Consider the following 144,179-nt stretch of genomic DNA (forward strand, 5'->3'; position numbering starts at 1 on the left):
TCTGTGTTGCACAGACTTCCCCATGCCCCCCACGCACTATACGTGCTAATCGTAATGCCCTCTTTCTTTTTCCCCACCCTTATCCCTCCCTTCCCACCCATCCTCCCCAGTCCCTTTCCCTTTGGTAACTGTTAGTCCATTCTTGGGTTCTGTGATTCTGCTGCTGTTTTGTTCCTTCAGTTTTCCTTTGTTCTTATACTCCACATATGAGTGAAATCATTTGGTACTAGTCTTTCTCCACCTGGTTTATTTCACTGAGTATAATACCCTCTAGCTCCATCCATGTTGTTAGGAATGGTAGGATCTGTCTTTTTCTTATGGCTGAGTAATATTCCATTGTGTATATGTACCACATCTTCTTTATCCATTCATCTACTGATGGACACTTAGGTTGCTTCCATATCTTGGCTATTGTAAACAGTGCAGCGATAAACAGAGGGGTGCATCTGTCTTTTTCAAACTGGGCTGCTGCATTCTTAGGGTAAATTCCTAGAAGTGGAATTCCTGGGTCAAATGGTATTTCTATTTTGAGGTTTTTGAGGAACCTCCATATTGCTTTCCACAATGGTTGAACTAATTTACATTCCCACCAGCAGTGTAGGAGGGTTCCTCTTTCTCCACAACCTCGCCAACATTTATTGTTTGTCTTTTGAATGGTATCCATCCTTACTGGTGTGAGATGATATCTCATTGTGGTTTTAACTTGCGTTTCTCTGATGATTAGCAATGTGGAACGTCTTTTCATGTGCCTGTTAGCCATCTGGATTTCTTCTTTAGAGAACTGTCTATTCAGCTCCTCTGCCCATTTTTTAAGTGGATTATTTGCTTTTTGTTTGTTGAGGTGTGTGAGCTCTATATATTTTGGATGTCAATCCTTTATCAGATCTGTCATTTATGAATATATTCTCCCATACTGTAGGATACTTTTTTGTTCTATTGATGGTGTCCTTTGCTGTACAGAAGCTTTTTAGCTTGATATAGTCCCACTTGTTCATTTTTGCCTTTGTTTCCCTTGCCCAGGGAGATATGTTCATGAAGAAGTCACTCATGTTTATGTCCATGAGATTTTTGCCTATGTTTTTTTCTAAGAGTCTTATGGTTTCATGACTTACATTCAGGTCTTTGATCATTTTGAATTTATTTTTGTGTATGGGGTTAGACAGTGATCCAGTTTCATTCTCTTGCATGTAGCTGTCCAGTTTTGCCAGCACCATCTGTTGAAGAGACTGTCATTTCCCCATTGTATATCCATGACTCCTTTTTCATATATTAATTGGCCATATATGTTTGGGTTAATGTCTGGAGTCTCTATTCTGTTCCACTGGTCTGTTCTTGGGCCAGTACCAAATTGTTTCGATTACTGTGGCTTTGTAGTAGAGCTTGAAGATGGGGAGTGAGATCCCCCCTACTTTATTCCTCCTTCCCAGGATTACTTTGGCTATTTGGGGTCTTTGGTGGTTCCATATGAATTTTAGAACTATTTGTTCCAGTTCATTGAAGAATGCTGTTGGTAATTTGATAGGGATTGCATTGAAACTTTATATTGCTTTGGGCAGGATGGCCATTTTGATGATATTAATTCTTCCTAGCCAGGAGCATGGGATGAGTTTCCATTTGTTAGTGACCTCTTTAATTTCTCTTAAGAGTGTTTTGTAGTTTTCAGGGTATAGGTCTTTCACTTCCTTGGTTAGGTTTATTCCTAGGTATTTTATTCTTTTTGATGCTATTGTGAATGGAATTCTTTTCCTGATTTCTCTTTCTATAAGTTCATTGTTAGTGTATAGGAAAGCTACAGATTTCTGTGTGTTAATTTTGTATCCTGCAACTCTACTGAATTCCGATATTAGTTCTAGTTGTTTTGCAGTGGAGTCTTTAGGGTTTTTTATGTACTATATCATGTCATCTGCAAATAGTGACAGTTTGACTTCTTCTTTACCAATCTGGATTCCTTGTATTTCTTTGTTTTGTCTGATTGCCATGGCTAGGACCTCCAGTACCACGTTGAATAACAGTGGGGATAGTGGGCATCCCTGTCTTGTTCCCGATCTCAGAGGAAAAGCTTTCAGCTTCTTGCTGTTCAGTATGATGTTAGCTGTGGGTTGATCATATATGGCCTTTATTATGTTGAGGTACTTGCCCTCTATGCCCATTTTGTTGAGAGTTTTTATCATGAATGGATGTTGAATGTTGTCAAATGCTTTTTCAGCATCTATGGAGATGATCATGTGGTTTTTGTCCTTTTTGTTGATGTGGTGGATGATGTTGATGGATTTTCTAATGTTGTCCCATCCTTGCATCCCTGGGATGAATCCCACTTGGTCGTGGTGTATGATCCTCCTGATGTATTTTTGAATTCGGTTTGCTAATATTTTATTGAGTACTTTTGCATCTACGTTCATCAGAGATATTGGTCTGTAGTTTTCTTTTTTGGTCGGATCTTTGCCTGGTTTTGGTATTAGGGTGATGTTGGCTTCATAGAATGAGTTTGGGAGTATTCCCTCTTCTTCTATTTTTTGGAAAACTCTAAGGAGAATGGGTATTATGTCTTCTCTGTATGTCTGATAAAATTATGAGGTAAATCCATCTGGCCTGGGGGTTTTGTTCTAGGTTAGTTTTTTTATTACTGATTCAATTTTGTTGCTGGTAATTGGCGTGTTTAGATTTTGTTTCCTTCTGGGTCAGTCTTGAAAGGTTGCATTTTTCTAAGAAGTTGTCCATTTCTCATAGGTTTTCCAGCTTGTTAGCATATAGGTTTTCATAGTATTCTCTAATAATTCTTTGTATTTCTGTGGGGTCTATCGTGATTTTCCTTTCTCGTTTCTGGTTCTGTTGATGGGTGTTGACTCTATTTTTCTCTTAATAAGTCTGGCTAGAGGCTTATCTCTTTTGTTTATTTTCTCGAAAAACCAGCTATTGGTTTCATTGATTTTTTCTATTGTTTTATTCTTCTCAATTTTATTTATTTCTTCTCTGATCTTTATTATGTCCCTCTGTCTGCTGACCTTGTTCTTCTTTTTCCAATTTTGATAATTGTGACATTAGACTATTCATTTGGGATTGTTCTTCCTTCTTTAAATATGCCTGGATTGCTATATACTTTCCTCTTAAGACAGCTTTTGCTGCGTCCCACAGAAGTTGGGGCTTTGTGTTGTTGTTGTCATTTGTTTCCATATATTGCTGGATCTCCATTTTAATTTGGTCATTGATCCATTGATTATTTAGGAGCATGTTGTTAAACCTCCATGTGTTTGTGAGACGTTTTGTTTTCTTTGTACAATTTATTTCTAGTTTTATACCTTTGTGGTCTGAAAAGTTGATTGGTAGAATTTCAAACTTTTTGAATTTACTGAGGCTCTTTTTGTGTCCTAGTATGTGGTCTATTCTCGAGAATGTTCCATGTGCATTTGAGAAGATTGTGTATCCTGTTGCTTTTGAATGTAGAGTTCTGTAGATGTCTATTAGGTCCATCTGTTCTAGTGTGCTGTTCAGTGCCTCTGTGTCCTTACTTATTTTCTGTCCAGTGGATCTATCCTCTTGTTGGACTGAGCCCTTTATTATTATGTAATGTCCTTCTTTATCTCTTGTTACTTTCTTTGTTTTGAAGTCTATTTTGTCTCATACTAGTACTGCAACACCTGATTTTTTTCTTCCTGTTGTTCGCATGAAATATCTTTTTCCATCCCTTGACTTTTAGTCTGTGCATATCTTTGGTTTTGAGGTGAGTCTCTTGTAAGCAGCATATGGATGGGTCTTGCTTTTTTATCCATTCTATGACTCCATGTCTTTTGATTGGTGCATTTAGTCCATTTATATTTAAGGTGATTATTGAAAGAAATGTACTTATTGCCATTGCAGGCTTTAGATTCGTGGTTACCAAAGGTTCAAGGTTAGCTTCTATACTATCTTACTGTTTAATTTAGCTTGCTTATTGAGCTATTATAAACACTTTCTGATGTTTCTTTATTTCTCTCCCTTCTTATTCCTCCTCCTCCATTCTTTATATTTTGGGTGTTTTATTCTGTGCTCTTTTGTGTTTCCTTTGACTGCTTTTGTGAATAGTTGATTTTATTTTTTTGCCTTTAATTAGTATTTGGTTGATCCGCTTTCTTTGCTGTGATTTTATTTTCTCTATATCGTGCTGCATACAGTATCCTTGGTTCAAGGCTCTTCTGTTTCATTGTATTAAATATGTCATGCCATTCCCTTCTGGCCTGTAAGGTTTCTGTTGAGAAGTCTGATGATAGCCTGATGGGTTTTCCTTTGTAGGTGACCTTTTTCCTCTCTCTAGCTGCCTTTACTACTCTGTCCTTGTCCTTGATCTTTGCCATTTTAATTATTATGTGTCTTGGTGTTGTCCTCCTTGGGTCCCTTCTGTTGGGAGTTCTGAGTCCTTCCATGGGCTGATCGACTATTTCCTCCCCCAGCTTGGTGCAGTTTTCAGAAATTATCTCTTCAAAGACACTTTCTATCCCTTTTTCTCTCTCTTCTTCTTCTGGTACCCCTGTAATGCGGATATTGTTCCTTTTGGATTGGTCACACCATTCTCTTAATATTGTTTCATTTCTGGAGATCCTTTTATCTCTCTCTGCATCAGCTTCTATGTGTTTCTGTTCTCTGGTTTCTATTCCATTTATGGCCTCTGGCATCTTGTCCATTCTGTTTTTAAGTCCTTCCAGAGATTGTTTTATTTCTGTAGTCTCCCTCCCTATTTTGTCAGTTAGCTCTTGCATTTTTCTCTATAGCTCCATCAGCATGGTTATGACCTTTATTTTGAATTCTTTTTCAGGAAGATTGGTTAGGTCTATCTCCCCAGTTTCCCTCTCAGAGGAGGATGTCTGTGTGATTCTGGTCTGGATCAAATTCTTCTGCCTTTTCATAGCAGTAGAGATAGTTGTGGGGATTTGGCACTTGTATCATCTGGGAGAATGTCCCTTCTTGCTAGTTTGTGGCCTTCATCTTCTATGAGAATGGCGACCCCTAGCGGTTTGTGCTGGGCAGCTGCGTGCAGATGGGGGTGTCTGATTCTTGCCCTGCTGCTGTGTGTGTGGCCAGCCTCAGGCTGCTGCTTCACTGTGCCAGGGCTGAGCTGGAGGGGGAACAGGCAGGAGGCTGTTTATGACCATGAGGGGCCTCCAAGCTGCACTGCCACCCAGGGGGTTAGGGCATCCAGAGTTCCCCAGGATTCCCAGCTCCTGGGCTGAGTGTGCTGGGACATTTCCATCCAGCTGTGAGGCCCTTGTCCCTTTAAGACTTTCAGAAAGTACTCACTTTTCTTTTTTCCCAGTGGCACCAGCTGCAGGGACCCACTTGCAGGTTTTACTGTCCTGTTTCCTTAGTATCCAGCACACCATGCACTGTGTGTCTGTGCTCCTGGTGCAGATGGCTAGGGCTGGGTATTTTGCAGTCCTGGGACCCTCTCCCTCCCAACTCCGATTCCTCTCCTCCTGCCGGGGAGCTGGGGTGAGGGGTGCTCGGGTCCCACAGGGCTGCATCTTGTATCTTACCCCCTTCATGAGGTGCTGGGTTCTCACAGGTGTAGTTGTAGTCTGGCTGTTGTCCTGTGTCTTCTGGTCTCTCTTTTAGGAATAGTTGTATTTGTTGTATTTTCAAAAATATATATGGTTTTGGGAGGAGATTTCCTCTGCTCTACTCTTGCCACCATCTTGGCTCCTCCCCAGTTGTAAGCACTTTTGAGTAAAGTCCCCTTGTACAATTTGACCAGTTTCCTTTAGCAGTAACATTGTGTAAAACAGTAATAACTCAATATTATTAGGCTGTCAGTTCTTACCAATGTGATCTATATAGTCAATGTAATTCCAATCAAATTCCCAACATATTATTTTGTGGATATTGACAAACTGATTCTACAGTTTATATAGGGAGGAAAAAAACAGACTAATGAATACAGCATTGGTGGAGAAGAGCACAGTTGGATAAATGATGCTATCTGTATTCAAGACTTTAAGACTCTAAAGTCAGAGTAATCAAGACAGCGTGGTATTGGTGAAAGGATAGACAAATTGACTGATGGACCAGACTAGAGATCCTGGAAATGTACCCACATAAACATAGTCAACTGATACGATAGCAAAAGCATAGTCTATGAAAGAAAGATTAAATAACTGGACTTAATTAAGTTAAAAATATCTGTTTGGTAAAAGACACTGTCAAGAGAAAGAGAACAGAAGCTACAGAATGGGAGAAAATATATTTTGTAAAAGTCATACTGATAAAAGACTGAAATATACAAGTAACTCTTGAAGCTCAACAATAAGAAAACAAACAACATGATTAAAAAATGTGCCGAAGACCTTAATAGAGAACTCACCCACAGAAAGATATACAGATGGCAAATAAACACATGAAAAGATGCTCCACATCATATGCCATCAAGGAAATAAAATTAAAACAATGAGATACTATTACACACCTACTAGAATGGCAAAAATCCAGAACACTGACACCAAGTGCTGGTGTGGATGTGGATTAACAGGAGCTCTCACACATTGCTGGTGGGAATGTGAAATGGTATTGCCACTTTGCACGACAGTTTGACAGTTTCTAAAACTAACATGCTCTGACCATATGATTCAGCAGTCTCACTCCTTGGTATTTACCCAAAGGATGTGAAAATTTATGCCTACACAAAAATCTGTGCATGAATGTTTATTGCGACTTTATTCATAATTACCAAAACTTGGAAGAAACCATTGTGTCCTTCAGTAGGTGAAAGGTTAAATAAATTGTGGTGTCTGCAGACAATGGAATATTATCCAGTGTTAAAAGACATGAGCTATCGATCCATGAAAAGACATGGAGGAATCTTAAATGTATGTTACCAAGTGTAACATGCCAATATGAAAAGGCTACATACTGTATGGTATCAACTACATGAATTCTAGAAAAGGCAAAACTATGGAGAAGTTCAAAGATTAGTGTTTCAAGTGAGAGTCTGCTAGGAGATTAGCATTTGCAAAGTACAGCAATGGGATCAGAAAGGCAGGTAAACATTTTATCATGAGTAACATAATTACTTAAATAACCCCATGATCTAGTTTTCCAAAATTTAGAAATAAATCACCATTCATATTTCCATTATCTCTTCATTTGGAATCAGACATATTTAGTCTGCTTAGACTTTTTCTACACCTGAAAATGAACTGAAGACTGACTTACATTTTAAATTTTTGACAGTTTTCTCCACTTTCCCTCATGTATAGAAAAAAATGCAGATATTCTTGCATGCATCCTTCTTTATTCACAATTCCTCAATTCATAAGTCATTCTTTTGTATACATGTATTCTCTTTGTTCCTCAATTCACAAATTATCCTTTGTTTCTAGTGCTCAGCTTATGAAACTTTTCTAGTGAAAATAACACCCTTGTAATTCCAATAGATTTATCCTACATGTTTTCTTAAAAAGTGAGATTTTGAAAATGCTTGACAAGAAACCTGGCAGTAGACACTTTTTGAGATTGAAAACACATAATAATTGAATAATAACTAGTCTGTTTCTTGCGAGTAGAAGAAAGATACATGCAATCATTTTTAATAACTTCAATGTCCCTGATAAGAATCTGTGACTATTTTATTTTCTAAGCACTCTAATTATCGGGAAGAGGAAAAAAGCCAGAGAAGCAAAAGCTTTAATATGCTTTCTTTTTTTCTCCTCAGAAATAAAAATAAATTCAGTGTGTGATAACAACAGCTAGTAATGCCCTTCTCACTTTTATATTAATGGATAGCAGTGTAAATGCCTGAGGCATTGCCTTTAGGTTTTGATAGCTCTGAAACCCAGCTCTAAGAATTTAACAATGAAAGAAATAGCTTCTTTTGCTCTATAAAGATTAGTAATGCTATTTAAGATAATTCCACAGGTACATAGCCAATAGCTTTCTGCAATCTTGGTGGGTTTTGAAAGGGCCTTTCTCTTGAGACTCATCAGCAAAGCATTCTATTCAGCTTCATCTTAGAACAATCTTTTAAAGGAGGTAGGTTTAATGCAGAGTAAAGATTATAATATGAAAGCCAGCTGAAAAATATTTTACAAATGAAAAGGAACAGAATTGAGCAGCACAGGGAAATAAGGTTTCCTGTGATAAAGTTAAGAAATTATAGGTTTAATGTAGGAATTACATTTTTTTTCAAGGGGTATATTAAAACATTTAGAAAAGAACACACATTTTTGAAGTGGAACTTTTGAAATAAATGACTTTCTTTAAAGCAAATAGCCACAGAGTTAAAACCATACAGGTCATAAAGTATATATTAATTGAGACTAACTGAATCTAGAAAAAGATAAATATTGATTTATTGAATGAATAAATTGGGGTTGGGTCGGGAGGGAGTTGTTATCTAATTTCTGTTCTAAGATGTTGAGCCCTTTCACCAAATGAATACAAACATCTATGTACACACTCACATACACATGCATACACACACATAGATTTAGAATTCCTCTTTTTTTAAGAGTGATTAATTTTCCCTCCCTTCTTGCAAGACATGTTGAATAACTTGTGTTCATAGTAGGAACTTGTATTACAATGTGGGGAAGACCTGCTGCCACCAGAGATCTAAATGTAAGTTTGCAGTCAGAGTATTTGGCAGCATGAATTTGGCCAATACCCAGCAAGCAAGCAAACAAGCAAGCAAACAACAACAACAAAAAAAACAGGCCAAGAGAACAGTCTATGGAGAAATGATGTTTTTGCTTGGGACAAGTGATAAAATTCCAAATGGGCACTATTAAAGAATAGAGGGAATCTGGAGTGCTATTAAGATGGACGTAGGCAAGGGGACAATAAAGACCCAAATACTGCCTTGGGCTCTTTAAGTGCAGGACTGCTGTATTATTAATCAGATTTTTGCCATTCAGGAAGCTAGTAAGTAGGCTTGACTGGTGGGGCACTGTTTTTGCCAACACTGCAGACCCAGGTGCCTTTGGTGCTCTCAATCTTCAGTCTGAAGTTTGTTGTCTGTAGCTTTAATGAGATCCAAAAACAGGTCGTTCTCATGTTAATGTAATAACTCTGCAAGTAGCTATCACATTAAAGAATGTGAGAAGACTTAAAAGAGAGAGAAAGGAGATGGGGCTATCTCAGACTCTGATCACTCTAAAAGTGAAATTCACTATTTTATGCCCCCCAAAATTTATTATCTATGAGCCAAGGCACCAGGATTACAGTAAGTGAAAAACTAAAATAACAACAATACGAAAGTACTTCCTCTTATAAAACTCACATGTTTGGTCATAAAGAAGGGAAAAGATACAAAGATCATTTCAGGCAGTTCAAAGAGGAATAAAGCACAATTCAGCGTGTTACAGTGATAGGAAGGGCCAGATGAGGGCTTCCCTTTCTGGCCATGTAGCATATTTAGTATGCTGACCAATGTCTCAGCTGTGTTGGGCAAAAATGTAAAATTACTTTTAAAGCATATTTTTTAATGTGCCAATGTATTCGGAAAGAAAAAGAGAGAAAGGAAATTCACAAAGCAAAAATGAAGAAGAGAGGGAATTCATAAGGAAAGAAGAGTACAGCATATGTGTCACCCAGTGAACATGATTTTTGGTTTTTCATTCTTTGACAGGATATGTGGTAGAAGATGAAAGTCAGATTTGCACAACATGGGGAGGCTAAGGGAGAAGTCTGCATGCAAAGCTGAGACTCCACAGAGTTAACTCTTAGTGAGTAGGTACAACAGAAATAAACCCTCCATCCCTTAGGAGAGTCCAAAGAGGATTTCCAGTGATGAAACTGGCTAATAAATGAAAAGGGAAAAAAAAGTCTGTCCTGAGTATTTATAACCATAACCAGCCTCCCTGACAGCTTTGGAGCCCAAGTTCATGCTATCTGAATGGTTTGGGGAAAAAAAAAATCACATTAACATATTAAAGGAGAAAAACATCATCACTTCTCCAGTCACCAGAGGTTGAAACAGATTTTATAGTTTTTCTAGAAAAAAATTTACACAAAAATTTAGAAGTAAAACATATTTTAAAAATATCATATAGCAAACAGCCTGTTACATCATGAAATATTAAAACATTCTCTTTAAATAATAAAAAGACAGGGTGCCTTCTCCCACCACCGTCACTCAATTCAGCACTGAACTGAAAGTCCTAGTAAGCACAGTAAAGCACAGAAAGGAGTATAAGGTTTGAAACAGAAAAATTCAATATAATATTATGCATGGAATATGTACAAACAAAATTTAAAGAAAAATCATTAGAATTACTGGCTTCAGTAAGTTGTCTGATATGAAATACTTATCCATTTATCAATTTATCACACTTATCAATGTGTATACATATTCATAGTCTACACATATATGACAACAGAATGTATAATTTTTCAAAAATACCACTTATCAAATAATTAAATTATAAAGTAGCTAAGAATGAATATAAAATAATGCATAATTACTAAAGGAGAAAACTACACAATGCTGTTTATAGAAATTTACTAATGCCTGAATATATTTAGGAAATCATTTTGTTCATGGATTGGAAACATGCCAATTCTTACACATTTGTATTTAGATTTAAAGCAGTTACAACCAGAAACTTCATGCCTTATTTATTTGTTAGAACTTGACAAATTAGTTCTATAATTTATATGAAAGAGAAAGTCCATGAAGAGCAAAGGCTATCCTTAAACAAATAAGAAGGAATGCCTGATAAGAAACTATGACAGGGCGATATTGTTACAGAGAATGGCAATATGATCAATTTCAGTCCATGAATTTTTGGAAACTGGGTTTATGATAAATCTGTTATTACAGATGAGTAAGAAAATTATAGATCAGTTCTTTATTTTAACAAATTATCCTGGGACAATTGACTTTTGATTTTATAGGGAAAGCAATAAAATTGTACTCTAAAAACCAAGTCCAGATTATTTAAAGAGAAAAAATTGACAACATTTTTGGAAGACAAGATGGAAGATGACTATGATTTTGATGGGGGAATGAATCCTGGAACAAACCATGAAATGCACAAGCTATAAAGGAAAGAAATATTAAGCTCATATAATCTGAAACTTAAAAATTATGTGAATCAAAAGGCAGACACCATAGACTGGAACAATATTGGGCACTACAAAAATAAATGATTTTCAAAGTCAAGTGAGATTGTGCCAACATAGCACCAGGATGGGCATACTAAATTAAGGTTAAAGGGATAGATGAAACAGTTTGGAAGAGAAATCTGGGTGTATTATAATATCTTTAGAGTTAGATAAACTTGAATTTCAGTTTCTGCTCTTAGGCCCAATCTTAGGACAGTGAATATGATGTTCCTTAGCTCTTTGAACCAGAGTTGTCAATCTGCTGAATAGGAAACATGTCCCTTACTACAAAGGCTTTCCGTGAAGCTAACAAGTAATCACAGAGCTAACACCAGTGCACTGCTTTATCTGTGCCAGGAACTGCTGCATCTATATTAACAAACTGAGTTCCACAATAATGCTATGACATAAGTATTAATATTATTCGTGTTTTTCACATTTGGAAACTAGTTTGCCTGGAATCACAAAGTCAGAATCGCAAAGCAGAGGCAAGATTCAAGCCCAGGAAATCTGACAGCAGAATCTGAGCTGTTACCATGACCGCCTTCCCTGAACCATTTCTGTAAATAGTATTTTTTTGTAACCACATGGATACTGAAACCTAGTAGACACAGTAAATGATATTTTTTATTATTTTCCAAACAACCCTTCAAAATACATTGTGTTATTCATCTTTACACCTAAGAAACATGATTTCAAATTATATAGTTGGAAACAAAAAATTTTTATTTCATGTGATTAAGGAAGTAATGCATATTTTGTTCACATCTTTGCTCAACAAGTTGATAATATTGCAATAACTTCTTTATGTGCCATTTTTTCCCCCACTATACACTGTAGGTTTCTGAAGGGCTGTAATTTATTCACTTTTTAATTCTACATGAGTAACAGAACACTAGCATGTAACAGGTATGGGGTATATGTGTGATGAATAAATAAATGATCATGGATTATAGGACCAGCTGCCTAGTACTAGTTTGGGAATAACATTTGATTTTGTGTCAGTCTCATCTTCTCAGGTTATTCTGGTCTTCAGGTTGTTTGACCACACATGTTATAAAATGTAGAAAGAATGGAATGCATACTGAATTGGAAACATGTGGTTGTGCTCACCTGATGTATGCATGACTATTTTGTCTTCTTTTGTTCCACAGAACTTCATATGATCTTGGACACACAGAAGTTATTTTTATTTTTATACTGAATTCTCAAAATTCTCAATGGTTTACCTGAAACTAATGCACAAGATTATGTGGTCAAATAATACTTTGCAAACAGTGAGATTTCCAATTTCCTGATTCCTTTTAAATGATTTTACTTATCATGCATGGCATGGGAATATCTGACTCACTGATAAAGTGTTTTAGATCAAAATGAAGAGACTGCAGAGGGATTCTGTAAAGACATGTTTCTCACACCTCACAAAAATCAAATGTTCAAAATGTTCTTTGAAGCCTTATAGTGTGGTATGCATTATTTTATTTCTCTTATAAACATGGAAGTGTGCATAAAAAATTCCTACAACTATATGGATAGTGAGTATCTTGAAGGAAAGAGGTCAGTGTTAAATGCTAGATCATCTGATTTCACATAGTTCTGGGATTTGCTCTTTGGATTTACACTTCTTAAAATTTCTCTTCGCTTTCTTTTGTATTTCTTTCCCTTTTACTTCATTTCTTGGCCAGACACACCAGAACAGCAGCTGCAATTTGATATAATTATTTAATTGTTTGCATGCAATAAAGCTGTTTAAAAGTAATTTTAATTTTTAGCAGTAAATAGGTTTTATTGCAAAGTTATATTGTTGCTCATAGCTATCCAGTGTAATGGGTACTTGGGAGAGTATTTTAGTCTGGACTGTTATGTCTCCTTTATCCACTGTATGCCTACCCAAGTGTTACAATTTTGCCCACAGGATAACAAAAGAAATGCAAATAGGAGCAATTAAAAGATATGAATAATACTGACACCTCTTTATTATCTTCCAGGTACCACTGGAACTGCCTGAGACATTAAATGGTAATGATGCAGTTACAGTTATTTGCCAATCAAAGTGATTCCTGAGAAAGCAATGAGACATTTATTTCCAGGCTTCGAAGGCTATTGTACTTCATGATTGGATTTGGAAAATAAAGCAGCCATGGATAGAATTGTCTACACAGTAACTGATGATGCCAGACTCCTCCAAGGATTCAGCAGCACACACAGACTACCTTTTTACACCAGATAATGGAAATTAAACCTGTTTGCAGTGTTGTTTTATAATGTCAGCTTCTTTTGATTTTTTTTTTCCCTACCCCTTCTTTTCCTTGCATCTTCCTGTCTTTCTTTTGATTAATTCTGTGCTGTCCTGTGCCTCCCTCTGCTCCTCTTGCTTCCCTTCTCTTCCTGTAGTTCTTCATCACAGGCACACCCCATCTACCACTCCACGAATGTGATTCTGCCACAGGGCATTTGACCCCATCACCTGCTTGTGCATGTTTCAGTTATGAAACTTGACTTTCTTCATACTAGAGGATTTCGTCTCCTTTTTCCTTACTTTTCTTAGGTCTAACATTCAAGTATCATTTCCCTTATCCTTATCCTTTTGCTTTTTCTTAATTCACTCTCTAATCCTTATTTTGATTCCTTCCCCTACAATGATCATGTTTTCCAAAATCTAACTTACTTGGAAACTTCCCTGACAATCCCTAAGGTGAGATGTTGTGTTTGCTTCTTCTGAACCTTCCTCCCACCCTTTCATCTTATTTCAAACTTTTGTGTTTCACTCCCTGAGAATTTTCCAGTTAAAACAAATGGATGGCTCAGCACTCTTTAATTTTGTTTCCAACTCCACCTAAAAACAAACCAAACCCATGATATGAATGCAGTAGAATCTTTTGCCATGTTCTGTCCACAGTGCTGTTTCTTTCTGCCCTTTCCGTTTCTGGATAAAAATTCTTCTCCTCAAATGTAAGTTCAAGAATGGTCCCTTTTCCAACCCCTTCCTACCAGTTCATGGTCATGTATCTAACAACTAAATTCAGTTCCCCATATTTGTAGACTTTGTACCTATCTTTAATAATCTTGCTTGGATACATATAATGTTTTAAAAGTTGTCTGAAATAAATGACTGAAGAAAAAAGTAAGTTTGTCCTTCCACATAGATACTAGTCTCCTTTAGGAAGTGTTTATATCTCAGTTATTTTGTCTCCCACGTGTATCCTGGATGACATGAGTTATATTCAGTTGTGAATTCTACGTCCAGCTTTATCACTCATTGGTTTACCTTTCAGAACATTAGCTTGACCAGCTATAAATAATAATTTTTGTCTTAACTCATCTCAGAGTTCCTTTATTCTAGATCATTATATTCCAGCTTTCTCTAACGATGGCAGCATCAGTGGATTTGCATTTATTTCCATTAAAAATTCACAATCTTCACTAAACAACTTTCTATTGCATGTCATTTATGTATATAGCCCAGTTCTAGGGACTGAAAATACTGCAGTGAACAAGCCAGATAAAATGTCTGCCTTTGAGCAAATGTTATTTTGAATGGGGCAGAAAGATAATAAGCACTTTCAGTTTTCAAAAATTAATATGTAATTCAGTTATTGATAAGAGGGTTAGGAAGAAAAATACTCTGCAATGGGGTGCAGAGCGGCAAGGGAAAGCTTCATCAAAGGTCAAGGGGAGCTGGCTGGGCTAAGTGATGAGAAGCTGAGTTATTTAAGCTGACCTGAGGGATGGGAAATAGGCGGCCACAGGAAAATCTAGGGAAGAAGATTCCGAGTAAAAGGGATGGCAAGTGTCTTGTTATTGGTGAAGGAGAAAACCAGTGCGGCAGAAAAACCACACACAAGGCTTTAATTTTCACATGAAGTGAAATGGAAGCCATTGGAAGTTTCTAAACAAGGATATAGGACATCATTATGTTAAATTTTTCTCTCATTGCTATTGAAGAATGTACTTTTGGATGGTGGGAAGCAAGAGAGAAGCCAGACACTAGGGGGAAGGTTTTTATAAAGACCCAGAGGCGAAAGAAAATTTATTTAGTTGGTTACAGCTTAAGTGGTTGTCTTATCTGGGGAAGCCTAATTGGCTGTTTGTGGTAGGTTGTTCTTAAACTTCATTTCCTTGGATTCAAGCACATTGACTCTGACTTAAGTTTTGGTTTGCTTACCTAGGATACCAAGGCATTAGAGTCACCTTGTAAACTGTCTTCAGTGATTAGTTACTTTAATACTCCATACAGTCTGTCTGTGCAGAATCAGTGAGTGTCCTGTTTACTAAGCTGCATATGCAATGCATCTAGCAGGAAATGTTCACAGAAATGGTCAGCTTTGGGCCACCCATTGGCCAGTATGGTAAAAGAGGCCAGAACTGTTTCTGGAAGTACTGCATTCTTTTTGAATTATCCCCCTCTATTTTGGAATCACCTTCGTCATATACCCTGGGATGCCCTTCTCCCATCCTCAAAACTTAATTCTCCATTTTCACACAGAGTTGCCTTTTTAAATCATGTTGTGTAGATAATTAACTACTCTCTGTGAAATCTAATCTTAACTTCAACAACAGCCTAGAGAAATAAACAAATCAGATAGCTAGCTAAAAATGTCTTCTGAAGGACTCTAGTACTCATTTGGGCAAGAGACTACCTTAAATCATATGTATGATTAAAAAATGAAGGTCTGCACAGAGCTGTATGGGGAGGCCCACTGGCACAGGGCAACAATTTTCCTCTTGGCAGTTACCCAAATATCCTGGAAGGTTTATGAATTTTCTATGATAGGTTTTGTCTCTATTTTGATGATAATATATTCTTACAAAATTAACGTGAGAATTGTATTCATTAACTGGGTGAACACTACCACTGGGATTTGTGCCTGCTTTTCATTTGTAAATATAATAGCACTCACCCAAATATACTGTTCAGCTGACCCTGTTAGGAGAAAAGAGCAAATATGTAGTTTTGGGGTTTTCTCTGAAAGAAAGTTCAAAAGTGCACCAGTATGCAGCCTTATAAGTAATTAGAGGAGAAATATAATAGGAGAAACAGGAAAACCAAGTTAGCAATGTAGCAATCAAATTAAAGAGACACCATATCACAGCAATCAGTCCATACGCAAAGGCCAGGTAGAGATTTAGCATCAGCTAAATACCATCTCCTCCATTAAGTTAATGTCTTTAAGATCAATTTCATTGATTTTGTGTGTTTTTTTTTTACCTTTGATTCATAAATTTGATTTTGCTTGTTCTAAGAAGTTTAGTAAAAGAATACTGTAACTCATTTTGGTGCATATTTACTTTTATGATAAAAAGTAATTTAAATTACAAGTTCATGAGAATTATTTTTCTTTAAAAGTTTAATATGCAAATAGACTGGGAAACAGTGACTTTAGAAACAGGACTTTAGAGATGTGGATTTTATCTTGGTGCTACTCTTTTTTTTTTTTCACCTTTAATTTTTTTAACACAACAAAAATTTCTAGTTTATTTTTTTCCCATGCTACATGTCCAGAGTAGATTGGTGGGAGTCTGTTTTTTTTTTTTTTATTTTGTTACCATTAATCTACGATTACATGAAGAACATGATGCTTAGTAGGCTCCCCCCTTGGCGCGACTCGTTACCAGATGTGACAACCTGGCAGTTCTTTAACAACTCTGAGCCTCAGAGATTTCACCTACAAGTTATGGATAATGCTTGTCTCATTAGACAGTTGTGAGGTTTATGGAATCATTATGTAATGATGCCCCCAGATTTTCAAGTCTCATCCAAAATCTCTCCTGAGTTCAGTAGGCATCATATAATCTGCACCTTAATGGCTCTATCTACTTAAGTATTTCAAAGGCACTTCCAAATCAGGGTATTTAAAACTTGCTCTCATTTATCCAAGTCTTATCTAGTATTCCCTAACTTAGTGAATGACACTGTCATTCATCAAATGGTAGAAGTCCTCAACTAAAATTTCATCATTGGCTCATTCTTCCTGTTGCTTCATATATAAGACATCCCCAGACTTTTCCATTTCACTTTCTTAGTAACTTTTGAATCAGCACTAGTCTATATCCAGTCTTAACTGCCTTAATTCAGGTCTCAATCACCTTTCATGGCCTAGTGGAACAGCCCTTATGGCAAGGAAAATTGATTTTTTGAAAAGGTGAATTTGATTACATCTGCTTATAAATCTCTATGGTATTGGCTTCAGAATATATCTGTTTGTTACTATGGCTTATAAATTCTTTCATGTTCTCATCTTTACTTACAGCTCCCAGTTTAGCAGGCTCATTTCTTGGCCAATTTTCCACCCATCTTCAATTGCAACTTTCCAAATGTGTTTATTATTTCTCTTATTCTTTCCATATAAATATTATGATTTCTGGGATATTCATGCTGACTCCCTAACCCCCTTGATCTGTTGTGTTTCACCCTTCCCAGGCTTACACAGACCACATGTGTACCCTGCAACCTGATACCCCAAACACTCTGTCTTTTGTAGGAGTGCACCAAGTGTCTCATTATATTTAATTAATTGCTTAATACTACTTTGTTTCATTTTACTGTGAGCTATTTGTAAGAGATTCTTTCTTATTTATAGCCATACTCCCAGGGACTTTAATCCATAATAGTATTTTTTAATTTAAATATGGTTGATTTATAATATTATATTCACTTCAGGTGTCACACATAGAAGTTTTAAAATATTTTTTGTTGAATAAATCCTTAGTGCAAAGTAAGTGCTAATTGAATATTTATGATTTTTATGATTTGTTCTAAGTATACACATTTAGAATTTTATTCTGTTTTCTTCTCTTATTTTCCTAATGTATATTTTTTCTCCTTGTAGGGAGGTCATCTTTTATATTTCTTGGATACCCAATAGCTTCTGGGTTTGTTTGAAACTCAGTAGTTGCTTAAAATAGTTACTATTTAACTGAGTAACCAGACTGATTAAAATGCCCAGTGAATTTATAGGTTTATCCATCAAAATGATTATCTGAAGCTGTTCAGACAAAGGTACTGGTTGACTAAACAAACATTTAAACATCCGATTAAGATTTTTATACCATCTAGTTCTTATGATGTAAGAGAGATGGATTCTCTCAGCAGAAAGATCCTGATGTTTGAAATTAGAGTTAATCTGTCACCAGAATAGGTAGGTTAACACCATTTTAAATACTTGTAACCATGTCCAGAGAAAGAATGTATCTTAATACTACTTTACCCTGAAATAATTTGTTTACTTTATTAAAGAGATTGTAAATGGGAAGTCATAATAAACTTTCATTATATGCATTATATCTATCTTTAGTGATATTTCTACTCAGAAGAATACAAATATAACAGTGATAAGAAATAATAATAACTTTAAAGGTCTTAATATATTATCAACTAGCCTTTGGTCCTTGTGATAACTAGTGACCTTGTTTCAGACATATCTGAGGAGGGAAATGGCAAACAGGGAAGCCAGCTGATTCTTTTGACAGAGGAAGCTAGTTATGATAGTTAATTATGGTTAACATCTGGGAATTACACTGCATTAAATAGCCTGGGAAGGGAGTGATCAGCATCTCAATTTTTTTTTCATTGCCATGCTCTGTATATAAGACCATTCTGAAAGGGCACATAAAAGGACAATTCTCAGCAGATTCTTAATATTTAGAACAATGAGAACAAAGACGTACATAAGAATCTATGATGCTTTATTTGTATGATTATGAGCTACCTATAATTCTTCATTTCTTTCTACATTTCATGGATGTAAGTCTGTTAAATACCCATCTATTTTGAAATAATATAACATATGGTTCAAAAAATACCATAGTGGAAATTTAAAAGTTGTTAGAACCAAATGATAGTAAAATACTGAATTTCAAAACTTGTGAGATGCAGCAAGTACAGTGGTTGAAGGAACTCTATAACAATAAATGCTTATGAAAGAATAAAAGTAAAGCTTAAAATGAACAAGTAATGCATTCCACCCAAGACACTAAAAAATAAAAACGGAACAAATTTCCCCCAAAAGTAGAAGAAAAGATTTTTAGAAAGGAACAGAAGGTCTGAAAAGTTAAAACAAAGAAAAGAATAGAGAGAACCAATCAATTCAAAAATTGGGTTTAAAATATCTATAGTAGATTAAAATTCTGGTGAGATTGATCAAGAAGAAAGAGAGAAACTCTACTGAAAAATAGGACATAACTGTATATATAGGAGATATCAAGGAAATAGAAAATTTTGAATAATTTTTTGGCAATGATTTGAAAAGTTAGACAAAATGGATAAATTTAAATTAAAAAAGCTTACCAAAAATTACCCGACAAAGTAGACAATATGTCTAGATCTATAATCAATAAAGAAATCGAATAGATTTAAAATATATCTCCCTTCAAAAAATAATAATCCAGATGGTTTAAATTTTCAAGGAATGAATCATGCAAAACACTGAAAACACTACAGGGAAGCACAAAAAATGGGAACAATTTCTAACTCATTCAATAAGGCCTTCATGACCTTGATGTGAAAATCAGATAAGAAGAATATAAAAATGAAGAATTATATTCCAATCCATTTATACTTGTCAGTGAGTCCCCAGCACCTTCCATTTAAGTTATATGAGTGTAAATAAATAATGCAAAATTTCTGTGTTTCAGTCTGTGAAAGCTATTTTCAGAGAGGAATATCAGTCCTCTTTCCAATTATGTCTCTAATAATGGCACTATCCCTAGAATAAGTCTTTGATTTTCCAGATTTTTGAAGGATTTTAGTTATTAAGTGCAGAAGCTATAGTCTCCTGATTTACAGATTAAGTCTATTATCTTAATTTGTTTCCAATTTACAGAGTTCAAACACTAATAAATAAATTTATAAACAAAAAAGAAAACTAAAGAAAAAGAAAATAGAAAAAAGTCATGGTATTAAGCAAAGATAAGCAATTATTATGCCCAGAAGGGAAGAAAATGAATGTTTATTGAGCATCTAAAATGTCCTAGACATTATTCTAGACATACTAGTTATGATATTTTATTTAATTTTCCTAGCCTTATTCGACAAATACAATTAACCTTGTAAAAATGGAGTTACAAGCTTATGGAGGTTAAGTTACATACCTAAGTAATTTCACCCAGCCTGTAAGTAAAGGACCTGTGAATCAACCTTAAGTAAGGTTTGGCTTTAAAGCCCAGGCTCACATTGTGCCGAATGGTTAATTTAATAATTAAATATTGTAGAATTATAATAACAAAAGGATGAGTTTCAGATACTTTAAACTTTAAGGAATAGATCCATTTAATAATGGACTACAAAAATTCAAATTTTTAAGACTAAAAAGGAAAAGCATGTTTTCAGTATAGTGAAACTCACCAATATGAATAATCGATCAATCTCTGTCTTTTCTCCACTCTGTGATAACAAAATCATATATAGACTACTAAACATGAGTTTTTAATAAACATATTTGTTTTAGAATAATTTGGGATTTATAGAAAAGTTGTGAAGATTGTACAAAGCTTTCCCTTATATGCCTCAACCATTTTCCCTCACATTAACTTTTTGCATTTTCATAGTCCATATTTCAAAACTAAGAAGCTAAAGAAAAAAAAAGAAAGACAGAGAGAGAAAGAAATAGGCACACATTACTAATATCAGAATGATAGACAGGATAGCACTATAGGCCTATCTATTCATCTTTTGACAGGCACTAGGTTGTTCCATACTTTGGACATTGTTAATGTGTCAGTGAACATGGAAATACAACTAAATCTTTGAGAAACTGAATGAGAATCAGATGGTAATCATCTTTTCTGCAAAGCAAACTAGGCATGTTGTATTAATAGGTAAGTGTGGAGTTTTGGGTTAGAAACCCCAAAAACATTAAAATAGTATATTCCTCTATCAATGTCCCCAACTGGAGGACAGGAACAGTAGTCTCAATTTGTATACCTAGCATTTGGTAAGTCTAACATGTGGTAGGTACTCTAACAATATTTTACGAAGGCACAGTTATTGAAAGGAATTGAGACATGACTATTTATATTCTCATTCATTTTGGCCTATTAAATCTGTTTTCTGTAGAGCAGAATGACCTTTTCAACTGTAATTCTGACCATGTTACCTCTCCACTTTAAGCTATTTAATTATTTCTTATTTTTCTTAAGCAAAGACAATACTCTCTCAAATAATTAACAAGGAACTTTATGGTCTGGCCTTTACATATCATGCTGAAATCATCTCTCTCCAAACTCAAAATTTTAGAATAATGCTAATTTTCATCTATAAAAACCATGTCATTAAAATTTTATTGAACTTGTTTTGTCCGCTCTTCTAAGACTTAATGGTCATTCTTTTACTTATCCTCTCCTGTTAGGTGAACTTTTATTTCTGTATAAGCACACTGAATAATCCATCAATCAATCAAGAAGGAGTAGAGAGTAGACAAGACCAAAGACGTATGAAAATAAGTAAATAATAGCTCTAGTCACAAAAGTATACAAGGGAGAGCAAACTGTTATCCACTCTTTCTTTTTCCCTTTTTCTCCCATGAGGAAAAGGAAAATGAGGACTCAGCCACAAGATACAAGTCTTTCAGAAATCTAATCAATTCAATATTTTGCCAAACACAAAATCTAATTGAAAAAGTAAATTATTTTGTATTATAAAGAAGATTATTTTGAAAATCATTTATATACTAATTAGAATTCTAATTAGTTTCCCATAATGAGAAATATGTGATGAAAACTTTATTTCTCCAGAGACCATCTGGGAATATTAGTAAGAAGTTAGTTTAGCAGCAATAGCCAATTAAGTCTCTTACTTTTGAGAGAAAAATAAACAAAAAGCATTTTTCCTAGCTAGCTCTTTAGAAATAAAACTAAAGACAGGTCACTATGAAGCAATTATAAATGAAAATATTGCAGTGATCTTCATATCATTCTGGTCCAGAAAATGACATCCAAAATAAAAGAGGATGATATGTTTCCTTTGTTACCAGATGAGACCTTTTTTCCCTCATGTATTTTATTTGTCCAGAAGCCTCTTTCTACCATACATCTTTTAATACTGATTGACTGTCTAGCTTATCTACTTCCAATCTACCTACCTATAGCTGGATTTATATTTCTAAACCATACTCTCCATTACATAACCCCATTCCTAACTACTTCAAGATGCATTGTAGCTTCCTTTAACTCTCAGAGGCCACCCTCATGGTCTGGCTTTGACAATGGTGTTTCTCACTTATCTTTTGGACTTCATTTCCATAATATTATAAAAATCCATTCTCTCTTTTAACCACACATCTCTATTTACTTTCCAGCTGAGATAGCAGTATTTTTCAGTGTTTTCTCTTACATAATGGGGTTGTGGGTGAGAAGGAAAAATAAACAAGCTTAAGAGACATCTGGGAAACTATTAATCAAGCCAGCATATATATAATGAGAACAACACAGGAGAGGTGAAAAGTGTAGAAAAATATTTGAAGAAATAATGTCTCAAAACCTCCCAAATTTGATGAAAATATTAATCTACCTGGTCAAGAAACTCAACAAATTCCAAGTAAATTAAACACAAAGAGAAACATACCTGTACAACTATTAGTCAAAATTTGAAAAATCAAAAATAAAGAGAAAAACCTTCAAAGCAGTAAAAGAACAATGATTCATCACAATCAGGAGAATCCCATTAAGATTAACAGTTGATATCTCATTAGACAATGGAGGCTGGAAAGCAGTGGGACAACATATTCAAAGTACTAAAAAAAAAAACCTCTCAACCAAGAATCTTAAACCCAGCAAAACCACCTTTCAAAACTAAAGGAGATGTACATTCCCAAATCACAAAACAGACAAACAAACAAACAAAAATACAATTATTGCTAGCACACTTTTACCAGGAATGCTAAAGTTCTTCAATCTGAAAAAAAGTGAACAACAAAAAGTGCTTTAGATCCACACAAGAAAATAGAGTACCAATAAAGTAAATATTTAGGTAAATACTAAAGACAATATAATTGAATATTCTTTCTACTTCTGATTTCAAAAATAAATTTCATAAAATGGTATGTATATAATTGCATTTAGTGATCTTATAGGTGAATATAATATAATAGTTGAAATGGACACATTCTGTAATGAAATGGATTACCGAAAATTGCTCAAGAAAAATTATAAAATATAAAAAGATCTAAAGAAAGTAAGAGACTGAATTAATAATTAAAATTGTCTTCATGAAGAAAAACCCGGATTCAGTATTCACTATTGAATTCTACCAGACTTCCAAAGAATATCAATCCTTCACTTCCTCTTCCCCAAAAATAGAATAGGGAACAGTTCCAACTCATTCTATGAGTTTCTCTGACACCAAAACCAGACAAGTATATCAGAAGAAAACTAGAGCTCAATATCTCCTATTAATACAGATGTAGTATTTCTTAACAAAATACTGAACTGATACAGCAACATATGAAAACAATTATACACTGTGACCACCTGGGATTTGGAAAACTCATACTTCTTGATTTCAAAACTTTCTACAAAACTAAAAAATCAAGAGCGTATTATAGTGATATAAACAAATCTCATACAAATCTCAGAATAGAATTTAGAGATTCTATAAAGAAATTCTTTATAGAATCATAACTCTACAAGGAAACTCATATGTATAGTCAATTAATTTTATCAAGAATCTCAAGACAATTCATTTCAGGAAAGAACAGCTTTTCAACAGAGGAGCTGGGACAACTGGATATACATATGCAAAAGAATACATTCCCTACCTCACACTATGCATAAAAGTGAACCCAAAATGGAGCATAAATTTATACCTGAAAGTTAAAACTATAAAAGTCTTTGAAGAAAACATAGGCATAAATATTACCTTGTGTTAGTCATGATATCAGATATATTACCAAAAATATAAATGACAAAATAAAATTAGATAAACTGTACTGCATCCAAAAACATGTTAAAAACTTTTTTGGCTATAAATGATACCACAGTTAAAGTAAAAGACAACTCATAGAATGGGATAAGATATATGAGTATCATTTATATGATAAGAGAAGTGTGTTCAGAAGATATAAAGAACCCATACAACTCATAAACAAAGATACAAATAATTCAATTAAAAATGTGCAAAGTATTTCAATATACATTTCACCCAAGAAAGTATACAAATGGTCAAGAAGAGCATGGAAAACTGTCAGCATCATTAGTTGTAGGAAAATGCAGTAAAAACGACAATGAGATATCACTTCACACCTATGAGAATGGTCACAATTAAAGAGACTAGCAAGTGCTAGCAAGGATTTTAAGAAATTAGAACCTCCACACACAGCTCACAGGAAGGTAAAATGGTGCAGCCACTTTGGAAGGCAGTTTGGCAGTTCTTCAACATATTAAACACAGAGTTACCATATGACCCAGCACTTCCACTTCTATTTACATATTCAAAATCAATGAAAATATATGTCCACTCAAAAATTTGTATGCAAATGTTCTTAGAAGCATTTTCATAATAGTCAAAAAGTAAAAGCAACCTAAATGTCCATCAACTGATAAATGGACTAAAAAAATGTGTGGCATATCAATACAATGGAATAATATCTACCAATAAAAAAATAATATTAATGAATTCAACAACATTGGTTAAACCTTGAAAATATCATACTAAGTGAAAGAAGCAAATCTAAAGAAACAGAGGGCAAATTAATGGTTGCTAAAGTCTGGAGAGAGGAATTAGAGAAGTAGGCAATGAAGAATGACTACACATGAACATAGGTTTTCTTTTGAGGAAAACAAAAATGCTCTAAAATTAGATTGTGGTGGTTGCACAATCTTCTGACCTTATTTAAAAAGCATTGAATTGTGCATTTTGAATAGGTGAATTGGATCAGATATTATTTATCTCAATAATACTGTTAAAAAACATAATTTCCGTCGTGCTGCTATTTTGCTTAAAAATTTCCAGTAACTGCTCATTTTATGTGAAGTAAAATGAGAATAGTTACATACCTCAGTAAGGTCCCCACAGTGGGTCTCTATGTCTTGATCTGCTACTTATCTTTACTCATTCACCTACACTCACTGTTTTGCAGGTCCTCAAACATGCCCATCTACTCTTGTCTCAGAGACAATGTGTTTGCTGTTTTTCTTACCTGGGACATTTTTTTCTAGATACTGTGCAGATTATTCTCTCATCGTTTGCTTTTGCTCCACAAAGCTTTCATGAGACAACCACACTTTAAATTAAAACTCCCTCCATTGAGGCACTCCCATCCCCTTTCTATGCTTTACTTGTTTCCATGTCATTTATAACCATTTGGCTTCCTTTGTTTGTTGTGTATTCTACCATCTTCTTTCACTAAAATGTAAATTCAAAAAGGTATGCCATCATCTGTTTCATTCACTGAGATTTTCCCAGTACCTACAGCGATAGACCAATACATGATGGCATGAAGCAAGTATTTGCTTAATGTTATTTTCTGCCTTATGTGGCCACTATCTTTAATTTTCCACCTCAGCTAGGAAATAGAGAAAGCTCATCGAGCTTAAAGCTCTTGTGTAAAGAGAAAAGTATTTTAGCTTTTTGAAATGAGAAAGATGTGTTAAAAATCACACAACATATTTTCTCAGTTGATGTTAAAGCTCACGTTTTAATCTGATAAGTCATGTCAAACATTAGGACAAGATTCAATTAATTGACTTGCAGCAACCAGTAATTGTAATTTGTTCTCATATCACAGTTCTGACAACATCAGTTAATCTTTGGGTACCATTCCCTGAAATGTCTTTGTCTTTACTGCTCCAGTTTGGAGAGATTTAATCAATTTGGGCCCAACTACAGCAGCAACTACCTGTTTGTGAAGGGCTCACAAGTCCCAAGAGAGAAGGGGTGAGGAGAATAAGCCTCTTCCTCCACAGTCACCAGGCTAACCAGAAGCATAGTAGCTGGCCTTGTTGACATTTCAAGCAATGACGTTCAAAGGTTAACTTGTGTTTTCATTATGAGAGAGCAGAAAGTGTGACTCAACAGTCATGAGATCTTTAATTGCCCAGGTGTGATATTAGTGTGACTGCCTTAACACACAATATAAACTATGTATTCTGAGGGGACATTGGAAGGTCACCTAATCCATAAAACATCTTTCCACTGTCCTGACAAGACACATGTAATTATAAACAATAGTGATTCCTTATTTCAGGAAAAGAAGTATTGTTCTTAGCAGTCTGCTAAAAAGACAACTTTCAGAGATTTTATGCATAAAAACACATCACCTGCCTTAACAACATTTAAAAATAAAATAATGTTTCATAATTTAGAGTTATTTTGTCTGCAAATACAAGAATTAGACTTGGGATAGCTTAAGAAGAAAACAGTGATTTCTCATAGAGAGTGTCGTGTGGGATAGAAGGAATTGGATCAAATTAGAAGCTCCACAATTCTTTTATCTATTGCTTGTATTTGCTTGTCTCTGTGAGGCATTTCATCCTTTTCTATTTCCTTCTATGCCTCAACTCATCTCCTGATACTCATTTTGCCTGCTTCTTTGCCTTGTGGTGGGTTAGACGTGCCCTTCCCACACTTCCAAGTGCATGCATTTCACTCCAGCCAGAGAAAATAAGAATATCTGTCCCTGTGAGTTCCAGTTTCAAAATTTCTAAGGAGATAATTTGTTTGGCTACACTAATGTAAGGGGGCCCAAGAACCAGTGAATGGTGTGTTTTTTAAAAACTCTGATTAAATAAAAACAGTTAATTTACACCAATAACCTCAATTTATGTAAGCATGATTCACTAGTCATTTTTTTTTTTGCAATGGTGGGGTTATGTTCAGTGCCTACTTGAATTCACTGGTAGTGCCAAATGCCTAAAATTTTTGTGATTTGGAAGTAATTTTTAAATTGCAAAGCATAAATAACTTGAAATTATTTGTTAAGAATATGAATCATTTAAAAACAAGAAATCTAAAGACTGACATTGAAAGTAATAAAAATGACAGCTTAATGAGACGGAATTTAGAAAAACTGAAAACCAGAAGTTTGTAAAAAACAGAAAACAGAAAATGTGGTAGCTAAGACTTCCAACAGTGAACTTGGCAGTAACGAGAACAATAGAATTACTCCAACAAAAATAGTGGATTAGCATACAGCAGGAGCAGTCAGTCTAAAAAGTCTGGGAATTTAGCCTGATTTTACTTAAGTAAGGATGTTATTGCTGTAGAAATTCAGAAGGAACAGTGACTCTCAGACAGGAGGTCAAGGAGCGGGAGGGTGGGAGGGACAGATAAAGAGAGTAGCAAACATCACAGCACTCAGGAGGCAAGGCCTGCACATGTGGACAGAGAATTAGCAGTTTCCATGACAAAAAGCTTTGAGGTTCATTTCTAGTAGCAGACTTGAGGCAGGCTTGGTCAGGATGCTGCAGGGGAACCAGCCTGGCAAGAAAAACAGCTCAGCTCCAGGCACAGCTCTCTGAGGTCTGGGCTATGGGAGAACCTTTTGGACTGCTGTTTTCTAGGACCACTTGGATGTCTCCCAGCATTCCTATCCCAGAAGAGGGCTTTCTTGTGAATTAGTGAAGGGCTCAACAGCCTAGAAAAATTCAGTAAAGTGACTTCTTATTCCTAAGTGTCCATGGTGGTCAGTTATTTGCAGTTCCCCTGGAGTGATTCTAGCCCCTGCAGTCTGGGAAAAGTGGTCCCTCAGAATCCCAGGGATCTTTCTTTTCATTTCAGACCAGTGAAAACAATTTATTTGTTCCTAATGGTGTAAATACTATTATGCCATTAAATAACAATAGTAGTAGTTATTGACTCTAAAATGTAGATACGTGATTTAGGTTCTAGCTATCAGACACATTTATGAGAGATGCAAAAATGAGCCCCAGTTGACTTATGGGGAAAGAGGAGAGGTGTGAATGGAACATGATTTTTGCTTACATGAATTTGTGAATTAACATATAGTCAGTCTGGGTCTGTGTAGCACTGCAGTTGTGACCTCTTGACTTGAAATCTTCCTCAGTAGAGGTTACAGTTTCTTCCTGAGCCAGATCTGTAATGTAGGATGGAAATTGTCCTGGATACTCAGCCTAGAGTCAATTCCTTTAGCCTTTTCCAATGTTCCTGTGAATTATCTATGTGACTTACAAAATCCTTTTCTCTTTAAGTTAGAATAGATTCATAGATTCTCTGGTTAAAAACTCAGACCCACAAAGATCCTTCCTAGTTTCTCTCTTGCAACACCCTCAGCTACATGTCCCTATTCTGTTTTCAAATGGAGGTAAGTTTTAAACCATACTTGATTTATCAAGATTTCCCACTGGTTTAAATGCCAATTTACATTATTTCACAAAAATATATCAACGTATACTTTCTGCCTTAATATCTGCTGGATACAGAGCTGATAAGAATAAATAAAAATTATTTTTATCTTCAAAAAGTTTTTATTTGTGAACAAAATGCACATAAATTATTTAAGAAATATGTTTTTGATAAAATGTTTTTTCTATAGTCATTTACTGTATAATTGCAATGTACAATTCTGGAAGAACGGATTTCCTTCCTCTGAGCTCATGATATGATTGGTTAGTCATAGTATTGATCAAAATATCTTTTAGGTGTGTGTGGGGGTGTATACATATGTATGTATAGCTGTGTGTGTATATTTTTATCTTCACATGTGTAAGCTTCTCTTGGGTAAGGTTCATATATTATTTATTTCTCTTTTCACAGTTATCATTAGTACAAAGCTGGTGTTCATAAATAGTTATTGAATGAAAGAATAGCCAAAGTAGGCAGTCTACATCAGAAAAAAATTCCTAAAGATCCTGTAGAAAGTCAGGTAGAAATACCCCTCCTCCATGGAGTTAATCAAACTTCCTACACTACCCAACATAGTCACCAGTTAAAATGTAACTTTTGGTTGTTGTGTGGTTGTTGTACAGGCATAGTACTAATGAGCAAGACAGTCAAAATCCAGGGAATGCATACAATGAACACTTCTGGCTTCCATCTTGGACTGTGCCTGCTTTAATTCATGTGAACCAGTGCCTTGTAGACATAACAGGGTTTCTGAAACTAGGGTTCCCTGGAGAGATTTAAAAATTCCTGATGCCTAGGCCATACCCCAAACCAATGAGTTAGGAGCTCCAGGTGAGAGTCCTAGGTATCAGTATTTTGTAAAACTCTCAAGGAATTCCAACATGCAGTCAAGGCTGGAAATACTGATTTAATGCCCAATGCTTTGTGATTTAATCTGCTGTCATACTGGAATGTTTCGACTCCAGGTAAATTAACTCTGGATTTGGTGAGACCAAACAATGACAATAAAATGTTGGAGGTAAAAAGTCTTGTACCAAGCTTTATTCTCATCATGGCAGACTGAGCACTAGAATCACATCTGCATCCAGCAAGTCTGCAATCTTCCTCTGCCTCCACCAGCCAGAACCAGGCAGATCACAGGATGGATGTCTTTATATAGCAACACAGACAATAATGGCTCATTGCCTACAGGTGTGTAAGCATGCACCTATGCAGTAGACAATTACATCACTGCATGTGTACAGTGGCCAAGTAGATTAGGGTCAGGTGAGGATCCTGGCCATGGGAACTTCCATTTTCCCTACACTACACCTCTCCAGGATTCTTGCTTCACAATCTACCTGCCTTTAGTCTTCCATTCTGGTTCCTGTGTGAGAAAGCTGAAACATGGTTACCAGATGTCACAACAGCAAGAGAGGATAACGGCAACAAAAACAATAATAATAGTCATCCTGAAGCCTGAGATCAACTGCCACCAAGTGGTCATTCCAGCTATATTCAAACCAGTTCCAGTTTACGATGTGCACTTTCCATGGGAGGCCAGTAGTGGAACTGATAGGGAGCTCCATGCACACGAGATGTTTCTGCTAGGGTGTGTGCCCAATCCACAAAGATATTAGAAGAGATTAGCCTTAAGGAAAATAAGACACATGTTTTAATGATACCAACATAGGCAAATCTTGCCCATCAGGTAGGATGCATGCAAGAGAATGGTCCCATGATTGGACCAAGGCAGGAATGTGGTCCCATCTGGGTCTAGTATACAATACCTTTACCACTGTCCCTGTGAGGATTACTGAGGCATCTGTGTACAGTGCTGCTAGAGGTGAATGGCCATAATGATAAAACAAAACTCTGGTAAGATGCTTCTTACCTTTCAGCTGTTTAGGGTACATTACCAAGATCTTTGGCAGCCACACTGCCATTACTCCAGGAATACACAGGAAGCCAGTCTCCAGGCCCTGACCTCAAGAAGCCAGGACAGCCAATCCTTATGTCAAAATATCCAAGGCCCCATCCACTGAATGGACTCTTTAGGGTTTATTATAGTCAATGCTAGTAGCCAGATATTCGGGTGGCCAAACCCCAGCTTCAACAAATCCCAGTTAGTTTTTACTTGCAGTTGTATAGGGGAGGCAGCAGTGTGTTACCACATCAACAGGGCTCAATGACCCTTTCTGGGGCTTCTCATTCAATCACCATAGCACTGTCCATAAGCCTATTGACCATCCCCAGAGACTATTAATATCTGACTTCAGGCCAGATTTTAATAAACCATTGTACCTCTCTATCATGCCTACCCTGGTACATGAAATTTTTACTTTATCTCTAATTGTTGCACCCATTCTTGTAGTGAGTGTCCAGTAAAGTAGGTGCATTGATCACTCTCAGTTACCTGAGGTTGGCCATAGGCCACAAAGAGGCACTCTATTGGTTATTTGCTGGTCTGTGCAATGTGCAGATAAAGTAACCAGAAGTCTAGTAGCTGTATCCACACAAGTCATGACATATCAATATCCTTCTGATTTAAGCAGAAGCCCAAAACAGTCTATCTGCCACCTGATAATGGGTATTGGCCCCTTAGCTATCATCCCAGGGTGCTGTGGGACTTGGAGTAAGTCCCTTTTAGAACATAAAATGCACTCCTGCCAGGCACTGCTGACTTTTTCAAAGGTCAAAGTCAGGTCCCACTGATGGGCTACAGCTCACATTGCTTTCTGCCCCGCCTGCAACAAATGCTGATAAAATCATTGGGCCACATCAGAGGCAGTCTTTCCTTCTAGTCAACATATCTGAGCCAATTCATCTGCTTCATCCTTTCCTGGGAATGACAGCAGCAAATGGCCTGTCACATGATATACTGTAACTATTAAAGTCTGACCACAGACCCATAACTCTTTCCACAACTCTTTCCCCTAAAGGGGTCTGTGACCAACCATTCATGTGGCATGGACCATGTTGGTAGCCACAGAGTCAAGCCTCAATAGCTGTCAGTGTAGACAACTAGCAGCGAGGGCTTCTGGGTGATGACAAGCCATGATGCCCGCAATTCTGCCCATTGACTGCTCTTACCCTCACCATCTTCCATCCACATTGTCTCAGTCTTAGGATGGAAAGTTACAGCCCTCTATTTCAAGGTATACCCGCAGCTGCAACCATGTGTGTACCATGCATCTTCAGATACAGGGGTTCTTCCCTTTCTGCTACTAATGGCTCTGAAGCAATTTCTTCCTTTCTTTCACTGAATATGTCACTAGCCCAAGTAAGAATTGGAATTCTCCACTCAAAGGGCTAGCAGAGGGTGCTACACTGCTTGCTGTATATATGTGCCCTACTTGGTCAGTGTAGGCATCTGTGCCATGCCACTCTGTGGCTTTTGGGCCCAGTCTTGTAACCACCCTGCAATGGGATAGGTGGCTTTAAATTTATCAAGGCTGTTCCAGTGATGGGTTCCATAGCCAGCAAGACATGATATAGGGCAGCCAATTGTTTCTCTATTAAGGTGTATCATACCTTTGATCCTTTCCAGAGTTGTGACCAGAATTCAATAGGTTGGTGAGTATGTTCAAGCTGCTGCCAGAGACCCAAGCCATGTGATCATTGGTCACATGGACATCAAGCTTACAGAACCTTGATGGGTGTGTCACACTCAAGGTCTGCATGGCCTTGGCCACTTATTTTGCAGCAGCAAAAGCAAATGTACATGTCCAAAGAGGGATGAGGGAGCCATTTGCAGCACCATATCCCTCATCCCCTCAGTAAACAGCTCCTCATCTGGGCTATAGTAACTGGTTATAAATGGCATTTTTCATACCCAACTTCTGTAACACCTGTTGGAGCTTGGCATATGTATGCCATCTAGTGGGTGAGGATTGTAAGTCACCCTGATTGGTCCATACAGTGTGAAGAGAAGCACTGGGACACTAGAGAAGTAAATGATTCCCTGCGGTCTGGAGTGCATTCTGCAGTTGCTGCCTCAAGGCATAATGAGTTGTCAGGGAAGCAAGCTTTTGCATCTCCAATTCAGACAGGAGGGTACCAGCCACCCCTACATCCCAAAGGTGCAGAAGCCAGGCTGATATGGACTATAAGGGTTTCTTCCAAAACCAGGAGCCCAAATACACCAGCTCCACCTATGTATAGTGGTAGAATGTGGATTGTTCCATGACTTGGGGAGGGGGCTGCACCTCCCCTGGAGGAAACTGTTGTGCTGTGTCTTTATTTTCTTGACTACAACTGGGAGGGATTTCAATAGAGGAAGGGTTGATGCCTCTGGCACCACCTCCTCATTCTTCTTGATGTAGCCTCCACCACTTCCAGGCCTGATGGCAGCTCTCTCACCACTCCACATTGCATCTCCACCACTACATCCTTTTCCTTCTCCACAGTGCCTCACTGCGAAGCTATCTCAATCTTCAACACATCTCTTACCTCCTTCACTGCACCTCACAGCTCATGTCTCATGCTGCTTCTTCTCATGCTTCTTGCAAGAGTACATCCTTCTCCTTCATGGCCTGTACCTCTTCTACAGCACGTTGCACCAATGCCATTTCAATCTTCAACAAATCTTTTACATTCTCCACAGCACCTTGCAAGTTGCATTCTCATGCTGCCTCTTCTTCTGCTTTTTGCGGGAGTATGCTCTCCTACTTTATGGCCTTTTCCACAATGCATCTCAGCTCACAGTCTCAAGATACCTCCTCTCATCCTTCTCACAGGAGTGCCTCTTTATCTGCTCCTGCCTCACCCCCAGTATTTCTCATCTCACGTTCTTGCACTGCCTCCTCTCATGCTTCTTGCAGGAGCACATCCTTCTCATCCATAGCCTTTTATAACAGTGTGAGAAATAGCCAATCTATGGCTCCCACAACCATGCAGGCACTCTGTTTCTCCAAAGATCTCTTAATCTCATGGGTGCCCTCTATCACTGCCTCAGGTGTCACCTCCACCTCCTCGCCAATCCCAGGGAGGGGCCCACTCCTCTAGGAAGAATGCCATATCAGCTCACATGCCCAATGGGAGATATCTCCTCTTCTATAGGGGTTCCTGCAGTATTTCCCAACTTGTAAAGGCAGCCCACTGAAGCACCCCTCCCATAGGGGCAGCTTATTCCATTTTTTGGTCTGCAGCAAATACTGCCCATTATATCAAAATGTCAAGCTATAGGGTTTCAATTCTGGACAAGTTCACTCTGGATTTTGTGAGAACCAGTTATGAGAATGGAACATTTGGATTAAAAGGTTTTATACCAAGCTTCATGCAGTGGCAGGTCAGTGCTACAATCATGTCCTCATTCAGAAAATCTGAAATCTGTCTCCACTTCCGCCAGCTGGGAGCCAGGTAGAGCACTGGATGGAGCTCTTTATACAGCAACACAGACAATAATGGTTCATTGCCAACAGGTGTGCAAGCATTTGCCTATTCAGCAGGCCAGTTACATCATTGCATGTGCACAGTGGCACGTACATTAGGGTGAGGTGAGGATCCTGGTCAGGGGAACTTCCATTTTCTCTACTTATGCTTTAATCAAGTATATCTCTAAGAAAGTCTTAAGATGAAAAGCTGCTTAACTTTACCATTACTAAATCCATCTGAAAGAGTGCAATGTGAATGAATGTGTAAATAAGACATCTTTAAATTATCCTTGAAAAGAGCTTAACTTTTGATCCTAATACTGTGTACTAATTATAGGCTTTATTAATTGAAATTATTCTATTATAATCTAATCTCTCTATTGCTCTAAATTGAGTATATATGCTGTCTAATTGAGCAGAACATGATTTCAGAGTTTGTGACAACTAAATTTCCTAACTAAAGCAACTATTTAGTTTATTTCAAATAAGAACATAATAAGGTCCTAAAAAAAGTGAAAACTAAACAGTAGCTCTGTTCCTATTTTAGGTTTATTTTCTTTAATTAATGTAATGAGTTTCTTTTCACTGAGGATGCACACATTTTTAATTAAGCTAATTACAAGTATAACTCATGGTTGAATATGTTCCCCATGTGATTCTATATTATCTAATTTATATGCAGCTATAAGGTGTCAAGAAAAAAAATCAATAAAATCACCTTGAAAATAAGGAGAGTGTCTCATTTGAGCCAAAATTTTGGACTTAGACCTAAGAAGATATAATTCTTATTGTTGTCAGGCAGCTGCATCTGGGGAGGTCTATCCCCGCACACTAGGTGAAACCTAGATGAGAGAGGGTTCTTAACTCAGATGGAGAAAGAACTCTTGAACAGCTAAGTCAAGTATAGGTAAGGAAGGAATCATTAAAGTAAGAGTGGTAGTGAATGGCAGCAGCTGTGCAAGCAGCAGAGAGCAGGGAAGAGAAGAGGCAGGAAAGGGAAGCTCATTGAACTCCTGCTCAGCATAGGGCAAATCCCTCGCCAACACCTGAAGACAGGGTCATCTGGCATCCACTGCCCATGGGAACTAATCCCCTACAACCTCAGGATTTAGGGGAGCCAAAGAGCACTGGAAGGAGTGACATTATATTCTAAGAAGTTTCCAAAGGTAAAGAAAGGAGATTTGGGGATAGGCTACTAAAGAGCATGATCCTCCAGCTGCAGTCCTGTCTGGGTCATCCAGGTGACAGGAACTTGCAAGCCCAAATCAGAGATCTTCGTAGCCCTTGCTTACTTGTCTGACATAGAACAGAAAGAAAGAGAGAATACTTGTATCTAAGTCTATAATAGTGAAGTAACAAAGATACCACTGGAAGAGCACAGAGACAAAACACAGTAAGTTGAGCAGTGAGAAGGCTTTATTTAAGGCAAATTGCACACTCAAAGAAGAGTGTGGGCAGTCAGAAAGGAGGCATGCTTAAAGCTTAGGATTTGTGTATTTTAAGTCTTTCAAGAATGAGGCAAAGGGCTGAGGGTGGTGGGTGTGGGCTTGGCACGTGGCCTCATGATGTCTATCTCTAGTGAGAGACATTATGGCACCATCCATAGTCTGTCCTCTAGATACTTTGTTAAGATAAACTTAACACAAGGGATTTCTTGATCCTGTTCTCCAAGAATGTGGTTACCCTCAAGCACTGTTAACATATTTAGGACTGCTTGTTCTGCCCTAAGATAGGGTTGGTCATTAGCTATTTACCATAAAATACATTAGGAATCTTACCTTCTAACTCCCTGGTTTGAAAATGGCCTATCAGCTTATGATGGAGTCCCTTCTATTCTTATTACACTATTTATAGCTTGACATTTTTCATCATAGGCAGGAAAAGTTAATCATGATGTTTGTCCCATGTCCTTCCTCTACATCACTTTAGGTGGGAAGGACATATGTTCCAAAGAGTCCAAGTCATATGAAGATTTTGTGTCTTTGAGGAGACAGAACTCAAAGAGGTACATGTCATTTACATAAGATATGCAAAGAAAACAGTGTGTGTGGTGGGAATACATAGCCTAGTGGGCACCTGGCACCAAGGGAAATTAAGAAGAAAGGTAAACATTTACTTGATCTTTAACAGGGATACAGATGTCAATTGTTTAATCTTTAACTTAATTAACATATATATGTTATGTATAATAAAAAAATAACAGCTAGGGGAAAATTTTAGACAAGGATCTGACTTAGAATTCTGCTTTGTCCTCTTAATCCTTAAATTTTCCCTGTTCCATAGACATTGCCGGGGGGCAGTTATGCCTCCTAAGCTTTTCTTAGTTGTTCCAACGAGGGATAAAAACTGTAAAATCTTGGAATTAAGTTTCCTGCCATCATATCTTATTTTCCTTTACTACTTTTACCCCCATCTAGACTTGACTGTTTTCCCCATCTATTTCTATTGTTTTCTCCTTCCTAAATTTGCTGATTTCATGCATTCCTGAAGGTCCTCCTAAAGTTATGAAACTAAGGCAGGAACACCAGAAAGAGGTCTATGTGCTTTTCAAACTGGATCACAGAGGCATTTGTCAGTCGCCTCTGCAGTGCAGTCGTCTTCTGGAGGGTCTTGTTCCTATATTCCCAAGTGGCCTGAATTTTAATCTAATCTGTTTTCTTCCCATTCACTAGCTGTAAATATATATGTAAATAAGAACCTGTAAAATGTTCATAAGAAGTGGAATCTAGGGAAGTGGAAATGCTATTTACTACCCAGGTGATCCTGTGCAAGTTAACATTTATATGCCATAATTTCAAAATATTTATTATGGGAATGAAAATACTTAATTTTCATGTCTAGTATAAAGATTAGAGTTAAGTTATATAAAGTACTCTTGAAGTGCCTGGCACATGTAGTACCCCCTCAGAAAATGTTATTTGTTATTTTTGTGTTGTTGCTATGATTACTAGGATGATATGCATGACTACACGATTAGGACAAATTATAAATATGGGATTAAAAGTATCTATTTTCAAAGTCTTGCTATGGGGAAGAAGTTAAGTGATGTATATGGAAATGATCTACAATTTATAAATTACCACGAATGTTAACTCTTATTGGTAGCTTTTATTATTATATTTCAGGCTAATGTAAACTATTTTGATTTTTTTTAAAAGTGTCTTTACTAATCAAACTCCTGAAAAATATATAAAGACCTTGACTAAATTAAAGCTATAAAACTAAACAGGTAAAATTCCCATAAAGAAATTGATTTCTTAAAGCTGCTAGAGAAATGTCAACTGTTTGGAGAATGGAAAGGATATTGGATGAGATGTATCCAGGTACCAATTTCATAAGGTCTGCTTCCTCCCTGAAAGTCCAATAAAGTACTGGAAATCCTGAAACCAAAATAGGATTCTTTTTTTTTTTCAGTTAAGTGCTTTGTTGTTTCCTTTCTCACCCCCTCAGGTTATTTCATTTCATCTTCTCTGGAAAAACAAAAATCCCCTTTAGATTAAATTTCTAAAGCTGACATTTTGATATCAATCCATGTTAAATTGGCCACCCACTGAATTCTGTCAAGATTGGAGATTAAATGACTGTTAAACTTCCACTGAACTCAAAAAGAAATACAACTGGAATATTAGGAGATTAATTCCTATTTGTAAAAATCCCAAATTTGGTTACAATCAGTCCATGCTCATTGAAATTATTTATGAGCTAAGAGTTATTTTTTAACAAAAGCATTTTATTGCACATGTAATCAATGTTTATTACAAAAAATTATTAAATAGAACATAAAATCACCTACAATTATCCAGAGATAACCACTTATAAAATACATTATTTACCATTCTTATGTCTGTATTTTAAACAAAAATATAATCAGTATATCTTCTTTATGTAAGAATGATGTTTTAAAACACCAACCTTCCTATTTCTATGATAGCAAATACCACACAACACCATATTAATATTTTCACAGCATCTCATTGTATTTATTTAAGTTCCAAATTATTGGATAATAGAATATTTAAAGATTTTCCTTTTTAAACATACTGTGGTTGTTAGATTTTATATTAATATCTGTATACATGCAATTGTATTCTTAAAACTGACCCCTAGAAGTGGGCTTTTTATCGCAAATAGTAAACATAAGTTTAAGGATTTCGATACATGTTGCCAAAACTAGCACCCAGAATTTTATCTTTATTTTTATTTTACCAACTTCTACTAACAGCAACTTGAGCTCATATCAGATTCTTTCCTACATGGCAGCACTGGACACTATCATTATTTTTAATCTTTGAAGTCTTATAGGGAAAACATGGTAACATTGCTTTTAAATGTTTCTTTGATTACTAGTGTGGTTCAGCATTGTTTTATAAGTTTATTGTTTTTGCACTTACACCTTTGTGAATTGCTTCTTAAAGGTCTTTCCTTTTTCTAAATTTTTTATATAACAGCTTTATTGAGATACTGAGTATAATTCACATAGCACAATTCATCACTTAATAGTTTCAGTATAGTCACAAAATTGTGCAACCATCATCACAGTCAATATTAGAAAATTTTCATCACACCCAAAGAAATCCTATACTCATTAGCAGTCACTCCTTAATCCCCCCTCCCTACAGCTCCTGGCACCTACAGATTTATGATCTGTTTCTATGGATTTGCCTGGATATTTCATATGAATGGAATCATACAATATGAGGTCTTTGATGACTATTTGGCCCATTGTTTTTACTGAAATTGTTTAATTTCTAATGATTGAGTTGTAAGAGTTTTGAATATTCTTTGTACAAGTCTTTGTCAAATATAAGTATTAAAAATATATTCTCCCAGTTTGTGTCTTTCATGTTCATTTTCTTTATGGTGTATTTTGAAGCCCATTTAATATTTTTTCTTCTATAATTTATGGGTTTTGTATTCTAAAAATTGCCCATTCCAAGCCCCCAAAATGTTTTTCTTATATTTTTTTCCTTGAACTTTTATAGGTTTAACTTTTATGTTTAGGTTTGTTATTCTTTTTTTATTAACTGAAGTATCATTGAAATACAATCTCATATTAGCTTCAGTTATACAACACAGTGGTTCAACAGTTACCCATATTATTAAATCCTCTCCCCCACTAATAGAGCTACTATCGGTCAATTATGAAGATTTTACAGAATCATTGACTATATTCTCCATACTGTACTACCAACCCTGTGACCTACCTACATTATAATTGAGAACTTTTGTTCCCCTTTATCCCCCTCATCCTCCCCACCCACCCCCCACTTCCATGGTAACAACCAGTCACTTCCCAGTGTCTATGAGTCCACTGCTTTTTTTTCATTCTGTTTTTCTTTGTATTTATATTCTACAAATAAGTGAAATCATTTGGCATTTGTCCTTATCAGCCTGGCTTATTTCACAAGCATTATACCCTAAAAATATATCTATGTTGTTGCAAATGGCTGATTAATATTTTTTGTTTGTTACAGCTGAATAATACTCCAATGTGTACATATACCTCATCTTTATCTGTTCATCTATCAATGGACAATTAGGTTGCTTCCATATCTTGGGTACTGTAAATACTGCAGCAATAAACATAAGGTTACATATATCCTTTCAAATCAGGAATCTTTGGGTAAATTACTGTGTCATATGGTATATCTACTTTCGGTTTTTTAAGGAACAGTCCATACTGCTTTCCAAGTGGCTGCACTAATTGACATTTTCACCAACAATGGGAGTGTTCCCATTTCTCCACATCCTCACCAACACTTGTTACTTCTTTTTGTTTTTATCAAGGTGTCATTGATATACAATCTTATGAGGGTTTCACATGAGCAATATTGTGATTACTACATTCACTCATATTATCAAGTCCACCCCACACACCCCATTGCAGTCACTGTCCATCAGCATAGCAGGATGCTATAGAGTCACTACTTGTCTTCTCTGTGCTATACTGCCTTCCCCATGACCCCTACATTATGTGTGCTAAACATAATGCCCCTTAATCCCCTTCTCCGTCCCTCCATGCCCACCCTCCCGATCCCCTTCCCTGTGGTAACCGCTAGTCCCTTCTTGGAATCTGTGAGTCTGCTGCTGCTTTGTTTCTTCAGCTTTGCTTTGTTATTATACTCCACAAGCAAGTGAAATCATTTGGTACTTGTCTTTTGCCTGCTGACTTATTTCACTGAGCATAATATCCTCTATCTCTATCCATGTTGTTGCAAATGGTAGGATTTGTTTTCTTCTTATGGCTGGATAATATTCCATTGTGTATATGTACCACATCTTCTTTATCCATTCATCTACTGAGGACACTTAGGTTGCTTCTATATCTTGGCTATTGTAAATAGTGTTGTGATAATAGGGGTGCATATGTCTTTTTGAATCTGGGATCTTCTTTTCTTCAGGTAAATTCCTAGGAGTGAAATTACTGGGTCAAATGTATTTTTATTTGTAGTTTTTTGAGGAGCCTCCATATTGCTTTCCACAATGGTTGAACTAATGTACATTGTCACCAACAGTGTAGGAGGGTTCCTGGTTCTCCACATCCTCACCAGCATTTGTTGTTGATTGTCTTTTGGATATTGCCAATCCTAATTTGTGTGAGGTGATGTCTCACTGTAGTTTTAATTTTCATTTCCCTTATAATTAGCAATGTGGAGCATCTCTTCATGTGCTTGTTGGCCATCTGAATTTCTCCTTTGGAGAAGTGTCTGTTCAGATCCTCCACCATTTTTTAATCAGCTTATTTACTTTTTGGGTGTTGAGGCTTGTGAGCTCTTTATATATGTTGGTTGTTAAGCTCTTATTGGATATGTCATTTACAAATATACTCTTCCATACTGTAGGATGCCTTTTTGTTCTACTTATGGTGTCCTTTGCTCTACAGAAGCTTTTGAGTTTAATGTAGTCCCATTTGGTCATTTTGCTTTTGTTTCCCTTGCCCGAGGAGATGTGCTTGGGAAAAAGTTGCTCATATTTATACTCAAGATACTTTTGCCTATGTTTTCTTCTAAGAGTTTTATGGTTCCATGACTTACATTCATCTCTTTGATCCATTTTGAGTTTACTTTTGTGTATTAAGTTAGACAGTAATCCAGTTTCATTCTCTTGCATGTAGCTGTCCAGTTTTGCCAACACCAGTTGTTGAAGAGGCTGTCTTCAATGTATATCCAGACTCCTTTATCCTGTATTAAATGGCCATATATGGTTTATATCTGTACTCTCTATTCTGTTCCATTGATCTATGGGTCTGTTTTTATGCCAGTACCAAATTGTTTTGATTACTGTGGCTTTGTAGTAGAGCTTGAAGTTGGGAAGTGAAATCCCCCCAGCTTTATTCTTCCTTCTCAGGATTACTTTGGTTATTCAGGGTCTTTTGTGGTTTCATATGAATTTTAGAACTATTTGCTCTAGTTCATTGAAGAATGCTGTTGGTATTTTTATAGGGATTGCATTGAATCTGTAGATTGCTTTAGGCAGGATGACCATTTTGACAATCTTAATTCTTACTATCCATGAGCACAAGATGTATTTCCATTTATTGGTGTCTTCTTTAATTTCTCTCATGAGTGTCCTGTAGTTTTCAAGGTATAGATATTTCATATCCTTCATTAGGTTTATTCCTAGGTATTTTATTCTTTTTGATGCAGTTGTAACTGGAATTGTTTTCCTGATTTCTCTTTCTTCTAGTTCATCATTTGTATATAGGAATGCAACAGATTTCTGTGTATTAATTTTGTATCCTGCAACTTTGCTGAATCCAGTTATTAGTTCTAATAGTTTAGTGGAGTCTTTAGTGTTTCCTATGTGTAATATCATGTCATCTGCAAACAGTGACAGTTTAACTTCTTCCTTACCAATCTGGATGCCTTTTATCTCTGTGTTGTCTGATTGCTGTGGCTAGGACCTCTAGTACTATGTTGAATAAAATCGGTTAGAGTGGGCATCCTTGTCTTGTTCTTGATCTTAGAGGAAAAGCTTTCAGCTTTTCAACATTGAGTATGATGTTAGCTGTGGGTTTATTGTATATAGCCTTTATGATGTTGAGATACATAGTGTCTTTGCCCATTTTGTTGAGAGTTTTTATCATGGATGGATGTTCAACTTTGTTAAGTGATTTTTCAGCATCTATTGAGATGATCATGTGGTTTTGTCCTTCCTTTTGTAAATGTACTATATAAGGCTCTTTCTTATATGCTTATTTTAGGGTGTTTCCCATATTAATATTTAAATGATTTATTATTACAGAGGCAAACTTGGGTTTAGAAACCATGCTGAATCACTTTCTCAGTGTTTTTGACACAGAGAGAACTTAGATTTCTAAGCAAAAATACATAAGGATTTTATTTCTTTCTGTCTCTTATATCATACTTTGGATATACCTTCTCTACCCTAAAATATAAATAATAAATTTCTCTGTGCATTTTCCTTATACTTATAAATGACTGTAAATAATTTACACAAATAATCAATGAAAACATTCACATATGAACAGTTCACATCAAACTGAAATACTTGTAGAGTGGAAGTTCTTCTGCAGTATGAATCTCTCCTAGCCATTTGTTCTCCTAGAGAAAGCCAGGTGACTATGAATCCTTCATGATGGATTTCTACGCATTTAAAAACTTATTTACATACACACATACATACTTTTATTTTGTGCTTCATATTTACATAAATGTGCACCAAGGAGAGAAAATGACTTTAGTAAAAGACCCATGTATTTCTGAGAATCCATTTATATCGTTTATCAACCTTTGTCATTTGTGGAATTGTTGTCAATTTTGTATTAACAAAATAGCTAGAATTCATACAGAAAGGTAAAGGATAATATTTTTTAAATGTTTTCACATGTTTTACTGGTATATTATATCTATTTTATCATGTAATAATGTAATTTTTATAGGTGGCTAAGTCTTGCTGGGTGCATATTCATTATTTTTTACCATTTATGAAGATTTCCATTGCCTAGCACCAATGCATATTCAGTCATTGCAAAGAGTTGTTAAATAATTGAAAATTCACTCTTTGTGTGCACTGTATTTTTACATGCAATGTTTGAAGCCTTTAATTTATATCCTAGGTGTGATTAGAAACACTTCCGGTGAATACCTTAAAAGAAAAGAGAGTTTGCTCTATTCTGAAGTATGGGACAAAGAACATACTTGTAGATGGAATTATCTTCCTTTCTGTTTGCTATTTTGCATAGGTTTTTTGCATTGTGAATAGAAATGTCAGAAGGACAAATACTAGCTTGACAACTGATTCATGTGGATTTCAAATAACACGTTAAAATTACAAAAGCATTGATATTTGTTTTTCTATAAATCTAATTTCCTTCTTCTGAACCTCTTTCTCATCACTTTCTTTTTTTATTAACAACAAATTCAGATCTGAATGACTTGGTGCTATTCTTACACAGATGAAAAGACAAATTAGACATGGTGCTTTGCATCAAAAGAACTGACCACTGAGAAAGGAGAGTCCTTCATAAGTGTTAGAAACAAACTTAAATGTAGTGAAATGAATGAAAGAGGTCCCTACAACACTTAGGCATGAAGATGATTGGATTTGAGCCTCATGAATTTCATCTTCCAAAGAATGAGAACTTTGTGTAACACCAGCAATTTTTATGGGAATTTAGTATAAACACCACTGAAAATGTAAATCTCATGATGGATGTTAGGCAGGTGCACTGGTTTGCTAGGCTTGCCATAACAAATTACCACAAAGTGGCTTAAACAACAGAAGTGTTTTGTCTTATAGTTCTGGAGGGTAGAAATTCAAGACTAAAGAGTTGACAGGGTTGATTCCTTATGATAGCTGTCAGAGATTCTGTTCATGCCTCTTGCCTAGCTTCTTGTGGTTTGCTGGCAATCATTGACATTCCTTGGCTAGTAGAAGAATTACCTTGATCTCTACTTTCATCTTCATATAACCTTCCCACTGTGTGTGTGTCTCTGTGTTCAAATTTCCCCATTTTATAAGGACACTAGTCATATTGAATTAGGATACAGCCTAATTAGTTTAATTAATTATATCTGTGATGCTCTTTCCAAATAAGGTGTCCTAGGGTAATGGAAGTTAGGTCTTCATCATAAGAATTCTGGGAGGGAGGGACACAATCAACCCATTACAGCAGTCAAGAGTATTTCCATATGCTTCATAAAACCCTCCATATTTTGGAGGCCTTTCCTTTTCATCAGCTTCCCCAACCCTTGTTTTCCCCATCCATCCACCCACACAGGACTTTGATTTCTTCCTATGGATGTTTACAATGCACATTAAGAATTCAGCTAAACCATTGTTTTTCAAGGTGCATTCTAAGAAGTAAGAGGAAGGAGAGCGAAAGTGATTAGGGCTGCAATTCTGTTTCAATATATCTTTTATTCTGAATTTTTGCACAAAAAGTATTTTTAAAAATAGTTTGCTGTCTTAAAAAATTGAGAATTAATGAAATTCAAAATCAAATTTTAACATTAGAGATTTTGTAGTGATGAAAATATTGAAAAATTAATGAACACTGATGGTTTCACAATTTGTAATATACTAAAACCACTCAATCATATACATCAAAAGGTGAATTTTGTAGTATGTGAGTTAAATCTCAATTGTAAAATGATTATAATATCCCACCAGGAGAAAAGCAGGTGTGTACAAACACATTATAATTCTAATATTGCACTCCTCCACCCAAAAAAGGAAAGTACCACAAAGAAAAATAAAAACCATTAGGTATTGATTAATCTTTAACTTTTACATGAAGTGTATCATCCTTTAGATAAGACACAATATCATCTTCAAAGGAAATCTTAACTTTTTTTCTTATTTTTTATTTCTTGCAGAGCATTAGGAATTGGCTAAAATATAACAGCTATTCAATAAATATATGCTGATATAAGTCATATTAGTGAATTGAATCAAAATTTTAAAACCCACATCTGGATGTAATTCTGGGCCTGCCACATAGTAGTCTGGTGACTTAAGGAGATTTCTAAATCTTTTTAGGCCTGTGATAATAACATGTTCTTCAGAGAGTTTTAATAAGGATGCCTTATAGTACTGTGTGTAAGTCAGTCATTGTAGTCTCTGCTATATAGTTAAGTGCTCAATAAATAATAGCTATGTATCATTACCACTATTATTAGTACTATTATCATTAGTTGTTATTGAATCGACTATCCTCTTTCATGAATTATATACTTTAAAACTGAACGCCTCCTTGCTTTTAATGTACAAACCCTTTATGGCATTGGTTGACCAGCTGGATTACTGCTTATCAGCATTCACTAATATAGTCCGGTAGTCAATAAATATTTATTGAAGATTATGTAACCTAATTACGGGCAAAGTCGGGTGTCTGTGACCTTCTACTGGCATTAACTTTTGGCTCTGTGCCTATTCATCCTGATTTCTGGCTCTAAGCCAGCTGTTTCTGTTTCCAGTAACATGGGCTTTATAGTTTGCTCTGTCTCCAACTTTGATCTATTTGTTGTTCAAACCTCCTGGTTTATATGTCATTTTGCCTTATTACCAGCCTCAGGGCTTATGGCCTTTGAGTTAAAGTTTACATTAATGAACTGATTTGGAGTTCAATCAGGTGTGAAACCTCTGAGCCAGTCATCTATGTTCTTTGATGTAAATTTTGGCAACTCAGTTCTATTTATTCTCCTATTGGCTAAGTTTGCCACTAGCCAAATGGAATTATTACTGTAATTCCACATTCTGTCTAAAAAGAAATAATACTACCTTGCCTTTTATCTTTTCAAGGAATTTTAAAAATAGACATTTTATATTTTCACTAATTTCTGTGTGGTAGTAGAATATAATTTACTAGGCTTAAGCATTCCTTTTTACATTCTTTTTTCCTTCCTCTCTTCCTTCAAAGTGATTTGAATTTTCCATTTGTTCGATATTTATACACTGGCTATGGGAACAAAGACAAAGGTCATTATTCTTAGCATTACTGGTAAATATCTGATTGGGAAAGATTACCACATGTTATTATAACTTCAGTTTACACCAACATCTTTTACCTGGGACAGGGAGAGAGAAAAATATGGTATGTCAATATAGCTTTAAAAATAACTTTTCAATCTAGTGTTATATAATATCGCAATAATATAATATCTTTTTATATGATAATTCCACAAGCCGACTGTGGAAAAGGCAAAAATAAATAAATAAAATTCTATCTTTCATATGTCAAAGTGCACAGAACTAGTATATCTAATGCAAAGGGTCTAAACTGACTTGAAGAGTCTCTTCATGACTCTTTCATTTGGGACCTGCTCACACCACTGGCAGGCATTTTATACCTAATTCTGCCACTCTGGCTTAACTGTCATGACAGGACCTTACTTAATTCTTGAAAAGAGCTTCCCAACATAACCCTATTCTTGTTTCCACTTCAGACTAAATGGACTAAAAATCAGTAGTAAACTAAAAACAATTCTGAAACATGTGGACCTGTTTGTTCCACAGTGTGCTTGTGTGTCAAAAATACTAAGTATTATGTTTTACTTGTTAAGAAGTGGTGTTAATGGGTCAGTTCCACACTATTGCTTTCTGCCTCTGTTCCCTGAAGACTACATTAGTTTGGCTCATTCACCTCATAAAAGGTAAGTACATACTTGGTAAAAGATAAGTGCTTCAGTAAATGGGTGTAGGGGCAAATATATAGAGACCAAAATATAAGGAGACCAAGGGGGGCTCAGGACTAACATGAATAGGCCCAGAGAGAAACAGATAGCAATTCAGGTTCATCAGTGGCTTTATTAATGTGACACACATTTTAATAGTTTTTAAATCTCATATTTTAAGTAATATTAGCCTTATTACTAATTATGTACTCAGAAGCAGAAATTTGTAGTTTTCTAACCCCTAATTTTTTGTTTTGACAATTTTCTAGACATATCGGACTAGTCTAGGCTGTCACAATTCTGTAGGCAATGCAAGTCTTGTGGAAAGTTTTCAATATGAACAGTTACCCAGATCCTGGTCAGCCCATTGGTGCTACTCTAGTTTGTTCTGGTCAGGAGAGAGGAGTTACATGGTACAAAGCATGGTGACGTATGAACAAAAAAACCCACTCTCAAGAAGGGTAGGTTCAGAACAGACTTCCTATGGCAAGTGTTCAAAAATCATCTCCAGCAAAGGGTTGGTACCCAGAAGATTGATTTAAAATTTGTAGTATTATTGATGAAAATGGCTCACACTCTAGTTTTAATTAAGGATATCAAAACTGCCCATTAGGACATATGTGATACGGATCTATGATAGAAAGGTTCTCTTGTAATATCAGTCCAAGTCATCAGGCTTCTAGTATATTATGCCAAAGTTTTACTCCTAAATGATTGTCTCTCAGCACAGATCGAAAGGTTAACTTACAATGAATTTTCCAATAACTACATAAACTATGCATTTATTGAAGGTGCACAGTAAAAGTCTCTAAATTAAAGACAGTAGTGTTATTTTAAGAGCACAGAAACTCCAGGGAACAATATGGGGACATGGGGTTATAGATAAAGGTAAAAGTGTATCTGTACTGTGTAGTGCTGGTCTATCAATTCCACACCCCTCCTTTCTCTTCTTTCTCATCATCCATTAGTCCTATTTCTAAATTCAACAGCTTTGAGGTACATTATCCTTCTATAATGTTGGTAACGTGTCTATCTCATTGAGTTTCTCAATACTCTTAAAGCAAAATTTAGAAGGAACAAAAGACATCTGTTCACAGTACCAGCAAAAAGTTGATTATGCACACTTGTTCTCATAGAACTTAATGCAAACAAATAATGAGACAATTTCCTATCTCCCCAGGTAATAAATAAAAGCGGATATGATAGGCCATTTCTTAGACAAATATTTTGCTTCTCTATTCAAAACTCTACAGCTAAACTCTATTAGTAGCAAGAATAACTAGCAAATTTCTGTTTAACATAATCTGAAAATATTACGAAAATGGATACTGTCTGTTGTGCATTATGTTGGATTTGGATAGAAATATAAGCTTTTGCTAATGGGTAGGATTCCATCTGGAGATACATTGGAGAAACTTTAACAGGAATATTCACCCGACATATGGCAATCCAAAGGTAGTCTTCAAAGATGCTTTCAAGTAGCCCACAGCAAATCACATTAGGTGTCTTATAATTGTTTTACTACTTCTAAAATATCTTGCTGATAAAAATGTTAGGAGTTGAAATGTTAGGAGTTGCTGATAAAGACGTTAGAAGTTTCCTACCTGGATATAATCATTCAAGGGTAGGCAGGAGAACTAACATTTTTGAGTGTTGTTTTCTGTCAATTTCTGCATGGTTTGATCTTAAATCCAGCAGAGCTTGAAAACCCCATTGATGTGAGTAGAGGAACACACTTCCTCTGGCACAGTGCCAGCCAGACCCAGAATCCTCAACTTCAGGCAATGGATGATTGATGGGTAAAGTCAATTGGTTTACAAACATTTTAACAGCAGAATTGTGTGCTAAGCTTTACGTTTGACTTGGGAGAACCTTTCAAAATGTCAGCATTTTCCTATGCAAAATTTTCTTTGTTTTGTTGAATTGCTATTAGGTCCAGGTCTTCTGGATAAACTATTAGTTTATGTGTTAATACATCATTGTGAGAACTTAGACTGCAGAGTGGAAGCCCAGGTAAATTATGATTTGTGTCTTATAAGTGAGCACATATACACAAACACACACACACACACACTCAGAAACACACACATATACCTTTTGTTTGTTTGCCTGTTTCCTATTCTTCTACTCACTGTTTTGTTTTTGAACAGAGAAGTAACAGTATGGGCTTAACAACCATGGATTGTCAGCAAATGACTAATAATTATTAGCTCTCAAATGGGATTTCAAGCTGAAATTAACAATTTGTCCAATGTAATATTGTCTGCATTACCCAAGTTTAAAATTGCTATTTAGATCCATGTAAAGAGATGAATGTGTTTAAACATATGCTGATTATAGCCTGTTTTTGTGAACTGACACATCTTTTATAGGTAGGTAGGAATCAGAAGAAAAGACTGTTAAGACTTACATCTTACTTGATGCACTGTGACTGACAAGATCCACAGCATCTTCCAGGCTGAGTCTATATGAGGACTAAGAGTACTGGTCAACCCAATTAAGTTAACAAAGAAAGATAACATCAGTCTGATTCTTGTAAGTGCCATGTGCAATTAGTAGGGTCATGACCTTATTCTCTTCTTGAGCATTTCTGCTCTCCTTATGTACAGAGCAGAAAGATTGCCGTGAAATGTATATTGTTCCTACTAATTTTAGAATTACTGAGTCCCAGATTGTCTAGCAAATGGTCATTTCCGAATGATTTCCATTCCAGGGACAACTTGACTTCCATCATCTCTAAAATTTTGAAAAATATCTTGAGTTAGTAATGACATTAGAATTTACTTCTCTCTTATTATTTTATCTAATAATTCTTATTTCTCCTTAGGTCTTTTCCATTTTACCCATTCTTTCCTCATATTTTGCAGTCTTTCAATATGTGCTCTACTCTCCTTTACATACAATCAACTCCTACTCATCCTTCAAGAAACTTGTCTCAACCATCGAGCCCATCATGGCTTCCCCCAGTTTTATCATCCACATTATGAAGTCACATGAACCATGATATTTTTAAAAGGAATTTAATACTGGTAAAACATGTGGATTCTGTGCAACAGTGTGCCTGCATATCTATCATAAATATATTTATTTAACAGGCATAAATGAGACTGTCTCATGCTTAAGAGTTTTGAAGCAGAGCAAAAGTACCATGTAGGGGAAACTAACCCAAGTTTCGTTGAATAGAAGATGAATAAAATTAAGTATGTGGATAAACCTGATAAATCAGATAGTTTTACCTTTGGCTTGAGAAGTGGTAAACTGAAGAGAACAATAAGCCATTATTTTTGGAAGCAGTGTCACTATCCTCAGAAAATTTGCTTTAAAGAGAACACTGAAGAATAAGAGTCCAGCAGGAAGAGAAAGACTCTGATTCTAAGGGTCACTGGAACGATGTCGTCTGAGGAAGAGTCAGCTGAAAGGAAGATTCACGTGAAGCAAAAACAGACCAAGTAGGGGCCCGACGGGGATCATCACACCTGATAAACATTGCCTTAGAGAAGAGGATTGGCCAGGCAAGATGAAGCTAATGAGAGTCCGGCATGGGCCGAAGGAAATCATGGAGACTGATTCAATGGGGAGTAGAATGGTCTAAATGGAATATACTGTCCTAAAATTTAAAGAATTGATGAATTCCCTGTCACTGGTTGTAGTTAAGGAACAATTGTGCAACTACATTTTGGAAATATTATAGAAGAGATTAATGTTGCAGAAGAGATTAACTCAGTAGCTGCGATAGATTATACTCAGCATTGTTTCTTAATTCTAAGATTTTAGTCTGTATTTACCTATGTTAAATATCTCCCTAGCTAGATTAGGAATTCTTTGAAGTCAGGGTCTACGTTCAATATATTTTTAAAATTTTCTTCAAATCTACTTAAAGCAATGTACCTTATCTTTACACCGTGATAATATTGGTCAGTCTATAAGTGTGTTAGAAGCTAGCAACATTTAGTGACAAAGTTCCATTACAGCACCTCAGATTTGTTCATGTGACTCTTAGGATCAAGCTTTGGGAATGTCTAGATGATCCTGCTTCAGTTATGCCTCTCCATTTTCTACAAAGTTGAACTTCCATTTATCGACCAGCATATCTATTAAGAATACATTGCCCTCACTGTCTTACAGCTTCACGACCCAGCCCTTGCTGCAGCTGAACTTTCGAGTGAGGCTGAAATGGAATCTTTCATTACACAGTTTTGTTCCTTAACCCTCCATTGTTCCTTCTGGTTATGAGAAACTGCCTAGAATTAACTAACTTCAATTAATGGCCTGTCAACTCAGTGAGGCCTATTTAAAACAAATTAATTCTGGACATGCACTTGATAATTTGAAGCCAAGTGTAAATCCAACATCATAAGACTGATACAGAGAACAATTTCTAATAATGAAACCATTATATAATGACAAGGATTATAAGTCAGTTGATAGCCTCTCTTTACAGTATATATCCTTGGATCCTACTTTCTACTTTTGACAATCAGAAAAGGTCATTGGTTTCTTCTGCCAAGGAAGCTGTACAATCAGTTCTTTGGTGTTTCTTTATTGAAGCTGTTTTCCTAGTTGGCCACACAGAGACTTTAGAAGAAATAGACTCAGTGTGCTACTGCCATTTCTGTGGCACACTCAAATATCTGTAGTTATGGCATTTGTTTGATCAGTTCCCTGGTGTGCATTTAAAAGCCTGAATTGATATTAAAATAAATAAACTTCCTATTCAGTGAGATTAGCTTTTTCATTTTTTTAATTATGTAGATCCTTCATTTTTTTAATATTACCTCTTGAGTCACCAGGATAGTTACTATAAACAACAGGAGGGCACACAAATAAAGTGTCTGACTAGCATATTGTAGAGAGTAAGATGGAAAAGACCAAACTCAGAATTTCCATCAGATTTCTGAAAAGGGAAGTAAAGGATGAAAATAAGCAGATAATGACAGTGATGAATGTGATGCTGACCATATTTTATGTCAGGTTTAGACCTGACATAAAACAGAACCATTTTTTAGGTCTGTGCTGCACATTCATGGATGTGCTGCTTTCAGCACCTAGAACAATGTATGTTAAATAAGAAGTGGGATCTAGAAAGTAACAAAATTATGCCACCAATTAAAAATAAAATCTCTGTACTTTACGCTCATTTTTTTCTGTAGCCCTAAAACTTCTTGAAAAGAATAAAATTCTTAATTTAAAAAATTACAATAGCATCAGACTCACCATTAGATCTTGTCATTCAATGATTGAAGACATATTTATTACTGATTTTAAAAAATAATCCAAAGATCTTATTACTAGCTGTTAATGTACAAAGCTATGCAAAGTGAGTAGCAGACTTAGAAGAAGATCCTGAGAAAATCTCCTTTAAATGTCATGTGTGAGCAGACTGATGCATATTTAGCATGTTTTAATAAGGGATATTAACAAATTAACCTGTCAGACAGTTATCTGGCATTAATGAAGCTTTCAGTTATTAAGAACTTTTTAAGCTCATGAACTGTATTGCCTAAAGTAAGCCAAGTAAGCTTTTCAGAAAACTTAAGTTACTCTCAATCTAGAGGCACACAAGAATGCCCTGGTTTAAATTTTTGACATTCCTGTCTAACCTTGAACTTCTCTTATCTGCTTTTGTCAAACGTTTCTGCATAGTGATAAAGCTCTTATACAAAACTCACTGCTGAATGACAGGCAACAGAAATGTCCTCTTATAATAATGAATTTGCTCTATTAATTTAAAATTGGGTTCACTGTTGAGAGACGCTACAGCACAATTTATACATGATACAATGTTCCAATCTGGATCAGTGTCTACCACTAAGATACAGTCAGGTTCAAGTGTGTTTGAAATCTGGAGAGTCACCTTAGCAGAAATCTATTTGCATCAGAATATAAGCAGGTCCCAGGGAAAGAGGTCTAGCCATAGAAAAATTTACTCTATAACAAAGTTGACTTTATAGAGAACAGTCTATCCTTCCAAACATGCAAAGTGAGTCTCAAACCAAAAATGTATTCCTGACCCAGTCCACTGTGATCCCTATGGTGAGAGAGAGAGAAACTATAGCCACAATGAAAAGTCCTGCTTTTTAACCTCATCTACGGTGGTAGATTATCTTCTCAAGCTTTAACACAAAATGTAGATCACCCAAGGATCTTGTTATAATGCAGATTCTGATGTAGTGGGTAGGCTGGGCCATGTGAGGCCAATGATGCTGTGTTTCAGAGAACAACACAAGGTTTCTGATATTAAGATCTAAGTGATTAAGGTCTAAGGTGGCAAAGTTATGGTGGTTCCTTTTATAGAGTGCGACACATATAAGCATGGTAATTTCCTAAACATTGCCACCAGACACTGGACAGGTTTGAAATATCACAGGCATCAGCCCTGACGGAGTCGTCTGTGCGAGCCGTCAGTGGTGTTAGAGCTAGTAGTTACTGAGAGAGGAGCCCAGGAGGAGCAGGCCATGCTGTTGGAGTTGCAGCGCATGGCAGAACCTAGCAAAAATGAAGGCGTTACTGAGTAAACAACAGTGGAATTGCTCTAGTAAAAACAGCTTTCCTCAGCAGAGCCGAACCAAGAAGAGGAGTGATGTTGTAGAGACACAGAGTGGTTACCGGACTATTTGACGAGGACATTCAAGAAACATGCCGTGGATATGCCCATAAATACAAGGAGTGGTCAGGTTGCACTTGGGGAACAATGAGAGTCTGCTATAGCCAACAGGGTAAGAGACAATAAACATACAAAAACATGGAAACCACACCAGTTATAATGTTTATGAAAATACCACAAGACAGTTCGTTAAAATGTATCATTTCAAAGGTAGTCATATATGAAAATAATCATAAGAATTCACTTTCTTTGAGATTGAAAAAAGTTAATGAAGAGTGGACAAGAGGAAAATAAAATAGGTTTCTGAGAGAGGAAGATACTTTTCCCATGGACAGGCTGGGAATCAGCATTTCTTACAAACTGAATTGCTCCTAATAAGCCAAGTAAGCATTTTAGAAAACTTTAAAATGTGATTCATGATTCTCAGTGTAGGAGGAACATCAGAATGTTCTGGTGTACAGTTTAGAAATACTCCTGTGTAACCTTGAACTCCTCACCTATATACTGAAATATTCTAGCTTACATTAAGTTCATACTATGTCTTAAAACTCCCAAATAATACAACATATAGTGTAGTCAAGATTCACATACTTTGTTTCACAGTATCAATTATCTGGAAGATCAGTATCTGATTCAATATATTCTCAGATTGTTAAGTTATAGTGATCTCTTTATACTACAATAAAAAAATCAAGATAATATCTTAATATTGCAATAATTAGCTATTCTATAAATAGCAATAATATTAAATACACATGAATTTAATTTCCACTGATAATCCAACATATATAGGTAATTCTGCATATGTATTTCAGAATCTAAATTAATAATTTACAGTAGATCTGAACACAGCTTTTCAGATATCAGCTGACATTGAAATAATTTACCTTTCTTGTTTATGATCTTGTGCTTTTATAAAGGCAACCCAGTATTTTGGAAAGGATACTGGTTATAGAGTCAAGTGACATAGATTTTAATCTTCATTCTGTAATTTACTAGCATTGTGACCATGAGCAATTCACATGACCATTTTATGATCCAATTAAATTATCTATAACATAAGGATAATTAACTTACTCAATGATTAGGATTAACTGGGAAAACATGTGGAATGTCAAGTACAGTGGATGACATGAATGAAAATTTCTTACTTCCTCTCTGAGCTCTCATTTCCTCATCTGTAAAATGGAGATAGGGTTATAATTGCTCCCTATTCACGAGGCTATAGGGAGCATCATATGACGTGGACATGTGTGATGTTTTTGGACACTCTTCTTACATTTTGCTAATTTCCTACATTCCCAAAGAGGAAGAGAGGAAACTCACGGTCTCCTTTGTATTTACATTTTTCAGCTTAAACTAGCTACACTGGATGATATTGCTGCCAAATAAGAACTGACTGGTACAGGATATGTCCTTTGCTTTGTAAATAGTCTGTATTTGCATTTTGGGGGAAAGCTGCAAATTGTAATAAAATGAATTCGTTCTGAACCAAATCCTTGGCAAACTTCGAGGAATCTTTACCTGAGCCTTGTTCAGTTCAATCTGCCTGTTAATTCCCTTGAAATGCAAAGTAACATTCTACATACAATAGAGACCAGCTTATCTTATATATATTTTTTAATATTTACTTATTTTATTATCATTAATCTACAATTACATGAAGAACATTATGTTTACTAGGCTCCCCCCTTCACCAAGTCCCCCCCACACACCCCATTACAGTCACTGACCATCGGCATAGTAAGATGCTGTAGAATCACTACTTGTCTTCTCTGTGTTGCACAGCCCTCCCTGTACCCCCCTCCCACATTATACATGCTAATCATAATGCCCCCTTTCTTTTTCCTTGCCCTTATCCCTCCCTTCCCACCCATCCTCCCCAGTCCCTTTCCCTTTGCTAACTGTTAGTCCATTCTTGGGTTCTGTGATTCTGCTGCTATTTTGTTCCTTCAGTTTTTCTTTGTTTTTATACTCTACATATGAGTGAAATCATTTGGTACTTGTCTTTCTCCACCTGGCTTATTTCACTAAGCATAAAACCCTGTAGCTCCATCCATGTTGTTACAAATGGTAGGATTTGTTTTCTTCTTATGGCTGAATAATAGTCCATTGTGTATATGTACCACATCTTCTTTATCCATTCTTCTACAGATGGACACTTAGGTTGCTTCCATTTCTTGGCTATTGTAAATAGTGCTGCAATAAACATAGGGGTGCATCTGTCTTTTTCAAACTGGGCTGCTGCATTCTGGAGGTTCCTCAAAAAGCTCAAAATAGTCATACCATTTGACCCAGGAATTCCACATCTAGGAATTTACCCTGAAACCAACTTATCTTAATAAATAATTTATAAAAATTGTGTAATCATAAAAAAGGAAAAAGTGGGTTACTTCTCTTTTTGCACCAATATAAATTCCAGATAAAACCAAGATTTCAATGGAAAAATCAAATTCATAAAAGTATCTTAGAAGAATATGTTAATTTTAAAATAGATTCTAGAATAGAGAAGACATTAAAATTTGGACACACTACTTAAACACAATAAACTGATGATTGATAGTTGTCATTACATTTCAAAAATCTGAATGGAAAAAGTCACCAGAAGCAAAATCAAAAGACAAAAGAATAACTGGGGAAAATATTTTCAACACATATCACAATGGTCTAATTTCTGTAGTATTTAAAAATAAGAAAAATACAGGAGCCTTATAAAACACTGAATATGAACAATTATTTAAAAAAAAAAAGAGTAGTTGAGATAGTCTTTAAACATAGAAAAAATGACCAGACTTATCTGTGTAAGATAAGATACTATTTTTATACATCTAATCAAATAATTAGATCCCACTGTGTTTTGATGGGGCAAAGAGGACTAGCATTCCCAAACATTGTCAATGGGACTATTAGTTGATGTAAATTCTACAAAGTAATATTAGCTATAGCCATTAAATTATTAAATGAGTTTACATTCAAGGTTCAATTTTTAGAAAGAATTCATGCTCCAAAGATAATACTAATGAACCCGAGTAATATACCTATGACTACTTATTGCAAATAGGAAATTCTAAAATATTAGAAATAACCTAAATGTCTATTAATAATTAACAGGCTAAATAAATTATAGTAACTCCATACAATGAAATAGGGACAATTTCAATAAGGGGTTATGACTAATATGAATTTTGAGACAGAAGCATCAAAATAATGTAAGTAAAAAAGATATGAACAGCGCATAGTGGACTACCATGTTTACATATTTCAGTAGTTAATTTTGAGTTTACACATATGTTTTATGCATTTAGAAAGCCTTTACAGAAATACATAAAAAACTCCTAATCATGGTTTTCTCTGGACAAGACAACTTACTAATTGATGGACTGAAAGCAGTCTGATGCTTTAATTTGTAAACTTTAGTATTTTTACTTTTGTACACTGGGCATGCATTACTCATTCAAAAATTGATTAGCCATAAATAAATTAAACCAATAAAAACAGATTTTGATATCACAGTTTTATGTGATTTTCTAAGTTAAGGGTGCTAATGGCAGAGCTAGTGGCAGACTGTGTTTAAAAACAAGATTTTCTGAAAAAGGGTGGAGCCAAGATTGTGGCGTGAGTAGAGCAGTGGAAATCTCCTTCCAAAAGCACATATATTTATGAAAATATAACAAAGACAACTCTTCCTAGAATAGAGACCAGAGGACACAGGAAAAAATACAGACCACATCCACACCTGTGAGAACCCAGCGCCTCACAAAGGGGGTAAGATACAAGCCCCAGCCCAGTGGGACCTGAGTGCCCCTCCCCCAAGCTCCCGGTGGGAGGAGAGGAGTCGGAGGCGGGAGGGAGAGGGAGCCCAGGATTGCTGAACACTAGCCCCAGCCATCCGCACCAGAGCGCAGACAGAGTGCATGCGTGGGGTCCTGGATACTAAGGAAACAGGGCACCAAGACCGGTGAGCAGGTCGCTGAGGCCGGTGCCTGAGGACAAAGAAAAGCGAGAGACTTTTTTTTAAAAAATTATTTATTTAATTTTTTTGTTTTGTTTTATTTTGTTTTGTTTTGGTGAGTGCTTTTTTGGAAGTCTTAAAGGGACAGGGTGGGACACTTAGTACAGAGGCAGGGAATCTGGGGATCTCTGGGCACTCTAACCCCCTGGGCAGCAGGGAGCATGGAGGCCCCTCATGGTGGTAAATAGCCTCCCAGCTGCTCCCGCTCCAATGCGGCTCCACCATTTTGGAGAAACGGCCCGAGCCAGGCCATGCCCACAGCACCAGTGGAGATAAACTCCATAGCAGCCGGGCAGGAATCAGAAGCCCTGTCTGCGTGCAGCTGCCCAGCACAAGCCACTAGAGGTCGCTGTTCTCCCAGGAGAGGAAGGCCACAAACCAACAAGAAGGGAAGTTCTTCCAGCCGTCACTCATCCCAGTGCTGCAAACTATTCCTATCAACATGAAAACGCAAAATTACAGGCAAACCAAGATCACAGAGGCAACACCAGAGTAGGAGACAGACCTAACCAGTCTTCCTGAAAAAGAGTTCAAAATAAAAATCATAAAGATACTAACGGAGATGCAGAGAAATATGCAAGAGCTAAGGGATGAAGTCCAGAAGGAGATCACAGATGCGAGGAAGGAGATTACAGAAGTGAAACAAACTCTGGAAGGATTTATAAGCAGAATGGATAAGATGCAAGAGGCCATTGATGGAATAGAAACCAGAGAACAGGAATGCATAGAAGCTCAAATAGAGAGAGATAAAAGGATCTCCAGTAATGAAACAATATTAAGACAACTGTGTGACCAATACAAAAGGAACAATATCCATATGGTAGGGGTACCAGATGAAGAAGAGAGAGAAAAAGGGATAGAGAGTGTCATTGAAGACATAATTGCTGAAAACTTCCCCAAACTGGGGGAGGAAATAATCGAACAGACCACAGAAATACACAGAAGTCCCAATAGAAAGGACACAAGGAGGACAACACCAAGACACATAATAATTAAAATGACAAAGATCATCAGGCTATCATCAGACTTCTTGACAGAAACCTCACAGGCCAGAAGAGAATTGCATGATATATTTAATGCAATGAAACAGAAGGGCCTTGAACCAAGGATACTGTGTCCAGCACGACTATCATTTAAATATGATGGAGGGATTAAATAATTCCCAGACAAGCAAAAGCTGAGGGAATTTGCCTCCCACAAACCACCTCTACAGGGCATCTTACAGGGACTGCTCTAGATGGGAGCACTCCTTAAAAGAGCACAGAACAAAACACACAACATATGAAGAATGGAGGAGGAGGAATAAGAAGGGAGAGAAGAAAAGAAACTCCAGACAGTGCATATAACTGCTCAATAAGCGAGCTAAGTTAGGCAGTAAGATACTAAAGAGGCTAACCTTGAACCTTTGGTAACCACGAATTTAAAGCCTGCAATGGCAATAAGTACATATCTCTCAATAGTCACCCTAAATGTAAATGGACTTAATACACCAATCAAAAGACACAGAGTAATAGAATGGATAAAAAAGCAAGACCCATCTATATGCTGCTTACAAGAAACTCACCTCAAACCCAAAGACATGCATAGACTAAAAGTCAAGGGATGGAAAACCTATTTCAGGCAAACAACTGAGAGAAGAAAACAAACAGGGGTTGCAGTACTAATATCAGACAAAATAGACTTCAAAACAAAGAAAGTAACAAGAGATAAAGAAGGACACTACATAATGATAAAGGGCTCAGTCCAACAAGAGGATATAACCATTATAAACATACATGCACCCAATACAGGAGCACCAGCATATGTGAAACAAATACTAACAGAACTAAAGGGGAAATAGACTGCAATGCATTCATTTTAGGAGACTTCAACACACCACTCAGCCCAAAGGATAGATCTACTGGGCAGAAAATAAGTAAGGACACACAGGCACTGAACAACACACTAGAAGAGATGGACCTAATAGACATCTATAGAACTCTACATCCAAAAGCAAAAGGATATACATTCTTCTCAAGTGCACATGGAACATTCTCCAGAATAGACCACATACTAGGACACAAAAAGAGCCTCAGTAAATTCCAAAATATTGAAATTCTACCAAACATCTTTTCAGACCACAAAGGTATAAAACTAGAAATAAATTCTACAAAGAAAACAAAAAGGCTCACAAACACATGGAGGCTTAACAACATGCTCCTAAATAATCAATGGATTAATGAACAAATTAAAATAGAGATCAAGGAATATATGGAAACAAATGACAACAACAACACAAAGCCCCAACTTCTGTGGGACACAGTGAAAACAGTCTTAAGAAGAAAGTATATAGCAATCCAGGCACACTTGAAGAAGGAAGAACAATCCCAAATGAATAGTCTAACATGACAATTATTGAAACTGGGAAAAGAAGAACAAATTAGGCCTAAAGTCAGCAGAAGGAGGGACATGATAAAGATCAGAGAAGAAATAAACAAAATTGAGAAGAATAAAACAATAGCAAAAATCAACGAAACCAAGAGCTGGTTCTTTGAGAAAATAAACAAAATAGATAAGCCTCTAGCCAAACTTATTAAGAGAAAAAGAGAATCAACACAAATCAACATAATCAGAAATGAGAGCAGAAAAATCACGACAGACTCCACAGAAATACAAAGAATTACTAAAGACTACTATGAAAACCTATATGCCAACAAGCTGGAAAACCTAGAAGAAATGGACAAATTCCTAGAAAAATACAACCTTCCAAGACTGACCAAGGAAGAAACACAAAAGTTAAACAAACCAATTACGAGCAAAGAAATTGAAACGGTAATCAAAAAACTACCCAAGAACAAAACCCATGGGCCAGATGGATTTAACTTGGAATTTTATCAGACACACATAGAGAAGGCATAATACCCATTCTCCTTAAAGTTTTCCAAAAAATAGAAGAGGAGGGAATACTCCCAAACTCATTCTATGAAGCCAACATCACCCTAATACCAAAACCAGGCAAAGACTTCACCAAAAAAGAAAATTACAGACCAATATCCCTGATGAATGTAGATGCAAAAGTACTCAATAAAATATTAGCAAACCAAATTCAAAAATATATCAAAAGGATCATACACCATGACCAAGTGGGATTCATCTCAGGGATGCAAGGATGCACAACATTCGAAAATCCATCAACATCATCCGCCACATCAACAAAAAGAAAGACAGAAACCACATGATCATCTCCATAGATGCTGAAAAAGCATTTGACAAAATTCAACATCCATTCATGATAAAAACTCTCAGCAAAATGGGTATAGAGGGCAAGTACCTCAACATAATAAAGGCCATATATGATAAACCCACAGCCAGCATTATACTGAACAGCGAGAAGCTGAAAGCTTTTCCTCTGAGATCGGGAACAAGACAGGGATACCCACTCTCCCCACTGTTATTTAACGTAGTACTGGAGGACCTAGCCACGGCAATCAGACAAAACAAAGAAATACAAGGAATCCAGATTGGTAAAGAAGAAGTTAAACTGTCACTATTTGCAGATATGATATTGTACATAAAAAACCCTAAGTACTCCACCCCAAAACTACTAGAACTGATATAAGAATACAGCAAAGTTGTATTAACACACAGAAGTCTGTGGCACACAGAAGTCTGTGGCATTCCTATATACTAACAATAAACCAATAGAAAGGGAAATCAGGAAAACAACTCCATTCACAATTGCATCAAAAAGAATAAAATACCTAGGAATAAACATAACCAAGGAAGTGAAAGACCTATACCCTGAAAAGTAGAAGACACTCAAGAGAAATTAAAGAGGACACTAACAAATGGAAACTCATCCCATGCTCCTGGCTAGGAAGAATTAATATCATCAAAATGGCCATCCTGCCCAAAGCAATATACAGATTTGATGAAATCCCTATCAGATTACCAACAGCAGTCTTCAACGAACTGGAATAAATAGTTCAAAAATTCATATGGAACCACCAAAGACCTTGAATAGCCAAAGCAATCCTGAGAAGGAAGAATAAAGTGGGGGGGGATGTTGCTCCCCAACTTCAAGCTCTACTACAAAGCCACAGTAATCAAGACAATTTGGTACTAGCACAAGAACAGAGCCACAGACCGGTGGAACAGACTAGAGACTCCAGACATTAACCCAAACATATATGGTCAATTAATATTTGATTAGGGAGCCATGGACATACAATGGTGAAATGACAGTCTCTTCAACAGATGGTGCTGGAAAAACTGGATGGCTATATGTAGGACAATGAAACTGGACCATTATCTAACCCCATACACAAAAGTAGATTCTAAATGGATCAAAGACATGAATTTAAGTCATGAAACCATAAAACTCTTAGAAAAAAACACAGGCAAAAACCTCTTAGACATAAACATGAGTGACCTCTTCTTGAACATATCTCCCCAGGCAAGGAAAACAAAATCAAAAATAAACTATATTAAGCTGAAAAGCTTCTGTAAAGCAAAAGACACCATCAATAGAAAAAAAAGGTACCCTAGAGTAGGGGAGAATATATTTGTAAATGACAGATCCGATAAAGGCTTGACATCCAAAATATATAAAGAGCTCACATGCCTCAACAAAAAAAAACCAAATAATCCAATTAAAAAATGGACAGTGGAACTGAACAGACAGTTCTCCAAAAAAGAAATACAGATGGCCAAGAGACACATGAAAAGATGCTCTACATCGCTAATTATCAGAGAAATGCAAATTAAAACCACAATGAGGTATCACCTCACACCAGTAAGGATGGCTGCCATCCAAAAGACAAACAACAACAATGTTGGCGAGGTTGTGGAGAAAGGCGAACCCTCCTACACTGCTGGTAGGAATGTAAATTAGTTCAACCATTGTGGAAAGCAGTATGGAGGTTCATCAAAATGCTCAAAATAGACCTATCATTTGACCCAGGAATTCCACTCCTAGGAATTTACCCTAAGAACGCAGCACTCAAGTTTGAAAAAGACAGATGCACCCCTATGTTTATCGCAGCACTATTTACAATAGCCAAGAAATGGAAGCAACCTAAATGTCCATCGGTAGATGAATGGATAAAGAAGATGTGGTACATATACACAATGGACTATTATTCAGCCATAAGAAGAAAACAAATCCTACCATTTGCAACAACATGGATGGAGCTAGAGGGTATTATGCTCAGTGAAATAAGCCAAGTGGAAAAAGAGAAATACCAAATGATTTCACTCATCTGTGGAGTATAAGAACAAAGGAAAAACTGGAGGAACAAAACAGCAGCAGAATCAAAGAACCCAAGAATGGACTAACAGGTACCAAAGGGAAAGGGACTGGGGAGGATGGGTGGGTAGGGAGGGATAAGAGGGGGGGAGAAGAAAGGGGATATTATGATTAGTATGCATAATGGAGGGGTGGGAGAAAGGGGAGGGCTGTGCAACACAGAGAAGACAAGTAATGATTCTACAACATTTTGCTATGCTGATGGACAGTGACTGTAAAGGAGTTTGTAGGGGGGACCTGGTATAGGGGAGAGCCTAGTAAACATAATATTCTTCATGTAATTGTAGATTAATGATAACAAAAAAAAAAGAAAGAAAAGGGGGATTACTCCCTGATAGGATAAAACTAACTGTAAATCAATGATTAATGCATGCTTTAAATATCCTTAATTTTGATCATTTAAAGGGTGTCAGATGATCAGCTATGGCAGTACATTTTTCTGATAATATTCCTTTCTCTTAAAAAACAAAACAAAACAAAACAAAACAAAACAAAACAAAACAGTTCCTGTGTGGTGATCTCCAATAAGTTCTTCACAATGATGTAAAGAGCATATCAAAGTGTGGGCAACGGGTTTGTTTGTGTTTATACAGAGGATCAAAGTCTAATTTGGTTACCCAGAAAATGAATTAAGATACAATATGAAGAAGAACTTCCAACATCAACATTCTCTGGAAGAGTCATTCCAGAAGATGATCATCAAAAAACTTCAACAAAGATCCTGGCACTGTTGCAGTTGTAGCTGCATTCATCCCACCGGTTCCTGGACTTGCCATTGGAATGAAGAAGGAGATATCTCAGCTGGCCTGTGCATACAGTAAAACAACAAATTTGACTGGATCTAAACTGTCGGAACTCAACCAAGAATTAGGAGAAGTGCAGGTTGCAGCGCTCCAAAATCTTGCGACTACAGACTATCTACTGTTAAAAGAACATACGGGATGTGAACACTTCCCAAGAATGTGTTGTTTTAATTTGTCTGATTTTTCTCAAACTATTCAAATTCAGTTAGACAATATCCATCATTTCATTGATAAGTTTTCACAAATGCCTAGGGTGCCTAACTGGTTTTCTTGGTTTCACTGGAGATGGCTGGTAATTGTAGGTCTGCTTTGATTATGTAGCTGTATTCCTATTATGTTAATGTGTGTGCACAATTTAATTAGTAGTTTAAAACCTATACATGCTTATGTTACTCTACAAGAAGATATGTCAAAGAAATAATCAATCTTCGCATGTTTTCTTCCATATGCTACTTCTATAGCTTTTCTTCTTCCTTCCTAATTACAACCCTTAAGTACAATTCGTGCCTCTTAATGAAATTACCAAGTATCATAATTCTTCCAAGTGGTAAAAATACCTCAAGAGAAATGCTGGGCATAAAAGCCACAGGGCATAAATCTGCAAAGAAGTAAAAAGCTAACCTTTTCAAACAATATTGCTTCTCTCTCACTTACCAACTTTACATTTCCCTGTATGGCCCCGGAAGATGACTGGTTAGCCAGAGATGGGTAAGATTCCTCAAGGGAGGAACAACCTAAGACAGGCACAGTCACAGGGGGGCCATCAGGTGAGAAATTGGGGGTCAACAGAGGTGAAGCTTAGAACCTCACCCCCCTGTTTTGAGAGAAATCTTCTGCATCCGTGGATGTTTTGTTGCCCTTGTCTAGCTTGGATTAATACTTAAGTCTATAGGCACACACCTGATCATCTGCATTTGCCCTCTTACAGCACTAAACCATGTTTTCTACCTTTATCTTGCATCTACCTACCACTTCAGCATTTTATTAAAAATAATAATAATAACAATAATAAGGGAGAAATGTGGGATTCACATATAAATCAAGTATAAACATCAAACGAATATTCATATTTGACCTGATTGTTTATAGTTCATAATGAGTGATCAAAACCGAAAGTTTCTGTGATGACTGCCCTTGCACTATTCACCATGTAAGAACTTATTCACTATGTAAGAACTTGTTCGTTATGCTTCAGAAGATTGGAGACTGACGAGAATTAGGCTGGGGGTTGATTAATGACTGTGCATTGAGTCCCCTATACAGAATTTTATTGTTGTTAACAATCATTTGATCAATAAATATGAGAGATGCCCTCTCAAAAAAAAGAAACAAGATTTTCTGACTCCAAAATGAGAATTATTTTCATGACACTACATTTATATGTTTAAAAAAATATCCAGGGATTACAGAAATAACTTAAGTAATGAAATTTTAATTTGATGGTAACTTCTTTTACATTTTATAAAGATGTGAATAAAGACTGTATTATGCTCTCCCTGAGGATAACCAAAAGAATCACAAATTCATGCACATCCAGAAGCTATTGATTTGTCCAATTGAAAGCTAACATTATGTACATTGATTTTTCAGAAGAATGCCTTGAAATGCATTTGCACATTTTTCCCTGCTGAGTCCGCAGACTTACTATTAAAATCAGCACATTGTTTTGAATAAAGCTCCACTAAAAGCCAATTAGGTTTAAGTTTGGGTTAAAATTGAATGACCATGAATCCATATTACATGATGTTAACAAGCATTAACTTGAAGTCATAAACTAACATTTTACAGGCTGAATGAGAGACAGTGAATCACAGATTCAGAGCTTGCCCATCTTTAATGCCATGAAAGAAGCATACATTACTCTTGCTAGCATAGTATCAAGGGTGTCCTTTTAAAGCAAAACATGTACAACCATAGGAAGGTCAGTCTATAGTGTGCTGTCTTCAGTTCTGTAGATATACAGGAGTTTATAAGATTCAAAAGGCTCACAGGAAAGGACACCTGTCAATTTTAGATCAAGAACAAATTGAAAATTACTAAGAAACTTTGCTTTATTTTTTTTCTATGTTGCATAAGCAAATTTATGTCACCAAGGTATTTTTTTTCTGAGCAGGTTCTTCAAATGGCCATAAGTTAATGCCTGTCTGGATACCTCTATTAGATTCTACCATAACAATAATTTACATTGAATGATACTGGAAGTGTAATACAGATAATATATTTGAGGAATTAAATGTAAAGTATTTCTGTCTTTCATAATCCCAAGATCTTAATTGTCCTAACCAGTACCAAGGAGGGATGCCACTGACCTCAGGGGTTCCAGCAAGGACCCACACAGTTATGTAAGGAAAACTGAGCTTCCCTCAGGTGGTGTTTTGGAAAAGTAGGGGAAGAAGAACCTCTTCAGAAAGGAGGACCAGCCTGGTATTTACTCAAAAGGTACAAGTTAAACCAGAAGAGATGTTGCAATAGCCTGAACCAACCACAAGAGGGACTGAAGATGAATTAAGATGAGCTTATTAAAATAGTTAAAGAAAATCACATCTTTTTGCATTTCATACTCATAATGTTTAAATCTACTGCATATCTTTTCAAACATTCAAGATTCTAAAAAGCACATGAATTTTAATATCATATATGTTAAGATTAATACTGGTTTGTAAATGACAGAAAACCCAAAAGAAGTGGTTTAAACATGATAGAAATTAACTTCACTCTCAGAGTATAAGAAGATTATGATTGCACCATAATTATCAGGAACTCATCATATACCTTTTATCTTGTTATTTGTCCATTCTTCACATGTGGTTTCTACCCATTACCTAAGATGGCTACTGGTGCACCAGCCATTATGCCTGCGTTCCAGAGAAAAAGGAAAGTGGAAAGCAATGCTCTGACTCATTAAAACAGTTCTAGAAGTTGCACATAGTATTTCTATTTTCATCTAATTGGAAAGAACTTAGTTACATCACTCTTAGATCTGGCTTTTTTTTTTTTTTTTTAGTGATTGAAACTGTATTCCTAGAAAATAAATATTGGGAAAAATATGGAAATTCCAACTGAGCAATGAAGAAACTGTACCAAGAGTACTGGATATGCAGCATTTCTTAAAAGTGTGTCTTAGATCACCTCTAACGTTGTTTTTTGAGCTGCTAACTCTCAAGTTTTCCTGGTGGTGATCATTCCCAATGACTATCAAATGTACATCTCATGCTCTGTCTCCATGCCTTTTTGCATAGAACTTTCATGTCAATGTTGAATCAGGGTAGGTTATTTTTTTTAAAGAAATTAAAAGGCAATCGAACTCACATCTTTCTAGTCCAAAGGAGCAACATAAATATGCTAGAGAAAGGTGTAACTGGAATCAAGTTCCCAAAGGTGAATTAAAAGAATGGTTTCAAGAGCAGAAGGAGACAGTGTGACAGTTTGTAAGATCCCAAAATGAAACATATGTTGTTCAGAACGTTTGTAAATGAGCAGTATTTCCTTGGTGAGTTAAGGAACAAAGCCAAACGTTGAAAAAGGAGGCATGTTAAATAAATAGGGTGTTTAAAAATTAGCATTTGTAAAGAACCAGTTTGTCAGCAGAACATTAGATTAATTAGAGATAAACAAATCCCTCAAGTCTAAGGTATGCATTAAAATACATAATTTATGTATTAACTTTTAAGTATATTATTTCATATTAATTTAACTTTTAAGTGTAATAGATAGGAAATATATATTTCTGTGTCCCATGCCTGATTCTGCTTCAGTAGGTCTTAGGTAGGGCTCTAGAACTGGCATTTTTATGCAGAGCATGGATGCATGTTTAGACAGTTCACCTAATACTGAGTGACATTGACTAGAGGTGACTGAATGTGGTAGGCTGAACAATGTCCTCCCAGATGTCCAGGCACTAGTCCCTGGAAACTGTGAGTATGTTACCTTACACAGTAAAAGGGATCTTGTAGGTGTGGCTAAATTAAGTTATCTTGAGATCGGAGGATTATTTTGTGTTATCCAGGTAAGTACAGTATAGTCAGAAGGGTCCTTATAAAAGACAGGCAGGAGGGTCAGAGGCAGTAATAGGAGATGTGACAAGGAAGCAAGAGTTTCGAGTACAAGGAAGGAGTCAAGAGTGAAGGAGGGAAGGAATGCCTTCTAGAAGCTGAAAAGGGCAGGCGAAAGATGTTCCCTCAGAACCTCCAGAATGCAGCAGCCCTGGTGACACCTTAATGTTAGCTCAGTGAGATTGGTGTTTGGCTACTGACACTAGAAGTTCATTAGGTTATAAATTTATGTTGTCTTAAACCATTAAGTTTGCAAATGAATTTACTTAACTTACGTGTTAGTGAAGTGAGCTTTAAGTTTATTTAAATTTTCATGTAAATAAACAAAATAAATTTAGGACAGGTAAGAGAGAAAGAAAAAGACACTTAGCCTGGCCCCGAGTTGGAGATGGTAAAAACAGGGTAGGGTGTAGGGTGTGTGAGAGGGTGGGCATATGAGCACAGCTGAAAGAGCCAAAAGAGAAAAGGGACTGAAGAGCCTCTGAGGCCGTGTAGGCTCTGTGTGTGGGAGGAGGCATAAAGGGCAGAAATTGTAAGATGGGATTTTGCTAAATTTGACAAAGCAAATAACAAATTCTCTTTAAAAGGCATTCACCAATTATCCCCTACAGATCCAGCTCTGCAATTGCTGAATTTAGAAAGAAATGGAATTCATGAATGGTTTGCTAGCATCCATATTCTTTGTCAACTTAGACAAATTCAATGAGTCCCACACAGATTTAGAAACCAAATGATGTAAACTATATATGACTTCTGTTGTTTTACACTGTAGGTTTTGTAAGACTAGATATTCTAGAACACTACATTTTAACCTAAGCAATTTTATTCTAAGAAAAACGTTCACTTTAAATACAGGTCAAGTAAGTCTTATAAAATCTACAAGAAGGACATGTTAGGTAAAGAGCAATACAGATTCCCAGAGTGATAGGACTAACAAAGTCTTCATAGATTATTTGATCCAGCCCCTCCATTTAACAACAATAATAATAACAAAAATCCAGATAAGGGAAAATACATGTCACTTGATTGATGTAGCAAATGTGTAATGTAAATAATAAAGCCAGGACCCCTTACCATATGGCCAAAAACCTTCCCCTTTTCCATACTGCAAACCAGGTAGTGAACTTGAAAAAAGAATTGCCTACTTGATTAGCTAGCAAGGGTGTTGAATGTCATTCCTAAAAACTGATGTGGATGAAGTACTCCTATCTGGTTCTAAGATTTACTCAAATAAACAAATATGAATTAAATTACTTCTATGTGCCACACACGTTGCTGGCAATATAGAAATAATCAGGACACCCTACTCTTGGGAGACAGGTATGTAAACATCTTTACATATTTGAGCTTTCCAACTTGATTCTAAATTGTGCCAATTGCTTGAATTTATGCATACTGATGAAAAAAAGGGCAAATATCTGAATAAATAAACAAAGAACAAGGAGAATTTGGGTGAAAAGTTATAAAATATCCTGTAGGGAGAGGGAGTCAGAGAAAACCTTAGTCTAAGAATATTGTAATTACCTGTTCTAGCATCATGTCTATCTTTTCACCTGTATTCCAATCAGATCTAGTGATTTAGTATTTTGGAGAACACCATCTCAAAGAAAATTTAATTAATATATTTGTAGATATCTTGTGCAACATTAGGAGATAAGTCAAAAATGTATCAATACTTGTGACAACAGGGAGAAAATCTCATCTTCCACACTCTTGCATAAACAGTATCCTTGGCACAATGCAGTCCCCAGGGAACATGGAAATCCCAGGAGCTTTAGCAGCATTTATGAATGGATCTGTTGCTCAGCAGACACATGTGGAGCAGCCTGCTGGGCAAACTCAGATAAGGTGACTTATCTCCTAATGTTGCACAAGATATCTACAAATATATTAATTAAATTTTCTTTGAGACGGTGTTCTCCAAAATACGAAATCACTAGATCTGGTTGGAATACAGGTGGAAAGATGGACATGATGCCAGAACAGGTAACACCTTTGAGCTTCCAAAGGTGTTGTCCACATAGGACCAGAAAAGGAGAGGAAAAAAGCCGCCTAGGGGCAAAAGCCACTCTGGACATCTGTGAGACTTGGATGCATTTCAGTGGCTACAGGAGCTATGTTAGCATTAGTAGGTGGACTTCAATTCAATGAAATGTTATTTATTAAATTTAGCACGACCCTTTTGTATCCCACAGCTAGTATGATCTAGAGAAACATGTATTTTTATATATGCAGTGTGCAGGCAGATAAAGAGCAATAAACAGATAATAGAGTGTAATACATGCTATAATAGGAAATTATACAAGGCATGGCAAGTTCATACACATATATATGCACACAAGTGGCCAAGGCTGGGTCATGAAGCCCTGTGCATTGTAGGTTTTAAATAACTCCTCTTGCAATTTCCAAAAACACACATTCCTTAAAGGGGATCTATCCTTTCTATCTGCAGAAAGAATAATAGAAAATTAAAATTGTATAAAAGCATGTGGCCTGTGTCAAGTCAAAATGACTTCACCTGTAAAAGGGTCTATTAATATGGATGAGCCAAAAATGATCTAGTTAATCGGTGTGAGACATGATGAAAATCTATCAGAGCAGAAAAAGAACTAAGATTCTATGCTTTCAGAAGCCAAGAACAATTAAATCCTTACAAGGAAAATGTCCAAGGGAATTGCACAATTGCAGGCAAATAAAGATGAGGAGACTCAAAGATATCACTTAGCTAATTCCCTGCCCTGTGAGATGGCTTCTTGTGATGGGGTTGGAGCTGCAAATACGCCTTCTTTTCCCCTGTGTGCTTGTTACTAAAGGGACTAAAACCTTTCATTTCCTTTGAATCCCAACAGTCACAAGGGTGGATATATATATATTGATAACAAAAAGGCAATTGTTCTGTTGGGTGCCTTGAGAGATTTGTGTATATAGTAAGTTAGAGTGCTCTTTTCAAAACTCTTTATGACCTATTAGTGGATTTTGAAATCAGTTTGGTGTTGCAATCTGTGTATGAGGAAACAGACTACACTAGACTAGAACTGGTGATATAAAGCGTCTCTCAGCTATGAAGGGTGTTTGCTGAAAATTGTGTTTCATTTCTGTGCATGTATGCCTTTGTACTGAATCACAGTGTTTAATGTGTTTCTTAGAGTACATGATGTTGAAAACAAGTTTGGATGCACAGAATGAAATGGTGAAGCTCACACTTCTCACTTTGCCCCAGGACAAAAATTGCTATGGATTCAGTGTAACATAGAGGTTGCTGTGTGAAAGTGGTTTTATAGAAGGAGCACTTTCATCATTTTCAATCTTCTGCAAATGTCTTCATGAAAGACCTAACTTGATAGTGCCTCATTCCAAATAATTGTTTTCTGCACCAAGGATGCCTCTTGCTAATCCTCTAAAGTAGCTTCAGTTTTTAGTACATCTCTGCTTCAAGATAGAAATTCTGGCTTGTATCTCATCTCAGTTTACCCATAACATTTTATCAATGTATCTCGGCCTCAAGTTTTGATACCTTCAAAATGCCATCTAAAAACTACTCATGCCATGAGAATCTAGTTTATGTCTTATAATAATAGGGTTTGAAATGCATTAAATGTTCAATCAATTCCAGATAGCATGCCTAGTGCTGAGATATGTATAATAGGACATAATAAATCCTTAATGTTTCACTGTCAGGAAACAATCTAGAAGAGGAAATACATACAAAAGATCTTTGAGGAATGCAAAGCATTATATCATTAAGGGCTAACTTGTATGGGTGATACAGACAATAAAAATTATAGTGGTTCAGGGGAGAAATTGATACATAAAGAGTAGAGTTATCCAGAGAACATTTTAGGGAGGATACAAAACTAGATCCATCAGTAATACCCCAAGGTAAGTTAGTTACCTCCGAGAAGGCTGGGGAAAATAGAACTGTTCAGGTAGAAAGACAGACATGAGCAGCGGCAGCAGGGGAAGATAAGGCTCAAGAAAAGAACTAGCCAAACTGCCCGATTGAATTGCCTTCCCTAGACAGTTGACACTTGTCTCTACCCTATGGCTAAGCCATCTGCTCTTTCTCCATTTTCCCACTTGGAGTACCAACATGAAGACAACAAAGGCTTTGCAGGGAGATAACTTCTTGCCTGTCAGAACCAGGCCAAAAGGGTCCCAACCAGGTAAGGTGGGTACAGTCAAACAAAACTAAGAACCACCCACACCACACCTCCTCCTAATCTCATTAAAATAAAATTCCGATTTTGTTCCCTCTGTCCCCATGGGCTTTTCTGTGTGGATTTTGGGAAAAGACATGCACACTAAGAGGAATGGGTGTATAATTAGGGCTGTCAATCAAATGACCTCACCCTGTCAATTAAAAGAAGTACCTCCCAGCTAGTGATAAATAGACCCTCCCCTAAAAATTCAGGGCTTTTATCTACCTTGATTCTGGCCCACTCCTTCCTTGGTGTGTATTCAAATACAACTTTCCCCCTTCTTTGCTATTGTCTCTCTGACTTTCGATTCTTTGTTGCAGTAGGGACAAGGACTAAGGAGAATGAACTCAACCTAACAGAAGAGTTAATGTTTTGATTACATGAAAATGAGAAGGTAATGCTGGAGCATGATACCTTTGGAAGGAAGTCCTGGCTGAGAGTCAGCCAGGTGGAGCTCTGGGAATCCTGGAGAATGTCTGAGGGGGCTTCAGGAGGGTGGCAGGCCACGGAACAGGGAAGTGAGAGGTGAGATTTAATTATCTATTAAAGATAATCCAATACACTTGAAACTTGCCCCAAACCAGCACATAGTAATTGACAATATAGCAAAAAGTGGAGAAAGGTCATAAATTAAAAAGTGGAGGAAATGGTTTGCTTTCCAAAAAGAGATTGCAATAGATGACTTCCAAAGATTGCCGATGTTATGTGATAGTGACATCTCTCCTTTTAGCTAAAGCTACATAGAGTTTATGTATTATTCTCCTTTATCAGAAACTGCTTAGCTAAAGGGTGAAAACTGGCACAATGATAAAAAGACCTTTCTTCTTTCTCCTTTTCAATTGACCTTTCACATGTGTAAGAAAGAGATCTAATAATTCAGTGAAATTCAGCTTAGTCTCCTGCTAACTTGTCATCTATGAGGAACTGACTTCAGTAATTAAGAGACTGGATATACCAATATAACAATAGGTTGAGTTGTTGAAATCCAGAAGTTGTCAGAATGGGATAATGTATCAGCTTCATGCTGTAAGCAATGTCACAGGCTTTGTCTACATTTTTTCTCTACCATCTTTAACATGAGGCTTTTACCTTCATCTTGCTGCATGTGGTCAGATACTGCTGCTGGAGCTATAGTCACCTGTTGGTACTCCAAGTGGGAAAATGGAGAAAGAGCAGATGGCTTAGCCGAAGGGTAGACAAGTGTCAAGTGTCTAGGGAAGGAAATCTCCAAGTCTCCTTCCAACTCTATCAGTCTAAAGGCATAATAATACTGAAGCAGGAGAAGGAATGTTCTCATATTAATATAGAGCCATTAAAACAGCCTTCTGCTCTCTAAGAACAAGATAGAAACACTTTGTTAGAAAAAAACCTAAGAATATAAGTACCTATGTGTTAGTATTTAGAAAAGGATAGGTTATATCATAATTAATATAACCAATATTATTATTATAGTTAACATTTTTTAAAGGGTTTTATCTGATACAAGCATTAGACAAAGCACTTTGCATTAGTTTTCTCTTTATAAATAACTCTTACTTGGGGTATGAGGCAAGTATTGCTATTAGACCTAAATATGGGTGAGGAAATGGAGGCTTAACCAACCTGCCTACTTGTACAAAGCTAGCAAATAATATGACCAGAATCTGAATGGATCTGCAAACAGCAAATGCATTTAATTCAATATATACTAAAAATAGGCAACAGTAAGTTACAATTTTGTAACTATTTGCTTTAAGATCCTATAGCAACTAAACTGGAATTCCAAAAATTCCCTTTGGCTAACAACCATCCCCTTCTTTCCAGAATGCCAGAAGAAACTCTAAAATACCTCTATTAAGAAATGTCAAGATGCTCTATAGTGATTGAATTCTGAGCTCAACAAATAAAACAGCTATTTAGTTAATGAGAACTTTTTAAAACACTGAAAATGAAAAAGGAACATGAAGCTTAGAGCACAAAAAGAAAAGTTCATTTGTCTTATTAACACAAATCATGCTATCTCATTTTTCCATACAATCTCATATGAGGATTAAACTATTCCATCATTAGTGAATGAGATTAGTGTTTTTGTCTTAACCCACAGACATCATTTCTATTAAATTTCATAATTATAGAGCCACATAATCTTTTCATTGTATTGTCCCAAATAAATATTTCCTCTTCAGTCTGATGCTACTGAATAAAAGGCAGATAGGAATAAATCGAAAATGAGCCAGATAATACTCCACAGCAGAGAATGTGGAAAGGAACCACAACATTTCAATGGAAAAGAAAGCTAACTTAGAAAAGGAATGAAAAAGGGAAACAAAACAGCAGAGAATAAAGGATACAGATGTAGCAAGAGAGTGAGAATGAGGGAGAATGAGGCGGAAAGAGCAGGAAGAGAAGAAAATAGAGGAGGTGGGAGGGAGAAAGAAGGAAAGGGGGTGAGACTTGGCGATTTAAATCAATTCCAAATACAAAACTTAAGAGTAGAGTTTATTACAGTTAGAAGGCCCCACATACCATCAGTATTTCTCTCCTCTCATTCATGTTTCTTCCTCAGCTACCTACATAAATCACAAAGATTATGCAGCCATATATCTGGCATTGGACATTGGGATAGGGAAAAAATAAAAATAGAAAAAGCAATGCATGACAAATTACATGATAAGGTTCTTATCATGGTTCTGAAATCATCACTTTATGTTATTAGGTCAGTAACCTGATGGCCATGTGCCCTTATAAGCCTTCATTTTCTATGTATAAAATGAGAACAATAGAATGAATAAATGTAAAAACAGCTTTAAGATTTTAAGGGTTTTGTTTTGTTTTGTTTTTTTTAAGGCCTCTCTCTTCTTCAATCTCTCTCTTTAGGAAAATCCTCACAAGGAAACAGACACATCCTGTGGGCCAGTCTGTGGGTGCCCATCAAACCCTACATTAGTTGTTTACCGACATGCCCCACCCCCACCCTGCGCCCCCACCCCATGTCTGACTCAGAGCCTCTGGCAGAGCTGCATTAACTGACCAGGATCAGCTTTAAGACTTTAATAGGAGGGCTCTGCAGAGAAGTCTGCCTTCCCAAGTCTGCCTTCCCACCTCACCATTCCTCTCTGTTGTTCACAAATTCAGCCCCTTCACCTCCCTCATCCTTTCTGGAGTTCCTCACTCCCCTGCATTCCTGCTGCCTGAGTGGCACATCTTACCCCTGACAATTTCTGTCAACCAGACATGCTCAGGACACTTTTATTCCCGTAGGACCCCGCTATGTATCACCAACTGATGAACGGCTGACATCATATAATCCCATGATCAGATAACAGTGGCTGTTTTAGAAATCTTGTAAATTAACCCATCCCTCTGTATATAAATAGCATAATTATAGAGGAATCCAGACTTGTGTACTCTTCTTTGAATATTCTGGGAGTTTTTCTCTTTTCAGGGAAGAGTCACTCACAGTACACAACTGAAAATGTAGTGAAGTTTCCTGGAAAGAATCCATTATACAACTGGTAGTCATTTGGGGAAGAGTTTAACATTTGACCAGAAAATAAGTGTGCATTGAGGTGGGACTTACAAAAAATGTTACTCCTCCAAACTTAAGTTTGAACTAGGTGCTATGGTAAATGTGATTGAAAAGCACTTAAAAACCTATCTCCTAGACTTTTTATATTTTAAGATGAACACCGAATAGATTCACAATGTATATAAAGGACATAGAGAAAGCCTAAGTCTATCCATCACTTAAATTAATCTTCCAAGTTGGCCAGACATGTAATTTAATGTAATTCTGTTGTATCAGATTAAATTCATAGTGTACCATGAGTGCTTTTTAAAGTTCCTAGGCCAAATTAACTTTGAACCAGAAAAGTAAAGGTAAGCTTTTCAAACCCAGCTTATTAGGGGAACAAATTGTTCTATTAAACATGTTTTTGGATGCACTAAATTATTTCTAATGTAAATGTATACTAGATGCAGTGCATACCTAAAAACTGTCATAATTCATAGGAAGCAGGCATAATTTAACATTATTCCTCAGTCATTATTTATGACCTTTAATTATACCATAACAATGTTTAGGTGTTCCTTCAATATAGAAGTTACATTACCCTGCAGGAAATAGCCATATAGATTTTTTAAAAATCCCTTTTGACTACTAATTTAACATTATTTGTCTCCTTTCTTCTCATCAGTTATAATTTTGTCTTGCGCTGTGTTCTTTCTTCTTATATTCCATTCCAACTCTTTTAATTTGCTGTATTTTGTTTATTAGAGACATGCAAACTTAGTGAAAAGTTGTTATAATTATATTCAAATTGCTTCATAAATAAATTTAAGTCATTGGATGAGGGGCATGCTTAACACATGCTTTATGATTATTTTTTGTTCAATCATAACATTTCATATTTTATTTATGTTCCTTTTATTTTTTGCATCCTGTGTTTACTAGATAACTAAACTCCAGCTTGTTGAGAAGTCTACCATTCAAAGATGGAAGCTTGCTGTTAGATCCCAATTAAATGACAGATTAGATGGATTTTGTCACTATTGCTAATAAGGCAAACTTTCACTTTTCTGTCATTCTCTGCTTGACAAATTGATAACTTCCTCTTTTACTATATTCTTCATTATCTACTGCCTCTCTCTTTCATAGAAATGTTTAATAGCTTTTTACTCCAGCCAGCACTTGATTAAAAGTCATTGAGATATATTTAATGAGCAACACGATGAGTTTAACTTTAAAAAACAAAAAACCCTATTTTTAAAATTACATAGGACAAAGTATTGTGTCAATGGAAGAGGAGAATGTGTGTGTACCTGGCAACAGATGGTCTTGATAGCATAACTTAATTCTGACTTTAATGTTAGGTTTTGATTAATTAAAGGATTTTTGTTTGGATAATAAATTATTCTTCCAAATTGCAGGTTAAGGTTTGAAACAGCTTGCTGATGATTTGTCTTTCCAAAGGAGAGAGTCGTTAAGATCCAAATTAACTACCATATGCTGGATTTCTTTGTTTTGAAACCATAAAGAACATATTTCAGAAGATGAATGGCCTGGTCAAGGGCTCTAGGGGGAGTTAGTCAATGTTATTTGAAGATGCTCATACTCTGTCATCAATCTCTGAGAGAAGAATGATCCTGTTACAATAAGGTGACAACCAGAGCCATACCAATAAAGAAAGTGGTGTAGGTTCTGTATCTTTTCTCTGCTTATCTGTAGCATGAACGATAGTCACTGGAACAGTGGTAAATCAAGCACCGAGTTCTTGATAAGGAGGTAAGTGATCGATTCCATCTGCTCCTTTGGATGAGCTGAGTTACCACTGCCACTGTTTGGCATCATTGTCTGCTGTATATCTTCACACCTAGATCAGATTGTTTACCACTTCAACTAATGGCTTGACACCATTGAAGTAAGAGTGGGATATTCACTGCAAAGAGAGACAGACTCAGAGAATGGCAGAAGGAATAAGAGTTAGGATCTTCTTTAAAGTAAGCCTGTACATATAGCCTAGCCATGCCTAGAGGGTGGAGAGATAAAAATTATAGAGTGGGAAAGAGAATCCAAGCTGATGTGCATAAAACACATTTCAGGATGGGTGACAGAGAACCAAGAGTCCTGGATAACACCAAAGGCTCCTGTTGGACTGCAAAAGGAAACAGAGCAAAAGAGGTGTGTGTTTATTGTCATTTTTTTCCAGCCTTTTTAGCCCATCAAAATTGTTCCCAACTCATTTGTATAAAAGGTAGCATGACCTCTCTCTGATCTTATTTTGGCCACAGTTAAAGTGTTCCTCACCTATGGTCTTTTTCATTAACTACATTTTCAAAATCATTGATCTGTTTTTGTGATCAGATCTTCCAAGTGCTAACAGCATGCCAAGGAAGGCTGAACCTCACTATCTGGGTGTCTACCACCCCTGAGGCACCAAAGATTGAAAATAGGATGTCTGGGGCCAACACTTGACCCACCCAGGAATGAAATCATTGTTAGTGTCTATTACGTGATCACTCTTCTTAGAACACTATTCCCATTGTCCCTGCTCTTTGCATTTTCCTTCATTTTCTCTTCACAGTGCCGTTAGTGAGAGGTACCAGAGGGCTTGCTGAACAGTGGTCACAGTGGAGAGAGGAGCATTCTGAGACATAACGACAAGGTGCCTGCCAGTGCCCAAGGTTGTGGGGTGCTGGGTGGCATAGGAGATGCCACACAAAAGTGCTTTGACTGTGTACACACTGGCGCCCAAAGACACAGTATTACACGGCAGGGGAATCTCTGTGAAGCATGCTGGTAGCCCAGGATGTAGCATGCTGTAGCAGATGTGGTGAACAGAGGAGATGGAGGAAATTAATGGCACAGTTGTAAGATTTTGTTGAGCAAATAAGTAAATACATGCACAGAAGAAAGCACTTCGATATATTCAAAAATACATTTAGGTTAAAAGTATTGTGTATCATCTCTCTCTCTACATATATATATACATATATATATATATATATGTATATATATATGTACATATAGTACATAGTTCTGTTTACTAAAAGGCCAAGAAGTAAGACCTTGATACCCCACTAGTAATGATTACATTTGTACCAATCCTTGGTTTCTAAACACCATCAGCACTCTTTAAAGAAATATTAGATAAATGCAAAATTCTGGGACTATGAGAGGGAAAGGACAAGAATAGCCTAGAACATCTTGGTGTGACAGATACTCAAAGAATGTTGGAAACATGTCAAAAAGATACAAGAGCTGGCTTGAAGGGGCTCCCTGCTGGTCAAATATGGAGCAATTAAAGAATTAAAATAAATAATGGTAGAAGCAGATTGCAACACATTGAATGAAATAGAAATCCATGAATTCATACTGATATAATTAAATTTTTAAATAAAGGGAGAATGCAAAGCTCTTCTCTTTCCCAGAATGTCTCTAATAAATATAGAAAAAATAATGAAAACAGAAAAATCACAGTATGGTGATCATCAACCATCATATTTCTACCTGATTTAGGTAGGAGTTAACAATGGAGTCTACCGCTGGTGAGCAAAGGCCTAATAAGGAACAGGACACTGGCATATAGCAGGAAAATAGTCATCAGTTACAAAGGGAAAAATTGTGAAAAAGTGGGTCAGACACAACAAGACCAGGCATTTATGGTAAACATCATTAGTGGTAGAATGGATGATATTCTATGCCCCTGGTATGAAATAATTAGAAGATCAAAAAGAGCAATAATTTTCAAAAAAAAATTTCTGCTAAGGAAACATGACATGGGTCTGATCATGAGGTAATACTCAACAATCCAGTTAAGGGTTTAAGACCTATGGACTAAATCTAAGACATTAAAGACAAAGGCTAAGAAACTATTGCAGTTTGGAGAAGACTATATTAATATAGCAATTAAATTGATGGGTGTTCCTGGATAGGAACTTGGAACAGAAAGAAAAAAGAGGCATAGTTGGACAGCAGTATTATATCCATGTTGATTTCTGATTTGGAAGGTTGTATGGTAGTTAGATGGGAGATGTGGGTAAAATTGCAATATTTCCAGAATCTCTAGCCTGGCCTTAGTGCATCTCCATATCAATAGGTGTTTCCAAGGGGTGGAGACAAGTAGTTCATCTCCATATCAATAGGTGATTACAAGGGTGGGGGAGCAAGGGTATATCTGGACTGGAGCAGTTGGGTAGTGTCCCTTTTTTTGCAGCTGGGTCACTAGAGATATGGGCAAGCAGAAGTGGATAACTGATCGCAACCAATAAATGGGTTTCTACCGCTTTATTTCTCCCTTTGACTGATTTTGGCTTCAAAGGTAATTTGCCCCTGGCTGGGAACTTTTTTTCCCCCTGGAGTTATTGAGAGTATTTCCTTATTTGGCTGAAATAAACACTAGAATATTTAGAAGTATTGGGAACATCCAATCTGCCGCTCGCTCTTAAATACTTCAAAAAATTAATGATCACATGCATGCACATGAACATTGTGTAGACACATGGAGGCTATGGAGCCAATGTAATAGAATGAAATTTTAAAAGTTAGAAAATCTGGATTCTTAAGGGATGTTTTTTGTACTGTAGTTGATTGTTTAAAAATTTAAATTATTTAAAAATGGTCTATTAAAAATTAACCATAATAATCCTGTCCCCAAATCATGAATCCCTACCACCAAGGATCATTTAAGAGATGAGATAAATTTAACTCTATGCCTGAATAACACTGAGGGACATTAGTATATCAACTCAGGGTAACATTGATAATCATAGGAATGCTACTGAGCCAGGAAATTCACTAAGAAGACCAAATATCTGTACTCTATTTAAAAAATAATAATATTCACTAAATATTTAGATACAAATGAAAGTTTCATTTTTAAAAGGAAGTTTCAATTCTCTGGAAAATAATTGTACAGGGTAGTATTTCTGCAATGCTGGAGAATAAATGAGATATCATTGTAAAGACTGACAGTACAGTTAAGTGACTATTTATCCATCAAGACTACACATATGATAGATGTGCTTCTTCTGGTGTGGTTCTTGGATAATCCCAATAGAATCACTTGGAATGCTTATTAAAAATAGAAGCTTAGGCCAATCCCCAAATTACTGAATCAGGACCCTTAAAGATAAGGCTCAGGTATGCATTTGAACAAGCATTGCCTCCCCACCTATTTTTTAGAGACCTGGAATTCAAAGAATCCCTCTTATAGAGGCTTTAAGTTATGTTAAACTTGTGCTACCAGAAAAGGAACCAGTCTCTAAGAACTAGACTAATTTCAATCCCATTGTGTCTGTTGGTTTTATTCTGCTATGGAGGCCAGGTTCTGCAACCCTCAAAGATCCCTGCAAGGCTTCAAATAGAACATTCTCAACACCTCTTTTAGGGGGAGTTAATTCACATAATAACCCTTCCTGGTAGATGCACCAAATATTTTCTGCTAATTTTCTCAGGTAAGAAATCTGAGATGGATTGATGTTAAATAACTTGTTTCTGGCTACACATCTAGTGAAAAGAAGAAATCTAGTCATCATGTCACTTGCCTCTTAGTGAAGTTGGTTTCCCACAAGAAACAGTGCTCTGAAATTTGGAAATAAGTGGTGTTTGCACATACAAAATAGATCATCCATATATTTTGGATTCTGTCTGACAAAATATTTGTGAATGACTGGCAGGTTGTCTACCTCATAATGAGGTCTATAGCCCCAGTCTCCAACCCACAGCTGAAGAAATTCTTCCCAGTCCCCTCCAGGAGAGCAATTTCTCAACTGAGTCCAGTAGAAAAAGGGAGGAATAGGATTTAGCTCATTACGTAAATCACTCAACTCTCCTTTCATATTTATTTACTCAGTATAGTTTGTTAGCTAGTTTTGACAAATCAGTTAGTAGCCAGATTTCCTGAACCCTCTGCTGACTTTATCGAGTGGTACCCAGTGGCGGTCTTCCATTGGGTCTTACCTACCTCGTTCCAAACAGCCCAGGCTCTAGTTAATGTTCCAGCTTTACAGACTCCAGAGCTGAACTTCATGGTGGTACCCTTTTATTATTTGTCATTCGATGTTCAGTAAGTAAGAGATGTTATTCAGAGATATTAGTACATTTCATAATCATGAAAATTATATGAGCTTCTTTGTTAATAATTTTTTGTCTTAACATTTTTTAGTCACATTATCTCCTTAAATCTTCATGAAGTCCCTATGGTCTATTCGAACACATTTTTTCAAACATTTTATTGGTTAGGAAATGGAGAGATGGTGCCTATGCTTACAAAACATTTTATCATAGACTCAAGATTAGAACCAAGGTCTCTGAATTCCTATCTTGTTGAATTTATAATGCAGATACGACAATGACAACTCAATTCTCATTCATGTATTTATTTTATGTAATTTATGCAATTTAAATTCATGTAATTAATTTTTTACTTGTCATCTGCCAGGTTGTACCAGGTTCTGGTTATACAGCTATTTTATTTAGGAGATGGACCAGTAAATACACAGTATGATAAAGGGGTGTGCCAGAGGGAATTGCAGAGAGCTGTAATAGAAGGAAGTCTGAGTGGCTAAGCCAGACTCAGGGAAGGCCAATCTAAGATTCTGAAAATCTAGTAAGTCGGTCAGTTAAGAGGACCTCAGGGGATCATGTCAGTTTACCTAATAGGCAGATTAAGTACAGACTAAGGGCTCCAGAAAAGCAGTGCCCCTACCCCCCTGCAAAAATGAGAAACCAGTATTAAGAATTTGGCATTTTAAATATTTCTCTGTGATAGGGAAAAAAATACTTAATGGTTTCCTTACACTTACTTAATCATTTTAATATTATGTTTGAATTTCATGGACATGGAAGAACACCATATCTTTCCAACAGTTAGGGTGTCTGAAATTCTCAGTCCCACCTTGTCTAGAGGAAGGAGAAAACATAGGGTATTGGGAATCCCAAGACATAGCCTGGCTTTCATATACTCATGGAATCTGAGTAACGGCAAGCGATGAGCAGCGTCATTTCCATGCTCTCTGTGTTCAGCAGCCTCCTGTGGCCTGGGAGGAGTTCAGACCTTGTCATCAGAGGAGAGCACAGTGGAGGCAGTGCAATGCCTTGAAGCCTGGATCCTGGAGTTTGAATCTTACTTCTATCGCTTACTAGCTACAACTCTCAACAAGTTTCTTTACCTCTCCCTGTCAGATTCCTCATCTGTAACTGTGAGAACTGAATGAACTAATGAGTCTAAAAACTATACTTAATAGATGCTAAATGGCTTGTTGGTTGTCATTACTGAACGAGTGTAATGAGGTGGTTAACATGATCAGATTTGCATCTTAGAACAGTTGTCTAGGTTACAGTAGGCAGAGCAGGAGGTAAGACTAGAAGCAGAAAGATGACTCAGGGCACAGACCCAAACATGACGATGGTTTCAGGAAGGATCTGAGTAGAGGAGAGTTAGGAAGAGGAAAGTGGAATTCTCTAGTAGACAGGATTGATTGATTAATGTGAAGGGAGGGAGGAAAGACATCAGTATTGACTTTCAGATAAATGAATAGCTTTAAAAGTATGTGCTAGTGGGGAAGGTACTTAACCTGCCTAGCTGTAGTGTGGGACCGGGTCACAAAACAAGACTGTGGTGTGGGATCCAGATCATAGAATAGTTGGAATGCGAACTAGGAAAACAAGCCCTAAGCCAAATTTTTATTTGTGGCCTGCAGCAAATCTATTAATTCTTACAGATTTTAGACTCCTGATTTCCAAATATGAAATATAGAGTCTGGTTTAAACCGTTTTTAAAGTTGCTTTCAGTGTTAGCATTTGGTGGTTATGACTTTAGTATGTGTAAATTCCTTCTAAGTGAAGAACAGTGAACAAGGGATTTCACTGAGGTGCAAACACCTAGTAGGTAGTATAATCTGCAAGGAGAGTGCAAGCAGAGCCATTGAAACATGAGAGAGCCACTTGTGATTGTTTTTCCATTAGCCTTGGATAGCTGGGTTTTGGATTTTCTTCAGCAAGAACTAGAAGTCCCTAAATAACCTGTAGTCTAATCAATCTTCAAATCTGAACTAATTTTTTCTATGTATTTAATATCCTGAGGCAGAGGAAAATGAATTTTTACTTAAAACTTTTATACTTTGCATATTCACTGTAGAATAAAACTCTAAAAACTCTCCAGAATTAATCATTATGACTGCATTAATGAAAAGAAAAGTTAAAAATCAAACAACCCACAATTTCGAGTTCAGAAAAAGTTGCATGTTTCACAGTGGGAGGTACACACAGTTGGTACTGACTCATTTAAGGATGTGTCCGTCCCGCCTCCTGTAAAGGGTTTTGTAAAGAGCATATGAGCTAATGTGTTTCAAATCATGTCTCTGTTGCTCTAATTGGAAGAGCTTCAAAGAACAGGTTGAAGTTGGCTTTCACTCCTCAGGATAGAGCAGACTTTTGCTTGGAGCTGCCACTCTGATCCCACCTGTCTGAGATCCTAAATACTAAGTGTTAAATAGCAGAAGGCCAAGACACAGTCCTGTGTCAAATGCATTTTTCCTCATGCTTTCTAATAATTGGCATTTCCTTCATGTTAACAAAATGCACATGTCCTGTGGAAGATTTATGTTCTCTCAAACCTTACTCTGAGTTACTTTAGTTAGATAATCAGATCAATTCCACGATGCAGATAATATTAATGAATACTTGGGATTATCATGGATGTTGAAGAAAAGGAAATTTCAGAGCAACTTTTGGTGAGAGATGGGTAGTTTGAGGAAAACTGATGCAGAGCAGAGAAAGGAGGCAGATGATCTGGAAGGGTCTCAGGACGAGGCTCTGGAGAGGAGGAGACAAACCGAGTGCACAAACCTGGCCTAGACCTGGGTGGCTGCTGGTGGATCATACAGCTGAGTTTCTTTTAACTGAGGTAAAGACTAAATTGAAAACCTGTGAGACTTAGCTTTCCCAGGTCCACCCTTATTTTCTTTACCATAAAATTGGATAAAGAAAATGAAACAGAGGAAGAGGAAGAATTATCAGGATTTATCTGAATTCTTTATTTTCATTTATAGCCAATATGTAGCTATTATGTAGCCATAAGCTTAGGTGAAGAAGTCAGATGATTCTATTTTATGTAATTCAGTAATGAATTCAGTACAACCATTCTATTGACTGACAGGCAGAAAAGGACCTCTCTCATTTCAGGCATTTCCTGGCATCTCACTAGCTGCAAGGAGGCATCAGTAGTTGTGACAGTGGAGGTCCTGCCACCCAGGTAGACTTATCTAGTGTCATTCTTGAGCCAAGCATAGGCTCTGGTTTACCTTTCTTAGCTCCAATCAGTCTGTGGGTGTTTCTGCCTCCACAGCAGAACTGCCAGGAAGAAAAAAACAGAACATTCCCCACACCAGCCCCTGTATCAGCTCCGAATGTCTCCTCCTAGTCTAGGGGAAATAATCTCTTTAGGTTATTTCAAGGCAGTCTGTCCATACCTGGGAATCTCTTATTTTCTCCAAAGGTTTTGGCTTCTCAAAAGCCAGAACAGGTGAATTTAACTTTCTGTTTTGCCACCTGCTTTCCTCTGACAAAAATTACAAGGCCATGCACCTGCTGCAAAAGGGGAACAGTGAGGGAAAAAACACATAAGAAAATATAAATTAAAATTCCATATTGCCATCCAAGGTGCCTAATACATAAAAACTTGAGTCTAAAATAAATTAACAAAATTCCAACTCTTATCTACCAGCAGGGGGAGCTGTAATCTACCAAATAACTAGAGGATGAGGCTTTTTGGACAAAAATAAATGCTGAACACTGTATGAAAATACTGTTTACCAGACACAGGTCTGCAGGTTTTTGCATGTGTTGACTCAGTACATAAAAATAGCCTGTTAAGTGATCGATGTCATTGTTCCCATTTTATAGATTCAGGGCTATTGAATAACTTGCCCACAGTCACACAGCTTGTGAGGGCAGGTGCTCAGTCAGAACCCAAAAAGTGTGCCTCCAGACTCACACTCCTAATTATAGAATATGATGCTTCTTTTCATCTCCTCCATCTTTAGTCATTTCTCTTTCCTCCCTCTTGAGCCTGCGTTTTATAGACAGTGAAGAATTAAATAGAAATCCTTCAGCCCTTTGCCATACTTTCAGATAGAAGAGAAACAATTGCTATTTTCTGTTTGCCTTTGCTTAGCCCTCAGATCACTGGTTTTTTTTACATAAACATTGTCTTTTAATCCATCCAACTCTTTTTTCACACAGTTCCCTCTATCCATGAGCTATATGCTGGTCCTGATTAATAAAGCACTTGTCTTCAAGCTCAGCTCCATACGTCCCACACTTCATAAAGCCAATCTCCTCCCACTGTATTCTAGGTGAGTATTCTCATATTCATTTTCTTATACTCCTGTTATACCAATGGTCATTTTCAATTTCTAATGTACATAATTGTATGCCAGGTCCCACACAATTTTTATTTATTGAGGTAAAGGATATCACATGGCTTCATTTTACATCCCATTACCTAACACTGTCTTTAAAATAATAGGTACTCATGTTTGCTTTTTTTGAATGAATGAGGCATTATTACAGTGATCCGTAGGAAAGGAAGGGAAAATAATGATCAGCGTCTCAGGCTGTTGGAATTGCTGAGTTTTGAAAGAGCTTTGTGGCACACGTTTTTGAATTTATACTCTTCTTATCTTTTCCCAAATAAAAGCAGCTGTCCCTTAAATTTAAGACAGAAACTTGGTCTGAAAAGCGACACTGCTCTGTTCCTGCAGATGTCGCCAAGAACAGTTTGTGTGGGAGCAGTTGCACCTGACAGAGAATATTAAAGGTTTGGCCGCCTTCATTTCTCACATTCATAAAGGATCATATTTCACCAAATAATGATTTCATTTCTACATTGCTAAGTAACACATTTTCTTGAACAGACTGCTTTCAGGGCATTACTGACTGAGAAAGTAGCTGAAGATCAGGGAGCATCTAGTCCTTCCTTTCCCAAGACTATCAGCCTCCAAGTGCAAATTATCTCGAGGCAACTTAAACAGGCAGTGCAAAACCAATTCTTTGGCTCCTATTAACTTAGAAGGTGCTATTCATGCACGCCTTGCTAAGTTTTCCTTTGAATCAGTAAATATAGACTGACTCATTGCATCCACATGCTGATGTAGACACACTTTATTAGGTAGTTGCAGCTTTAGCTACAAGGTTTCTCCATTTTTAGTCACAAATACTGTGATTTTTTAATTAGAATAAAGTTTTCACTAGGTGAATGCTGCCAGCAATGACAATATTATTTTCGGGTTGCTCTCTGCATCTGAAAATAGCTTCTGTTCAGATTCATTTCCAGATTGGGATCCCTTCAAAACAGACAAATTATTATTTACATTTTAATTATACCTCAAAAATAGTTTTCATCAGGATTCACAACAAGTCATTTTTGCATGCATTCATTGTTAGATTAAAAAAATAGAATGGGGTGCATTAATACTGTGATTCCAGACTAAATTTTAATATACCACTTTAATTTTATTTTTTCTTTCTTTCTCTCTTTTTTAAAGTTTTGATATACACTTCTATGAAGGTTTCACAAGACCACATTGTGGTTACAACATTAACCCATATTATCAAGTTCCCCCCATGCCCCAATACAGTCACAGTCCATCAGCATAGTAAGATGCTATAGAGTCACTACTTGTCTTCTCTGTGCTATCCTGCCTTCCCATGACTCCATACATTATGTGTGCTAATCACAATGCTCCTTAATCCCCTTCTCCCTCCCTCCCTACCCACTCTCTCCAACCCCTTCCTTTTGGTAACCACTAGTCGCTTCTTGGAGTTTGTGAGTCTGCTGCTATTTTTTTCCTTTACTTTTGCTTTGTTGTTCTACTCCACAATGAGTGAAATCATTTGGTACTTGTCTTTCTCTGCCCAGCTTATTTAACTGAACATAATATCCTCTAGCTCCATCCATGTTGTTGCAAATGGAAGGATTTGTTTTCTTCTTATGGCTGAATAATATTCCATTGTGTATATGTACCACATCTTCTTTACCCATTCATCTACTGATGGACACTTAGGTTTCTTCCATTTCTTGGCTATTGTAAATAGTGCTGTGATAAACATAGGTGTGCATGTGTCTTTTTAAATCAGGGATACTGTTATCTTAGGGTATATCCTGGGTCAAATGGTATTTCTATTTTTAGTTTGCTGAGAAACCTCCATATTGCTTTCCACATGGTTGAACTAATTTACATTCCCACCAACAGTATAGGAGGGTTCCCATTTCTCCACATCCTTGACAGCATTTGTTGTTCCTTGTCTTTTGGATTTTGGCCATCCTAACTGGTGTGAAGTGATATCTAATTGTGGTTTTAATTTGCATTTCCCTCATGATTAACAGTGTGGAGCATCTCTTCATGTGCCTGTTGGCCGTCCGAATTTCTCCTTTGGAGAAGAATCTATTCAGATCCTCTTCCCATTTTTTAATTAGGTTATTTGTTTTCTGGGTGTTGAGGCTTGTGAGCTCTTTATATATTTTGGATGTTAATCCCTTGTCAGATATGTCACTTACAAATATATTCTCCCATACTGTAGGATGCCTTTTTGTTCTACTGATAGTGTCCTTTGCTGTACAGAAGCTTTTGAGTTTTACGTAGGCCCATTTGTTCATTTTGCTTTTGTTTCCCTTGCCCGAGGAGATGTGTTCAGGAGAAAGTTGCTCATGTTTATACTCAAGAGATTTTTGCCTGTTTTCTTCTAAGAGTTTTATGGTTTCATGACTTACATTCAGGTCTTTGATCCATTTTGAGTTTACTTTTGTGTCTGGGGTTAGACAATAATTCTGTTTCATTCTCTAACATGCAGCTGTCCAGTTTTGCCAACACCAGTTGTTGAAGAGGCTGTCATTTTCCTTGTGCATATCTATGGCTCCTCATTATATATTAATTGGCCATATATGTGTGGGTTATTATCTGGCCCCTCTATTCTCTTCCATTGATCTATGGGTCTGTCCTTGTGGCAGTAGCAAATTGTTTTGATTACTGTGGCTTTGTAGTAGATCTGAAGTTAGGGATCATAATCCCCTCAGCTTTATTCTTCCTTCTCAGGATTGCTTGGCTATTCAGGGTCTTTTGTGGTTCTGTATGAATTTTAGAACTATTTGTTCTAGTTCGTTAAAGAATGCTGTTGCTATGTTGATAAGGATTGCATTGAATCTGTAGATTGTTTTAGGCAGGATGGTCATTTTAACGATATTAATTCTTCTTATTCATGAGCACAGGATGTATTTCCATTTATTGGTGTCTTCTTTAAGTTCTCTCATGAGTGTCTTGTTTTCAACGCATAGGTCTTTCACTTCTTCGGTTAAATTTATTCCTAGGTATTTTCTTCTTTTTTATGCAAATGTAAATGGAATTCTTTTCCTGACTTCTCCTTCTTCTAGTTCATCATTAGTATATAGGAATGCAACAGATTTCTGTGTGTTAATTTGTATCCTGCAACATTGCTGAATTCAATTATTAGTTCTAGTAGTTTAGGGATAGATTCTTTAGGGTTTTATATGTAGAACATCATGTTCTTTGCATACAGTAACAGTTTAACTTCTTCCTTACCAATCTGGATGCCTTTTATTTCTTTGTGTTGTCTGATTGCTGTGGCTAGGACCTCCAGTACTATGTTGAATAAAAGTGGGGAGAGTGGGCATCCTTGTCTTGTTCCTGATTTTAGAGGAAAAGCTTTCAGCTTCTCACTGTTAAGTATGATGTTGTCTGTGGGTTAGTCATATATGGCCTTCTTTATGTTGAGGTATTTGCCCTCTATACCCATTTTGTTGAGAGTTTTTATCATAAATGGATGCTGAATTTTGTCAAATGCTTTCTAGCATCCATTGAGATGATCATGTGATTTTTGTTCATCTTTTTGTGGATGTGGTGGATGATGTTGATGGATTTTTGAATATTGTAACATCCTTGCATCCCTGGAATAAATCCCACTTGATCATGATGGATGTTGATCTTTTTGATGCATTTTTGAATTCAGTTTGCTAATATTTTGTTGAATATTTTTGCATTTATATTCATCAGGAATATTGTTCTGTAATTTTCTTTTTTGTGGTGCCTGTCTGGTTTTGGTACTAAGAATGATGCTGGCCTCATAGAATGAATTTGGAAGTATTCCCTCCTCTTCCACTTTTTGAAAACTTTAGGGAGAATGGGTATTAGGCCTTCTCTAAATGTTTGATAAAATTCAGCAGTGAAGCCATCTGGTTCAGGGCTTTGTTCTTAAGTAGTTTTTTGATTACCAGTTCAATTTCATTGCTGGTAATTGGTCTGTTCAGATTTTCTTACTGGGTCAGCCTTGGAAGGTTGTATTTTTGTAGAAAGTTGTCCATTTCTTCTAGGTTATCTAATTTGGTAGCATATAATTTTTCATAGCATTCTCATATAATTATTTGCATTTCTGTCTTGTCTGTAGTGATTTTTCCTTTCTCATTTCTAATTCTGTTGATGTGTATAGACTCTCTTTTTTTCTTGATAAGTCTGGCTTGGGATTTATCTATTTTGTTAATTTTCTCAAAGAACTAGCTCTTGCTCTCATTGATTCTTTCTATTGTTTTATTCTCCCTGATTTTATTTATCTGTGCTCTGGTCTTTATTATGTCCCTCCTTCTAATGACTTTGGACCTCATTTGTTCTTCTTTTTCTAGTTTCATTAATTGTGGATTTACACTGTTCATTTGGAATGGTTCTTCTTTCTTAAGATAGCACTGTATTTCAGTATAATTCCCTATTAGAAGGGCCTTCACTGCATCCCACAAGTTTTGGGGTGTTGGGTTGTTGTTTACATTTATCTCCATATATTGCTTGATCTCTTCTTTTATTTGGTCATTGATCCATTGGTTATTTAGGAGCATGTTGTTAAGCTTCCATGTGTTTGTGGTATTTTTGGTTTTCTTTACATAATTTATTCCTAGTTTCATAATTTTGTGATCTGAGAAGCTGGTTGGCACAATTTCAATCCTTCTGAATTTACTAAGGCTATTTTTCTGTCCTAGTATGTGATCTATTCTGGAAAATGTTCCATGTTCACTTGAGAAGAATGTGTATCCTGCTGTTTTTGGGTGGAGTGATATCACTTTAATTTTAATATTTGTTATACTCCTTGGCACAGCTCTTGATACAGTAACCAATGACCCCAATAAAACTAAATCAAAAAGTCACTAAACAACCTACATCTTACTTGACCTCTCAGTAGCAGTTGATGCTTCAACCCTGAAACATTCTCTCTTCTTGCTATCTGTGATACCCTGTCTTTTTCCTGTCTGTAAGCTGGAGTCCTAAAGAAATTTCAACATTTTGATCTGATAGAGAAAACTGAGACTGAAGACTATAAGAAAGATCCTCTTCCCTTCTTAGGCTATTTCATCACACCCTTGGCTTCTTTAATTGTCGATATGACAACTACTTTCAATTTTATATATCCATACATCTGTATCATCCCCCTGAAGTACAAATTTGCATCCACCTTCCTACACAATTTCCCCAGTACATATGTCCAGATGCCTCAAAATCTGTCTGACAAAAGTGAACGTATGCTCTACAGCATCCCTCAAATCTGTTCTTGCAAACCAGAAAGCTAAGGGCTAGTTTAAGCTTCTCTCAATCCTCATCTACCAGTATGTAATTAATGAAAAATTTCTAATTTACTTTGAGGACATACCTTGGATTTAACTACTTGTCTTACCTAGTTTTTACACCCTAATAAGCTCCAATCCTTTCCCATGTTGGTTATTATGAGAGACTTCCAGTATCAAATATATTCTTTGATTAACATTTTCCCTAGGTAACCAGAATGGTATTTTTAAAATTAAAGATCTAATTATATGGCACCTCTAATTAAACTCTTCAATGAATTCCTATTGCTCTAAGAATAGAGACCTAACTCCTTAAAATAGCCTGCCAGTCTTGTCTTGGTCTAGCTTCTGCCTTCTCCCACCTCAGCTTGGGCTCCTTTGCCATGAGATCTCAAAGCCTCAGCCACACTGGCCTTTCTTCAGACATGCCTAGCCCTTTTGCGCTATAGGGTTTCACTCATATTGTTCCCTCTGGATGCAAAGCTTTTCCTGATTCCTTCATCAGCTAATTAGCTCCTACACCAAGGTCAGCTCAAATTAAGGATTCATTTGCTGAATATACATGTAGAGTTGCCTCTTTAGTTATAATCTTCCATAGACTACCTCAAAACATTTAAAAAATAATTCTGTTTAATTGATTGTATTCTATTTACATATGCTGGTAGACAAGCTCTCTGAAGAAAGGGACCAATTTTTGTGTTTGCTACAGTATCCCCACAGTGGACATCAAAGATAAATGCAGCCCAACATTAGCTTAAGTTATAAAAGCAGATTGTATTTGGTAACTACTTACCGTAGGAGAAAGAGCTTATCTCCATTCTGATTTATGCAGAGGTGACTGGGTGTTTTAAGGGGAAAATGAGGGAGAGGGGAGGAAAACAGGGTCTCAGTCAAGTCAGTGAAGTTAAAACTATAAAAGGCTGGTCGCTATAAATGTGATTAGGCCAACTGGACAGCTACATGCAAACGAATGAAACTAGATTATTGTTTAACCCCATACACAAAAGTAAACTCAAAATGGATCAAAGCCCTGAATGTAAGTCATGAAACCATAAAACTCTTAGAAGATAACATAGGCAAATATCTCCTGAATATAAACATGAGCAACTTCTTCCTGAACACATCTCCTCAAGCAAGGGAAACGAAAGCAAAAATGAACACATGGGACTACATCAAACTAAAAACTTTCTATATGGCAAAGGACACCATCAACAGAACAAAAAGGCATCCTACAGTATGGGAGAATACATTTGTAAATGACATATCCGACAAGGGGTTAACATACAAAATATATAAGGAACTCACATGCTTTAACACCAAAAAAGCAAATAACCCAATTAAAAAATGGGTGGAGGATATGGAGACAGTTCTCCAAAGAAGAAATTCAGATGGCCAACAGGCACATGAAAAGATGCTCCACATCACTAATCATCAGGAAAATGCAAATTAAAACCACAATGAGATATCACCTCACATGAGTAAGGATGGCCAGCATTGAAAAGACTAAGAACAGAAAATCCCGGCGAGGATATGGAGAAAGGGGAACCCTCCTACACTGCTGGTGGGAATGTAAATTAGTTCAACTATTGTGGAAAGCAAAATGGTGGTTCCTCAAAATACTAAAACTAGAAATGCCATTTGACCCAGGAATTCCACTCCTTGGAATTTACCCAAAGAATACAAGTTATCAGATTGAAAAAGACATATGCACCCCCATGCTGATCACAGCACTGTTTACAATAGCCAAGATATGGAAGCAACCTAAGTGTCCATCAGTAGATGAACGGATAAAGAAGAGGTGGTACATATACACAATGGAATGCTATTCAGCCATAAGAAAGAAACAAATCCTACCATTTGTAATAACATGGATGGAGCTGGAGGATATCATGCTTAGTGAAATAAGTCAGGTGGAGAAAAACAAGTGCCAAGTGATTTTCCTCATTTGTGGAGTATAACAATGAATCAACTGAAGGAACAAAAACAGCATCAGACTCACAGACTCCAAGAAGGAACTAGCAGTTACCAAAGTGGAGGGGTGTGGGAGGACGGGTCAGGAGGGAGGGAGATGGGGATTGAGGGATGTTACGTTTAGTACACATGGTGTGAGGGGTCACGGGGAAAACAGTGTACACAGAGAAGGCACATAGTGAATCTGTGGCATATTACTACACTGGTGTACAGGTACTGCAATGGGTTATGGGTTGGGACTTGATAATATGGGTAAATGTAGTAACCACATTGTTTTTTTCTTGTGAAACCTTCATAAGAGTGTATGTCAATAATACGTTAATAAAAAAAATTATTTTAATGTGATTAGGCCAGCTGCACTACTAGCTGGCTATTACCCAAGTTAGGATTTTCTCTTCCCCAGAGACTGAGAGACAGAGGCTCTATCCTTCCTGATAATTACTCTTCAAAGGAATGGCTCCCCAGTGCTTGAGAGACTTCTGAGTTGTAAGAGCTACATATTCACAATTGTAAGACCTTTTTAGTAAATCTCGAAGAAAGAGAGGTCAGGAATCTATGGTCAGGTGTTGGCCAGAACAAACTAAATTTTCCCAGCAGTGTTGAGCTTTCTCAAGCAGGCTTTTAAAAGGAGAACTGGGATCCTCCTAGGGAATAATGGCCTTAAGCAGCTAAAAACCATGCTACAGTTTGGTCAAGTCTCTTAGTACAGGTTTTGGAATGAGTTGTTATGCACTGAGAATTCTACAGTTTTCACTAAAACAGAGCTTGCCTGAAGTAGGCACTCTGTAAACACTTGCTGAATGACTGAATGAATCATGACTTCCTCAAGGAACTTGGCTCAGAGCACTTACTATTGAGGAGAGGAAGATGGCATAATACAGTACACCTGAGCCTTCTCAAACACCTTACCCCAATTACCATCGGCATTTCTAGTTCTTCCAAGTATTATTATACTTACAAAGGATTGTGGCATATTTACCATGATACGTTAAATAAAGTGAGTTTGATGTTTAATTCCAAGTACTTCCAACCATTTCAATGTACTCTATCCCTCCACATTCATATCTCACTGTTGGATAATCGGAAAGTCATGACACTTCTGGTTGCAAGTACAAAAATCTGACACAAACTGACTTTATACAGAGAGAATTTATTGGCTCACATAACTGAAAAAAGCTATTATCATAACTGGAGATAACTGGCTCCAGCATTGCTGTCCTGGGGATTTAGATGATGTTTTCAGGGCTCAATTTATTCTCCAACTCTGGTTCTGCCTTCTGTTGAGTTGGCGTCAGTCTGACGTCCCACCTGGTAGCAAGATGATGGGAATAGGTCCAGTTTGTACATCCACTCAAGTTTATATTCAGCAGGAGAGAATAAATCCACTTCCCTGAAGGCTCAAACAAAAGGACTTGTATTGAATCTTTGGAGTTGTGACTGGCCTAGTAGAAGCTGTACCCTTCCCCATCAAGTTGGAAGGCAGAATATGCCGACTGTGTTCCTCTATGAGGTCTGGGTTAGAGTCAACTTCATAGGAACTAGAGATTCTGAGAATAAGAAAATGAGTGGGAGCTCTAAACAGACATGGGGGCTGTTTCTCCAAGTGTATGATGGGTTGTCTTTTAGCTCAAAAATACAATGAATATATCGATACTATATTGACATCTTATTGCATTCACCAGGTACATCAGAACAAGGTAAAGAGGTTCTTTTTTCTCAGTATATATTGAGGGAAGAAACATTGGATAAACTCATAAATCAATAAAGGCTTATTAGTTCTAGAACTGCAAATTTTTGTGATAAACCTGTATAGTCATTTTCATAGAGGAATTCAACCTTTGTATAAGACCCTAAATAAAATATATTGTTGTTTTAAGTCTGTGAGTAAAAGATTCAGAACTCCAAAGACCAATACCTGTTTTTAAAAAGTGGTATTTTGACAAAGTAACTTTCATTAACTTAATGATACATTTGTAAGTATTAGATATCATACAGATGTCTCAACCTTCTGTTGTAGATATACTTTTTGTTTCATTATTTCAAAAATAAAAATGGCCATGAACTCCCATCTACTACCTTCATCTTAGGAAAAGTGAGAAAAGAGAGGCTATTATTGATTAAGCTTATTGAGAATGACATGGACATTATGTAGTTTATGAATGACCTTTTTCCCCAGGTATCGTCCATAATTATCTACGGGAAAGAGCTTGAGAGAAAGAAACCCACAGGCTTACCCATTAGGATTTCTACTGCAATGACTGTGGGTGTTCAGTGTGAGTTGAGACTTCAGAAGAGAGAGAGTGGGCATTTGTCCTTCTACTCCAGGACACAGAGAGACATTTTGTGCAGTAAATAGTATTTCTGAGACTAATAGCACCTGCCAAAATAATACATTTATAACTGGAAAGTAGTTCACTCATCTACTAGAGCCATTCTCAATACGTAATTGGAATTCTTCTGCCTCCATGCTCTAATGTCAGAATTATTTCTGGCTGTGTATTGCAAACACTATTCTATTTAGTGTACACGGCTTTTCTGAATGCTTTGTTCTGGGAACTATTTACCATTGATTTGTGTCCAGGTGCATTTATCATGTTAGCCCAGCACAGTAATTAAATGGCTGAAGTCGTTCTGTTTATGAATACACTGTGCTCATTATTACCATTCCACTTAATTCAGTATCATCTGTAGACTTTTAAATATTGCTTCTATATCATCATCTGGTACATGCTCAATAACATTCTTGCAATTTAAATGCCTTTCATTTCCAGTTGTGATTTTTGCTCCTAAAGTTTCATCAATTGTAGATCACAATATAGATTTGTGTTGTAATGGAATTGCAGCTCTGAGAAAGACTTAAATAGTTCATATGGTTTGTCCCCTGTCTTTAGAATGAATCTCATTTCAAAAGATTAGATTACATTTTATTTTCTTATATTATTGAGAAAAATCCTCAATCTTCCTCCAGTGCTTATTGCACATTGTATTGCAGATACAAAAATGCTCTTCTCAGTTCTGCTGCTGCAGGGAGAGTACTTGAGCAAGCCCATTCCAGCAAGGACGTTAGTCCTCCACCATGTGATTTGGGCTGGGGGCTCACCATCAGGCTTGCCAAGCCTTTCTTGTAGCTGGGCTGCAGACAGCCTCTTCCTATCGCAGTCCTTCTTCCTTCCCTCTCTCCTACCGTAGGTGCTATACCATTCTGAAGGCTCACCTCTTCTTCCCCTGCTTTGTCTCCCAGTACATCTTTGTCATTTCTAATCCTATCTTAATGTCTGTTTCTTGGACACAAACTAATGCAATTTACTACTAGAAAAAATCTTTCTTAGATTCCATTATAATCCAACACACTAGCAAAAAATTTACCCTCTCCAGTTTATTGTTTGGTGAAGATGGAGAAAAACCATAGGAAGGATAAAATATCGCTATATCTGAAGAGTTTGTTAAGGTATTTAAAAGCATTCTTTCTTCTTATTAGTGCAGAATCCCTGTAACTTCATGTTATTATTAACTCATATTCCTAAGTTATTGTATTCTTTGTTTCTATCATATGTCATAGATTCTAAGATAAATTTTTTCACATTTTTATCCTCTCTAAAATTGTGATGTATTTTACAAGTATGGGTGTGTCATAACTGAAGTGGCACCTTTTTTTATCCCTTAGTGTTACATAAATTAATGGAGTATCTTATGGTCATTAGCACCTAAGTTCTATTAAGTTCTGTAGTTTCTCTCTGTATGGTTTCTCTGTACTGTGTGTGTGTGTGTGTGTGTGTGTGTGTGTGTGTGTGTGTAGAGCCCTGAACCAAGCATTTTATATTTTTTCCATCTCCATTTAATCAGTGATTTGTGTAATGGAAGTAGATCTTTGAATTTCTCCATATTTCAGCTCCATTTACCCATTCTAATACAATACTTCTTTCCTAGATATCTGAAAGAAAATCTTAAAATTGTGTTCTGAAATTTGAAATGCTTAGATGTCATGAGATTTTTTTTCCCTCAACTTAGTCATTAGTCAGTTTGGGGAATATACTGAAGATCTATGATTAAAATGCTCTTTTGGATCCCAGATTCCATCTATTTTTCATCAAGTGGAACCTTCATTTACATTTATTTTGAAGAAACAAATATAATGTTAAAATTTCTTTAAAAAGAGTCACCACCATTGATCAAAATTATAGTATAATTATTGATAAACAAGTTAAAAGTCAACATCAAAATTAAAAAAAAGGAAATTTCCTAGTAGTTATTATTAATGTAATGGAGTGATTAAGAATATATTACATGGAGGCAGCTTTATTTGAGTTCAAGTCTATATGATACTAACTAGCCTTCAATATTTGATATTTATGAATAATTTAAGTGACTTTATACCTCACTAGGATTCTGTGCCATCATGTCTCAGTTCCAAACCCACCCTAGTATATTTTGTTTTGTGATGCCAAGTCTGAATTGACAAACCCCATTTCTGCTTTGCCAGTGGTTCCCTGCTGGGGAAATTACGAAGTTGGAAGAAGGGACCCTCTTCCTTTCTATTTGTTTTTCCTGTCAGTATCCCCATAACAACACTACTTGACTCCAGCACAGCGATCCCTTCCTGTGGCAGCAGCCCAATGCAATCTGTGGTGGTTCCAATGTTTGTAGAAACAGCTACATTGCACTCCTTAGAGACACACACAACATCAGTAAATTGGGCTGTCCTTCCTTTCAGAGGCGGGTCCTAATCCCCTAGGGTCCGTCCTCCAAGATCCAAGACTGTAGCACTGGAGAAGCAGCACCTCCTTCTCAGAGGTCGGGGTTTCTGTTCCTGGGGACCTGCCTCTAAGCTTCTGAGTTTTACAGTTCCACTCATTCCACAATCCTAGGTGTGGTAACTGCTTCCTGAAGTAGTTGCTTCAGTGACACCCCAGCGTCTGTGGTATATCAGAGCTCCTGGCACCAGCTCACATGGGCTGTCTGTGCTCTTCTCTCCCTAGCGTTGTGTGCGCACTTGATAAGCACAGTATGGAAGTGAAACTAAAAATCACCTTTCTGCCAGACCAATTGCTATCAGCTTGAAAAGTATTATTCTGGTAGCCTGAACTTAGAGTGACTAAAAATGGTTTCCGCAGGACGGACAGGTCTCTGCCTGCTTTCCTGTTATCCCAGCTCATCTCTTTTCACCTCACAGTGCCCTGAAATCCAGCTATGCTGTTAGTAAATATCAGAAAAAGGAAAGCTTCCATCTATATAAAAACTCATGCATAAATGTTCGCAGCAGGCTTTATGTGTAACAGCTAAAAACAAGAAACAGCACAAATGCATATAAACAGGAAAATGGATAATGGGTGGAACATCCATACAATGGAATACTACTCAAAAATAAATAAAAATAATTATTAATAATTAATAAACATAATAAATAAAATGAAAAGTAGCAAACTATTGATACATACAATAACATGGACTCTCAGAATAATTATGTTGAAAAAGAAATAGACAGAAAAAGAATATATATTTTGTTATTCCATTTATCTAAAACTACAGAAAATGCAAACTAATTTATGTGACAGAAACAGATTAGTGGATGCCTGGAGAAGTTGGGGGACAGAGAGGCTGGAGCTAAAGATCATAAAGGTACATGAAAAAGTTTTTGTGGTTAATGCTTACTCTCTTAACTTGGTAATGGTTTCACAGGTGCATACTTTATCAAAACTCACCAGTTTGACAAGTTAAATATGTGCAGTTTATCATATGCTAATTAAACTTCAGTATGACTATTTAAAAAAGTGCCTCAGTTTGAATTATGAACTCTGTGGTCATTATCATAGCTGGGATATGCCAAAGGGATTTTCGTTGGACTGAAATGTTCCTTTTCAATAGCAGCCAAAGCAAAGGCATAAGATTAGATGGAGAGCAAGAAACAAAAATAGGAATTTTAAAAAGGGGAAAAAAAATCTCTCTAATAAAGACATTCAAGTTATCAATTAAAACTATATTTTAACCACTCAAGTTTAGTCTTTTAATGATTATCTTTAGTAGACAAATCATACAAGAATCTCTGAGATCACTCATGGCTGAAATGGCTAGTCCTACTAACAAATCACTCCCCTTAATTTATTGAATTAAAAATGGATATGAATGACTGCTCAGAAGTAATTTATTTTCCTCTAATTGGTCTCACAAAGTGTCAATAAAAACAAATTGACCATTACAGTGATGAAACTTGTTGGGTATGTCTGCACAGCTAGATGCATAAAGACCTCTATTCTTACTCTGTTACACATGCTCAAGCACATTACATTTGGATTCTTTGTTTACCTGTCTGGATGGAGTTAGGGTAATTCACCTCTAAAATTTTTCTAATGCTAAAAGTTGGGGATTCTTTTATCCAAACCTACTTGTACCATTTCTGCTCCACTTTCTATACTTTACTTGCGTGTGTGTGTGTGTGTGTGTGTGTGTGTGTGTGTTCATCTTCCTTCTGTATTCTCCATCAAAAAATGAAGATCAAAGAATAATTCATATTATATTTTCCTAGTCTTTCTTCTCTGTTCTTTAATGTCTTTTCTGATTTTGTATATTAATGACCCACACTTGAAATGTTTTTCATTATAAATATTCTGTATCACATACAGTAATACATTTTCACTGCTAATCGAACTGATGGAATGGCCTACGTAATTTTTAAAACAAGCCTTATTACTTAAATGAGCCTGAAAGAGGTGAGACGCAGCCTGTTTTTGCCATGGTATAGGCTCGTCTCCATTGTAAGAAACCAAATCCTTATGCCACCTGGTGTCTATCAAAGAAAATACAGTCAGAAACCTTAAAATTTATCTTCAACAAAATTGGAGTGGCATATCCCACCCTACTGAGGTTATATAGGATTTATTCTATTTATATGACCATCTCTCCATGATCTATATTGTCCTTTCATTTGAACCTCACCACTGAACAGCTCTAGAATCAGCCTGGACAGGGATTTCTTACTCCTCATTCTTACTCCCTAATTCCTCATTTTCTAGACAAAAAATACTTTCTCCATTTCCTACTTCTCTGCTCATTGATGTAAGATCAGAGAGTTCTAGAACTTGAAAGGACCTCAGAAATAACCTAATGCAAATTTATGAAATCCAGCCAAGAAGTTAGTGGCAGATTCATCAGAACATAGTCCTCTTTCGTTCCAATAAAAAAAAGCTTCTGACATTTTGTTCACCATACCTTATCTCATAGAATTTACTATCAGTTAAGAAGACAAGACACAGCTAAGAGAAGTAATGAAGAAGTATAAGCAAAAGAAAGGAAATACTATGAAATCTATAAATAAGAATATAGTATTATTTATATTTACTTCTCTCATAAAAGAAAGATTATTGATCAAAACAACAATACGACATAGGTTGTTCACCATAACTTAGTGGAACTTGACTAAAGCATGGCATCAAATGAGAAGGGACCAGGCAGAGGAAGATCTGGGAAACCCAGAAAGAGACTGGATTGTGGAGAGTGGTAGGGGCTCACTAATCAGAATTCAAATATGTCATACATTAGTGCACAACTGAATATCTAGAGTTCCAGTTTCCTGGTAAAAGCAATGCATCAGAAGGGGAGGTGGTGAGGAACACTCACAGTCAGCTGAGGCACCTATACCAGGTTTCCAGCTGGGGCTTGAATGCCAGAGTTGCCTCTAGTTCTGGAGGAGGAATGACTGGGAAGAGTTAAGGTAGCATTAGGTTAGGCTTTTGGTTTGATTGGCACAATGCAGGACTGGAGTCCCAGACGCTAACTGAGCTACAGATCAAAAAATGAAGGCAGTGGCTCAATATTCCAGGGTAGGAAAATACAGCAGCACATAGAACCAGGTGGAGTCACTGTAAGTAGAGAGGAGCCAGGGAACTTGCTCTGTCCTTCAAAATATTGGGCCTATTTGTGCCGGCAAGACTGTGTCTAGCTGTCTTATATTAGGGAGAAGCATCCTATTTCATGCTCTACTCTAATTCCTTCATTTAACACTGTTTACTCAGGACCTACTTCATTATAGTTAAATGAAAGACATTTTCTGGCACCTGGAGTTGGAATGCCCTTGAGAACTAGATATAGAGGAAACTACAGGTTAACATCTTCCTTTTCTACTGGTAGGTATGAATGGAAATTCGTAAGTTAACTGTGTCAGCTTAAAATACTTTTATAACACACTTTGCGGAAGCTGATTGAAATAATTATGTCCAAGTACAATAACTTTATCATAACATTTTAAAACTAACTTAGCTTTGGCCAACTGTGGACACTAAGTTAATGATGAAGAGGAAAATGTCACTTGCAGCAATGCCACAGATAAAGAGCAAAGTGATTTCATCAAACAACTGAAATGGTGGCAATCAAGGCAGAGAAGTGAAATTGGAGCCCCACATGATAGTTCATTTTACTAAGAGACTGTGGAAAAATTGAGGCTCCAGAAATCCAGCTTTTCTCTGAACTTATTAATGTCTTACTTCAAAGGATAACCACTGGTTCCCAGTAGGCATACCATAAAGATTTACATAGTGAATGAATGAATGAACGAATGTCAATTTTGCTTATCATGGACTCTACACCATTCTTCTTGGCCTGGGGTGGCAGGTTGGCAGCCAACCTAATTCTTTAACAACTTTGATTAGCAATTTGTATTTTAACTATTCTTCCCACCACCCCCTTCTGTTTTACTTGTTGTTCGTTATAAGCTTTGCAAAATACCAAGTATCTTTTCATTGAAAAGAAAAAAGGTTGGGGAACTGTAGACTAGAGAGTTAATCAGGACTTTAAGTTCTATTAAATCTGATGAGGCAGCTTTCAGTATACACCAGCCTGTCTTATTGACAACGTAACAGACTGAACTACTCAGAGTGACTGACAGTTCCATTTGCCAGGCAGCCATTTTGAGTGGCAGTTTCACTTGCACAACATTCATTTTGAGTGGCAGCTCAACACCAAGAACACCTAGTTTGATCGACAGCTTCATATACAAAGAAGTGAAGCCAGGATATCTCTGAGAAGGATGGAGGAAAGTTATGTTCTTTGGGCCTTGGGTCCTTCCCCCCACTTTTCTCTGTGACATTTCATCATCACTACCTAAAAGAGTATAAATACACACATGTAAAGAAGACAGCTCTTGATTTCTCACAGCTGTTCTCCAAGTCAACATAGCTTTGTGTCGTGCCACATGAAAATGTTTGCATCCCTCTAAATGATATAAAACATGACCATATTCTAGGTTGTTGAAATTTTAGTTATGCCTATTAATGGGCTTATTGGTTCATTAACCACCAAAAAGGAATGATAAGATCCAATATTTTTATTTTTCATGTGCAGGGCTTTATTTCCATACTATTTTGACAAACATCTTTGACTTTCAGATTTTAGTTCACTGCAAAATGCAAAGGGAGCCAACCACAGGACAGAGCTGCCTGAAATGTTTATCTAAACCATATGAAAAACTAAAATTATCTATTGAGCACCTGTTATGTGAATAATACAGTGCTTGGGACTGGTAATTAGAAAATAAAGTTATTGGAAAAAGATTTTTCAGGTGTCCAGTAGTAATCCATCAATAGCTCAATTACTGTGACTTATTAAAGAGGCTATGAAATAAAGTACATTCAGTGCATGGCAACTAGGGCAGTTACATCATGTGAGGTCTGATGCAGCGAACTTGGGATGTTTTAGCTAAAAGTTATAGGTTTAAAAGCAACATGAGAGCTGATATCAAATAACTAAAGACTCATAATTTAGAAGAAAGAAGACTTTTTTTAATAATAAAAAAGTAAATGAAGGAAACAGGGTCTATGATTAGAAATCAGAAGAAGACAAAATTGGGCTAAATATAAGAAAGCATTTTTGAACAAGTAGGACAAATAAAAATGTAATCACTCAGCTCTTAAACACCATTAGTATTTAGCATGACAAGAATTTTTTGCTATTGTTACCAATAATAATTATGACAATAACCGTCACCTATCTAGTGATTTTGGGGGCTCTTTTATAAAATGTTCTCTAATTTTCTCTAACAACCTTCAATATATATTGCCTTAGTCCATTCAGTCTGCTATAACAAAATGTCATTGTGGCTAATAAACAATAGAAATTTATTTCTCTTGATTTTGGAACCGGGAAAGTCCAAGATCAAGAAGCCAGCAGATTTGGTGTCTGGTGAGGACTTACTCCCTGGTCCAAAAAGAACCTTCTCTTTTTGGACTCCTCACATGGCAGAAAGGAAGCAAGGGACACCTCTAGGGTCTCTTTATCATGGCACTAATCCCATTCATGAGGATTCCACTCTCATAACCTCATCACCTTCCAAAGAGTCCACCTCCAAATGTAATCACACTGGGATTAAGTTTCAACCTTTGAATCTGGGGAGGGCACAGGTATTCAGTCTATAGCATAGACTCACACACACACACACAAAGAAATTAAGTAATTATCCTAAGACCATAAATAATTTTCCTAAGACCATATGGCTATATTTTGATTTAAAACATTTGTGGAGCATGTGGATGGTTGAATTAAATGACCTCTTGCCTTTTTTCCAAGTGCTTGTTGGATTCCCTGAAATTGATCAGATATGTAAGGAAAAAAAAATTTTTAAAGAACGCAGTCTTTTCCAGTGCTGGAGATGGGAGAAAGGTATTAGCATATTTTTGTTACGTTTGCTACAAATAATGCTATACATATGTTTAACAACTTTTAATTAAGGAGATTAGGCTCTATGACCTTTATGGTTTCTTCCCACAATAAGAACATGTAGACTATCTATCTGGTGCTCATAATTTTAACAGCATTTTCTCAACAGTTTTCTTGTCTGACTCCAGCAAACATCCTTTAAAGGAGGTAGGCTAGTAACAGCATTTCTGTGTGACAGACACATGAAGCAGCAGCCCCAGGAAGTCAAAGACCTTTATAAAAGTCACCAAGGACTTGAATTGGAGAGCACACATTGGAAATGACTTCCTGGCTCCTGCCAATTTAATTTTATTTTCTTCTTTTTAAATGTTGTCAAAAATCTTTCCCACCTTTGCTTTTTTTTCTGCAATGTCTTGTCTTTAGAAGATTCGAGCTGCTGGCTGGATGCTGGCAAGATGTCCTGTGCTTGTGCTCAGAACCTGTGTTAGTTTCTTTTTAAATACCAAATTGAATATACAATTTCTATCGCAGTTTTAAAGAATTCCATAGTGTGGTCCAGATTACTTTTCCAGGCTTATTTTATAATAGCACCTACATTAGTTTGCTAATGCTGGCATAACAAAACACCATAGCTTAAACAACAGAAATTTATTTTTTCACAGGTTTAGAGACCAGAAGTCCAAGATCAAGGTATTGGCAGGGTTATTTCTCCTGGAACGTCTCCCCTTGGTTTGCAGATGCTGCCTGCTCACTGTATCCTCACATGGTCTCTCTGTTGTGCATTTGCATCCCTGATATCTCTTTGTCCAAATTTCCTCTACTTTTAAGGACACAATCAGATTGGATTAGGGCCCACCCTAATGGCTTCAGTTAACTTAATCACCTCGTCAAAGGCCCTAGCTCTAAATACAATTACATTCTGAAAAACTGGGAGTTAGCACTTTGACAGAAGACTTTAAGGGTGTTGTAATTGTAATGGCCTCTAACCAGACCTTACACTTTAGCTGATAGTGCAGAATTCCCATTCCCTAAATAACACCTCCATTTCCCACTGTCTCATCTTTGAGACGAGAGAAAGGGATTACATATGTCTACTCAACTCATAAAAGGAAAAGAAACCTGAGACTTTCTGAAAAGAAAATGTAAGTGACCTAGCCAAGGACTTTGGTCAGTCAGTAGCAGTGTTAGAATTACATAAAGGTTTGGAAACAGGAAAGGAGGTATGCACCAACGGTAATGGCCCCTTTGAGCCATTCTTCTTGCTGAAAATGAGGCTCTTGATCATTTTTACTGTTCAGAAACTTCTCTGCTCTAAAAAGGTTTCTTATATGGAATCTATCAGATGAAGAATTTTCTTATTTCTCTAGCCAGAAATTAACCTTCCCTCAGAAACTTTAAGGCTTCCCCATATAGTGTTTCCCATGTTATTGATATCTGTATATTTGTTTCAACTCTCCTATCTGATCTAAGTTTCTTGAGAAATCAATGAATGAAAACATGAGTCATGTTTTCCATTGTAGCATCTAATATCTTGGTTTGAACATATACATACCAAATGCTCAATATTTTTTTTCATTAAATTCCTTTTTAACATCAACCCTCCTATTACAAAATTTCCCCCAGTTTTTAAAAAATGCAGCACTAGGGAGTTGCAGGAGAGCTTAATAGATATTTCAGATGTTCCTAAATTAGGAGCTCTCAGAGCTTTTTTCTATCAGACTACCTATTATTTTGGATTTCAGTTAGCAGTATACACGTTTGTCACCCCATGCCCCAGGAGGCTATGAGACAACTGTGTCTTAATAATCTTTGTATCCCTAATATTTGGGTTAATATATAGTAGATGCTCTGAAATGCTGAGTGAGTAAATGTGTGAATGAAGAGGCCCTTCCAGTCACTGAAGTCCACCATTCTGGGGTGCAACTTCAGACTGGAAATGCTTTGCATTTAAAGACATCAAATAGGTATAGATCACCATCTAGTGGAATATGCACAGCAATGCTACCAGACAATGGAACTCCTAAGACATTACATTGAAGTTTTACTGGGCTAGATATATCCTTAAAAATATCTAACAGCTGAATAGAGTACTTAGTAAATTGTCATTGCCAAAAATTTACTACAACAATATACTGTTATATATTCTTTATCATACAATATCTTTATTTCTTTGATAAAAAACATTAGTGAAAAATTCTCCAAAATTGTTGAAATTAAGATGCACTTTCAGTGTGATCAAATACACAAATATATGTCCATCCTTTCAAATACTGTTCCTCTTTAATCTAATTCCTCTGCTCTGTCTTTTATGTCAGTTACTCTAGTTAGTTCACTAGCAGACACTCTCAGCTATAGACTTTTACCTCGACAGGCACAGTCCCTCTTAGTATCCTTATTTTTTCTAAATTTTAAAAATGAATGACAATGACTTTTTTTTCGAAATGACTTCTATGTTTATCTGTTTGTGTACTGTGTCTCTGATTTGATATTAGAGTCTTAGAAGCACATTTGCTAATAGCTACATGATTTGAAGGATATTATTGCAAGTCATGTCCCATTCCTAGTCATCTATTTCATATTTATGTAAAAAGTTCAAAACATCATATTATTAAGAAATATTTAATGCTATTCTATTGAAATATTGTATTTAACTAATATAGAAATTCAATACATGTCCCCAGATTCTAGGAAGATTTTAGAATAATTGAATCTATGAAGGGAGCTAATTTTTTATTAAAAAATCTGTTAATACTTCCACTTTCAGCCATAATAGAATTTTAGGTATTGAACTTATCCTAATACTACACACACACTCATGTATACACACACACACGCACACACACACACACACACACACACACACACACACACACAAAATCAGACAAGGCAAAATAAATATCAAAGGGTTGCGACCCTTGAGAAAAAGAAAACACATGAGATGAGTCCCACACTGGCTTTCTGCCTGGGACATTTTCAAAATTGGCATAGCAATAGAAACTATTCAAAGTAAGACGTAGAATGGAAAAAGATGGAAAAAATGATCAGAGAATCAATGAGTTCGGGGAAAACTCCAAGCCCTTTGAGATATGTGTAAATGGAGTCCCCAAAGGAGAGGAAGAAAAAAAAACTGAAGAAATAATGGTCAAAAAACTCTTAATTTGGTAAAACTACAAATCGACAGATTCAGAAAGCTCAATAAATTCCAAACAAAGAAAATTACATAAAGGCATGTCAGTAAATTCCTCAAAGCTAATGATAAAGAGAAAAGCTTAGATGAAATATGAGAAAAAAATTACATACAGAACAAAGATAAAGATTATAGCAGATTTCTCATGGAAAACAACACAAAAAAAGATGACAATAAAGCAATATCTATAAAGTACCAAAAAGTAAAAAGCTGGTAACCTAGAATTCTACATCCAGGTAAAGTATCTTCTAAAGATGCTAACTGAATGTTTGTATCTTGGTCAAATCCACATTTTGAATTCCTAATGCTCTAATATGATGAAATTAGGGCCTGGAGCCTTGGGAGGTAATTAGGTCATGAGGGCTGGGTTCTCATTAATGGATTTATGGCTCTTTAAAAGAAACTCCAGGGAGATCTTTCACTCTTTCCATCTTGAGAGGACACAGCAAGAAGATGACTGTCCATGAACCAGGAAATGGGCTCTTACCAGATACTCTATCTTCTGGAAACTTGATCATAGGTTTCCCAACCTGCAGTACTGTGAAAAATAAATTTCTGTAGCTTATAAGCCACCCAGTCTGTGTTATTCTGTGATAGTAGCCTGAAAAGACTAAGACAAATGACAGTAAAATAAAGACATTTCAGAAATACAAAGCTTAAAAAATAGTCACAAATGGACCAGTACCACAGATATATTGAAATAAATTAGTCAGACAAAAAGAAAATGATAAGTATATGGATCTCAATGTACACAGAGGACTGAAGATTGCCAAAATAGTAACTATGTAGGTAAAGATGTGAAACTTTTAAATTATTATTTAAATTTATTTAAAAGATAACTAAATGTTTAAAAAAGAACAATGGATTGTGAGACTTATATTAAGGATTAAAATGTTAGGCATGAATAGCACAAAGGCTAGAAATGGAAATTTGGAATTGCAATTGTTACCAGTTGCTTTTATTATACAGGAAGAGGTAAAATGCCCTTTGAAGATAGAGAAGTTACAGATAAGTATTATAAAACCAAGACAACCACTAGAATAACAAAAATAGTTAAAAGCTCATAAACTGACAAGAAGTTAAAGGGAATCATAAAAATTGTATGCTTTTTCTAAAAGTGCAGAAAAGAAGGGAAAAGGGATCAAAGTTGAAACAAATAAAAAACAAATTGAAACATGTAGATTAAAACTAACAAAATAGTCTAATTAAGTATAAATGTTCTACACACTCAATTACAAGGTAGGGAGTGTTAGATTGAATAAAAGACCATGACCCAAATGTAGGCTACCTACAAGAACCCACTTTAAATTTAAAGAAGAAAATATGCTAAAAGTTAACAGGATGAAAAATGATACGCCATGTTAACACTAATAAAAGAAGCCTCCAACAGCTCTATTAATATCAGTCAAAGTATATTTCAGAGCTAAAAACACTACTAATGATAAATATGTTTTCTTCATAATGATAATCAGGTCAACTTGCAAAGAAAACAAACAAAACTCTGAATATTTGTGCATCTAGATCATGAAGCACAGGCTAATATAACTTGCAAAGAGAAACTGTTACATAAACAAGTTGGAGATTTACATACTCGTCTCTCAATAATTGGTTGAACAAGAAGACAGGAAAACAGTGAAGACATAAAAGACATAGCAATACTATCAAACAACTTGTATTAATTGGTGTTTATTGACTATTCTACCCAACAAAAGTAGATGTCCATTTATTAAACAAAACCATATTGTGGGCTATAAAACAAGTCTCCATAAAAAGACTTTCCATAAGATTTCCATAAGATTCTAAAAAGATTTGCCATTAAAGTATGTTCTCAGACCACAATGGAATTAAATAAAACTCAATTTAAAAAAATCCCCAAACTCTAGTGTATCAAAGAAAAGAAAATTAAATCATTTCTAAATCAATAGAGGAAAAAATAGAATAATAAACAATAATTCATCTAAAAAGAGGCAAGAAGAAAAAAATAGATGTAATAAAAAGTAAGACAATACAAACTCTAAATATCAATAATTATATTAAGCATAAATAAACTACAAACTCCAATTAAAGAACACCCTAAAGGAAGTGAGAGACATCATTACAGTCTTATAGACTTTAAAATAGAAAGTTCTATGAACAAATTTTTGCTAATAAGTTTGAAAATTCAAATGAAAAGAAATTCACAGGCAAATAATAATTTGTAAACCTGAAACAAGATAAAATAGAAAATTGGGATAGTCCTGTGCAACTAAAAATAAATCTAGAGTTAAAATGTTTCTGCAAAGAAAATTCCAGGCCCAGAAAGAAGATAAGTAAAAAAAATAGAAGTGTTCATGTTCATATATAACATGATCTTGTACATTAAAATTAAAAAACAATTTATTTACGAACTATCAAAGATTATAAATAACGTTATTGCAAAGTAATTACACACAAAGTTGATATATAATGTTAATCATGTACAGTTTAAAATGAGTTTCACAGGTATAGTCATCTAATTCACAACAAAGATGACACTGTAGTAAAAGTGATGGTATTTCCTATAAATGTTGTTGGATCAATTGACTGTCCACATGGAAGAAGATAAGAATTGTGATGATTATCACCTCCCACCATAATAAAAAGTAAATTTACAGATACAAATCTAAATGTGAAAGCTTTAACAATAAATCTTGGAAACAAAATCAAGTGAAGAGGGAAATAGAATGCAATACATTAATTTTAGGAGATTTCAACACACCACTCACTCCAAAGGACAGATCAACCAGACAGAAAATAAGTAAGGAGACAGAGGCGCTGAACAAAACATTAGAATAGATGGACCTAACGGACATCTACAGAACACTCTACACAAAAGCAAGAGGGTACAAATTCTTCTCAAGGGCACATGGAACATTTTCACGAATAGATCATATACTACGCCACAAAAAGAGCCTCAGTAAATTCAAAAAGATTGAAATTGTACCAACCAGTTTCTCAACGACAAGGGTATGAAACTAGAAATAAAATATCCAAAGAAAATGAAAAATCCCACTAACACATGGAGGCTTAACAACATGCTCCTAAATAATCAATAGATCAATGACCAAATAAAGACAGAGATCAAGCAATATATGGAGACAAATGACAACAATAATTCAACACTGCAAAATCTGTGAGACACAGCAAAGGCTGTGATAAGAGGGAAGTATATTGGAATATAAGCCTACCTCAGGAAAGAAGAACAATCCCATATGACAAGTCTAAATGAACAATTAATGAAAATAGGAAAAGAAGAACAAATGAGGCCCAAAGTCAGTAAAAGGAGGGACATAATAAAGATTAGAGCAGAAATAAAAAAATTGAGAAGAATAAAACAACAGAAAGAATCAATGAAAGCAGGAGTTGGTTCTTCAAGAAAATAAACAAAATAGATAAACCCCAGCCAAACTTATCAAGGAAAAAAGAGAGTCTACACACATAAACAGAATCAGAAATGAGAAAGGAAAAATCACTATGGACCCAACAGAAATAAAAAAAATTTATGAGAAAATACTATGAAAAATTGTATGCTAACAAACTGGATAACCTGGAAGAAATGGACAACTTTCTAGAAAAATACAACATTCCAAGGCTGACCCAGTAAGAAACAGAAAATCTGAACAGACCAATTACCAGCAATGAAATTGAATTGGTAATCAAACAACTACCTAAGAACAAAACCCCTGTAACAGATGGTTTCAGTGCTGTATTTTATCAAACATGTAGTGAAGACATAATACCCATTCTCCTTGAAGTTTTCCAAAAAGTAGAAGAGGAGGGAATACTCCCAAATTCATTCTATGAGGCCAGCATCACTCTAATAACAAAAACAGGCAAAGACACCACACAAAAAGAAAATTATAGACCAATATCCCTGATAAACATAGATGCAAAAATACTCAAAAAAATATTAGAAAACTGAATTTAAAAATATATCAAAAAGATATCCACCATGATCAAGTAGGATTTATTCCACAGAGGCAAGGATGGTACAACATTCAAAAATCCATCAATATCATCCACCACATCAACATAAAGAAAGACAAAAACCACATGATTATCTCCACAGATGCTGAAAAGCATTTGACAAAATTCAACATCCATTCATGATATAAACTCTCAACAAAATGGGTATAGAGGGCAAGTACCTCAACATAATAAAGGCCATATATGACAAACCCACAGCCAAAATCATACTGAACAGTGAGAAGCTGAAAGCTTTCCCTTTAAGATCGGGAACAGAAGAAGGATGCCCACTCTCCCCAGTTTTACTCAACATAGTTCTGGAGGTCCTAGTGAGAGCAATCAGACAACACAAAGAAATAAAAGGCATCCAGATTGATAAGGAAGAAATTAAACTGTCCCTGTTTCAGATGACATGATATTGTACATAAAAAAACCCAAAGAATCTACTCCAAAACTACTAGATCTAATATCTGAATTCAGCAAAGCTGCAGGATACAAAATTAATACACAGAAATCTGTTGCATTCCTATACACTAACAATGAACTAGCAGAAAAAGTAATCAGGAAAACAATTCCATTCACAATTGGATCAAAGAGAATAAAATACCTAGGAATAAACCTAACCAAGGAAGTGAAGACCTATATCTGAAAACAACAAGACACTCAAGAGAGAAATTAAAGATATCAATAAATGGAAACATATCCTGTGCTAATGGATAGGAAGAATTAATATTGTCAAAATGACTGTCCTGCCTAAAGCAATCTACAGATTCAATGCAATCCCCATCAAAACGCTGACAGCATTCTTCAAAGAACTAGAGCAAGTATTTCTAAAATTCATATGGAACCACAAAAGATGCCGAATAGTCAAAGCAGCCCTGAGAAGGAAGAATAAAGCAGGGGGCGATTATGCTCCCCAACTTCAAGCTCTACTACAAAGCCACAGTAATCAAGACAATTTGGTACTGGCACAAGAACAGACCCATAGATCAATGGAACAGACTAGCGAGCCCAAATATAAACCCAAGCATATATGGTCAACTAATATAAGATAAAGGAGCCATGAATATAGAATGGAGAAATGACAGCCTCTTCAAAAACTGGACAGCTACATGCAAGACAATGAAACTGGACTATTGTTTAACCCCATACACAAAAGTAAATTCAAAATGGATCAAAGTCATGAATGTAAGTCATGAAACCATAAAACTCTTAGAAAAAAATATAGGCAAAAATATCTTGAATATAAATATGAGCACCTTTTTCCTGAACGCATCTTCTCGGGTAAGGGAAAAATAAAAAATGAAGAAACTGGACTACCTCATGCCAAAAAGCTTCTGTAGAGCAAAGGAAACCATTAGCAGAATAAAAAGGCATCCTACATTATGGGAGAATATATTTGTAAATGACATAAATGACAAGGGGTTACCATCCAAATTATATAAAGAACTCACATACCTCAACATCCAAAAAGCAAATAACCCTATTAAAAAATGGGCAGAGGATATGAACAGACAATTCTCCAAAGAAGAAATTCAGATGGACAAAAGGCACATGAAAAGATGCTCCACATCGCTCATTTTCAGGGAAATGCAAATTAAAACCATAATGAGATATCACTTCATACCGCTTAGGATGGCCAACATAGAAAAGAATAGGAAACAAATACTGGTGAGGATGCAGAGGAAGGGAAACCCTCCTACACTGCTTGTGGGAATATAAACTAGTTCAACCATTGTGGAAAGCAGTATGGAGCTTCCTCAAAAACTAAAAATACAAATACCATTTGACTCAGGAATTCTACTCCTAGGAATTTATCCTAAGAATGCAGGATCCCAGTTTCAAAAAGTCATATGCACCCCTATGTTTATTGCAGCACCATTTACAATAGTCAAGATATGGAAGCAACTTAAGTGTACATCAGTAGATGAATGGATAAAGAAGTTGTGGAACACATCCATGTATACACAATGGAATACTATTCAGCCATAAGAAAGAAAGAAATCCTACAATTTGCAACAACACGGATGGAGCTAGAGGACATTATGCTCAGTGTAGAGAGTCAGGCAGAGAAAGACAAATACCAAATGATTTCCCTCATTTGGTGAGTATAACAATGAAGGAAAACTGAAGGAACAAAATAGCAGCAGACTCACGGACTCCAAGAAGGGACTAGTGGTTACCAAAGGGGAGGGGTTGGAGAGGGGTTGGGGAGGGTGGGTGAGGAGGGAGGGAGAAGGGGATTGAGGGGTATTATGATTAGTACACATACTGTTGGGGGATCATGGGGAAGACAGTGTAGCACAGAGAAGGCAAATAGTGACTCTGACATCTTACTACACTGATCAACAGTGACTGCACTGGGTTATGGGGTGGGGACTCAAATAATAAGGGTGAATGTAGTAACCTCATTGTTTTTCTTGTGAAACCTTTTTAAGAGTGTGTATCAATGATATGTTTATAAAAAATGAAATAAAATAAATATTACTGATAAAAAAAAAGAAATCAAGGGAGAAATCACAACTTTGTGGTAAACAAAGATTTGTCAAAAAAGATATAAAAAGTGACATGAGAAAGAAGAAGTAATATATTGAATTACATTAAGATGAAGAAAACTTCTTTATCCAGGGACAGAAATAAAAGAATAAAATGCAAGCCACAGAATATGAGAAAATATTTGAATTCATGAAGGACTTATATCTGAAGTTTATATAAAGATCTACAATTCAGCAAGAAAAAAGATAGAAAACCTAATACAAATATGGGCAAAAGACTTAGATACTTCACCAAAGAAGATATGCATGTAACTAATAAACATATGAAATGTTCTCAACTTATCTGATTATTAAGAAAATGCTAATTATAACTGTAGTTCGATTCCACATGCAAACAATGAAATGGTAAACATTGAAAGAACAAAAAAATCTAATGTCACTGAAGATATATAGCAGTCGAAACTTTCAAACAAAGCTGGTACAACCACTTTGAAAAACTTTTTGACCCTATCTAATTGGGTCAGGTAGACAGACACATAGATTCAGACTCAACAATTTGATTCTAAAATGTATGCCTAACAGATTGTTTACCTATTTTTACTAAAATAGATGGACAAAAAATGTCTATAAAACAACCTTAAGAACCTCCAAACTGAAAACAGTAAATAATACATTGGAAAAACATAGTATGTGGATCCGCAGTAGAACTGATAAATAATTTTGGCATATTCATACAAAGAAACATTATGCTGCAATGAGAATGAGCTGTCTACAACTTTATGTAACAACATAGATAAATCTCATATAATTTCAGCAAAAGACACAATATAGAAATGAGTACATAATATATAATTCTAATAATGTAAAGTTCTAAAGAAGGCAAAAGTTATCTATGTTCCTGTAAGTCAGGATAGTGGCTTAGGCAGACAGTGGACAGACTGGGAAAGAGCACAAAGGATTTGGTAATGTTCTGTTGCTCGATCAGAGTGATGGTTACACAGGTGTGTTTACTTTGTAAATGTTCATCAAGCTGGATACTTATAATGAGTGCTCTTTTCTTTAGGTATGTAATGCTTCCATAAAATTTACAATAAAAAATGTAGATCAGATTGGGTGCCCTCTGCTTAAAACACTCTAGTGACTTCCCACTGTAATTAAAATAATACTTATAATTATAAAATCAAAATAATATGCATAATTTTATACCAAAATATTGAAAAATAGAAGAATATGTGTTTTCTGGAAAATACATTGTAAACATAAATTCTAGAAGAATTCAAGAAAGATTCCAGTCATTATAGAAGAAATTGAAAATATAATCAAAGATCCACTTAAGATTAGTCATTGAGAGTGTGATGGAAATTATGCCAATTGTTTAAAGAACAGAAAATACATATGCTAAATAAACCATTCCTAATCGTAAAGAAAAAGAAAACCTTCCCACTCATTGTATATGAATCTTTAATAGCTTAGACATCAAAACAAAATAAGGTATTAGACAGGCACAAGCATTTATATATGCACAGTCTTACATACACACACACAAAATTAGGCCAATCTTATCTATAAACATAGAAACACAAATCTGAAATAAAATATTATAAATCTATTTAGGGAAATATTAAAATAATAACAACCTATCTGAGTATATATTATATTAGATATGTCAAAATGTTTTGGTATTGTAAAGTATCTTGATGTAATTTATATTATTAATGGATTAAAAGGAAAAAAATAAATGTGATCCTTTCAGGACATACTTAAAAAAATCATTTGATAAAATTTGGTAATCTTTCTTTATGATGCTTTCTTAGCTTTGATACCAGAAACCAACAGCATAGTAGTATGATGAATAGGGATAAAATATTTAAAGCTTTCTTGAAGGAAGAAGTTGAAGATATCCACTTTCAGAAAGAACAAACTGACCAGCTATTATAACTAAAAATTGAGTTCAACCAGGATTGGAGAAACTTTATCAGTATACAAAAATCTCTTAATTTCCTATTGATCAGTCATAATTGACTAGAAAATAATAAACCTAGTAGGATATGAAACAGTTATTTATAATATTTTATAATATTTTTATTTTTGAAGTATAGTTGATATAAAACACTATATTGGTTTCAAGTATACTTCAACAGTTATGTACATTGAACACAGCTATGTATACCCAACTAGTGTAGTTACTGTAACCACAGAAAGATGTTACAGAACTATTGACTGTATTCTACATTCCGTACTTTCATCCCCATGACTAATTTATGTTTTGATTGAGATTTTGTGCCTCTTTATCCCCTTTCCATTTTATCCACCCATCCCAACCTCTCCCCCATGGTAACCACCAGTCAGTTCTCAGTGTCTATGAGTCTATTGCTATTTTGTTCTTTTTGTTTTGTTTTTAAATTTCACATATAAGTAAATAGTATGATATTTGTCTTTCTCCACCAGGCTTGTTTCACTTAGCATAATACCCTCTAGGTCCATCTACATTGTCCCAAACAGCAGGATTACTTCCTTTTTTTTTTTTTTTTTTAGTTATGGTCCAATAAAACTTTACTTAGAGAAACAGAGGGTGGGACAGGTTTGGCCCATGGGCTGTAAGATGCTGACCCCTGCTTCAGGTCTTTTTTTTTTTTTTTTTTTTTGAGAGGGCATCTCTCATATTTATTGATCAAATGGTTGTTAACAACAATAAAATTCAGTATAGGGGAGTCAATGATCAATGCACTATCATTAATCCATCTCAAGCCTAACTCTCGTCAGTCTCCAATCTACTGAAGCATAACGAACAAGTTCTTACATGGTGAACGAATTCTTACATAGTGAATAAATTCTTACATGGTGAACAGTACAAGGGCATTCATCACAGAAACTTTCGGTTTTGATCACACATTATGAACTATAAACAATCAGGTCAAATATGAATATTCATTTGATTTTTATACTTGATTTATATGTTGATCCCACATTTCTCCCTTTATTATTATTATTAATTTTATTTTTAATAAAATGCTGAAGTGGTAGGTAGATGCAAGATAAAGGTAGAAAACATAGTTTAGTGTTGTAGGAGAGCAATTGTAGATGATCAGGTGTGTGCCTGTAGACTATGTGTTAATCCAAGCTAGACAAGGGCAATAAACCATCCACGGATGCAGAAGATTTCTCTCAAAGCAGAGGGGATGAGGTTCTGAGCCTCACCTCTGTTGATCCCCAATTTCTCACCTGATGGCCCCCCTGCAACTGTGCCTGTCTTAGGTTGTTCCTCCCTTGAGGAATCTTACCCGTCTCTGGCTAACCAGTCATCTTCCGGGGCCATACAGGGAAATGTAAAGTTGGTAAGTGAGAGAGAAGCCATATTGTTTGAAAAGGTTAGCTGTTTACTTCTTTGCAGATTTATGCCCTGTGGCTTCTATGCCCAGCACTTGTCTCGAGGTATCTTTACCACCTGGAGGAATTATGATACTCAGTAAATTCGATATGAGGCATGAATTCTATTTGAGGGTTGTAATTAGGAAGGAAGAAGAAAAGCTATAGAGGTAGCATATGGAAGAAAACATGGGAGGATTGATTATTTCTTTGACATATCTTCTTGTAGAGTACCTTACATATGTATAGGTTTTAAACTACTAACTAATTTGTACACACATATTAACATAATAGGAATACGGTGACATAAACAAAGCAAATCTATAATTACTATCCATCTCCAGTGAAGCCAAGAAAACCATTTAGGCACCCTAGGCATTTATGAAAATTTGTCTATGATATGATGGATATTGTCCAACTGTACTTGAACAGTCTGAGAGAAATCAGACAAATTAAAGCAGCCCATTTCTGGGATCTGTTCACCTCCCATATGTCCTTTTAACCGTAGATAGTCTATAGTCATAAGATTTTGGAGTGCTACAACTTGCACCCCTCCCAACTCCTGGTTGAGTTCCAACAGTACAGATCTGGTCAAATTCGTTGCTTCACTGTATGCACATGCCAGCCTAGACATCTCCCTCCTCATTCCAATGGCAAGTCCAGGAAACGGTGGGGTGGATGCAGCCACGACCGCAGCATCGCCCGGAACCCTGTGGAGGCTTTTTGATGATCATCCCCCGGCACGAGTCCTCCAGAGAGTGCTGATGCCGGAAGCTCCTCCTCATATCGTATCTTAGTTCATTTTCTGGGTATCCAAGCTAGGCCTTGATCTTCTGCATAGAAACAAACAGACCCTTTGCCCACACTTTGACATGCCCTCTATACCACTGTGCAGAACTCATTGGAGGTCAGCACACAGGGATTGCTTTTTCTTTTTTTTTTTTTATTAAGAGAAAGGAATATTTTTAGAAAAGAGTGGCTCCATAGCTGATCATCTGACACCCTTTAAGTGATCAACATTAAGGATATTTAAAGCATGTGTTGATCTTTGATTTACCAATAGTTTTATCCTATCAAGGAGTAATCCCCCTTTTCTTTCTTTCTTTCTTTCTTTTTTTTTTTTAATCTTTAATCTACACTTACATGAAGAGTACTATGTTTACTATGCTCTCCCCTATATCAGGTCCCCCCTAACAACCACATTACAGTTACTGTCCATCAGCTTAGCAAAATGTTGTAGAATCCCTACTTGTCCTCTCTGTGTTGTGCAGCCCACCCTCCCCTTTCTCCCTCCCCCCCATGCATGCTAATCTTAATACCCCCCTTCTTCTTCCCCCCCCTTATCCCTCCCTGCCCACCCATCCTCCCCAGTTCCTTTCCCTTTGGTACCTGTTAGACCATTTTTGGGTTCTGTAATTCCGCTGCTGTTTTGTTCCTTCAGTTTTTCCTTTGTTCTTATACTCCTCAGATGACTGAAATCATTTGGTATTTCTCTTTCTCCGCTTGGCTTATTTCACTGAGCATAATACTCTCCAGCTCCATCCATGTTGCTGCAAATGGTAGGATTTGCCCTCTTCTTATGGCTGAATAATAGTCCATTGTGTATATGTACCACATCTTCTTTATCCATTCATCTACCGATGGACATTTAGGTTGCTTCCAATTCTTGGCTATTGTAAATAGTGCTGCAATAAACATAGGGGTGCATCTGTCTTTCTCAAACTTGATTGCTGTGTTCTTAGGGTAAATTCCTAGGAGTGGAATTCCTGGGTCAAATGATAGGTCTGTTTTGAGCATTTTGATGAACCTCCAAAATGCTTTCCACAATGGTTGAACTAATTTACATTCCCACCAGCAGTGTAGGAGGGTTCCCCTTTCTCCACAGCCTCGCCAACATTTGTTGTTGTTTGTCTTTTGGATGGCAGCTATCCTTACCGGTGTGAGGTGATACCTCATTGTGGTTTTAATTTGCAGTTCTCTGATAATTAGCGATGTGAAGCATCATTTCATGTGTCTCTTGGCCATCTGTATTTCTTTTTTAGAGAACTGTCTGTTCAGTTCCTCTGCCCATTTTTTAATTGGGTTATTTGTTTTTTGTTTGTTGAGGCGTGTGAGCTCTTTATATATTCTGGACGTCAAGCCTTTATCGGATCTGTCATTTTCAAATATATTCTCCCATACTGTAGGGTTCCTCTTTGTTCTATTGATGGTGTCTTTCACTGTACAGAAGCTTTTCAGCTTAATGTAGTCCCACTTGCTCATTTTTGCTGTTGTTTTCCTTGCCCGGGGAGATATGTTCAAGAAGAGGTCACTCATGTTTATGTCTAAGAGGTTTTTGCCTATGTTTTTTTCCAAGAGTTTAATGGTTTCATGACTTACATTCAGGTCTTTGATCCATTTTGAGTTTACCTTTGTATATGGGGTTAGACAATGGTCCAGTTTCATTCTCCTACATGTAGCTGTCAAGTTTTGCCAACACCATCTATGGAAGCGACTGTCATTTTGCCATTGTATGTCCTTGGCTCCATTATCAAATATTAATTGACCGTATTTGTTTGGGTTAATGTCTGGAGTCTCTATTCTGTTCCACTGGTCTGTGGCTCTGTTCTTGTGCCAGTACCAAATTGTCTTGATTATTATGGCTTTCTAGTAGAGCTTGAAGTTAGGGAGTGAGATCCCCCCTACTTTATTCTTCTTTTTCAGGATTGCTTTGGCTATTGGGGGTCTTTGGTGTTTCCATATGAATTTTTGAATTATTTGTTCCAATTCATTGAAGAATGTTGCTGGTAAATTGAGAGGGATTGCATCAAATCTGTATATTGCTTTGGGCAGGATGGCCATTTTGACTATATTAATTCTTCCTAGCCATGAGCATGGGATGAGTTTCCATTTATTAGTGTCCCCTTTAATTTCTCTTAAGAGTGACTTGTAGTTTTCAGAGTATAAGTCTTTCACTTCTTTGGTTAGGTTTATTCCTAGGTATTTTATTCTTTTTGATGCAATGGTGAATGGAATTGTTTTCCTGATTTCTCTTTCTATTGATTCATTGTTAGTGTATAGGAAAGCTACAGATTTCTGTGTGTTAATTTTGTATCCTGCAACTTTGCTGTATTCCGATATCAGTTCTAGTAGTTTTGGAGTGGAGTCTTTAGGGTTTTTTATGTACAGTATCATATCATCTGCAAATAGTGACAGTTTAACTTCCTCTTTACCAATCTGGATTCCTTGTATTTCTTTGTTTTGTCTGATTGCCGTGGCTAGGACCTCCAGTACTATGTTAAATAACAGTGGGGAGAGTGGGCATCCCTGTCTGGTTCCCGATCTCAGAGAAAATGCTTTCAGCTTCTCGCTCTTCAGTATAATGCTGGCTGTGGGTTTATCATATATGGCCTTTATTATGTTGAGGTACTTGCCCTCTATTCCCATTTTGCTGAGAGTTTTTATCATGAATGGATGTTGAATTTTGTCAAATGCTTTTTCAGCATCTATGGAGATGATCATGTGGTTTTTGTCTTTCTTTTTGTTGATGTGGTGGATGATGTTGATGGATTTTCGAATTTTGTACCATTCTTGCATCCCTGGGATGAATCCCACTTGGTCATGGTGTATAATCCTTTTGATACACTGTTGAATTCTGTTTGCTAATATTTTATTGAGTGTTTTTGCATCTACATTCATCAGGGATATTGGTCTGTAATTTTCTTTTTTGGTGGGGTCTTTACCTGGTTTTGGTATTAGGGTGATGTTGGCTTCACAGAATGAGTTTGGGAGTATTCCCTCTTCTTCTGTTTTTTGGAACACTGTAAGGAGAATGGGTATTATGTCTTCTCTGTGTGTCTGATAAAATTCCGAGGTAAATCCGTCCAGCCCTGGGGTTTTGTTCTTGGGTAGTTTTTTGATTACCATTTCAATTTCTTTGCTTGTAATTGGTTTGTTTAACTTTTGTGTTTCTTCCTTGGTCAGTCTTGGGAGGTTGTATTTTTCTAGGAAGTTGTCCATTTCTTCTAGGTTTTCCAGCTTGTTGGCATATAGGTTTTCATAGTAGTCTTTAATAATTCTTTGTATTTCTGTGGAGTCTGTTGTGATTTTTCCATTCTCATTTCTGATCATGTTGATTTGTGTTGATTCTCTTTTTCTCTTAATAAGTTTGGCTAGAGGCTTATCTATTTTGTTTATTCTCTCAAAGAACCAGCTCTTGGTTTCGTTGATTTTTGCTATTGTTTTATTCTTCTCAATTTTGTTTATTTCTTCTCTGATCTTTATTATGTCCCTCCTTCTGCTGACTTTAGGCCTCATTTGTTCTTCTTTTTCCAGTTTCGATAATTGTGATGTTAGACTATTCATTTGGGATTGTTCTTCCTTCTTCAAGTGTGCCTGGATTGCTATATACTTTCCTCTTAAGACTGCTTTCGCTGCGTCCCACAGAAGTTGGGGCTTAGTGTTGTTGTTGTCATTTGTTTCTATATATTCCTTGATCTCTATTTTGATTTGTTCATTGATCCATTGATTATTTAGTAGCATGTTGTTAAGCCTCCATGTGTTTGTGAGCCTTTTTGTTTTCTTTGTAGAATTTATTTCTACTTTTATACCTTTGTGGTCTGAAAAATTGGTTGGTAGAATTTCAATATTTTGGAATTTACTGAGGCTCTTTTTGTGAGCTAGTATGTGGTCTATTCTGGAGAATGTTCCATGTGCACTTGAGAAGAATGTATATCCTGTTGCTTTTGGATATAGACTTCTATTGATGTCTATTAGGTCCATCTGTTCTAGTGTGTTGTTCAGTGCCTGTGTGTCCTTACTTATTTTCTGCCTGGTGGATCTATCCTTTGGGGTGAGTGGTGTGTTGAAGTCTCCTAGAATGAATGCATTGCAGTCTATTTCCCTCTTTAGTTCTGTTAGTATTTGCTTCACATATGCTTGTGCTCCTGTATTGGGTGCATATATATTTAGAATGGTTATATCCTCTTGTTGGACTGAGCCCTTTATCATTATGTAGTATCCTTCTTTATCTCTCGTTACTTTCTTTGTTTTGAATTCTATTTTGTCTGATATTAGAACTGCAACCCCTGCTTTCTTCTCACTGTTGTTTGCCTGAAATATGTTTTTTCATCCCTTGGCTTTTAGTCTATGCTTGTCTTTGGGTTTAAGGTGAGTTTCTTGTAAGCAGCATATAGATGGGTCTTGCTTTTTTATCCATTCTATTTCTCTGTGTCTTTTGATTGGTGCATTAAGTCCATTTACATTTAAGGTGACTATTGAGAGATATGTACTTATTGCCATTGCAGGCTTTAGATTCGTGGTTACCAAAGGTTCAAGGTTAGCTTCTTTAGTATCTTACTGCCTAACTTAGCTCGCTTATTGAGCTGTTATATACACTGTCTGGAGATTCTTTTCTTCTCTCCCTTCTTATTCCTCCTCCTCCATTCTTCATATGTTGTGTGTTTTGTTCTGTGCTCTTTTTAGGAGTGCTCCCATCTAGAGCAGTCCCTGTTGGATGCCCTGTATAGGTGGTTTATGGGAAGCAAAATCCCTCAGCTTTTGCTTGTCTGGGAATTGTTTAATCCCGCCATCATATTTAAATGATAGTCGTGCTGGATACAGTATCCTTGGTGCAAGGCCCTTCTGTTTCATTGCATTAAGTATATCATGCCATTCTCTTCTGGCCTGTAGGGTTTCTGTTGAGAAGTCTGATGTTAGCCTGATGGGTTTTCCTTTATAGGTGACCTTTTTCTCTCTAGCTGCCTTTAAAACTCTTTCCTTGTCCTTGATCCTTGCCATTTTAATTACTATGTGTCTTGGTGTTGTCCTCCTTGGATCCTTTCTGTTGGGGGTTCTGTGTAATTCCATGGTCTGTTCGATTATTTCCTCCCCCAGTTTGGGGAAGTTTTCAGCAATTATTTCTTCAAAGAGACTTTCTATCCCTTTTCCTCTTTCTTCTTCTGGTACCCCTGTAATACGAATATTATTCCTTTTGGTTTGGTCACATAGTTCTCTTAGTGTTGTTTCATTCCTGGAGATCCTTTTATCTCTCTCTATGTCAGCTTCTATATGTTCCTGCTCTCTGGCTTCTATTCCTTCAATGGCCTCTTGTATCTTATCCATTCTTCTTATAAATCCTTCCAGGGATTGTTTCACTTCTGTGATCTCCTTCCTGACATCTGTGATCTCCCTCCGGACTTCATCCCATTGCTCTTGCATTTTTCTCTGCATCTCATCCCATTGCTCTTGCATTTTTCTCTGCATCTCTGTCAGCATGTTTATGATTTTTATTTTGAATTCTTTTTCAGGAGGACTGGTTAGGTCTGTCTCCTTCTCAGGTGTTGTCTCTGTGATCTTTGTCTGCCCGTAGTTTTGTCTTTTCATGGTGATAGAGATAGTTTGCAGACCTGGTACAAGTGACTGCTGGAAGAGCTTCCCTTCTTGTTGGTTTATGGCCTTCCTCTCCTGGGAGAATAGCGACCTCTAGTGGCTTGTGCTGGGCAGCTGTGCGCAGACAGGGCTTCTGCTACCTGCCCATTTGCTATGGAGTTTATCTCCGCTGTTGCTGTGGGTGTGGCCTGGCTGGGGCTGCTCCTCCAAAGTGGTGGAACCCCGTTGGAGGGGGAGCGGCTGGGAGGCTATTTTTCTCCGTAAGGGGCCTCTGTGCTCCCTGTTGCCCAGGGGGTTAGAGTGCCCAGAGATCCCCAGATTCCCTGCCTCTGGTCTAAGTGTCCTGTCCTGCCCCTTTAAGACTTCCAAAAAGCACTCTCCAAAGAAAAGCAACAACAGCAACAATGAGAGAGGGAACAGAAAAAAAAAAAAAAAAAGGAAAAAACATGCGATTTTTTTTTTTTTTCCTCAGGTGCCGGTCCCAGGCACCCACTGACTGGTCCTGCTGCCCTGCCTCCCTAGCACCAGGGTCCCTGTCCCTTCAAGGCTTCCAAAAAGCACCCTCCCACCGGTCCCGCAGGGAAAAACGCACGATATTCTTTGTCTTCAGGCGCCGGTCCCAGGCACCCTCTCACTGGTCCTGCTGCTGTGCCTCCCTAGCACTGGGGTCCCTGTCCCTTTAAGACTTCCAAAAAGCACTCGCCAAAAAAAAGGGGAAAAACGCGCGATTTCCTCCGTCCTCAGGTGCCGGTCTCATGCACCCGCCCTCCGGTCCCACAGGGAAAAACATGGGATAGTCTTCGTCCTCAGGCACCGGTCCCAGGCACCCGCTCACCAGTCCCGCCACCCTGCCTCCCTAGCACCGGGGTCCCTGTCCCTTTAAGGCTTCCAAAAAGCACTCGCCAAAAAGAGAAAAAAAAAAACCGCTCCAGAGCCGGGGGGAGGCACGCTCGGGTCCCACTGGGCCGGGGCTTGTATCTTATCCCCTTCACAAGGTGCTGGGTTCTTGCATGTGTGGATGTGGTCTGGATGTTGTCCTGTGTCCTCTGGTCTCTATTTTAGGAAGAGTTTTGTTTGTTATATTTTCATAGCTCTATGTGTTTTTGGTAGGAGATTTCCACTGCTCTACTCACGCCACCATCTTGGCCCCGCCTCTTACTTCCTTTTTTAATGGCTAAATAATATTTCATCGTATATAAGTACCACATCTTTATCCACTCCTCTATTGACAGACATTTTGACTGTTTCCATGTCTTGGCTATTGTAAATGTGGCAATAAAAAGGAATGCATGTGTCTTTTAGAATCAGAGATTTTGTTTTCTTTGGGTAAATTCCTAGCAGTGGAATTACTGGGTCATATGGTATTTCTATTTTTAGTTTTTTGAGGAAGCTCCATACTGCTTTCCATAATGGTTGTACCAATTTACATTCCCACCAACAGTGTAGGAGGGTTCCCTTTTCTCTACATCCTCACAAGCACCAGTTATTTCTTCTTTTTTGGATAGTGGCCATTCTAACTGGTGTGAGGTGGTATCTCATTGTAGCTTTGATTTGCATTTCCCTGATGATTAGTAATTCAGAGCATTTTTCCATGTGTCTGTTGTCCGTCTGTATGTCTTTTTTTGAAAAAATGTCTATTCAGGTCTTTTGCCCATTTTTTAATTGAGTTATTTGGTTTCTTTTCTTTTTTTTTGATGTTGAGTCATATGACTTCTTTATGTATTTCAGATGTTAAGCCATTATTGGATATAAAATTTACAAATATATTCTCCCATACTGTAGGATGCCTTTTTGTTTTTTTGATGGTTTCCTTTGTTGTAGAGAAGCTTTTGAGTTTGATGTAGTCCCACTTACTTTTGCTTTTGTTTCCTTCCCAAGAAAGATGTGTCCAGAAAAAATTACTCATGCTTATGTTCAAGAGTTTGTTGCCTAAGTTTTCTTCTAAGAGTTTTATGGTTTCATGTCTTACATTTAGGTGTTTAATCCAATTTGAATTTACTTTTGTATATGGTGTTAGGGAGTAATCTTATTTCATTCTCTTGCATGCAGCTGTCCAGTTTTCCTAACACCACTTATTGAAGAGACTGTCTTTTCCCCATTGTATATTTTGCCTCCTTTGTCATATATGACCATATATGCATGGGTTTATTTCTGGACTCTCTTGTCTGTTCCATTGATCTATGGGTCTGTTCTTATGCCAGTACCATACTGTTTTGATTACTCTATACAGCTCTACAGCTATTTAAGGTTTGTGGCCAGAGGATTTTTTTTTTAAATATAATAAGAAAACCAGTATAAGGATGAGCAATCAGGAGCCAGAATGTGGAACATCCTAAAAGGGAGGCATAGAATAAAATCCTATGATACACAGAGCCAGCTTTGGACAAAATTATGAAATGCAAATGTTGACTTTAGCCCTGTATCTAACCCCTCATAAATTATATTCTAGCTCCTGATGGTTGATGGTCTGATGCTGTCCCATAAATGTCACAATCATTCCTCTAGACACCTCGGAGATCTATGAAATATCACCCTTCCTGGGCTATGTTCTTCAATCCTTTACATGCTCCTCCCTCCAAACACAGATTTATCCAGAATTCTCAGGTCTCAGGGCCCTGATCCCACTTTTTTAAGGTTTAGAGAAGTTCATTTAGAAACTGCTTTATAGTAAACATTAATAATGACTTATAACTATTATGTTTGCATTAATAAGGACACTGGCTTGTTTTGGTAAAGCAGAAACTTTATTCCAAAGGATAGGTCTTCAATGGGAGTGACAGTTTAGGAATAGTGAAACCAGTTAACTGAAGCTAGCACTAACAGGAGCTGAAGAAATGAACTCTGGTTTCTTCTTCCCTCATTTTCTTAACATATGTTTGGATAGAAAACAGTAAAATCAGTATATTTATTAAAACGATAGTGAGGAGTGGTCTGGTGGTGGTGATAGCTCAAGGTCAGCACAGCTGAGTCAAGAAAAGTTTTATGACAATGCTTTCAATTAAAAAGCAAGAGATACAGCTCTACTTAGCAGAGTCTTGTGCACACCAAGTATGGGTATGTACATTAAGTTCTATGCCAAGTAATTTCTTCTTCTCCCAAAAATACAGGATCACAGGTTTCATACTGAGAAATATTGAGGCCCAGGAGTTAGCACTTTCCATAAACAGGTGACCTAGGGTCACGCTTTGAAAAATAATAGAAATGTGATTACTTATTTGAACAACAGATGGCAGTAAAGTCAAAAGAAAGATAGAATTTTTCCTAGTCTCAGCAATCTTGAGGAAGCATCTTGGAATCTTGGATCCTTGACCTCTTCATGGACACATGGTTGACTACAAAGAACTCCTTTGGAAGAATGCTGGCTCAAAATATATTTCTTATTACATAGTTAGAATAATATCTTATTATTATTTTACCTGATTATGTCTATTTGTTTAGTAATTTAAAACTATTTAAATTGTTTTTAAAAATACATACTGATGCATTGTCTTCCTCTTCCATGAAGACTTTATCTACTGTACAAACTGGCCTTCTCCAAAATAATAGTTGGCCTGGCAGATATTTTTAAAAAAAACCAATGGTTCGGATATACATATATATATATATATATATATGTACTTTACCTATTCAACAAGTAGCTCTTAAGCTCATGCAGTGTGTTTCAGGACAGAGGACAGACTCTGAGAAAACAATATTCACATACTTCTGAGAGATATAAGCAAATACGGAGATAGTAAGGTAGAGTCATTAGATAAATTATGCAAAGGGAATAATAATATAATGCCAGTGTATCTTTGGATAATTAAAGAAGTTTTTCTGAATGAGGTGACATGAGGGTTGAGGGCTAATTTCCAAAAAGAGGAAGCCAAGCAAAGGAATTGGAGAGAGAGAGGACGGAGGAGTAGTCCGAGCAGAAGGAGCCCAAGAGATAGAGAATAGTAACTTCAGGTAACTTACTATGGTTGGAGCCAAGATTTAAGATGAAATATAAAAGAAATTTAGTCAGAATAATGAGAAGAGACTAAACCATTAAAGGTCTCAAATGCCAAGCTTTTGAGACCTTTTGGGAAATTAGAAATATCACAAAGGAAGTTACTGTGGGGTGTCACAGTCAATTAGAAAGTTCAGTCACATCCACTGTTTTCTTCGGTCTTCATGAAAGTCACATAAGGTGGTCAGAAAAGAATTCTAATGCGAATTTCTTAGAGAGAGAAAACTCTCAGAAACATTAAGTGATATCCTCCAAAATCATGGAGCTCTGTCAGGCACAGACCTGCAAAGTGAACCAGAACTGCTGACTCAGGCCCAGTGCCCACTGCAAGGCAAGGAACAGCCTTGCACCATATCTGTGCTTGGAACCAAAGCCATAAACCCCTCCAAAATCCATTGAGCACCCACTTTGAGTCAGGCAAAGGCTAAATATTTTACATGAAGTATCTCTAAACACTTACCAAAACCCAACAGAGTTATTAAACCCATCAGACAGTCAAGGATATTGAGGCTGTGAAATTTTGGAAACTGGAACAAATTTTAGGGAATGGAAAGTTTCAGGGAATGCAAACTTTATAGTCCATAAGTTTAGATATATTTCCTGTTTGGTAGAGTTCAAGAGAAATAAAATAATCTTTGTGCTGTCTTGGTGTTTAGGTATTTTGTGGTTGAGAAAATGTGTTCAGGAGGACTGTATGAAAATAAATACATAAAAATTAGAGAATTAAATATTCCTGTGAACTTAAAGCTTTCCCGTACCTTGAACTGATCTTCTATTCAGACTGAAACATTCTCATTTCATGCTCCTAAACAGCTAATATGAAGTTCTTATTAATATTCAGATTTTACAGATGAGGAAATTGACATCCAGAGAGGTTAAGTGACTTATATCTACACAGCTAATAAATGTCAGGCAGACAAAGCAAATTGAAAGACCAAAAGAGAAAAATGTTATTAAGCCTCATATAGCTATTAAGCCTATATGTAGCATATAAAAATAACAAAGGACGATTCTTCATCTTTGTAATGATATTTTTTTTTCCAGTTATAAAAATAGTATTTGTTCATTATTGAAATTTGAAAAGAAAATGGATTCTTTATAATCCAAACAACTAAGTACTGAAACTATAATGCAACGCAAAAGGATATTTTTCTAAAAAAATATGATGATGTGTATTTAACAAATATTTTATTCTCTCCAAATTACTCACAAAATTGCCCCCATTAAAAGGAAGAAATACTAGCAAGTTAATAATACATCTAATGGATTTATAATAAGTTTATCACCCTACAACTAGAGAATGTACCTTTTTAAAGCCACCAAGGACAATATCATAAGCATTAAAAAAAAAATTGAGTCATGTTGTCTAAGTTGCAATGAAACTTCAAAGTAATATTTAAATAAAATGAGTAATCACAGTATTGGAGATTGAGAATAATGAAAATGAGGACTGTAAGCCAAATCCGCCCTGGGAAGAAAATTCATTGCATCAAATGTTCTTTTATTATTATTATTATTATTATTGAAAATGAAGGAGGCATTCATTTTAAATTAGTGACATTCCACATATCACAAGCCTGAAATTATAAGAGAATGACACCAGGAAAATGACAGAGTTACAATAAATATCTCAATCACATTTGAATGATGCATTAGTAGAATTCCTTTGATAGTGAGTGACAAAAACTCAGCTCAAAGCAGATTAAATGTAAGGATTTTTTATTAAATAATTTTGGAGAAGCTAATAGACATGGCAAGAAATACAGGAGTTCAGGGCTGTGGTGACTACAAGGACAGATAGCATGTGATGCTTCTAGTTCTTTCTGTTTTATTTCTTCTTGGGTTAGTTTCTTCAGGTGACTGCAAAATGGCCACAGAAAGCTGTCAACTGTTAGATTTGCAGATTTGTGATCTCAGAGGTAATGAGTTTTTCTCATACTAAAGTTAGAACAAGCCTGTGAAAGAATTTTTAAATGTCTCACTTGAGTCATTTACTATTCAAAAATGAGATATTCTTCTCTCCTTCAGACAAGAATAAGTCCTCATAAAAAATGGTGGGGAGATCGTTTTGGAAAGCCCAAACCAAAAGATGATATAAACCACCTGGAAAATGAAACTATGTGATAGGAAATATAAGAGTCCAGAAGTGAAAGCCAATTTCCAATCCTCAGCATGAACTAGAAGGGAGGTTGTGTTGAGACAATGAAAAAGTACCCAAACCTCTAAAGAAAATAGGAGGAAGTAAATGAAAATAAAATGTCATATATATATATGAAAGTAGGAAACTCAGAGTTTAATAAATACTGTGAATTTAATAAATAATGCAATAATGCAAGGTGGTCCTTTGTAATAGATATTTAGTAAATGTAATTAAGATGAGAAAACAGACTTAGTATTTTATAGAAGTAAATATATGTAGAAGCAGAGATGAGATTAAAAAAAACAACTGTTCTCCAAAAATTTAGAAACCTTCAAGAATATGGATAATTATCAATGTAATGCTGTACATATGCAGAGATGCTCTAGGCTTCATTTATGGATCTGGACTTCAAATAAAAACCCAAATCTCACTATCTCGTTTGATCAACCTCTCCCCTCCCCCAAAACTCATTACAAAAACATTACATTTCAATTGAACTGAGAATTCCCCAGGGCTGTCTTATATGCATTTGTATTTAACCACAAGTCTAGTGAGCTGTCCAGCTGGTTGCCCTGTGGCATGGGTTACTTTTTTTCTTTTCCTCATCTTCTGTTGAGTACTGATAGGTTCCCCAGACTTCACTGTCTTCTAGCAGGGGCTAGAGTCTCCTCCGGACACCTTCCAGATGTCTCTGTGTCGTCTAGGAACTACCTTCTGCCAGAGCCCACAGTAGGAATCCAGGAGATGAAAAGCCACATGTTCCCTGTTTCAAAAGGAACATTCTAATAAAAGCTACCAAAGTGGTGCTGCTCATATCCCAATGTCTTACAGACTCTATGAAATGAAACAGCTTTCAATAATTTTACTTACAGCATCCTTATTCAACACAGTACACAGACATAAATCCTGATGGAATTTGGACGGTGAAATAAATCTGAATGACAGATAATGTGCTTTCCTCAAAAGTGATTCTCCTCTTTGTCAACCAAGACAAGACATTTGTTTATTTCAATGGACGTGAGTTCACTATTATGCGCTCCTATTTCCTTTGGAATGATTGTTTTCCCAGATGTGGGCTAAGTGCAAATTCTCTCCACAGCAGAAACCTGGATTTGAGTCTGTGTTCTGGTATTTAGTTTATTTCTCTTTGCACTGGTGATAATCATGGATAGTCAATTTTAAAAGGATAAACAAACCAAACACAGACAAACAAAACTACTTGCAACTAGAGAAAATGAGATCATGAATTGGACTAGCTTTGTGTCCTGTAGTTCGATTTTTCATGTTTCTCTCTTGCTCACACTGAAACTTTCCTTGGTGTAATATTCTCCCAAGTGTCCAAATGAAGCTATCATGTACAGTCTAAGACAACACAATATAGCACTAATTTAATCATGTTCTTTGTTTATTTTGCTGTTTAACTGATTCATGCATGTCAGTCATCTCTGACTAGACAGTGAACTTTGAACAGGCAGGAAACATGTCTTCCAATACTGTGACCTCAAAATGTCTATTAGGGGGATGTGCACGGAGCAGAGACTCAGGATGTGCTTATTTCTATTCATATATAACTTACATGTTGAACCAGTCTTTCCTTTTTCCAGGATTGGATACTGAAATCACTATTGTAAAAATCAATTTGTATTAGAAATCTCTTGAATCATATTCCTATTTTATTAGCATGTAATTTTCTGAATATGGTAGAAAAATCACTGCCTCCTAATGAATTCTATTTCAAATGCTCTCATTATAAAACTTTCAAATCTCATTAACTACACCAGGCATTAAAAATACAAGGATAATAGAATGAAATGGGAAAATGTTGATATGATTAGATGTGGGCAACTTTCCTCTTTTACTATGGGAAAAAGATAATTGCCTCAGTAAATGATAACTCAAGCATAGGAAACATACTTTATAAAGTACAAGGAATACACTTCTCTACATGTTCTAGTGGAATCAACAATTTTCTGAGCCAGCGCATGCTAGCTAGAATTATAGATAGACGTATGAAAATGTGGTATATCTTAACATGGTCATGTTAATACTAGAATTTCTGTGATGTGTATTTTCAATAGTGATGTAGAATGAAAATATGCAACCACATAAAGATACCCTCTGCTAATTGAAATCCTCATGTACAAGGTGCAAGCTTTTATTCAACTGTACTAATTAGAAATTTAAATTCTAGTTCATTGTTATTTATTCTGCAAACCTTTACAACACTTTTCTGGGAATGTAGGAAAGAAACAGTAAGTAGTGTAGATTTCTAAAAAGTATTAGCCTTGCCCTAAGCATTTTTCTCCTCTCACAGTCAAATATTTTGCTTCCTGGAGGCAGAAAGAAAGAAAGAAGGAAACACACAGATGAATAATAAATCATCCAGTTCTGGCACATTTAAATCTATTAGAGAATCATAAAATGTCAGAGCTAGAAGCAGTTGTCAGATCATCTGGACCTACCTACTATATAACTAGGAGCAATGGCAGCACAGAAGTGAAATGATTTACTCAAAATTTTCTTCTAATTGAAGGCAGAATAATTAGTTCCTGACACACATAGTAACATTCTTTCTGACATTCCCCAGCAAACTGAATGCTCTATAAAGCATTTAACCCAACCCTTAATCTGTACTTTTCTTTTTTTCCTGTTTTCTGAAATCACATTCCAGTAGGGCCTATGTCTGTTCAGTCCCATAGTAACTTCTATTTGTGCTCCTTCTGCTGCTTCCTGGTGCTCCTCTGCTGGGGGCTTGGGTTAGGGAAGGAGTCCAAGGAGACCCAGGGCTTATGCTCGTCCTGCCACAAAGATATCTATGAGATCTTGACAAAATCATTGCATCTTTTGGGGTATCATTTCTTCACCACAAAAAAACTGGGGAAGGAGGCACAGGTTAGAGATACACTATTCAAAATGTGGCCCTAGGACCAGCAGCAGTACCAATACCTTGGGACATGCTGGAAATGCAGAATCTCCTATCTCACCTGACACTATGGAATTGGAACCTACATTTTAACAAAATGTTCAGGTGATTCATGTGCACATTAAAATTTGAGAAATGTTGGGGGATTTAGAAAATGCTTTTCTTCCTCTCACATATCATTTATGTTTTCTGGTAGAGAGATGAATCTACCACATCAGCTTTTGCCCTTGAGAAAGGAACACACTCTTGGTAAAACAAAAAGAGAGGGAAATTTCTCCAGGGCCCTTCAAGTCTTACTGTCAAGCTATCATCTCTCCCTCCATGTGGTCATGGCATTGAAGCAGACTTTTCTCCACTCCCATTCTGTTTCTGTCTCTATAAAGAAGTACTACTTTCTGTAAGCTTTGTGTACATGATCTCCAGCAGGGAGATCCTCCTGCAGGTCAACAAAGGACCAACCTCATCACCTCCTCTGAGGACAGCACCCTGGGAAGGTAAGTGACTGGGCAAAGGTTACCTAGCAAATGGTGGGTGGAAATGAAAATGAAGGGAGATAGCTTACCACCTGGCGAGGTCCTGAGATCATTAGAGCACGCTGGGCATAATGCCACTCTCATTTGTATTATATTTCATGCACATTTCCTGCCCTGCAGCCATTGTTGCCATTGTAATTACAGACTCATATTCAGCTCCCTTGAAATGCTGATGGTTATAAAAGAGAACACTCGTCACAGCGGGTGGGAAGGCTGGGCAAATTGCGTATCTCCTATAGTGTAAGACTGGAAATCTGTGATTTTGGCTGACTCCCCACCACAAAGAAAGATTTCATATGCATACTGTGCCCCCATCAACCTTTGTCTGATTAATGCTGCCATGAAAAGGTTAAGCAGAAATGAGCAGGCTGAAGATGCTGCAGACCCAAGTGAAAGCAAGCAGAACACTATATATTTCTAGATTAAGAATAACAGACTATGTTAGTCAAGACTAATATCTAAAATTTTTAAAATGCTGCATTGCATGATTTAATGCAAAGCTTATTTTTAGGGGGTCTCTGCCCCTAACACCAACATGACTACCAAAAACCACAACACAAGCAATTCATTGCTGTGAATCGAAGAATTATTTGTGGTTTAGAGATTCTTTTGTTAAATTGGTTTTTGCTTGATGCACTTAGAAGATTTTTCTTCTAAGAGGAAACATATTAATCTCCAATACAAGAAGGCAAATAAATGTTGCAAAGCCTGAGACATCCCCTCTCACATTCCACCAAAAGAGCCCTCATCCATCAATCAGTGCCCTTCTTCCCACTGAACCTGCACAAAGATGTAGATACAGAATCTTTCTAAACACAGGAAGCAGGCAGCAAGAACCACTGGCAGATTGGAGTCAACGTGAAAAGACTTAGAACTGACCCTTGATTATTTGAAGAAACATTAAGTTTCTAAAATTGGGTAATAACATAGTGACTCGTGCAGTGTTTTTTCCAATCTCCCTCTCTTCCTTGCCCCACTTATACTCATCGAAACCTTTGTTAATTTATTAGCCTATTTTATTGGAAGAAAGGGAGAAAGGGAAGGAGGGAGGAGACAGAAGAGTATCTCTGTCCCAACATTAAAGCCTTGGCGGAAAGTTTTGTTTTTCCTTGTCTTGTTTTTAAGATAGTTCAACGGATATAAAATGGTTTGGCCACTTTCGAAAAGAGTGTGTCTTTTTCTTAGAAGTTAAACATAAATTCACCATGCAACTCAACAATTCCGTTCCAAGATATCTACCCAAATGAAAAGACAAGTTCAAACTAGAACTTTCATGTTAATGTTCATAGCAGCACTATTCATAATAGGCAACAAATGAAGCAACCTAAATATCCTGATGGAGAATGGTTAGAAAAAGTGTCATACATCCTCCACACAATATATGCTATTCAGCAATAAAAAGGAATAAACTACTAATACATGCTACCACAAGCATGAACCTCAAAAATATTATGTTAAGTGAAGGAAACCAGGCACAAAAACCACATACCATACAGTTGCATTTATCTGAAATGTACAGGAAAGGCAAGTCTATAGAGACATAAAGTAGATTAGTGGTTTCCTGGGGCTGGGGATAGAAACGGGGGTTAACTGTAAAAGGGTAGATCTTATTGGGATGAGGGAATGTTCTAAAATTGATTATGGTGATGGTTGCACACCTTGGTAACTTTACTAAAATTCAAATGGGTGACTTATGATATGCAAATTATACTTAATGAATTGTTAAAAATATTTCAACAGACAAAAATAGGGAAGCACAGAATTAAATGAGAAGGGAGAAGTCAAAGAGTAGAAATAGTTGGGAAAGTGTACTGACAGCCATCACTTGCGACAGGCCAAATTATCATCTTCCTGCAGGAATTACTAAAGTCAATAGTACTAGCCTTATTTTAGAAGGAGGAATATACAGGTAACAGTGCTAACAAAGACTTAACTGGGGGAGTGGTGCAGCAAGGAATATTCTCTGCAGGTCTCTCAGAGCTGCCAGTCATGTAGTTCATTTTTATTTTTTAATCAGTCACTCCCAACAGGCTTGGGTCATGTTAGTCTTTCTCATTGATTCTCAAACATGAGATCATATTTCTTAAAATTTCTTTGCACTGTAATGCTTTCCCTCATCCTTCTATCCACCCATCACATCGAGACCATAAACTCCTTATTTACCTGAAGGAAATTCTTCTTGGAAACAATCAAAAGCTGGTTCACAGATAGGGGAGACACTAACACTTAGAGTCTGAACTTAGGCAGGATAAATCTTTCCTTGCTAATTTAAAACCCACCCTGAGGATTTTGGGTTTTAATCTAGAGGAAATTTATTTTCAGAGTTCAGCAGGAAAACAGCACAACCATGTGAAGAATGAATTGGAAAGGATAGATTTCATTTTCATGACTGAGGTGAGGAATTCAGTCACTTGTCCCACTGCAGAGGAAGTGAGAAAAGTGTAGACATTAAAATTGTATTTGGGATTTTAAAATAAATATGGTTTAAATCCACTGGATATGAGGGAAACTTGTGTAATTGAGTAGAGTTGGGGTATTAGCTGAGATGGGAAAACGTACCTGCAGACCAAGTTATTAAGGAAAAATATTATGACCTTACAGTATGACAGGTTGAAGTTGAGACAACCATCCAAGGAGAAATTCGTAGAAGGCAATTTGCTAAATATGTCCAAAAATACACTGGGAGTTACTGGATTAGAGGTTTAAATTTAAGAGTTAACAATATGTAAGAGGATAATTGAAGGCACATGATGCATAGGATATATGAGAGAATCAGCAGAGAAAATATTGTAAGAAGAGATATAACTGAACTTTGTGTCACTCTAGAGAAAACTTTGAGAAACAAAAAAATGGCCAAAGTAGTAGGAGGAATATAGGAAAAAGAGGAGATATGGAGGCTAAAAGATGAGAACATATCAAAGAAGGAGTGGTCACATTGTTGAACATTGTTGATAGTTAATGTAAGATAAAGGTTGAAAAATGGGCAATACCATTAAACACACTGAATACCAAGAGAGTTATTGGAGATATTAGTACCCTTTTATTATTTTGTCAGAATATTGGCAGAATATAGACTGGAGTTAGGAGGAACTGCGTAATGAGGGAGCAAACTGAGACACATGGATGCATGACTGGAGAAGATTAACTACAAAAAGAAATTCAGAAATAATGGCATGGCTGAAGGCAAAAGTGGGGTCCACTTACGACTTTTTTCTATATGAAAGTGATTTTCATCTTCTTAGTAGCTTGTATGCAGTTCTAGGGCAGAGGGGGAAGAAGAAAGAGAGAGGTAGATATAATTAATAGCATGAGGTAAGATGTGATAAATTCTGTAAGAGAAAATACTTAATTTAGGTTGGAGAATCATCACCTCTTTTTTGACAAAGTGGAGTAGAGAAGGGTAGGTTTGGAAATCTGGTTTGCAGAGAATTGTTGGAGCTCCTACCTGATGATGTCTGCTTTCTCTGTGAAGGGAATTAAGGTTTGACATGGGCACTGGACAGAAAGGGAAAGTGAACTAGTGAGATAATTGCCATGTGTTTGTAGGGCATTGTTGACAGCTAAGTTGAGGCTCACGATGAGTTATTGGCAGTAAAATCTTTTTCATTGCATGACTTTATCTAGCATTATTGAACTGCACTGGTAACAAACCAGAGAAAGTGAAGACTTAGAAGCCTTTGGAGTTAGGATTTTGCCATTTGATTCTGATGTAAGATCACCTGGGTCCCAATATTTGAGTTCTCTGAAACAGTGATTATTCTTCCAAGACCAGCCTCAGGTTAAGATTAACTTCTCTCTGGTGGTTTAACAGGGCATATTCATGGGTGGCAACATTTTGAGTTCCTTCTGCACCCCTGCTTTTCCACTGCTGTGCCCCACCCACACTCCTCCAGGCAGACTCCTTTCTTATCCAGATGTTCTATCCACATGGACTCTTCTGTGGTTCTGCTTTCTGCAAAGGATAGGTTATATACATTAATTTAAACTAAGACCTCAAAGCTTAAGAATGGCTTTATATGTAATTTGGGTTTGAATGAGACCCCTCAGTACCTTTACAGAAAAGGGTCAGAGATGAGGAAACCAGATACCAGAGTAGGGACTTCTCTTTAGGATGGGGATTACCACAGAGACCTCCTTGGGGAGGGACCCTCAAAGGGCATCTTAGCACTGAAGATGGCAAGTCATTCTATTGTTGCCTTATAAAGTGACACAAATGAGAGGTTCTAAAATATTTAAAAAGAATAACTTTTGTTGCAATTCTGCAGACTCACTGTGTGAGGAAAACAAACAGTGGTTTAGTAATAGTTAGCTATATCACACTTTATTCCCGACTTCTGGCCCAGAAATTCTTCAAACTGATACTTTGCACACATCTGAGAGGAGCAAGTAGTGTGGCAAAACAATACATCAAAGTGGCAATACATGTCAGATTTCACTGCACCCAACCTTTCTCCTATGTAACTATCAAGCACCTCTAACAGAAAGTCTTATAAAACTACTTCAATACTTCTCTGATTTTTTAAGGCTGTAAGGAGAAATTTAAGACTTTGAAATAAGGAAAAAAGATCATTGGACATCCTTCCGCAGGAACGATATAGCCCCTCTGGATTGACTGACTTTATAGAGATAAGGATCTTTGTCTTTGACAAGGCTTATATTTTACAACCATGTAGAGATAAAAGGTGATGTACAGAAAACTGAGAGGCAAGCAAATAAATTTTGTCCAGTGGAGGTTCAGTTGATGCCCCTGCCCCCTGTGACAGAAGACAGTTTTGTATTCATTTGCAAATACATTTCAATATTCCTGGTCTATAAATGTGTCTCTTTCTTTGAATTGGTTATACCATTTTTTTTTTCTGGTTCTCTCTAATTAATGAGCTAAACAAAAACTTTAACATATGTCATTTTACGTATGTGTGAAAGTCATATCTTTATCTTTACAAAAATAATTGTTTTGCAAGAGTCAGAACATTCTATTTTGGAACAACTCAACAACTTTTAAAATCAAAAGGAAATGGATCTTTTCCCTCCAAAACCCTATGTTTACAAGTTTTTAAAAAAAATGTATCAATAATTTCCAAGTCACCCAGACTTTAGTCTTTTTTTTTAATTTGTTGGAAATGGTGTCATCCTTATATGCAGTTCTAACTACTAAGTTCAAGGGACTATATCTTTAACATAATTATTATTCCTTTGAATGAATACTTACTGTACTTCTGAGAAAAGCAAAGAGTATCAAAATTTTATTAGTATGAAAGTGGAATGATACCCATTTTCCAAAGTATATCAGGATGTCCATGGATTGTAATAGCCCATGGTTTGGTTATAAGCAATTTATGGATGATTTAATTTAAAAGATAGTTTACTAAATCAACATAAAGGCTAGCCACTAAATGAATAGTCTCTTGGAAATCCAGCTTTAAAAATAGGATAAAACTAATTAGGACCCAGGACCCAACCATTACTGGGCACCACTAGAGTCTGTTGACAGTTTCTCAAAATCTGAAGATCTTAGAAATATAATAAATCTAAACCACGTGGATTACATAGCCGTACCTTCGCTAGGGGAGGATAATGTCCCTTGATCTGTATAGAGCTTGTTAATTTACATACACTGGGTAATTCTCGGAAGGAAATTTGTATGTGGTTGGAATGGGTCAAGTGATCAGAAGGAAAAAAATGAAGCCCATTAGAATTATCATACCCTATCTAGCTTTCCATCTTATTCCTCACCACACTCTTAGTAACTCTAAATTGTGTCCAAATTGTCTCTGATACATGATCCTCATTATTTGATCTGCATAGTTTTGCCCACAATATTCACTTTATTTGTAATGCAGTTTCTCCAGTGATTTTATGTGGAAGTTCTATCCATTCTTTAACATTTACCCTAAGTTCCATCTCTTCAATGAAATGTCTTTCATTTGAAATGCTCTCCTAAGCATCATATTGTTAGTATTTGCGTGCATATATTATCTCTTTTGAGTGTAGTCTCCTGGTGCATAGAGATTGGGTCTTATTCAACTACAAAGTTTAAAGTGGAGCTGGCTTCATAGAAGCTATACAACAAATAATTGTCAAATATGTGAGTATAACACTTTGTATTACTAAGAAGGAAAAAACTAAAGATAGGAATCTATTTTTGCTTTATATTTAAAAGGATGTTATGTTCTTATTTAAGCATTCTGTCCACCCTTTTAATGCAAGATATACTATCCAGTAATTAAGCAGTTAGAGACAATGAGTGAGACTTCTTCCGTGCCACGCAGAAGCAATAGCCAACAATAGGAATTGCCAACAATAGGAATTTCCTTCCACTGGAGCTCTCAGCAGCTGCAGAGAATAGCTCACTGGGTGGCATGTGACACTGATTATATTATCTGATGATAAGATAAATTAAATTAAATCCTTTGCCAATGAGTGTGTTACAACTCAAACCCAGATGAGCAATCCTCCCCTTTCCAACGGAGCTAATGCAATCTTGGAATAACAGAAGACAGAGACTTCTGTCACCTTCTATCCTTCCAGCAAGGTTCTACTCTTCAATAGGCGGTAATAATTCAGTTGTAATTAAGCAAGACCTGATATATTATTTCCTAATGAACCCAAGTGAAGTCATCTCCCACTTCTTCCCCATGCCTCTAATTAGGCAATAAGGATTATATCATGAGCAAAAAGATCACTTTGCAAGGCTAGTGATAAGGGATCAAAGAGCACACAGGGAAGCTCCCTTGGCCCAGAGTGAAAGGCAGTTAGGCACCAGTACTGAATGGAATATACTCCTTTCTCTTGCCATCTGCCCCCAAATCACCTAGATGGCAAGCACTGATGAAGAATAAATTGAACTGAAGTTAGAATAAGAAACTGGAAGTGTCAGTCACCAAACTGGCAATTTAAATCAGAGCTTTATGTATGTGGGCTCACTGTATAATTATTCTGGTGCTTTACTTACTGCGAAGATTTTCATATCCACTATCTTGTTGAATCCTCAGGAAACTCAAATGGATTAGAATAGGTGGTTTTTATTCTTTCTGTTTTATGCACAGAGATTGGGATTCCAGAACTTCAAGTGACATTCACAATGTAGGAAGGTTTAGCATTCACAGTTGTGCACAACTGAATGCTTCCATTGAGTCCACTCCAAAGTTGTTTTGATTATACATGATTTCCTGTAATATCAACCAATAGATATGCTCTCCATGCTTCCTTTGTAGGTTCTTAGGTAAGGAAATGGCTGTTATCTTTCTTTGTTTCTCTTCAGTTCTTCTAAGGCAGGGGTTCACAAAATTCTCAAGTCCTCCATTCATTTTTGTATGTGAAAAGCTCGGCACTATCCATAGCACACTCTTCTTATTCTGGGTTCTATGGGGGCTGTTTCATTACTCTAGGTTATAAGCAACTGAGAGCAAGCAAAAGTGATTGGTGTCTCTAAATATGCAACTAAATTATGTCCAGTGGAGAGTCAACCTTCTTTCATTCCTGTGGAAAAGCCAGTTTTTCCCTCCGTGTGCACACTCATTTCAATGTTTTGATCTAAAATATGTCTGTTCTTGGATATCTCCTGTGAATTGGTTGTAATATCTCTTTTGAATTGTTTTTTTCATATGAGTTTTTAAAAAAATCTTTAACCCATGTTTATTGTATGTTTGCATTAGAGTCATGACCCCAAAATTATCTTTTAATAATAAAGTTTTATTGGTTTATATTTTATTTATGCTTTGTTTCAGATTCTAACAGTAGAGTTAAATAGTTGCAATAAAGACCACATGGATCACAAACCAAAACATTTTTACTATCTTGTCCCTTTACATAAAGTTTGGAGACCCTCACCTACAGCAGGTATTCAGCCATGCATCCAGAGGAGCCACTTTTAAGTTTATTCCTACATGCTTCAGGAGGGTGGCATAGATGCAAACCATCATAAGCAGCCCTCACTTTCACTAAATTGCTAAAAGAGCTATTTTAGAATATGAGATCTGGTTTTGGAATGGATGTTATAGGAGACTTGCTATGATTAGCTGTGGGACATTTAGCAAATTTGCATATATCTGGGCCTGAGCTTTTTCATATATAAAATGATGTATAATTTTTGGTCTCATTTTAATATTCTTTTTATGTTTATCCTTTAGAGATTACCAAGACTAATTTTTTTTTCTGGTTGAAGCTATTTTTTATAGGCAAATAAGAATAAATCAGATTGGATCATTCTGTCCTGAACAGATGGAACCTGTTTAAAGCCGATTATAAACTGATCACATTGGATTATAAAATCATGTACCCCAGCCTACTCCCACCACAGAATGACTGAGATGACAGATGTTAATAAGAAGAAAGGCAGCAATGATACTGTTAAAAATAGAGTAGCAAAGGGACTTAAGTTGGACTTCAGAGATCTTGAAAAGAAAAGAAAATCTGAGTATTATCTGCAGAGCATAACCAAGCAAATGTTGCCATCCATTATTGCAGCTTACCCATGTACGGTAAGCACTGCATATTTTGTTACCTTATCACCTCAAACTCAGAGGTCAGAGAAGTTGATGTGGGGACATCTCTACTCACTTCCCAAAGGCTTCACCTCCTAACATCATCACATCACAGGTTAGGCATCAGCATCAGAATTCTGGAGGGACACAAACATTTGGTCCATAGCATGCACTGCATGAACATCATTAGGCATCTGGGATATATTGGGAACAAAACTAGATGCAGCCCTTGTCTTCATGGAGTTTATAGTTTAATGAGGGATATAGCTATTATGCAAATAATTAAGTAAACAGAATGCAAAGTTGCAAGTTTGAAAAATTCCATCTAAAAGAAATATAAGGTTCTATGAGAAGCAGGAGGGAGAAATTTCACTTAGTTAAAAGATCAGCAGAGACTTCCCTGAGGAAGTGACTCTTGAACACTGGGCTCTGAAAAGTCAGTAGGTCATTACCAGGTAATGAGGGAGAGGATATTCCAGGCAGAACAAAGAGCTTACTTAAAACAACATTAAGGAATGAAAGAAAGATGGAAGGGTAGGGATTGAATGAATGAAGGAGTTTATTTGGGATGAGCCAAAGATGTAGACTGATCTTGACTGACTTTAGAAGCCATTAAAGGGATTTCTGCCTTAACCTGAGGAGGTTTTCTTGGCTGCGGTGTGGAGAAGAAAATGAAGAAGTCCAGAGTGGAGTTGAATAGTCATGCTTTGCAATTAAGCAAGTGAGAGAACTAGCAAACACTATATAGGGCTTGTTATGTGTCAGACATTATTCTGAGAGATTTCCCTTCTTCACTTTATTCCTCCATTTTACAGATGAACAAACTAAATGCTGAGAGGTTATTTTCCACATCACATCATTAATAAGTGGCTGAGGCAGTCTGCCACACCCAGGCAGCCATGTGCCAAAGTCCATGCTTTTAATGACCATGCTTTGTTTCCTTTGGAAAATCTGGCAGAACAACTTTAAAAAGTGAAATGGGAGGGATTTCCCCATTTCAGCAATATGCAAACATACAAAATTTGTGAGTGTGTATACATACAGGCATATATACATATATTCATACATACTAATCTATCATACTCAAATATTTCATCAGTTTAAAATTATAGATAGAATATTATGGGGTGCAAATATGGAAATCAGAGAATGATTTAAAAATATATATTGAAGAGAGCAGCTCACTACAGAAAACATGTTTATTGCTCAGAAGAGGTCCTTGGGGGTATATTTTTGATTGTCTCAGTGTGAAACCTCAGCATACACTGAAGGCCATTGGGCAAATCAATGCTTGTTGTATTTTTACCTGGATTGTTGTTTACAGTTACTACACCCTGAGTCTCCCTCATGGAGCAATGAGACCCAGGTACTTATTAATTATGAACTTGAATAAGTCACTTGACTTCTCTGGACTTGAATTTTCTCTTCTCTAAAATTTGTCAGTAAGATCTACCCCAAAAATCTGGCATGAAGCGTCAAAAAGATAACACAGCTGATCCTAGTTTCTCCATCATTGCCTAATTCTCTAGTTGTCTTCCCTATTCATTCCCCCTTCCTTCCCTTCTATCTTTTGTTCATTTCCTCTTTTGACTTTTTCTAATCATTTTTTGTGTCAATTAGTGAAGAGGGAACAGGTGTAGATTACCATAGTGTTTTGTTAATCTTTTCATACAATTATCTATCTATATCTGTTCCTTTCTTGTTTTTCAATCTATCTAGCTGTCTGAGGGACTAAAAAATAAAACACAATATGTAAATACTTATGTTGGTTCTCTGACCAAAACTGACTTATTTTAAAATTAATTATAAGTGCCCCAAAGGCAGATTGGGGGATATATAACACTGAGTTCCTTTTTTCTTTCTCCTTAAAAACAAGAAAGGCAGCACCCAAAAAGCCTCTGTCCCTTCATTACTATGAACACACATCTTTCGATCATATTTTGGTGTTTCACTGAAATAATAATACTTTTCGAAAGGCACTCTTTTTTTCAACAGGGCATATATTTCTTACTATTGAATTTCTTCTTATAATTATAATATTCCAAATATGACCTTCTAAGAACAGAACGATCAGGTTACAAGCACGGTGGTGCTAAGTAGGCAGTGTTGTTTTGTTAAGGATTTGTGTTTTATTTACATGAGCTCTGGCACATCATCCCCTCCTTACTGACATAAGCATTGGCTGGGAATTTACTGCTGGGAAACCCATATCTTCCTGGAGCTTACCCCTTTTAACATGCATTATGAATAATTGAATCAATTATTCAAGACTGGATTTATGTTTTCAGCAAGGCAAACAAGCTGACCCTTTCACTAATCATCAGACCATCTTTAAGAAAGTCTCAGCTACTGATCCAGCCAAATAATGACCCTTAAGGTTTGATTTTATTTCAGAAACAAGCCAAGATCCACAGGGTCAATTCTGAACTGAGGTGAGCTGAGCAGACCTTCAGCCTTGACCTTACTGCTCTAATTTTGGAAATACACAGAAGCTCCCATAGGATGACACAAGCTCAAGCATTCACTCAAAAAAAAAAAGCTAGGGGAACTTTTTGCTGCAAAATGTAACTTTGTGGAATTCTTTTAGCTTGCTTGCAACAGGATATTAAACTCTGCCCAAACACTAAAATGATACATTTAGTAAAAAATCACTGACATGTGACCTTGAATTTGGAACATGGTAAGAGATCTGTTATTTCCTACATACAGCCTCACAAATCACATCACAAGCCAATTCGTAGAAAATGTATTTTCAAATTACATACCTTATAAAGGACCTCCACCTAGAATGTGTAAAAAACTCTTAATACTCAATAATAAAATTAAATAACCCAACTAAAACTGGGCAAAGGATCTAAATACACATTAGTGCAAAGACATTAGACAAATGGTTAGTAAGTACATAAAAAGATGTTCAATATCATTAGCCAAGAGAAAAATGCAAATCAAAATCACAATGAGATGCCACTTCTTACCAACTAGGATGGCTATAATAAAAAAGACTGATTAAACAAGTGTTGGTGAGGAGGTAGAAAAATTGGAACCATCAAACAATACTAGTGAAAATATAAAATGGTGAGTTCATTTTTTTGTATGGCAGGTCTTCAAAACACAGAGTTACCATATGACCCCAAAATTCCACCCCTAGATATACACCCAAGAGAATTCAGAACATGTCCACATAAAACTTGTACATGAATATTCATATTACAATTATTCATAGAAGCGATAAAGTAGAAACAACCCAAATGTCCATCAACTGATGAAAGGATAAATAGAATTTGGTATCTGTGCACAATGGAATAATATTCAGGAATAAAAAGGAATATACTGATACATGTTAATATATGTATAACTTTGAAAATAACTAATGTTGTAGTTTAATAATGTTGTAGTTTAATGCTAATGTTGTAGTTTAATAATTTGTAGTTTAGTAATCCAAAATAGGAAAAAAAAATATATATATATATATAAAGTAGATTAGTGGTTGTCTATAGCTGGATGGCTTGGGAAAAAATAAGCAATGCTGCTAATATGTATGGTATTTCTTTTTGTGGTGATAATATTTTAAAGTTGATTGTGGTGATGTTTGCAAAGCTTTGAATACACCAAAGCCCCTTGAATGTACACTTCAAACGGATGAATTGTATGATGTGTGATATTTCAATTCTCTCTTTCTATGAT

Source organism: Manis javanica, chromosome 9 (assembly GCF_040802235.1).
Source record: "Manis javanica isolate MJ-LG chromosome 9, MJ_LKY, whole genome shotgun sequence".
NCBI lineage: Eukaryota > Metazoa > Chordata > Mammalia > Pholidota > Manidae > Manis > Manis javanica.